Source organism: Buteo buteo, chromosome 27, assembly GCF_964188355.1.
Source record: "Buteo buteo chromosome 27, bButBut1.hap1.1, whole genome shotgun sequence".
In the NCBI taxonomy this organism is placed as follows: domain Eukaryota; kingdom Metazoa; phylum Chordata; class Aves; order Accipitriformes; family Accipitridae; genus Buteo; species Buteo buteo.
The window spans coordinates 13,698,779-13,842,957 of record NC_134197.1 but is presented as its reverse complement, the minus strand read 5'-3'; the positions used below and the strand labels follow the sequence as shown (position 1 = coordinate 13,842,957).

The following is a 144,179-nucleotide window of genomic DNA, read 5'->3' as shown; positions in this document are numbered from 1 at the left end:
GGAGCCCGAGCGCGGTGGGCTTGGGGCCGAGGCCGGGCCCGGAGATGTGGCGGCGGAGGGGTGGTGGTGGGGTGGGCGCTGGGGCTCGGGGCGGCCGCGGAGCCGCCGGGGGTGGGGTGGGAGCGGGGCCGCGGCGTTACAAAGGGGATGTGGCGGCGAGAGCGGCCTGGGCAGGGGGAGGAGCGGGCTTCCGGCCCGGGGGCTCCGCGCCCGTCCATAGAGGCAGACGGGAAAACAAAATGGCGTGAGGGGGAACCGCCGCCGCTGCCCGGACATCGCCCTTCGCGGCCTCCGGAGGAGCGGCCTGGGTCGGCGGAGCCGCCGGGCCGGGCTCTTGCGTTGGCCCAGCCTGGCCCCCCCGGCCCCCTGACGGGCGGCTGGCGGAGGGGTAGGCCCGGGAGGGCGGCCGGTGGGCCCTGCCGGCCCCGGGGAGGCTGGGCGCTCCGGCAGAGAGCGGCCTCGGGGGGGGGGGGGGGGGGGCGGCGGCGGGGGGGTCCCGGGCGGCGGGGGCGAGCCCCGCGAATGCCCGGGGGTCGGCGGGCTCCGGGGGCGGGGAGGGTGGGGGCAGACCGGGAAGCCCGGCCCCGGCGGCGGCTCCCGACGCCCAGCCCAGGGAAGAAGCTCCCGACAAAATGGCGAAGTGAGGGGCTGGCCCCATTGTGCGGCGGGGGCTGCGGGCGGGGGCCGGGCAGGGCCCTTCCCCGCCGGGCTGGGGGAGCCGCCGCCGCCGCGCCCGCTGCCCGGGACCGGGCCGCCGGCGGCCCGGCCCTTCTGGGCCCTGATCCCGAGTTGCCTTCGGAAGGTGTAACAAAATGGCGAAACCTAACATGGCCGTTCGGAGTTGGTGACTCCAAAATAAACAGCGTGTGTCCTTCCCTCCCTGCAGACCGGGTGTGCCAGCAGCCGGGGCTTTCCCTCTGGGTCCCCTTCCAGAACGCGGCCACTGCGGTCACCAACCTCTACAAAGGTAAGGGACTACCCCCCTCCCCGCTGCCCCGGCAGCCCCACTCTGCCTCCTGCCCTGGCTTACTCATAAGCAGGGCCTGTTAATGTCTCTTATTCACCCTGATAAAATCTAACCCGAGACTGCTTCCTGAATCTTGCAAGTTTTCCCTGGGCCACTTTAGCTGATGGTAGCTGAATCTTTTCTGTTGCCTCATGTCGCTGACTAATAAATTAAAAGCTGTTTTACTTCGAGACCCTTGAAAAAAGGATGTTTTTAATGTGTGGCTTGCTCCCCTGAATTCAAGGGAAGAGTGCAATGGCCTATTAAAAAGAACTTAAATTTCCTGTGTTTTGTACTCTTTGCGTTGTATTAAATGTTGGGATATCAGTATAAGATATGTACATTTGCAGTGAAGCTTAGGTTGGGTTTAGTGTTTGTCATGTAATGGCCACGCAGAATTTTACAAAGTTTTATCATCTTGTGATAGTGAGCTTTAAGTAAGCCTCCCAGTTCATTTGAAGCACTAAAATGTCATTATGACTGTGTCCCAAGGTGGCTGTAAGAAAGCAGTGTTAGCCAAAACTTTGGTAAGAGTGCACCCTGCATGTGTCTGTGCTTTTGTGCTGTTTTACTATGTGTTTCTATCTGTCAGGATCCATTTCTGAACTCTGCTGTTCTTTGGGTTGTCACAAGAATTCTTGTCTGCAGAAGAATCATTCAGTGGTTTCTAGTTTGTTTAAAAGGTTATACAAAAATGGTATCTATATCAGTGGAGGCTTAAGTTGGCACAGTGTGATTCTCATTGTTACTGTTTTCCATTCCTAGGAAGGAAAAAACTTTAAAGTTCCAAATTGTTGTTTTTCTGACTTGTAGTTTGATTTTTTTGAGTTTTTTTCTTGGTCTGCACAGCACCAGCTATAGTTCTACTTGCACATTCTTTTTTGTTTCCAGTTTTCCCATTTTTGATTTGCTTTAAGCAATTGAACTTAGTAACATGTTTTTGATGGCTGATCAGGTTTCTGACAGATGTGGACAGAGCAAGGAGGAAATGTAGATGCATAATGCTCACTGCCAGAGACTTGACTGCTGCAGAAAGTGGGTTTGAATGTTGTGTATGTGTCATAGGTCACATAAAGGGGCAGCACATCACATAACGGGGTAGATGTTGGCCTGAGGGAGTGGGTCACTAGAACATGGTCTGGGACACTAGTCACTTGAGCATGGTGCTAGAGTAGCAGCAGGTAGCCTTAAACTGTCTGGAATAATTATAGTTTGGTTGTTTTTTACAAATGACATTGCTCTCCCTTACAGCATCCTTACTACAAACACTTAGGCTGTTTATTTTTGGTTAAATCACTTGGATTACTTGTGCTATAGGCAAAATGAGCCCTATTTTTTGGCAATAATGTGATTAACAGAAGAGTATGTATGTGGTGATCAGGGAAACTGGAATTTAGGTAGGAAGCTGTCTTTTGCTGGGTGTATTGTAATATACTTCAAGGAGCAGCACCTGAAACAAATCTTTCCTTAAAACAAATCTTTAAGTGCTGAGGTACCTCAGTTACTCAGAACTGCCATCTTTCAATTTTAAATTAACTTCCAAGTGGGTAGAAAGTTGTTAACACAGGTAGAACCAGCTAGATGCTGGCATACTGGGCGAGTTGAAGTGTCTTAATGTGAATTTGCCTTCCCTAGCGATGATCATGGCTCTTCAAAAATCTCCTGTTTCTCACATACTCAGTAATGTTTGTGTTTTGGAGGACTCTGTCAAAATGCTGGAGAAGTACTTGGTGTGGTAAAATGAACATCACAAACTGCCTCTTGCTCTGTCAGCTAGGTTTCTGATCTGGATTTTTAAAGCATCAAAATTCTTTTTAACAAGAGCTACATGAGGAATAGTGCATAAGGAGAATGCCATGACGTCTTGAATGTCAGCATTTTTTCTGAAAATAGAAGTTTAATATCGCATCACACTGTGAAGGTCTTGCATCACAGATTTCTGATTGGTGCTGGTGATACAGGCTGCATTTAAAGACATTTGCTTATCTTCCAGATGGCACTAAAATGAAGGCATGGATTGTAACACAGGATTTAGAACTTAAGGCCACTGTAGAAAGTCTTAGGTGTATATTAGAATAAGGCTTCTGAGCTTATAGTTTACCTTATTTTTATTTAAAAAAAATAATCTGAATGTTTGCTAATGTTAGTTTTGACTTAGTTTCAGAATGTATGCAACTTGACTGCTTATATTTTGCTAGCTTAACTTTCTAAGCAAAGTAGTTGTAGTTTTTAACCATAAAAATGTAATCTTTCCCAGGGTAATGATGCTTGAAATTTGTCCAGGCTACATCAGTAGTTAGCGTGTTTGACCTCATAACTAGTTCCTAGTCCTTTGTAAAGCATTCTCATATACAAGGAAGGCAGGTTATTGACATAAAGCTGGCTTCCTCACCTCTCGGAAGGACTTTCTCATGGTATTTCAGGAAGTGATTAAAGGGATATTGTCAGTTTCCAAAGTGGCTCCAAAGTGTTTGGGCAGCTTTTACAGTGAGTGCTGTAGAGTCTAAAATGGCTGGAGGAATAATCTGTCATGTTGCCATTGCTTTCACAGGAATTAGCATTTGTAAATCTAGCCTTTTGATTACAAAGCAGCATAGGCAAAATTCTCTTTGAGTGTGTAAAAGTAACTAACATGTTAAGTGTACTCTATGTATACCTGTATAGCCTATATTCTAAAAGCTGCAAGATTTAACTATGTTCAATCTGAGACGTTTTTCTTTTTTCGTAGGTCGTGTTATGTTTGAAGTACTGCTCTTTGATAGCGTAGATTTTAGTGCTGTCTTTTGTGGACCATGCAGTGGTGCCTTAGAATACAAGTCTAAGGATAGCATTTAATAGTGATTATTTTTGTTTTTTTGAGTGTGAGAAAACTAGATTAGATGTGTATGTCACTGCTTACCTGTAAACCAATATCTTTGACAGCTGTTCTTAAATAAATCTCTTAATATTGTTCTGGGCAAATGGCTCTTGTGTTGGACTTCATTAGTAAAGCAAGAATATAAGAAGCTGTTTTTATCTGCCAGATTAAAAAAAACCCAAACAACCTATGGAAATTGAGTAAATGAAATTTGAGTGGATATGTTGATGTCTTCTAATGGAGCAAGAGCAACATAGCAGTAATTTTCATAAAACTGAAATAGCTGTTGGCAAAGGTCTGATAACAAATCTATGACAAACAAGATGAGCATAATTGAGTAGGGAATAGGGTTTGTCCCACCTGTTACTGTTGTCTGAAATTTACTCATACTTAAACTACTAGCCAGAAATGCGCTTACCTTTGTACTTTGAAAGCAATGTAATACAAGGCATTTAAGGGTGTTTCTCAGAGGCACAGTTGTAACTGATGTGCACAGGTGACCAGGTACATCCATGGAGAATGAAACTGCACTTTGTAGTAGGATTAATTGCAAGTAGTATGTATTTAAAGCTTTTGTATATCAAATTTGCAATGGGATCTTAAATGGGGAAGGGAAATTTCTTAGACTTCCTTTGTAAATGTTATGTTGCCTAATTGAAAGGTGTTGGGGACGCACGCTTGTGTTCTAACTAGTTTCAAAACTATGGCCTCCTGTGAATTGCCTCTGCAGTTGAAATTCAGATGAAACTTAGAAGGACTCTAAAGAAATCAGTTTTCTGAAAATTCCTTACCTATCAGAATCAAGAAAAACAGGTATTCCTTTATGTGGGGTTTACTGACTGTACTGATGCACTTTAAGAGTGTGTCTCCTAAAGTGCACTGTCTGTTGATTTAAGTAGCTTCCTCAGAGTGATGAGCTCAAAGTGTGTTTTTAATGTTGGTACAATATGGTTTCATAAACAGTGCTGTGGTGTTGACCTGAATTATAGTAAATGCTATTTAGGCGGTGCTTGAGTTGCTGTTGACTTTGACTTGTAAAAGGAGTGGAACTTTTTTGCTAATATTCTCTTTAGGTTTAATAGGACTCATCTTCAATGCTGCTAATTTGTTACAGCTAACTTGGTATTGCATTACAGTAACCTGTAGAAGATGTACTACTTTCCCATGGTTGACAGAAAGCAGTATCAGTGATGTGCCATACTACACGTTGCTCTATATGTAACACTTAAGAAAACTTTTTTCTGTCTTCTTGCAGAAAGTGTGGATGTCCATCAGCGAAGCTTTGATGTAGGAATTCAGATTGGCTATCAGCGTCGGAATAAGGATGTGTTAGCTTGGGTTAAAAAACGCAGAAGAACTATTCGTAGAGAAGACTTGATCAGCTTCCTCTGTGGAAAAGTTCCTCCTCCAAGAAATTCTAGAGCTCCCCCAAGACTGACTGTAGTATCCCCTAACAGAGCTACTTCAACAGAAACTAGCTCATCCGTAGAGACTGATTTGCAACCCTTCCGTGAAGCCATAGCTCTGCATGGTAACAGTAACTTTTTCAATACTACTTGGTTAAAATTGGGTGGGGGTTCTTAAAGCATGTCTGGCTCTTGGCCATTGTTGGTATTGTAATATGTCATGTACCTGATGTTCCAGCTGAAGGTTACTTCCTTCATTCTCTAAGGGAGTTTTTGCATGTATAAGGCATATTAGCTACTGAAAAGTTGCATAGTCAAATACTTTGAATGAGAAAAAGGTATTGTATAAAAATGAGGTTTGGATTTGTAATATTCTACAGCCTGTGAACTCAACAGTTAAGTATCAACTCTTGGTAGTGTTTTTGAAGCATGAAGAGACTTGGCATGCCAATGCTGAAGTAAACAGAATTCTTAGAAAATGATAATACTATGCTAGCAACTAGTTAAATATTAAGATTTGGCTACTAGCAAATTTTTGTGGGGTTAGGGAGGGAATTTAATGTTTGAAGCTTCTCTCTCTGGGGTACTTTCCTGTACTCTAGTACCCTTGTTGTGATGCACTTGATAATATGGTTTAGCATTCTACTTAAAGTACCCTGGAAGGGGTACTTCACTTGCACATAATTGCAATAATTGAGTCCTGTTCAGAACTTGGTTTTATTTCACTTTCAAACTTAAATGTCTACCAATGTCCTACTGAATTGTTGGTGGTGTATCTTTTCTCCTTTTCAGATAGGAATATTCAGTAGCTTATTCTGTATTGGACTATTACCTGGCAAGTGATAAAGAAAAATGTGTTTTAAATTGCTCCTGATGTGAAATGAAGCAGTTCACCTGTGGGTTTTATGCCTTCTAAAATTCTAAAGGGTAGCAGATACCTTGAGGTATACATAGTAGACCATTCTAAAAGTAAAAATCAGGCTATCTAGAAGTACAGCCTGTGACACTTGGATGAAATTTTTACTGTCTCAGTATTCTCAGTGGGGGGTGGAATTAATGAGTTAATTAGATGAGTGGATTCCTGAAAATGCAGTCTTTGCTTCTGCTATGTGGTGGTGGTTTTTCAAGATACATAAGCCAGACACTGTCACTGTCTAGGTGACAGCCTAATTCTGGTATTGTTTGCTGCTCTGTTGCCATTTCAGTCAAGCGTGCTTCCACCCAGTCATGTAGCTTTTGGCAGTTTTCCTTCTCATGTTGGAAGCTGGCTAGAGAATTCTGTGCACCAGTATTGCTTATTCAGTAGGTTAAGCTAATTTTGTGAGGAGAACAACTGCAGAAACTGGCTCTCACCTGATATGATGAGATAAACACCCTCTTAAAAATCTTGTTTTTTGAAACTGTAGTTGAATCTGGTGTGCAGTTGGCTTTAATTATAAAGGCTTACTCTCAGGTGAGAGTAAGCTAGGTAGACTCACTTCAGCACAGTGAGGTCTCAAGCAGAGTAAACTCAGAGGCATTTTTATTGGTAATTATGGCTCTTTTCATGTCCTTGTATTATTTCTTAGCATCTGCTTTGTATGGAGGTGGTTTGTCGAAGACAGTTCTCTATAGCATGGGAATTGGAACTGTGAGGTATAAAGTTTTCTTTCATATTTTAAAAGGTAATACAGGGTCATGAGGACTGTAGGAAGTTCTGTGCCCTGTACTGGCACTGCAGGGGCTAGAAATGCACTCTTCCCCTTCATCAGCTGGTTGACAAGATTATGTCAATCACCTTCTGGATTAGGTTCTCTTGATACTGGTTTCAATCTGGCCTTTGACACATGCTTTTGTGCTAATCCTTTAGTGACTAGGCTTGTATTTGGCCTCATAACTGTTTTTAGGTTATTGCCTACAATGCCTGTGTTCCTCCAGCTTCTCCCCACCCTTTTCTTTAACATTGAGGGAGTTGTGATTAAACTGTCTCCCAAACTATTTTCCTATTTATCATAGGGCATCTCAGAACTATTATTTTGATTGAAGCCTGCATAGGATCTTCAGGTGTATGTAAATTCATGTCCTCTGTAGGGCAGTGCTTATCTTCATTTTTGGCAGGCTGTTTAAAAGTGATTTGCTGCTTCTAGGTGTTGTGAGAAAACCTTATGATAGTGAGTAGCAGTCTCAGCAAGTGTTCAGGACTAAGGCTTTAAAGGGGGATTTTTGACTGGCATGTAAAGGAGTGAGGCTTTGTTTTGTGCTGGTAGGCTTCCTGTGGAAATGGAGTATTTATCTATTGGTATGATGGATGGGCTGAATTAGATTTGAGGGATAATGCTAAAACTTTGCTGCTCTAAGCAAGACCTCTTTTAGTGAAGCAGGGATAGGTACGAATCTATGACACCAAATAAAGCTCTGTGGAAGCAGAGTTGGTTTATTGACTTTTTGGAAATAAGTACTAATACATTTCTAAAGACTATGGTGCTATACCTTGCTGATCTTGCTCTTTGATGAGGGAAATACCTGTATTTTGATCATATAACCTCTAAATGCTTCATAATCACATCTGAAAACTTTGAAAGAAGCTGTGGTAACAAAGTAGCTAATAATTAAATATTTCCTGGAACATCAAACAGAATTCTAGGTATATATGCCTTAGACTAAAACATTGGAGAAGAATATCTTTAGGTATTAGCACAATCTTAAAACTGTATGCTGCATCTGAAAAGAAATCTGTTAAAATTGGGTTTTTAACCTTACCTCTTCTATGTCAAACCTTGTTAGATCTGACCTATATTATACCTCCACAAGGTGGTTGACAGTTTTCTTGACAAAAGCTAGGGATTTTTGAACCCAAAATTTAATCTTGTGATATTAGTTATCAGTAGTCTTTGTGCTATAAGGAAACTTGTTCTTCTCTACTGGTCTGCTTTCAAGACTTGCTATAGTACTAAAAGCAAAATGATCATGACAAAAAAACCCAGCCCTATACTGACACAATGTTTAAGGAGTATGTGATCTACCTTTCCTTTTAACTCTATGGCATGTATGCTGTGCAGCTGTTGCTGGAATCCTTAGTGTAATTTAAGGGTACTTGAGAATGAATTTTTGGAACTAAGTAGTCTCTTAAGAGAGTAAACTCTGGTAAATTAAAAAAAAAATCTCCAAAATCTGTCAGCTTTCTATTATTAGTGTGCTGATGGTTAACTTTTGAAATAAAACATGGCTGGAAACTTAAACTGTGAATGCCTGGAAAGAAATTAAAGACTTCAAGAAAAGCTGAGTGGTTAGCTTAAGCAGTTATTAAGTAGTTAGCTTAATATATGCTATTTTACTCTGAAGTTCAAGTGGATTTTTCTGAAACTTCAAAAACTGTGCATCTGATGATGCTTAGCATTTTAAGATGTGATAGTAGAAGATAAATACCTTTATTGTTCAACATCTCAAATACAGAGTTGGGTTTTTAACTTCTACCAGTCTCTAAAATGTCATTGCGGTTAGCATAGGTATGGATGTATCTTCACCTACTTTCTGGATGCGTATTGCCATATCCAGTTCTGTAAGAGAAGAGTTCCAAATGGCAGAATTACATCAAACTGACCTAATAATTGTAAGATTCCCAAAAGCTGACATGTGCCAGGTCACTTTCTGTCTGGCTGTAGCTAGCATACTAAGTCTTGCAGTGCTGGTGGCTGTGCACAGTCCATGTTTGAAATGATGCTTTGGTCTTTCAGTATGGGATGTACTACATGCTTTACAAACCATTCTCCAAGCATAATGGGAGAAAACGCTATGATTTGAGGAGGGGGAAGAAGCAAGTTTGGGAAGACAATACTGAAATGCATTAGACTTGAGCATTCTTAACTAAAAATGATGTAAATGCGCAACAGCAGAGTGAGGGGTGTTAGTTCTTTTGCTCCTTATCTTTAATGTTGGTGTATATCATTAATGTGGTTCAGTCTCTTTGGGGTGGGCGGGGAACCCTTGCTCTAGCATGTAGAAGTGTGTGGCTTGGCCCCTGTAAAGAGTCTGAATTTCCATTAGGCCTCCTTAGTCTCTTCTCAAAATATTAAACTGCAATATAAAACATCAGCAGTTGTTAGCAGAGTGGAGAAAAAGCAGTTGGTAGAAGAGGGGATGAGAGAGCGGTGTTCTGATAGCTATATATACACACAACCTTTAAACTCTTTCAAAAACTATCAGAGTTGTGTACTGGTATGTACTGCTAAAACTTGCTCTTTGAGCAGTACTGTGAAAGTGTGAGTATGACATAGAGGAGTGACAAGGATCTATCTGCATGCCATTTTGTATTTATCTGGGGTTATTAACTAATCCTGCTTTAGTCATACTTACCTAAGCGTGAATGTTCTTTTTGCTACTTCCTGATTAAAACTTCTGGAAAACAATAGTTAACTACTGTTCAGTATAGTCATAGTATTATCTGCTATATTATGCTGTGGTAGTGACCTGAGTAACTCATATTATGGACATGGTTATAGTGCAGATAAAATGGCATTTACAGTTTGTTAGGCTGGTGTTGATAAACTTGCTAATTTTGAGTTGACAGTTTTATTTACCTTAAGTATTTCATGCTCCATAAAACATATACTTTTAGCCAAACATTCTTATTACTTGATAGTTTTGCAGAGTACTTAGTTATAAATTAACTAGATCAGAACTTGTGACCAATACTAGCTAATTTATAACTATTTCTTCTATACTTCAGCTTTTTCTAATAAATGCTTTAGAATGTAGCTTCAGATAAAAGCAGAGTTTTTTCTGAAATTACTGGCTATGAAATACCATATTGTTGATGACTGAAAGATGTGGCAGGAATGAGAATGTAATAAGTACTGCAGAATATTTTAGATGTGTCCTCCAATTCAATCCTTTCAAGTTTAAAAAGGGAGAAAGAGCCACGTGTCCTTTCTTAAAGGCCTCTAGTAAAAAAGGAAATATCTCCTGCAGAAAGCAGTGGGAGCCTTCAAAGGTGGTCATGAGATCATGAAAGAAGTAAAGACAGTAGTAGCTGGTTGAATCTGTCCTATTGTCTATACAAAATTGATGTACCTGTTATTAGGTTATGTTAATCACAATACAGAAATCTGAGGTTGTAAAATGGTGTTGCTAACAGTAACATGCCATCTTGCTATTTCCTGATATCTATTACTGCTTGCTTTACTGCTTTAAATGGTTAAATGCTTTGAGAAGAGGTCCACTGAAAACTTACTCAGAATAATTTACAATAAATGGGTTTTTTGAGACTTCCTCTTTGCATTATAACACCTTTCCAAGAAAAAATGAACTGTGGATCACAGCTCCTGAAAGATGCTTTTTCTCTGTCAATGAAAAATAGATCTTTTCAATTGCATTGCTGACTAGTCTTCGGAGATGTTGCTTCCATGAAATGGCAACTTGATATTTCAGTGCATGCCTTGAATTTTCTTTCTGACTCTTCCATGTTAGCTTGATTACCCAATCCTAAACTGTGATCTAAATGCTTTGTTTGACAGTTCTGCTTTCTTGGATTGATGTGTAGTGCTGTGTAATATGGTTAACTGCCAGTAACTGATACCAAATTGTCACTCAGTCTGTTAGCATACTCGGTAATGACTGTTACTCGCTAGTTCAGTATTAAATACCTGTATGAGATGCAAGATGAAACTGCAACTAGAAGTCCGTGTTGTGATGCAATATCCTTGTACTCATATCTTTGTAGAAATTAATTAAAACCTACTCTCCTGCCTTTGACACCAGGTTTGACTGAAGATTTTAACTTCTTAATTATTTCCTGAAGGTTGTTTGTGTATTTACATGTGCAGTGATTCAGTATTACCTAAATATTAGAAAGACAATGCCTGCTTGAGGAATTGCTTGCAAACTTTGGCAGTCTGTTTTAGAATATGCTGGAGCATATTACAGATGCATCTTTTAATTCTGACTTTTGTATTTACTATTTTAAAAAATGCTTGTTGTTTGAAAAGGCTCTACTTAAAAACATAGTTCTTGAGTGATGCCAAAATGTATTCTCACATCACGGGTCAGTTTTCGGGTTTAATTAGAATAATTTTTCTCTCCTTACTTGGGCATTAGACATAATGAAAAGATGTCATGATAAAACTGAATTAGTATATTGGCCATTTGGTTATGGGTTGCATAAGAGTAAATGACTGTTAAATGGTATAAATTGTCGACTCTCAGTGGAAGTTAACAACACTGAACTTGTGTGTTCAGAGCAATTTTGCTTGGAATAGTGATGTGGGGGGAAATCTCTACAAACAGTTTGGATTTGAAACAATGTCACCTTCTGTGCACTGTCAGATTTTTTCCAACTTAAATGTACAGGATGAATTAATGCTTTTTCAAATGTAAAACATGCTAGTTGAAATTAAACTTACTGTTGTCTTTGAATTGTGAAGTGATTTGTTACCTGCCCAAATTTTGCGCGTTGGTGGTTTATCCAAGTTATGGCATCTGAATTGGCTTTTTGCTCATGCATTTATGTCATTGATTAGCTGCTTTACTTTCTTTGGTAGGTGTATAGGAACCTCTTTTCATAATGGCTTTAAACTTAAGCTTGACCTTAGTCCTGGGAGTACTGGAACAAACTGTGTTCCTGAATGATCTTTTCACTAAAACAGCTTCTGCTGTTTAAATACTTTCTGCCATTGTGAGTGAAGGATGATTTTAATATTAAAAAAAACCCTGCAGGGTCCCTATCAGACTTCAGACCATGCTTCTGAGTTGTGTTGGAACACCACTTAGAGCTCTAAGAAAGCATCAATGATTAGTGGCTGTTTCTACTGGTTGTTGCATAATGCCTGATCTATGTAAAACTATATCCTGTGCTGTTACAAGATCTAAGCTTTAAATGTTTGTTCAACAGTAATGTGTGATAGAGTGAAATTGGTTGGTCTGTTCCATGCTGACTTGTATATCAACCTGCCATTGCTGCAGATAGCTTTACAATTTATCTTCTAATTGAGGCTTCTGGCAACTGATCTAGTAGCTCTGGCAGTCCTCCTCAGAGAGCCTCTGAAGTTGCTTATTTGGCCTATCAGCAGCTAATAAATAAGGTTTTGTTAGGCTTTATTTGTCAGTGTGTGACTTCTGGTGGCCTACTTGGCCACATGTGAAGGTGTGTATTAAATGGCTTTGCACACACACAACATGTATGATGACTGGACAAAGGTGTGGAGTATTTGAGACTGGAGAAAACCTCTGAGAGCACCCAAGATTTTGAAGGTTACTGAGACAGAAATCTTCCTGGACAGCTTAACATTTGCTTGTTCTTACTGCTAGAAATATACACAGATGTAGATCTTGTTCTGCTGTTCTTCATCTTCCTGCATGACCCTTGCTTTGTTAGTTTATTTCTAGGGCCAAGGGATGTTTTTGTACTTTCTTAATAATACTCAGATTTGAAGAGGTTATGATAGCAAAGATGTTTGTTTTGTCTCTGAGCTCCTGTTTATCTACAAATACAGCCTGAATTCCAAATAGAGCGGAATTGTTAGGCTTTCAGGTACTAGCCCTTACTAAACTTATGTTTTGGAATGTCCTGCTTTTGCAAAGTTGTAATAATAATGTTACTGAAGACAGAAAGTTTAAATTAGTGTGAAGTTTGTGGTTTTCTTTTTTATGGCCTTGTTTCTATAAGAAATAAACATTTGTTTTAAACATTTTATTAATAACCTGAACACAAACCAAAGTAATTGCAGGGTACCTGGGACAGTGTTTTGGATCACATCTGTCAATAGCAAATCTTGGGGGATTGTCATGTGGTCTTGCTTGGCTTATTTGTTATTTTTAGGTCCTCTTCTGAATTCTGATAATACTAATGTGTTGGCTAATAGCGGCAGCCATGAAATAAAGCTTTTATTTAAAAACTAGCTGTGGTATACACCTGTCTAAGATCTGCTGTCATACTGCAGTTATCTTTAGAACTATAGTGACTGAGGGGGTGAAAGGGAAGAGGGTGGTGGTGTTTGAAACAAGACCAAGTCAGGTCAACCTGGAAAGCCCTTGGTAGGGGATTTTCCTTCTGTATAACTATTGGTCTAGTTTGAAGCCTTTATATTGAAATAGTCTACTCTTGAGTAAGTACATGTATTTTGAATAGCATGTCATGCTTATGGAGCTAGCATTTGCTGTTACAAACTGGTATATAAGCTCACTGTTAATGTCATAAAAAGCAGTTCTAGTAATTGCTAGATTCTTATATGGACTGAAAGCTGGGAAGGTGTGGTCTGGACTTCAAATAAGTGTCGTACAAATAATAGGGTGAAGTGCCTTTACCATCTCACTAGAAGTCAGATAAGTGTCATCCCTTCTGGCACACATGGGAAATTAACTTTCTGTACTGCTTGACCTAAATACTTTTTTCTTTTTTTCCCCTAGGTCTTAGTGGTGCAATGGCTAGTATAAGTGTTCGCTCAAGTACCCCAGGCTCGCCCACTCATGTGAGCAGTGGCTCCAATGCTAGTCGAAGGAGAAACGGACTCCATGATGTTGATTTGAACACTTTCATATCAGAAGAAATGGCACTCCACTTGGACAATGGTGGAACTAGAAAGCGTACCTCAGCCCAGTGTGGCGATGTCATTACAGACTCACCAACTCATAAACGCAACAGAATGATCTAAACTGCAAAAATTTCAAACCCACCATGCTGCTTGAAAGCCACTTGATCCTCAGAGTACTATTCAAAAGGAAACATGAGGCCATCTTTCCATATTCACTGTTTAAGACAAATGAATTAAATAATTGCCATAAAGGAAATTTTAGATATTACATTAGATGCCTCTTGTAACTGCGGCTTTCTTAAACTATATTCTTAGCAGAGGACATCAGATATTGTGTAGTAGTTAGCAAGATCATCATAGGCGAACATGTATCCGTTCCAAGGCTAAAAGTGACCTTACTTGTATTAAAGGGAAAGGAAATTTCAGATGTTTATTTGGTTATAGAATGCTTTTTTTGTCCTTTATTTCCTGCTGTGTTGAGTATTTGCTTAAACAGTATTGCCAGTTTGACTGAAATTGTCTACAACATGACTTGGCATCTTTGTCAAAACTGCAGGCTTCCATTTTTGCAGCACTGTACCATGCACCTAGTTTCTATATAGTAACAGTGTGCAAGTTATAAATATTGGACTGTACCCTTTTTAGTTTTAAAAGCAGTTGATAATTCTGGTGATTGTGTGATAATGTAAAGAGGTGCTATGATGGTCATGCAATTAATACTTAATATTGAATCAATACAAGGATCTTTATTGGATTCACTTTGTGTGTTTTAGTGCTCTGAAGTAGCAATATTAAACTTTTCCCCGATTAACTTCATAGGCTTTTAAATCAGTTTGAGAAAATATATGTACTTATTGGTATTATCCTTGTGGTAATCATACACAGTGCAGACTGCACCAGTGCTGACCTAAATTTAGAGAAAGATGTCCTGTAATTGGAAAATAGGCTTTTCTGTTCAGTATTAGTGAAGGGTAGGTTTTGTGTACACCCATACCCATTTTACATTTCTTGTGAAGTAATTGCCCATTGCTGGGGAGGGGTGGGAGGAGAGGGAGTGAGGGGGACTAGTTGGAAAAGGGGCGGCGTGGTCTGACAAGTAAGACTTCTGGTCACATGTGGAAACTTGGACTAACTTAAACAAGATTCTGTGTGATGCCATCTCCTTCAGGAGGGAGTGACATGCAGGTTCTGTGAAGTGCTAAGAAAATAATTTAAAACTGGAAGTTGATTATAAAGCTCTGGCTAAACATGCCATAAGGGTGAATTAAAAAGGATAAATGGCTTTCTTATTGTGTTGAGCTTACATTCATAGGATTGAACTCTGGCTGCCATAACTTAAGCATAATCTAAAACTGAATTAGAGATCAAGACTGATGTGCTGCAAATCCATTTCTGGATGGGGAGGGATATGTGTCAGTCTCAAAGAGTGTCCTAACTATTTTTACATGTAGATGCAGCAAGTCCTTGGTGGAGAGCTCTGGCTTTTAGGGCTTCTAAATCTCTGCCTAGGAAAGGGGTAATACAGGAGGAATAAGACAATGAAGAGCTCCAAACCTGCAAGTTGGGAAGGGGTATTTAGTGAGGTGGTATGCATGCTTTAACTGGAAGCATAGACTGATTCTTGGGTGAAATGCAGCTATGCTAGATTCACAATACTAAAAAAAAAAAAAAAATAAAAAAAAAATGGTGTTCTAGCTAAGTTAAGGCACCTTGAGCTCCATGTTAATACACAGCTCTTCAAGACTTTTGCTTACATGCTTGTAGAATCAGATCTTTCTTGTATTATCTTCCCTGTTTGAAGCAGACTTGACTGTAGTTTTGCTCCTTTTTACCCTGGTGTCCTCTCATTGGTGTTCTGTAGCCAAGGCAAGACAGCAATGATGTGTTAAATTCTTAGAATTCAAGGCACTCTACTAAAAGCATGATTTCCTTGCTTTGTGGTGCTTCCATCAAATTTCTTTGCATTGAAGAGCTCTTGAAGATGTCAACAGTTGCACAACACTGTAGCTAGAGGTTCTGTAGTTTATGGGACAAGTGTAAGAACTGTCCAAAGCAAGATGGTAAGAACTGTTCAAAACTCCCACCTGTGTTACACAGTTAAACTTGCACATCGCCCGAAGACTCAGTATACATTAATTTCAGTTACTGCTATTAATTATGATTCATAAGACTTATTTTATGTAAAATATTAATACTGCATAAAGCTAGTTTTCATTTGAAGACTGCATTTTCAACAAAGATTTTGAAGATGGTATCTAAATATATCTGTTAGTATTTATTAGGCTGTTGGTAGAGGGATTTTTCTGTTCCAAAAGAAAAATCTGGAGTCCTGAACAGAAAGGACATGAGTGAGAACCATTCTTCAGCTCTTCTGTTTATTCATTAACTGGCTTGTACAACTAAGATGCTTATGCTTTGCAACTTCTAACACACTTTACTATTACATGTGGTAAAGTTAACACATATTGGTATCAGTTCTGCATATATGGACTAAACTGTAACAGTGTTTTTGGTCTAGCCCAAGTATACAGAGCCTATTCAAACTACTTCTCCCCTTTCTTGCAGTGAAATAAATCCTGTTAATGCTTTGAAGCATTAATTCAGTCTAGTACCATCTAAAACTAAATTTGCCTGGCTTTTTATTTAATTTGTGCCATTTTTCTTTGAAAGAAAGCAGGCTTAGATATTAAACTGGTTGCATTAATGTTTTTTTGCTTGTACCTTAAATATTTGGCAACTTTTTGATTGTTTTTTCGTTTAGGCCCAACTGTTGTTTGCTCTTTTTTAACCTCTGCCAGAATGATCAAAAAAATGCATGTATTCACCTGGTAAACACAACGAGAGAACAGGTTGTCTCTTAAAAAAAAAAGAAAAAAAAGTCCAGTACCTGTTGCTTTGAAGACTTATTTCTTGTGCCAGTGTAGAAAATTGACGTTCTGGAAATAGCTTTCAGCTATTATCCAAACTGTAGCTCTTGGAGCCAGAAGTGAGTTGATTTCCTGTAAGAAACACTGAATTGAGAACTGTTTAGTTTGGTAAAAATGGTGCTTACTTTTGCTTTCTCCTATGAATCGTATAGTTGACCGGTCTCTTCTCCATGTACATCAAATTTAACATGAATGTGCGGCAAGTTACATAAAGTACATCCTGCACTGAAGCTACTGAGCTTGGCTTGCTTATTAATGAAGTAAGTTTTAAATGTTAAATTTAAATCTATATTACAATAAAGTAATGCAAAAATGATTTTGGCTGAAGCTGAAGTCCTGCAGTTAAACTTACTCTCAAATGTGGTTTACCCAGCTGGAGTAATAGAAACTCTAAGTCATAATAAACCTAATAAAAAAAATAAATACAACTAATCGGGCTGCTTTGTAGTTATTTAAGTTTCTGAATAATACAGTCCATCAGTAAACCCAAAACAAGATATGATTAGTGCAAGTTGACAGGCTTATTTGGTTCTGCAGAGTAGGATTTTTCATTAGGAATGCAATTTGATGGTAGCTGTTCAGTCTAGCTACACTTAAGAGGCTTTCCTTTTTGTCTTTTACAGGCTAATGAAGATGTTAAGAATTGAGGTGTACTGTTATATTTGTACAAGATGTTCTGTAGAGTTTAACATCACTAATACTTAGGAGCAGCATCTTAAACTATGCCACTTAAAACCTCTTCAGAAAGTTAAGTGGTATTGACTTCAGTAGTAGAGCTTTCCAATCTCTTGCAAAAGACTTTTTGGACTTAAGTGAAATTAGGTGCTTTAATTAGCAGCTTTTCCTGCTTTATATAGGTGTCCCTAAACCTGCAAACTATTTTCCACTTACTTGCTGTATCACCAGGTCTTTGAATTTCATCATGAAGGAAAGCTTTATTTCACAGGAGCTTTTAAGTTAAAAATGTCTTTTTTAATTAATGTTAACATTTTTTCACTTCTAGCCAGCGAAATGTTCCAGTGAGGATTTGGAAAGTATTCTTAAATGACTTCTAAAAAACCAGCTTCTTTCAAATGTTAGCCTGGAGCTAGTAGTGTTTTGGCAGCAGTGAGGAATGCACACCTGATGTGTTCCACTGAGTTCACTGCACCAGCTGGGGCTGGTGTGGTTGTCTGGGGCAGCCACAAGGCCCTGTGGCTTGCTGATGCTAGATCCTCTGGTTATTGAAGGTAATGAGGAAGGCACTGGCACTTGTCAGTAGCTGTGCCTGTCTCTAAAGCTTTCCTTGGTGCGTAACTCCTGTGGATAGTTAGAGGCTGGTAAACTTTCTCTGAGAGGTTATGAAATGGCTCTGTAGTCAACACTGGTGCTTTCTGCTGTCATTCTCTCACTGGGCCCCTTTCAGACCATCTCAAAAGGAAAACTAAATGTGTCTCAAGCTCACAAGGGCAGTAGTGAATAAACCAACCAAATTTACTTCTGTGTAGTATGGAAGCATCACCTAGCTCTGTATTAAAGACTGGGAAGCTAAATGTTTCTCAGTGGGTAATGAGATTCCAGCATTTCCTATGTGACTTTGTTTTGAGCAGTGATGCTGCTGTGCTTGTGGCTGATGTTACAGCAGCTCTCTGGGTTTTTTGAACACTGGGACTGTACATAGAGCTGTATTTTCATTGGCTAAGATGGGATGTGGTGGGGAAGTGCACAAGAGTATGACCTTGTTGGAATCTGCTATGAGCCCGTTGAGCATACACTATGGTTTGTAGAAAATCTTGAATTCCAGTATAAAAAGTACTGATTAATTTAAGATGGCATCTAAGACCACTCTTAATCATGCTTTGTAACGTTTCATCATTTTTGTATCTTTTAAGTGTAAAGGTAAAGTTGGTTCTGGATGCCACAGAACAGCAGGCTATGCATGAAAGGAAATACTGGGGTCCTCATTTGTATTGTCACGGTGTAACACTATCTCCCATCTTTGTCAGGAAGAAACTCACGATGCTTCTCCAGCTCTGAAACTCAAGCCACAAGAATTCTGGTGGTATTTTGTACATCTAGTGTCCTTTCTACAAAACATCAAAGCAGAGGATTCAAAATGTTTGCATTTAAATTAGGTATACTAAGAATCTTGTTCTAAGTTTCTACTGGAGTTTTGATAGGGTCACTTCCAGCTCCTGCCCATATAGCCACGTGTATGTCTGCTCACAGAATATGGTCAATGCTGAAAAGTCCTAAGGTTGGCATTTGTTGCTTTATTAATACATATTTTTGGCTTTATATTGATAACTTTTTGAACCTAGCTTTCTTGTTTTGAAGTTAATTCCTTGAGTCTGTCTTACCTATAATGCAGTATGCAAGACCAAGAGTAAGATGGGGAGAAAATACCAAGTTTGTTCTCCTGTTTGAGTAATTACTTGATCTCATACAGTTAATAACTCTATAGCATTGCCTCTCATCAAATCAACAATCTTTAGACCACTTTCAAACCACAACAGTCTTTGCATCTTTGGAATGCTTTAGGTCAGTCTTGTAGCTATTTTTTAAAAATACCTACTGTGCTTTTTTGAGTATAATTAAAGTTTTAAAGCTCTAGGGAGAGAGTTTTGCCACAATTTGGCAACAGTGATGCTGCCCTATGTCTATTTCATGAAGCACAGCTGAAGATAACTAATGCTATTTTCAACAAAAGTTTTCTAAAACCTGTTTTCCTATTCTCTCTAAAAGCACCAACAAAAAGAAATGTGTGGATTATGCTTAGAGGCAAGTGGACTTCTCAGCTAAAGTGGGCCATTTTCTGGAAACTTGCATTGAATTTTCTGCCAGTAATCCAACTCTTCATCTTACTGACAGCACCACAGTTTGTATAATTTCTTTCATCTCTAAGCCTTTCTGCTGGAAAAGCTCATGCAGTTACTTCTGCTCTTTCATGGCTATGTTTAAATGACTTCCTATGGAAGAGCACCTGTGATCTCCCCTGGTAGGCAGGCTTTTTTCCTCTCTCCCTGGAGATACTGTTGTCATTAACATGAATCAGTGAAGGTGCATTCTTATCTGCTAAAATGAATTTTAAAGTCTTTATGACTGAAATGATTGTAGGTTTCAGAGTAGGAAGCTGCTTAAGATGCTCTGAATATTGTAGCTGCAGAGGCTTTTGTGCTGCCAGGTGACAGCGCAGTGGTGCAACTCACTTGGAGTCTTAGATTTAAAAACTGATCTGTTTGCTGCTACTTGCTCTGTAACAGCTTCGGATGTGGTCTCGCCAAAATTCAGATTTCCTTTCGCCTAGATGCATTTACCAAAATACGGACAATTCACCTTTCCCACATAGAAATTTTCCAGGGAAATAGGTTCAACATGTTTAAATCCCAGTAACTGGGGTCTTTAATAATAGTTTCGCTACAAGAAGGTCTGAGAGTTCCTTCAGGGTTAGTTTTCAGGTTGATTTGATCTTTCCTAAAGCATACACCCACAAGCTGTGCCTGCATCTGGTTTTCTTCCTCCTGTTTGTGACTGTGGCTCATTCCGACCTCTTCTATGCAAGGAGCATCTCCCCATGCTGAATGCAGCGTTTCTGAACATCGAGATATTTCTGGTAAGTGCTTGTACATGATACGCGTGGGGTTTCTTTTAAATGAACATAATCTTGGGTTGCCTACAGGTTGTGGGGTCTATATCCCTGCAGATGCTCGGGACTCAAAGGGATACAGCTGAGAGCATCCTGCTCTTGGACCTGCTTTGAGCAGGAGTTGGACCAGGTAACCTCCTGGGCTCCCTTTCCACCTGAATTAGTCTAGGATTTACTCTATGCTGTCCTTCTCAATGCAGTTTTATCCATGGGGGGGTAAAAGACACTGGTGTTCTTGCTGCCAAGTAGCACCTGCTGCTCAAATAACAACTGACCACTGATGATAACTTAGGAACAGACAATTTTCCTTTCCTATGAGGCACATGCCCCTCTGGAAACATAAAGGTGGTTCTATCAAAATTGCTACTTGATAACCTCCTAAGGATATCAGTCCTGCAAAGTAGAAGCTGGTCCCAAATTTGACTACTTCAATTTCTTACTTCTGTGTTGCGTGTTTCATGGGTTTTGAAGTAACAGAGTTGTTTGGGGGTGGATGTTTGCAGTACATCGTCTGCTCAGCTGATGGAAACACCACCTTCAAATGACAGGAAAGTGTCTGCTAGAGCGGACGCTTTTATGACTTAAAGTCATAAAAATCCCATTTTCGAAGAGGCGAAATTACAATTAGGAGTAGCTAAGTGCTTCTGTATTGAGGCCAAAGCCTCTCCTCGTTAATGCTGTGGCAGACTGGTAAGTGATGCTACAAAATCTGGAGGAAACTTTGTATGTTAGCTTCTGTTGGTGTACATTTTGATGTGATCTGATAGAGGGGAAATGGTAGAAAACTGAAACTATCAACACAGATTAGACATATAATCAGTTAAAGCTCTGTTATGTCTGTTTCTTTTATGACTTACTGGAGACAAATGGTAAAATCATATCAGTTTTAAAGGTCTAAAGCTTTCCACTTACTGGATGCTGTCTGTGCTGAAAATTCAGAAAAGCATCAGGTAGACTAATGGTGGCTTGAAAAGTTTTTTTCACAAACCTGGGATATTGCCTTAAAAGTAGAATGTGGATTAGAGTTACTCTGTTCCAGTCTAAGATTTCCAGAAATGCAGATTTTTGAAGTTGTTCCAGTGCCTGAGTTTGTTTGCTATGAACTGGAACTGCATTACTTCAATTTTTTTACTTCTGAAATAGTCAGACTTCTGTGTATTCCACTGAGATTAAGCAGCAGGTGCCGGCTAAGCATCTTTCCTTTCAAGGATATGTCAAACTCATAACCAAAACTAGTGGCAAATGTAAAAAATAATATTGAATATATTAAATATTCTGGTTTGGGAGGAACCTAGATACTACCTGTTGGCCACAGGCTCTTGCAAGTGCATACTGCAGTGGTAGTGTGTGTTGTGTTTTTTTTTTTTTTTTTTTTAACTTAGACTCCCAGGTTATGATATCACTATGACAGTACTGGAATACTTTTAATGCAGCTGACAGTTTCTTGCATCTCCAGAAGGTGGGCTGGACAGATCAGAGATGTCGCTGGAGTGTTCCAAAAATGGGGGCAGACTTGAGAAGCCAGGTAGCTCTGGTACCTGTCAGTGCATCAGAGGCTGCTCTGTTACCACTTGTAGTAAATCACGTGATCAAATCTACAGATACCCAAGTTCTGCATTTATATTTCATTAAAGTGTTTATACAGATGTAAAGATGCATGAGGTTCCCAGCACTGCTGATGGTTACCCACCAGGTTGTCTTTCTATGTTAACCAAGCAGCTTTCAAATGAGACTAACTTTCCATCCCATTATTTACTGGTGCATGTGGATTTGAGATAACACTGTCAACATTTTTGTCCCCCTTGTGCAGCTATTTTGCCACAGCTGTTCTGAGCAGAGATGGCAAATCTAAAGGCAGATTCCCACAACCTGCACAACCATAAACTTGCCCAGTGCAGTGCTCTAGGTGGACCCGTAAGTCCTTGTGGTAGTTGAATTAACGTGGAGTTAGAAGGCTCCACTGAGACCCCTAGACTCTGTACAGATGGTCAGCAGGAGACCCTCTTGAAGAACGTAAGGAATAAGTGATGGGCAAGAGGTGGTACAGGAACATTGGAAGGTGAAGTGAACTAGCCCTCAACTACAGTAACTCTTAAGCTTAGATTGGAGTAGCTTTGTATTCCTGCTGTCCCTGGTTCAGCATTGGCTCTACTGGCCAACTGATGGCTTGGATGACTTCAAAAAAGTCATTTTTACCACTGCCCACATGCTCTATTACTTAGAGCTCCACAAAACAAGTGGCTTAAGTTCCCAAATAAAGGCATGATGCACTAGTATGGAGAAGAATAGCTTTTTTAAGCCATAGTTTGGTACATAGTTTAGGCTCAGTGGAGGCATCTCTCTATCACAGGGGATTTCATGGGGATGATGCTGATGCTTTAAAGTATCTCTGAGTTTCTCCAAGCTTTAAAGCAATGCAAAGAGCCCTTGGGATTATTTAACTGGCATGCCCAGTCCCTTTACCCCTTTGAAAACCAGTCATTCAGCAAGCAAAAATAATCCCTCTGGTGACTCTTGCCAATGATTTTGAAATGTTCTTTGTAAAGCAAAATGTCCAGAGTCAAGTAACGAGTCACATGAGCTGTGCTGGGAGGCAGGAGGATGACAGCTCTGAAAAGTGCTGATACGCTGTTACTGCACTGAGCATCTCGATGCTTACAGAAAGAAATGTACTGCTCTGACCACGAAAACGAAGTTTTGGCCTGAAGAATGTGTAGCCGTGTTGCAGATCAGGTGTTGGCTGTGGTGTGGGGCACAGTGGCAGCGGTGCTCCTGTCGGGTGGCTGGAGAAGAAAGCAAGCTCCTAGTGCCCAAGTGTTGGCTGGGGGGCAGGTGCAGGTGAAGTCTACAATTGTTTTCTGCAAAGGCTGATGTTTGGTAGCAAATAAAATCTGGGTATGGAGGGAGAACAGGGTGTAATTTGTCAGGAACAAAAACCAGATTGTACGATAAGATTTTGTACAATTTCAGCCTTGCTCGTTTGGTTCTAGTTAACAGGATACCCAAACAAAAGTGGAAAGAGGGGACTTAGCCAAACCTTCGTGCCTTAACTCTATTATCTGCTATCTCTCCAACCTGCTTGGCAAGCACTCGGGTAGGTGTGAATAAGGATCTCTCTAAGGAATATGAAGAGGGCCACCAGGGGCCATCACCTTGAACTTGTCCTTTCAAGTGTTATCTATAAATATGGTTCCCAGAGCAATCCAGCTGGCACCCTCTAGTCAAGTTCATTGCAATCTCAGATAAAACTACTGTCAAGTGGAGCCAGATCTTCAGCTGCTTTATGGATCTGTGCCCATTTCCACTGCTTGGGAGTGTGAATCAGAGGAGCTCCTTCCCATGGTGCAGCCTCGCAGCCCGTCAGCAGCAGGAAAGAAGAGGGGTGAACCTCCCAGCGATGGGTGACCTGCGGTACTCCTGATGTTTACAGCATGCAAGTGGAGAGGAAGAGGAGAAAATCCAACAGAGATGATGCGCCCCGTAAATCCCATGTGGTGGTGCGGTCCCTGATGTTTTGGGAGCCTCGCTCCAGCGCATACCCATAATGTGACAGTGATCCAGCTACTGCCTAAACAATGCTTTAAAAAAGCAGATGAGCCCCCACATTAACTAGCAGAGAAAAGATAAGATGACATGGGCAGCCCAAGGTGCAGGGAAGGAATCCTGGCTCTCCCAAGCTCTGGAGGAGTTTTGCTGCTTGTGTTTTAGCCCGGATTTATCTTTCGGTATGTGGCATCCAGCAGGTTGTGCCAATGGCTGTGCTATGTGATGGCAGGGCTGGGTCTGCATTCTTCACGGGTGGGTCTGCATCTGAACAATGCCTTTGCCTGCTAGTGCAACTGATGAGGAACGGATGCTTTTTTTAGCTGATGAACTCTAAGATCATCAGATGAACAGAACTATGGAACAGAAAATCTCTCTTGAATTTACTAGCTGTATTTGTATCCTTAAAAGAGCTACGTGCTGTCATCTGTCCCTTGTGAAAATCAAAATACATCCTGACAGCCTGCTTTCCTCCTTTCTCAGTGGCTGAAGGCAGCTTTGCAGGCCCTTGGTGCTGAAACCGTCACTTTTTGTTAATCCTGTAAGTTTCCTACGTTTAAGCTTTCAAATATATCAGTACAGTTGGTGTGATCTCCATAATCATAACTTCATTATACAAGAGTAACTCTTGCATATCTAGCCCAAAGTTAACTCTCCTCAGACAGCAACGAAATGGCTGACAAGATGGCCAAGATGCTTTCCAGGTGCTCTGGTACAACCTGTGGCACTGCCCAGCTCAGCGGCGTGAGGCTCAGGCTGATGCCTTGGTTGCTGCAGGGTGATGCAGGAGGCAGCCGACGGAGTGATGCTGTGTGCTTTCCCGCTTCTGCAACTTGTATCTCAGTTTTACATTTGTGGACATATTGTTTCCATTATCTGCCAGAATGATGCTTAATCCATGTGGTAAAATCCAGGCTTAGCATTTCACATAATGAAACCAATAACACATTGCAAATTAAACAACATTAATTTGCTTTCTTTTCCTTTCTCTGAACTTTGTTTCCACACAGGACATGATCAAGAAATGCAAAATTAAAAAAGAAAGAACTGATGATAAAATATTAATGCTCCTTCAAAAAGAGGAGTGGAACAGAGTGCTTGCTTTCCTTCTGTGTGCCCCCAGGTCTGGGAAAACTCACTCCCAGCAGTTCAGCGTAGCTGTGACTGGGATCCCTCAGGGTACCACAGGGTTTGGAGGTGAAGCTGGAGAGCAGAGGGTAGTGCAAGCGCGGGCAGGGAGAGAAGAAATGTCTGATACAAGTTAGCAGGCATCATCTTCCTCCCTGTTAGAAGAAAGGGTTGGGACAAGCAGAGCTTGGAGGAAAGGCCAGTCTCCATGTCCCAAGTCACGACCTGCCTGGTTTTATGGGAGGGAGATCCTCGTCCTGTATTGGAAAAGCCACCTCGTGTGGGAGGTGTGGAGAAGATAGCACAGTGTAGGGTTTCACTGCTACATCAGCTTTTGCCGTGCATGTCCGTGGGGACACTGAGGGGTACCTGCTAGCCTTATCTTTGCCCATTTTTCCTGAGGTGGGCAGGGTGCGCCTGTTCAGCCCCGCATTTGCTCGCCTTGCCCACAGCATTCACTGATGCTGCTGGCTGGCAGGTGTCTCACCTTGGCACATAAATAACATGGAAACCCTTTTGTCTTTGTCTCCTCATCCTGCGCTGGGGCTTACATCGGGCTCTGGTATGAGTTGACTTCCCTGGGCTGCTCGAAGCTCTTGGACAAACCTCGCAGGGTGAAGTGAGTGCCCGTGTGGTGCCTGCCCTGCGTGCCAGCGTGGAGGCAGTGCCCAGCATCATCTGCGCCCATGTGGGCCCTGGAAAAATCCCGACAGGGTGTGCTTGCACTGCTGTCGGGCGGACATAACGGGAATGTCTCTGCAGCTTCTGCTGATCGCCGCTGTCCCCCCGCCGCCATCATGTCCCCACACGCACCCCATGCTGGTGCCTGCCCCGCACTCCTTGGCTGCGGCTTTCCTGTTGTCTGGGCATTGAGAAGAAATTGAGGGAGCTGGACAAGAAGTGTACCAGTACCGAAACAAGTAGAATTATTATAAGGGATGGGCATGACTTGGAAATGATTATGCAGGGAAGGGTACCAAGATTTCCCCCATGTCGAGGCTGTTACCTTCACGCAGTGGTTCAGCCCTCCCGGTTACACGAAGGCGGTACCTTGGCGGCAGGTTAATCGCCATTACTGTGCCAGAGAAGGGAGCTGGTGTAAGGGAGAGGTGCCGTTGTCCCCCTGCTCTTTGCTGGCCCGAGCTGGCCCCGTTCTCGGGGAGCCGCGTCCCTGCGCTGTACCGGGCACCTCACGTCCCGCGTGTCCACCAACGAAGGCTTTGGTGCTCGCACCATGAGCCTGTTATTCGGGCTTCCAGAATTTATTTTTGTTTAGGTGGAGGCCTTCAAATAGGAATTACGACAGGTAAAAAGCGGGTTTCTGGAGGCGTGCAGTGGGCCCAGCGTGGGCTTCCAGGCCCATTCTTTGGATGGTGCTGCCATCTAGGGTGTGAGTCTGCAAAGGCCTCGCTGCAGACAGAGGATCCACAGTCTCAGAAGACTTTCCACAGTGTTTTCCACAGTGTTTTCCACAGTGTTTACTCCCCAAGTGCTGCTTGGGAAGGGTGTGCAGGCAGCCAGGCCAGAGCTCTTAGGGCTGCTGGGGCAGAGCAGCGCTCGGAGGGTAGGCATGTATCTAGTATATTAGTACGATGTATTATTCTGAGGAAAAAGCCGCATTAAAAAATTGCAGAAGAGTATTGTATCGTGGCTTGGGCGTTATCGTGGTCTCGGGGAGACAGGGCATTGGTCTCTGGCTTTGCCGTGAGCTGTCTGCATCCTGCAGGCAGCACCAATCCTGCCCTTGTTGGCTGCAGGCGCGTCGTCCCCTCCGAGGTTAGCCCTGATCTCGGGTTGGCCTTTTACGCGCGGCTGGGCATGGACTTTTTTTGTTTGTTTGCACGTACCTGTGCAGCTTGCCGGGTTTTGTGGACGAGGTCAGAGATTGCTGGCAGCGACTCTGGTTTCAGCCACGGACTCAGGGCTCTGCGCTGAGCCACCCTCGCTCACGGCACGTGCTTTGCCTCTGCAAACGCCGCCGAGCAGCTCCAGGGATGGGCTTGTGCACCTTACTGCGGTCTTTGCTTTGCTTTTATGTTAAGCGGTCCTTTTCTGTAGATCCAAGAAGTTTTTACACGTACTTAGAGAAAGTGCGAGCCAAAGCTAGGCTGTGGGCCGGTTTCTGCCTGGGCTCCGGGGCACGGTTAGGGAACAGATGTTCAATTCAGACCAAAATCAATCCTGAGCTTGAAATCTGCACTAATGGCTCCGACCCCACATCAAAGACTTCAAAGAAAAGGGAATTTTTTTGTAGTTCCAGCTCAGGTGTAACTGAAATTCCATTTTACAGACTACTTTCCACAGACTTCATGTTTGTAAAGCCCAGCAAACAGACCTCTCCCTTTCCTGCATTATACTTAAGCTTGGCCGAGTGTACTGAAGCCTCAAGAGTTTGTCCTAAGCTTACCTTGGTGTATGAGTTAGACCTCAGCAAATCCAGCTGGTATTTTACTCTGAGCTCAAATTCCTGGTTAAATGAATTTACATGCAGTCTTAAATTCCTCCTAGCTGGCTGTCTCAGAGACAGGTGAAGAGGGGCTGCCAGGGCTGTTTCGCCATCCATCGGTATCGATGAACTAGGCACTTAATAGTCCAGATCAATACCTGCTGCGGTTCTTCTACAGCTGTATTACTGTGACCTTCCTGATTGAAAGAATGGCCTCTGCAAAAGCATGTGGACTTTGGAACAGGAGATATGACAGCCATAAAGAGGAGAGTATATTTTTTTAACTGCCTTTTACTTTTAACTGTTTATGGCAGTGCTGTTTGCTGTGGATCTGCATCCTATTCTTATAAATCCCTTCCTCCTTGTACCTCCTGGTAGTACCTCCGTACTCTGCCCTTACTCAGCAATACCTCATGTTTTCTGTCATTCTTCCCTTTCCTCACATCTTCTACTTTTTGCATTGTTTTAAATAAGTGTGTTGAATTGATCTGTATAGTCCATAGTACACGCCATGTTGAGACAAAGCCCACCAAAGGGTTAGCAGGAATTAGGTGTTTTCATCTGGATGGGAGTTTTACTTGGTTCCAGGTCCATTGATTCTGATGAATTTCAGTGACTTAAGAGCACAGATTCTGACATATTTTTAATGTGTTCTGGCTGTAGAATGAACTATGGATCAGATTTTAAAAGCTATATCATGTTTGAAATGGTTTTACATGTTCTTGTGGGAAGCCTCAAAGTTACTAAGTCAGGCAGGTAACTTCCCCTTCTCGCCCATTTCCTACAAAAGAATCCTGTATACAGATGCTACAACCTTTCGCTCTTTTGCTGTAAGCGTTAGGTTGATCAAACCTTAATGTGTGCTCCGTAGCAGAGGCATGATTTAAAACCTGCGAAATAATATTGATGTGAACATGGCTGTTGCTTGTAATCCTGCATGCAGTGGGTCAGATTTTGGGCTACGTGGTTTTACACCAAGACTTTGGGTCTCACTCTTTACTTACCATTAATAAATATTAGTAAATACAAGTATCTACTGATCAGACTTGCTAAGCTGATGTTTTCTTTCATGTTTTTAGAATTATATGAAGTTGAAAGGAAATATTCTTCCCTCTGAAAGTAGAAGAGTCTGCACAACAAACAGCCCTTCAGTTGGTAGTTTGCTGAATTTTCTTTTGCGTAGCCACTATTTTTCCCTTGTCTTTGGACGTACACAGCAGAACTCATGCATTGTTGCAGCCTTGAGGGCTTCAATTTTTAAGGCTTCTTGTTGGACATCTTCCTCCTCTCTGAAATGCTTTTTGGAGTCCTGTGGTGCTGGTAGGTAGGTAATTCAGTTCCTAGAAAAATGTCTAGCTGGCACTTTTTAATGTGTGCGGTTTTTAGATTAATCTCAAATGAGTACATTTAGAGCTGTATTGATTTCAGTGTGCTTTGAACTTGACCTTTTTCTTCTTATTTGTTAACGTGGATGTAGCTATCTGAGATAACTGTTAAGTTTAAGTATTACAGATGGACTGAAATCCATCAGTTACTCAGAGTGCAATTAAACACTTCCTACTTTTAGCTGTTTTAGCGATTTCAGAGACTGCGAGGCTCGTAATTCTAGTATGAATGCATTTTTAGTTATCACAAGTAAGTATTATACAATGTATCTTTACTTATACAATTTATATATATTATACCTTGGACTGATGCTTTTTGGCTGTAAACAAGAGGAAAAGCAAATGCTTCACTGAGGAGGAGGCTCTCTGAATGGGGAACACAAAGGGTGGTGTTGTCCCTGTGTTGGTGATGCTGTACCGCAGCGAGTGCCCCCCTGGAGCTAAGCGTGGATGCTATTTCACCGGGGCAATTAGTGCCTAAAGTTGCCCTGAGCACATGGACCTCTAAAGTGGCTCGAAATCATCTTCCTTGCAGGGCAGGTGGAAGGAAAATGCTGAGTGTCAGCAGTGATTTCATCAAGAAAAGCAGCTTGTTAGGCATAGGCATCAGCTGTAACTAGACATTTCAGGAGAGACCTTTTGTGCCATAAATGGCTTTGAAGTCATTGATTAAATAATGTTTTTTGTCCTACAGAGAAGGAAACCCTCAGCAGCCTCCTTTAGCACCCATGCAGAGCTTAAAGGAGGAGAGTTGTGGGGTGGATTTGCAACAGACCCTGGCAGCAGTACTCTGAATTTGCTTTGCACTGGCTGATGTGGAGCTGCAGTGGGGACCTGAGCTGTGGGGGACGTGCCCACCTTTAATGTCTCTTTTCATGGTCCATATCATCTCCTGCATGGACGGCTCCATCCTCACCTGGGTTACACCCTGGCCTGAACGCCATAGGGGATGCCCACACTTACACGCAGCACGTGAATCGGCTCAAGGAAGCTCTGAGTTCAGCTGCTCCTGTTTCAGGCCAGAAGACTGCAAACCTGGTGTTTTTGATATAAAGGGGTTGATTTGTCTGATGAAGATGCAGTTCTTCAGTACAGGTAGGCTCTTGGATGTACGGCTTTCCCTTCATATTTTACTTTGCGACTGTTTTTTCTCAGAAATATGGAGCATCATTTCCTGCTTGCATGTCTGTCTGGCATCCACAGATGGTGAATATGGAAGTCCATTGATCGGCTTTTCTGAAAAATGTCGTAGGGCTGCTGGGTGTTTGGAGTTGCAGCCACAAGTCATTGCATGTGACTCATTTTAGGTTCCAGCCAACCCAGCTTATGGTATAGAAACACCTTTAGTATCTTCTAAACTTAAGTTTATTTTACTGCAACATCTCCCTTGTTTCCTAAGAGCTCCAAAACTTGTTCTTGGATAAACCTCCCTATTTCCCAACTGGCTTTCAGCAAGTTCCAGATCTGGTCCTAATTACTGCTGTGTGAACATATGTTATCTGAAGAACTGATGAAAACCAGAATTTGTCATTGGAAAAACCCTGGTATATTGATGGTTTTTATGTGAGCATCGAAACTGGGACAAATTAATTTTTTCTTTCATGGATTTGAGTTGCAGAAAAAAAAAAAAAATCAGAGATGTCAAAATCTGCATGTGAAAGCTGTAGGTAACTCCTGGGTGTTACCATCCGAGGCCTTTGCATCTTTGCTTTGTGGTATCAGCTTTACTCTTTGGCTGGCCCAGGGCTCCTTGGTGTTACCCCTGTGACCACAGGCTCCAGTGTGGTCTTGCTTCTCTGTGCCCTGTAGTAATGTCTCTGCTGGAGCATGTGAACCCCACACCAGGTCTCTGCTCCCAGAAGGAGCTGCCAGCAAATAGGTTTATAGAAAGACAGTGCCAGGAAACTTGGCAGCTGATAACAGAGCAGCTGTATTTGTTGTTTCTAACTGGCAAAACACAAAGCAGAATTAAAGCTACTATACAGGTTATTACAACTTTTAAAGCAAGGGAGACTATGTAAATATATTGCTACCAACATACTGGGTAATATTTTAGTATGAAATTTCAGCTGACCCTGTTAATTTTACTTGGAGAACAGCACAGGAGAAATAAGGAATAACATGCCATGTCAGGTTGCCCATCAGTAATCAGAAACGCTCCGCACTTGTTGTCTATTGCTGGTTGTTTCTGGTGACGGTAAGAATAACTCTGAAACTGGAACAGCGGCACGAGAGCTGCTTTACAGGATGAAAGGTGTCCACCAGCTCATCTGAGCCCTGGGTTTCAACGGGTCAAACTGGTACTGCTCCAGTTGGAGCATTTTAGGTTTCAGAAGGCAGAGCGTCCCCAGGAGCAGAGTCTGACTTTGCCAGGAGGTACCGTGCACCCCAGAGCCCCTGTGGGATGATTTCCCTTGGTGCTGGTGGCAGCGGTGTCACCAAAGCCCTGCTCTGCCCAGCAGTGTCCCAAGGAACTCCTCTTTCATGCACGGGTCTGCTTGCAAGCTTCCTAAAGCTGAAACGTGCTCAACACGTTCATACACTCTTAACTTGTGTGGTTTTTGCTGTCCATGTTTTCAGCTTATTAGGGTTGTTTTCATTAACCTGGCTAAGTGTGTTCTCTGTAGAGAACGCAGTCTCTGCATTTCTTCCTTTAGTTGACTAGTCAATGACCGGGCAGCAGTTTTATATTTCACTCCCCTCCTTCCTTAGCTGTTGGGTGGCCCCTGCCACTGGAGAAACTGAGATTGTATGAGCATCGTGGCACAGGGGTGATAAAAGAGAAATGGTAATTACTGAAGATATAAGTACATGTCAGGAACTCAAAAATCCTATTTGATAGGAGCGTCTTCACTGCTCAGTTTGCAGTGCACTTGCCAGAGCACTTGCTCAGCTGAGTTCATTCTGGGGAGCTTTGGGTTCTTTTTATTTGTCTTAATTTTGAGCCATTAAGTGTCGCTGTTTCCAGCAGTTCTCTCCAAACACAAGAGTTGGAAACCTTCATTGTAATAGCCCGGGGTTGAAATTTCCCCATTACAGCATGACTCCAGGCAGTGGTGATTCAGAAGAAGGAAAGAAAGTTCCCTCTGTTGATACATCATAACAATTCTAGTTTTTTTTCACTTCAGTCTGATAATTTGCCCATACTAAGGCATCTGAGGGACCTTGTCCTTGGGAATATTCCTGCCTTGCAACAGGGAAAAGGTCTGCTGCTCATTCTTTTGATTCCTTTGGCTGCTTTAGGATAAGTGATAATATTAGACCAGAAAGCAACTTCATCAGAGCTCCCCTTCAGAAATTCTCAGGGTAACTGAACAAAAAGAGTTGTTAGAAAACACTTTGTGGCATAGCCACTGCTTTTGGTACTGTGGTAAAACGAGGATGAGTCTGTGCTGTCGTAATTAAGTGCTGGTGTGAAAAGTCTGGAAAACAGTCCAGGTGTAATGGGAGCATAAACTTCCCTGACATCGGACCCGCTAATGAGTCCCCTTTGGCTTCGGTTTCCTCCTCTGTGACTTCGCAAATGCTTTTGGCAGCAGCTGGAGTTTGAGTTACAGCCACAGAAAGTAAAACTGAATGTCATTGGAGATGCGCTCTGGAAAGAAGATCCGAGCCTGCTGTACTTAATGGAATGAGATAGTTTGAGGATTATTTTTTCCTAAATGGCCCAGTGCAAGCGATAACTTTCCTGGACTGCAGCGAAGAGGGTGCAGCGTCCAAGTAAGTTCTGCAGCGTTTTCACTTTTCTCTTAATCTTATAAATACCATTTTTAGCAGTCGGTAGCAGGATATCGGACTATGTCTGGAAACATTTCCCACCAGCCTCTGAAGGCGTGCAAACCTGCTGTGGAGCGAGGAGGGAAGCCGGAGTGTGCCGAACAGGAGAGGGCACTGGCACTCCAGCAGCTGTGCCGGGCTCAGCACCGCGACCTGCGCCGAAGGCCGGATCGGCTGCAGCGCAGCACTCACCTTCCTCGCCTTCTGCTCTTCATATGAGACAAGAGCCTAGGAAAAGAGTGAATGAACTGCGGTTGTTGTCTGTGGCTCTCTGGAGGTAGGGTAAGCAAAGGCTTGGGGCTGAATTGCCGTGCACACGCTTGCGCTGGGTGGGAACCTGCCCCTTCCCATTTAACATAGGGGTTAAACAGTTCATCTGCTGGCGTCTGGCACGGTTCTTGTATTTTTTGAAAAACTCTGAATTAGTGTCCTTTTTTTGCACCTACATTAGGTATTCAATACACACAGTCTCCCCTGCGGTTGTAAAAGTGTGCAGCCCTTCACCCTGAGAGCCAGTATGTGCTGCCTCTCCTCCTGCCCCTGTCTCTCAGCCATCCGAAGCTATGAAACGCTGAATTTCCCTCCTGCTTCACAGCATTAACAAACAGCGTGCTGGGGAGCAATTAGCAAGTGCACCCTAACCAGTGAGTGAGGAACACTGGGTCAGGCTCCGTCCCTCCAGCCACAATCCCACTGTCTCCGATGGTGATGCTGGTGAAGGCCTCCCTGTCCTGAGTCAAAATGCTGGGCACAGACCTCTTTTTTTTTTTTTTTTTTCTCCCCCCCCTCTTCATTTCCATCCTTTTTTGTTTTCATCTTTTTGCTTTGCACATGTAAATGGCCTATTGTGTCAGAAAGAACCAAGTTCTGTTTGTTTTCAACTCTGATAAGTCTTAATTAGACCCAAAGTAGAGCTCTTGTGAAGCTGTTGGCGTAATTACAGGCTGGGAGAGCCTCCCTGCTGAATCTAAACCCAGCCCCTGCCTTCCTGGTCCCGTCAGAGTGTGGCAGAGGGAAGCGGGGACGAGGCATGGGTGGCAGCAGCCCCTCCGTTTCTCCCTGGTCCCTTTGCAGTTTGTCTCTGCTCCGTGAAGGTTTGTGAAAGGCAAGGCAGAAAGGGCCTGACTGCAAGGGAAGGAAATATATTTAGAAACATGAAAAATAGGAAGTGAAAACGTTTTATTTGCATTATTCACCAGGTCTATTATTTATTACATTGCTGTGCTAGTGTATCATTTTGTAACTCCCAAAGAAATGATTGTGCTCCTGGAGGGTGGCTTTGTGCTGCTGCAGCCTGTCTTTTAAATATGGACTCCTGATAGGAGACGTTGTTTGGCTATTTCAGCGCTGCTTAGTTTAAACGATGAATTTGTCAGATGGGGTTTTGACATAGGCCCAGGAGAAAGGCAATTCACATTCGTGCTGCTTGCTGTCTCCCCCGCTCTGCCTTCAGCCGAATTTTTCCTTAAACCTTAAAGAGGTTATCTTGTGAGGGGGAGAGCTGGAGCAAGGGGAGCCAGCAAGGTGCACTGGGCTGATTTCCACGCTGGATTTAATGAAGGTGACGGTACAGCAGGAGCTGCCCTCCTGCCCCATGCAGGTCAGCGGGGATTTCATCCTCCTCGATACCTTCGCAGCATCACCTTGTCTTCAGGCTCATCTACACCAGAAGGAAACTCCTGGGCAGGGAAGGCATGTCTGGGGCTTGCACTGGCGTGCTTAGGAGGTCACTGCGTGTCCAGTGTTGTTCTTGAAGGGCTCCGGAGCCGCTGGTATTTCTGTGGGTGGTTGACATCTTCAGTGATCTGCCCTCAGGCACAATTTGGTGTAAAGTTAGGAGAGACTTCCCTGCACTTTTCTTACTACTTTTTACAGAAACGAAGATGCTTAGCCTGTAAGTATGTGGTTGCTTTCTTGGCACAGGAGGAGAGAAGATAGGTGTATATCTTGTTTGGTTCCTTAGTGCTGCTTGGCAGGTTTGTGGGAGCACTGTTTCTTGGAGCAGTCCCCTTTTGCTGCAGCACTGCAGCCCACCGTGTCTCTGTAGTTACCCTGGACAAATTTTTTTTCTATTCATGATATAGGCAAGGTTTTTAGCCTGTCTTAAACAGCTCGTAGAGCCTATGCCTTCTAATACTTCCCCATAGGCAAATACTTGCACATATGTAAACAATTCATTCATTTATGTGCAGGATGTCATTCAAGTCCAGTTGTCCCCATCCACATGTGTCTTTTTAATGAGGGTCTGCCTGGAAACCCAGCCTCAAAATTGTCCAGATACAGTGTCCATCTGAACCAGGTGAACCCTTAAAAAGCCTGGAAAAAAATAAGGACCTAAACTCTTTCTCTGTAAGAATGCATAAATATTCAAATGCTAAACTAAAAGGGCTCTCGTCTCATCCCACAAGCCATTTGAGAGCATTGCTCATTCAGCCACAGGAGGATTTTAGTACTTTAAAAAAATTGCCACAAAACATCTGCAGTCTACAAAGAGCTGTTCTGCAAAGCATCTTGTAGGCATTCTGCAATGCATCCCTGATGGATTTATTACCTCCAGCTGGCTGTTTTGCAGCAAATCTTCCTTCCTTCATCTAGATGGCACTCTGCAGTCTGAAAAAGCCTTTTCCAAATTAACGTGGAGAGCGAAGTTTCAGCAATCACAGCCAGGAACTTGGATCTTTAGTTGTAATTTTCTCAAACTCTGGTTATGTGAATGGGCAGGAAAGGAAAGGAAGGAGAGGGGGGGGAAAGAAATGACATAGATGGAGTTTTTTGGGGTTTATGAGCTCTGGGACCTTAGAAAAAAGAGTCTTTTCTCCTGGAGCAGGTGCTGGTCCCTTAATGCTCACTTGATAAATATGTGCCGCATATTTCGGGAAGCTGCAGCACAGTCAGACCTCCCGAACTTCTCCTTAACCAGTTCCACCATTCACCCACCTATTTCTTGGCCTTGTAGGTTGTGCTACTCCTGAGCCTTTCTGGTACTGGATATTTAACCCATCTGAGCTTGTTTGCTCTTTCGGTTCCCCAGGTCACTGCATGTCCTACAGCCTGGCATTCAAAGGCTTGCCAGTAAGCAAAGGGGTTAGAAAAATAAGCAAAGATGCTTGTTATTTAGATAAGATATTATTTAGATACTGACATACTGCAGAAAATAGGTAGCAATTTCTTACTTTCAAAGGCAAATTTATTGCCTTCTATGAGTTTATTTTTCTGGCTATACTCGGGCAGGAAGAGAAATGTCTGGGGGCACCAAATACAAAGCAGGATTGATAAAGGCAGTTTAAGGAGGATAAGAAAGGGATATATGGGGATGTGCTAAAACGATCAGGGGGAAATGCAGTGAGGTGAAAGTATGAAGAGTGAGGCAGTTGCTGGGAACAGCAACGTGCATTTTAAAACTGCATTAAGTGCCAGAATCCCAGTAAAAGCAGAATACCACTGGTGCCATCTTTCTGATGGTCTGAGTTCATGGCATGGATGTCAGACTGTGAGAAAACCAAGCACCTTAACCTTTGGCCAAGCAGACGTCCGGGGGTGTTCAGGGTGCATATGCAACGTGTGTATGTGATTCCCTGTATAGCTTACTGTAAAATTGTGGCATTTATGGGCCTAAATGGGATTAAATGTGATGAATACATTGTATAACTTCCTGGTGGTGTACTTTCCTGAGCATGTGTTGGTGAAGGGAGATTTTTGCCCATCCATACGGCCCTTTTCTGCAAGGGGAACTCTGTGGCAAAGTATTAAAATCGGCATTTGCTAAATCTGGAGCAACTCTGTCAGTGGCCTTTGCGTGGATTGAGATTCCTTTTAATTGAAGGCATCAGTGCTGAGAATGGTGCCTGGCGAGAATGACTTGAGATATTTCTCTGTGTGTCTTGTGAGCTTGCTCTGATTGAGCCCTCTCTGACCATTAGTGACTCCTTTAGCTTTCATGTGGCACTGGGAGAGCACCCCAAGCTGCTGGGGGGACCCACCTTTCCCCGTAGTGGCGTACTTGGCCATGGCCTCTACCCAGTACAAATCCTCTGTACACGTTGCTTAGACGTTTTCAGTGAGCAGCTTTTTGCTGGGTGGCAGTTATCAGAGTGGCAGTGGGTTTGTCAATCCAGTGTCCATTCTCACCAGTTTGTGATTCTGCCCAGGGTGGTAGTGTGAGAAGGGCTCACCCGTTCCTCCTCCAGCTCCTGCTGGTTCCCTTCCTTCGCTCTTACTCATCCCTGGCATGTTTGTCTGTGTGTCTGGACGCATTTCCTGAAGTTGTCCTTCCCTTTAATTTCTGTGCCTCTAGCACGTGTACAGCTATTTCTTGCCAATTTGCAGTGGTTCAGCTTGCAAAACCTGTGTGGTGTGTTTGTTGTTTTGTGTTCACCCCACGGTTGTTGCCTGTTTGGGGCTAACAAGAGCTCTGGGAAATGGTTTTGTAAAGCTGTTGTTCTGTCCTTCAAATCCCTGCCCTTAAGGTCTGCTGCTGCTAAGAAAAGGTAGAAGAGGATGAAGCGTGTGCAAATTGGAAGATTTAAGTAAAATTACAGAATGGTTTAAAAAATTTTCCTACTTCTGGTCTCCATTGACTAAGGATGTGTCAAAACAAAACCTGCCTATCCACATGCATATACACATCCTCTCTCCATCCCAGTCCTTCCATTCCATGTCTGTTTGTCCCTTCCACAAAACATTGTCTTTCGGGTAACACTTTGACTGGCAGCTCAAACCCTCAGCTGCATTGCTCGATGCTCCTAAAATTAATAGCTACTCTGAAAAGCACAGTTCATTTTGGGTTCATGTGAACCTACTCTTTCTTCAGAGCTGCGTGACCCCGGTTTGGACAGTTTTAAAATACCCCATCAGACAGTTTGAATATACCCCATCTCCTCCTGGGCTGCTTGTCCCACAGGGATGAAGGCAGAAGAGCCATGGGTATGGTCCCGGTGGGTTGTCACCCGTCGTACTGGCCAGGAGGTGTGACTGGGTGGACCGGAGGGTTGTTCACACAGGATGTGAGTAACCTGAAGGAGCCGTCCTGTCCTGTCCTGGAACAAACAGGGAGCAGTGAGTAAGAGGTGGCCTGGGCATGCCATGGTGGAGCACCAGAAATAGCCTCAGGCTCCACAGAGGAGCTGCTGACGTGGGGAGAAGAGGCATTTCAGGATTCTGGCAGTGTGTAACGGGGTGGCAGAGCTCCAGGTGGGGTTCCCCATGTTATGAGCTGGAGCAGACTTTGAACCTGTGCTGCTTTTACAGCAGAAATAGGTTTTCATGGCTGTCTGCTGTCCCAGCAATACCCTTGCTGCGCCAAGGGAGCATCTGACTGCGATCTACCGCAACGAAAACCTGCCGGGGCCCAGCAGTAAGATTAATGCTTACGGGATTTTCCTGGTGAGACTTTTTGTGGTATTTACCAGAAGATCCTTGAAGGCAGAAATCATTGCATTAAAAGATTAAGGCATGATTAAGCATGTTTTTTGTTGTCCTGTTCCCCCCCCTTTCTTCTGGCAGGCTGGCTCGGTATTACTATACAAGATCTTTTTCATTTTTCTACTTACAGAAGAATAAGTTTATTCAAGTCTTTTCTACAATTGTGCCATCCTCGGGTAAGAAGGAGCCTCGAGAAAATTTCAGGGATCCAAGTGGAATTTCTTATTACTTAGAACACAGGCACATTTTGACCTCTCGCGTTCTAGGTTTTGAGTGATGTATTTAATCCATGGTTCTTCAAAAATTAATAGAAACAATTAACAAACATAATATTTGAATGATGTCATCATCATCCAAAGATCCTGCCTTGGTGTGAGGGGAGCAATGCAGGATGGAGGGTAGTTGCAGATGTACTAATTTCACCTGATGTGGTGGCACTTACTGCCGGGGTCGAGGGGTTGACCTGATAGTGGAGCTGCATGGTGGTTCCCAGCTACAGTCTGGCCCCAGAAATAGTGTGGCCGAAACATAGTTTAGGTGCCCAATTTGGAAATATTTGGAAAGTATGTCCCAACTTTTTAAGTAGAAATCTTAACAATTAATCAAGGAAGAAATAGATGCTAGGGTAGAAACAGGGTAAATCTTTTAATTTGCTTTGGTTATTGAGACTGTCTGCACCACAGGCCATAGATATGGCAAAAAGTTGTGCCTTCGCTCCCTGGTGCGTTATTCATTTCTATCCGCACAACCTTTCTTCTGTGCTCTGTCAGTGAGGGTCACGGTTGTGCCTTGTACTACTGCGTGCAAAACATTTCTTAATTTATGTGCTAATTAACCTGACAGTGTGACTTGATTGTTAGGAGCTTGGTGTCCCGGCAAGCCTGTCTTTGTAGACAATGATCCTTCCCTTTTATTTTAACTAGAGCAAGGAGCACAAGGCTGAAGCAGGGGGAGGCAGCGGCTTCTCTGGGGGGCGTGGGGGGGTTCGGGATGAGATAAGGGCGAGTATTGTGGAGGATGCAGAAGCTTCAGAAATATCTACTTTCAGCTTCCCTTTTAATGGAAGTTTTATTTTAGAAAGTTTTAGTTAACGTCATCCTAAAGTTTATTTCCATTTTATTTTTTAAATGAAGAGGCTATAAAGCTCCTGGCTGGGTTTTCATTTTTGCTGGCTGGGAAGAGAGAGGTGAATTGGCTGCTTGTGTCCCGCGGGGATGCTTTTGGGGCTGCTCAGCATGTTCCTGCCAGCAGCGCCTCGCTGCCTGACCTACCTACGGCTGTGACTCATCCGCCACCTTCTCTGGGCAGGTGAGGATATCAGATGCATTTCTGCAGCCTCGTGAGCTGTATCTGTACCGTGCGACGCTACACGCAAAACCCCCGTTGCTTTTGCCAGCGTGTCCTGGGGCCACTTGGGTTTCCTTTGCTTCCTGCGCTGCTGCTGTCCCAGCGTGGGCATAAGTCTTGCCAAAACCGCTGCTAATAAAGGAAATATGAACGTGTGCGTCGCTTGCGGGGTCAGGGCAGCTGTGGCAGCCTTGGGTTTGGTGCAGAAGTCTTTGCCCTGGCCTCCGGCGGGGGGCTGAGGGGATGCAGCTGGGGGTCCCCGTGCCAGCCCACACCTTGGTGCCCACCCCACGGTGCGCTCAGCCGGAGGAGCTGCAGCCTGGCTGCTTCGCAGGCTGAGAGCTTGTACTCTCATGCCCCTGGCTTATTGCAAAAATAAATTTAACCACAGGAAAACAAATGGCTAGTCTTTCTATGCTCTTCCTTAATTGTTTGTTTCCTATGTGCTTGTACGGCACAAACTAATTTTAAGTAAATTCATACAAAGTTAAAGTCTTGTAGTGAAGCTCTTCCTGAGCTCCTTAACACCTTTGTGTTCAGTGGGAGAATAGCAATGGCCAGTTCCAAAGTCGGACCCTGGGCCGCTCAGGGTTAGTTCCCTGCACTGCCACAGGCTCCTTTCCTGCCCCCCTGGCAAGTCGCTGAAATCACCGTGGGCCTGTGATGGAAGTCTGTGTGATCTGAGTGCCCAAATCCCTCTGATACAGGAATTATCTGTGTTCCCACATATGCTGCAGTCGCTTGTCTGCAAAATGAGTGAAAGTGCAGCATTTGACTTATAGATGTGATGAAGAACACAGAAATAACCATGAGGTGCTTGTATCTCGTGATGGCGTTGGCACAGTCTTCTCTCCCCCCTTACATCTCCCTCCTCTCAGCCGGACCGTCCACCCCCTGGAAAGGTGTCAGCGTACAGCTAACGTGTGAGTGCCCTTTGTTATTAAGGAGCTTTTTCAGTGATGCCGAGTTTGTGGTGTTTGGGTTGCAGGTAGGGAATGTAATCGCGGCTGGTGCAAGAGCCAGGCTCCGGGGCTGCGCTTCGAGTATGGGAAAAGTCAAGGTTTGCCTGTCTCCCCCACTTTGCCACCCATTTCACTCCTGCAGCAAGATCCTGCACTCTTGCTGCATCACCACTGTTGGCCATGCTGTGAGCTAATTCAGCTTAAAAACTTGCAAAAAAAAGATGACTTCTTAGAGGGCAGTTCAGCTCAGGAGTGGTGCTGAGCAATGGGAGCAGAGGTGGATGGGAAGAGCTATTGTGAAGCCACATCTGCGATGCTAAGCTGAGTTTGTGGGGCTGGCAGGTGGGGAGAGGTGGAGTTTTTTCCCTTTCCAGGCTGATAACATGCATAAAGCACCAAAGTGCCACATCTTTTTTTCTTTTACTTGAATGTTTCAACAGAGACACGTGCCTGATTGCATCAGCTTGCACACCCACTGCATCACTAAGGATGTGCTGAGGATGCACAGTGCTTGGAGTTTGCTGTCATTTTAGAAATGTCTTTTTCTCTACAGTTTATTTTTTGTTGAGTAATACTTTTTGTTCTTTTATGTATTTCAGCATCCTTAGTAATTTTGAAAAAGAAAGACTTATTGGGGAAAATAACATGCATGCAGAGGTGTGGGCTGTATGTGAGAGAGAATGCTACATCTTGAGTAAGTCTGGGTTGGTGGGTAACTGTTCAAAAGTTCAGAAGGTAACCAAAATAACACTGTAGCCTCATATTTTTAAAACTGTCCCAGTAAAATTGCTGATTAATGTGCTCAATCAATGCAGCAAAAGTCTGGTTCCTGAATTCATTACTCCCCAGCTGGGAAGATGGCAGAAATTTGGGAAGATTGTTTCTAATTCCATGTGCTCTGTGTATGGATTTATTTTTTTATGTGGCGAGAGTGGGAAATTTGCCTAGTGTAACAAATGCAAAAAATCAAAAATTAATTTTGTAGGGCAGCGCGAGGACAGGATAGGCCCTGATTTATGAGCATTCGTGTAAATGGAGGATGCGGGTCCTTAGGCTGAGCCCAGCACCAATGTTCGGATGTTTGGATTAATCCATCATGTGGGCTGGAGTCAGGCTTGCTGGTGGTTTGTTCTTTGGTTTCCTCATCTGGAAAAAGGGAAATGTTTTGGACATATGGATAAAGATAAATCAAAATGATAAAGCATTTCATTCCAGACTGATGACATCTGCACAAGAATAACTGTTCCTGAATAACTTATCGCGTAGACAAACTAAAAAAAAAATCTATTTTAACTAGAAATATGAAGGAGGTATAGAGCTCTGGGTGACAAGCACAGCTCCTGATAACACATGAATCACAGATCACAATGGGGTCTTTAAGAGCTACAGAAATGATAGTGCTGTTTTGGTAATGGTACATCATGTCCCATCTATATGTGCATATACTATATTTATATTATATACTTGTGTACATTCCAATTTTATATATAAATACAATTTACTGTTGTGGGCTTTAATTAAGAGGAATTCTGACTTGTTATTTTTAGTAAAATAATATGGTAGAAAGGAATGTAATTTATCAAAGAAACACTGCTGAATTTGTGACAAGAACAGGGAGATAATGGGATTTCTGAGACTGTATGGATGTTCTTTGCAGTGATTTGAGAGGGCAGGATATGGGGGAACTTAACTGAAAATGAGTTCTCTTTTTTCCTGAGATTGTTTTAAACCTAATCTATTTGCAACTCTTATTTTATGGATGCATACATCTTCTTAGATGAATACTGAATTTTTTAGATCATTTATTGTAACAAGTAGTTTTTGCCTGGAAAAGATCTCATGCTGCAGACCTCCGTTACTAATAATATATTCTTTCACAGTGCCAGCCTTCATTTCTTTTTAGTCAAAGCTTTCTATCAAATTCCAAACTTGAATTAAAACTGCTCTTCTGACATGTGAAACATTGCCTCATCACTCTGGAGGTTTGTCGCATTTTTTCCCTCTTACTTTTAATTAGACAGTGTGTAGACTCCCCCCAGCTAATGCACGCACAGGTTTTGATGTAAGTGCTCGTGGCAGTTTGGAAAGCACAACAGACATGTGACTGGAGAGGGTAGTTAATTTATGTATAATTAGGCATAATGGCTCGACAAGTCCTCCCCCTGCTCCACTTGTGCACGATAACCTGACCCCAGTGGACTTGCTAATGAGCAGAAACGAGTATTTCTGCCTTCAGCCCAGGTTGGCGTTGGGCTCTGCCTGTTTTGCAGCTGCGTGGCGAGGTGGGGGGGCCCTGGGTCGGACACCCCGGCAGCGGGGAGGGGGTTCCTCCTGCTCCTCCTTGCCGCTGGACCTGCTGCGGTGCAACTTCGTGGGGTTGAGTGTTGGGCAAACCCTGTGGTCCGGGCGAGAGGCTGAGGAGCTACTGGGCGGCTCGGAGCGGGGTGGCACCGACCCCCCCGACCCCCAGTGAGCAATATTGAACTGAACAGGGCTGTGTTTTCGGGGAGCCTGAGCCGAGGTTAAGCATGCTCGTGCTCACGTGTGCAACTTTGACGAACGTTGTCTGGGGCCGCGTCGCTGTCCGTGCCGATGGCGCAAGTCGCGGGAAGTTTGCAGCGCGCCAACTCCGTAACTGTGTTCCCTGCGCAGGAAGCACGGGCTCGCCAGGCTTGCCTGGAACCTTGGTGCTCTCTAAGGTGATCTACAGTGACCCAGGAGGGTGTTCGACTACTACAGGAGGATTCTGTCATTTTTTGGGACCCTTTTCCAGCTGCAGAGCTCAGTTACTTTGCATGATGTTTTTCAGTTGGCGGCAGTGTCCTGTGTACGAGCTGTTATTTTTTTAATCCATTGCATCCTGCAACGATCTCAGAGGGAAGGCACAGCAACACAGCCCCAAAACGTCCTCACGTTGTTCCTGTGTCCCCTTAGAGGAACAAACCCCAAAAGACCCCAGTCATCCTCTGTGTTGCAAATGGCCTTGGCAGGCAGGCGGAGCAGTCGGCTGCCCAGGTACTCTCCACGAAGCATCCTTTTCTTTTATTCACTTGGAAGTTTTCCCACTGCCATTAACCTCATTTTCGGTACTATTAAGGGACACCATCACACATGGGTGAGAGATGGGACAGCTGAGGAGAGCATTCAAGCACGACTGGGAGGGTTTTCTCACCCGCAGGACCCCCGCCGCTCTCCAGGCCAGAAGGTGCAGCTTTGCACCTTCAAACACCGCCGGCACCTTCTGCTCGGGGCTGACGACTTCATTCTGAGCCCTGGCGTTTTCTCCGCACATCACCTCTGCTTCTCGCTGAGCAGAGTCGATTGCACCCCAGGGCTGTGCTTCCAGTGACTGCTTGCCCTCTGCTTTAAAATATTTACTTCATTTACTGCTTCTGTGATGTATCCGTTTCGGCTGGGCTAGGAGCCGCATGCTATCTGAGTTTTCTTCCTCTCAGAGGTAATTGCAGACCGTGGCTGAATTATCCTTCCCCTCTTGGGAAAACTGCAGAGCCTGAGCTACGAAAGCCTCTTACTCTCAGGCAACTTTTCCAGAGCTGATATAACTTGAGAGTCTTGTATGAATCCTTCATGTATTTTCAAGACTATCCTTGAAATATGGTCACCAGAGCTGCTCACAGCATTTAGCAATGGTATCTTGGATACCGGATGCTGAAATAACACAATTTCCCTGCACTTGCTTGATAATCTCCTATTTATGTAGCCCTGGATTGCTTCTCCCCTCTTAGTAACAGCATCACATGAGGAGTTCATGTGTGGTTGGTTCTGTACAAACCTCCTCATTTCCTTTTCTTAATTGCTGATGCCAAAATACTGTTGTCCGTGCTATTACCGTGACCTGTGTACTTGGTCCTTAGACAGGCAATATGCCATCTGCAGCTGTTAAGAGCACTTTGCTCAAATAAACTGGTATTACCCAGCTTTTCAGATCTGTTCCTGTCACTAATGCCATTCCTGGCACCAAATACCGCCATGCACAACCTGTATCAGTAATGGTTTTGTGTTTTTCCTGGATAATTGAGTAATGTACTGAATAGGATTGGATCAAAGACAGAAACTATTTGGCTATTTGTCTGTTTATCATGTAGTACCTATTAGCTAACTAATTTTAAAATAATCTGGGTACCTTTATTTTGTATAAAACACTTTTAGATTGAAAATCTACTGCCCATGGAAGTCTGCTTCAGGCTTAAGTCTCTGCCAAACAAAGCACTGATGCAACCAACATACGTGGTTTATTTGATATTTTATTTTCCCTGGTTGATGATGATATGCAGATTAGCTGACCTTCAGTTCCCAGATACCCCATTTATTTGTAAGTATTGGCCTATACTAGGCTTCATCCACAGTCTCCAGATGGATCTTGCTATAGTTTTTGAATGTATTAATAGGTGGCATGAACTGCTCAGGGCTCTCCTTGGGCAACTTGTCTTCATGTGTCTGCTGAGTAGTACAAACCTGCTTGTTTAGGAGTTTGTTTAATGAGAGTTTTTCACAGGAGAAGGAATTCTGGCCGGAGGTCTGGGTCCCAGCAGTACTGTGAAATACACTGTGAGTTAAAATATAACGATCCTGCTGTTGACAACTACCAGCTTTAACTGGCCCTGACTCGGCGCGTGCTTCTGGAATTTGGCTGGCTTGTGGCTCTGCTGGCTTGTGCCCGTCCTGGCTCGCTCCCTCCCCAGCGTGCCTAACCGGAGGGAGAGCAGTGTGCCGGCAGCGCTCAGGCTGAGCGCCCTCCGCATCCCTCCCTTCCTTCCCGGCCAGGGATGGGTGGCTCCGTGACGGGCACTTACAGGCTCAGACCATGCCTGTGCCTGCAGGCTCCCAGCTTCACCTCTCCCCGGCTCCTTTAATGGTGAAACGGCCCAGCTGCTCCTTAGGGTCTCTAATGGGCACGACTGAGATGCCGACTAAAAATTCTGCTGCAAATCACCAAATGCTGATAGTTGCCCACAATTGCTCTGAAATGGATCCAGATCTGAAATGAGGTTATTTTGCTCATGGTCTGTTCTGTATTCGCTTAAGCACCTATGGAGAATTACTGCTCCTACGAATAGGAGGGACTGAAATGGCCTGATTTTGGGTTTCTATACCAATACTAATGAGCATCTCTCTGCAGCTCCCTCAGCGAGAGCACAAATAATATCGGCTTTCCCTCTCCCCGGGGGTGTGCATCTCTTGGTTGCAGTGGTGGAGCGAGCCTCAGTGGGAGCTGAGTGAGCGGCTTGCCAGCTCCTGGGGCACTGCATTCGAGCAGCCTGTGCCTAAAAATAGCCACCTTGGCCGTAAATGCAAGAACACTGTTACCCCCCAGCCAAGTCTGTAGCCGTGCCCGAGCAGAGGCAAAGCTCCTGGCCAGGTCAGCAACTCTGGTACCTACGTACTATGCACGGGCAGTGCTGCGGCGTAAACCCCGGCTGCTCAATGGCACCGCGGCCGCTGCAATAAAACACAGGTAGAAAGTGCTCGCCTTTTGGGCATGGTCCAAACAGAGGGAATATTTGGCTTTATTTCAGTAGCACGTGCTGCTGCTGCTATTTCGGTAGCTGGTTGCTTAACAAGAAAGGGCACAACGTAGCTCGAGGGGCTCTGCAGAGCGGTATGCCAGTCTTTCAGGAGGAATTTGGCTCAGTCTGTCCCTGCTAGGGATCTTTCGCATGAAGATTGTTCAGTATTGCTTCCAAACTGGACAGTACCTGCCAGGGCTATCCCCTGGCATTTCTTACTGCCAAAGCTCCCAATGGAAGAGGTATATTCACATCAGCAGAAAAACAGAACAGGAAGAATTAAACCAAGAAATACAGGTGAGAAGGAAAAGGTGGTTTTTAGAGCTCTGCAGCTGTTGTAAAGCGCTCTGCTGACATGTCAATCCCCTACGATGCACAGCATATGTTGAGGTGGCTCCGTTTAAAGGGATAACGGCAAATGATCCGAAAGGCTCTCTCCTTTTGTGTTCTTATTTCATCCCAGTGTATTACAGGATTTCGTTCAGGTTTTTCAGTGGTCTCCTGGGTAACGCTCTATTATGGCGACCGTGTGGAGTTCTAGTTTGTTATAATGAGATCTATATAAATAACACTGATTCTGTTGCCTCTCATAATTCTTCCTGCCTGGGAACACTCAAAAGCCTTTTGCAAATGTTAATTTCCTATTATTTGGGATGGACAAGCACCTCCAGGTACTGCTCAGAGCATTGCAGCAGTGTGTGTTGTGCTGGCCAGCTGCCTGTAAAAGCCATACCTTTGAATCATGAGCTTCAAACAGTTGAGGGTCTTTTTGTACCCAGAGTGAGTCATTAAAATAATTGCTTTTTTAGTTGTTTGGGTTTTTTCCTTTGTCATTCTGGGGTTTTAAAACAGATGTCAGATAGTATGAGACTAATTTATGAGAGCTGAAGATGCTGTGAGGGGAGCTTCAGCCTTAGAGAAGAGGCAGATGAAGGCTGGGAGAAAAGGATGGTTAAGGTATTTCACAGATTATAACTGGATGTGCAAAGAGGTGAAGGATGCTGTGACCCAGCAGACTGCAGTGCTGTGTTGAGGACAGGCACTTTGGCTCAGAGCAGCATCCTTGGTGCCATAATACGGCTTTCCATACGGTGCTGCTCTGTGCTCGCTGAACCTATAGTCAGATCCCCAGGCATAGGGTAAGGCCCCAGGTACCCAGGCTTAATTTGGGCATCTATGTTGTCCTAAACTCCCTGTGCTTGGTCTGGAAAGGGAGGATGAGCCGTGTCCCTGGGAGTCTGTCCTGCTCCTCCCTGGGAGCTGGGGTGTGCTGTTACTGGGGGGTGCCTGGTGGAAAGGAGAGATGCTGTGCTGGGCATGGAGCGGAGCCAGCGGCAGAGCCTGAACAGCACGTGTGGCACTGGCAAGAGAAAGCAGCAACGGTAATGAACTGAGTAACGGTTTAATGGATTTCCTAGAACTGTGCTTTGTAAGGGCCTGATTGTCAGGATTTGCACTGTACTGACACGGGTTTTCAAAGAAACGAGGACTGGGTTGTATAGCAACGGCTGTCACTTTATTTGGCTGACCTTCCACACTCCCTGCTTTCAGGAGGGAGCATTCATATACATTAAAATGAATATGAGCATTCATATCCATTAAAATGAATACCATATAGCTGAGAGCACGGCATAATTGGCTGGAGACAATGTATGTGCTGTGCTGTTCTGTACAATATTGATTGCTCCTTGTCCAAATATATGTATCTAACATCAGTCCATTAAGCAGCAGCCCCGCTGGGTGGCTGCCAATCTTTTCACTCTGCAGTGGCTTTTGCTTCGTCTCGGCTGTAGAACAAGCCCCGTGCGCAATCTGCCGTCGCGCTGCAGCCGGGTGCTCCGGGGGACGCGGCCATGGGGGGGTCAGGGCCCATCATGGTCCCCCAGCCGCTGCCTCTGTAAGCGAATCTTTGATCTGCCGGGGATCTCCCTCCTCACGCTGCTGGTATCAAATTCACAGTGATGTTGTGAGGCACTAGCACTGGGTGCCACGTGCTCTTCAGGGCTTGTGTGAGGCTGCAGCTAGATCCCAAAGGAAAACTCTGCTCTTTTTTTAGCTGGATGAATTATGGGGAAAACCCGTAACTGGCCAGCAGACATGCAGAGATGAGTCCTGGAGGTTGGCGACACGAGCAGCGGTGACGCAGACGCTGTCGGGGCACATCTACGTCGCAGCACGCTGCGCAGCCACCTCGGCTGGTCTGAGATGGTGAGACCAGGCGTGCAGCTGCAGGGCAGGGCAGCTGCAGCTGGGTCACGCTGGAGCTGCGTCTTGGGTGATGCGTCTTGTGTGAGCTGGCCTGTGTGCTGCCACCCACCCACCCACCCACGTCCATGTGCTGTGTCTGCTCCCCTCCCAGGCTCCCTGCCAAGCCTGTGGGATTAACAGCAGCACAGCTCACACAGCCTAATTGGTGGCCACTGAAGTGCCTTATTCTGCTTTTTTCATTACCTTTTACTGCTTCAAGGCTCCTAAATCTCTGCATTCAGGGAAGAGTGGTGCTGCTTTTCTCCAGTCTAATTTAAATCTCTGCTTCTTACTCAGCAGACTGAAACACATTGCAGCCGTCCCCAGGCAGAAGTTTGCAGACTGAACACAGAGCACATTACCAGCACCGGTACGTGTAGCGTGCACTGACAAGCACACTTGACGGATGCGGCTTGGGGCTGTTTGCACTGCTGCAGGGGTTGCGGCGTGCTGCAGAGTGGAGGGGCTCAGCTGCAGAGCTTGCTGTGCCCAGCGGCACCAGCTTCATGCTGAAATGCGAAGCCACTCGGCACCACTCGCTGCAGCTATTTGGAACTGAGGTCCATATTCCTACATCTTCTTATATACATGTACGCATATATAAATGGTAATCATTCCTCTGTTAAACCTAAGCAAACAATTTCTTTCCTCCTGCAAAGAATTAGTGTCCTAGCAGATCCTGTAATAAATTAATCTTCTTTATCATCCAGTTAATTGGTTCCACAAAACCAGTGAGCAGTGAAATCTTCTGACCTATTGATTGATGTATAATGTTGTATTAGTAGATAGCGAATTACAAGAGCTGCTGTGCGATTTGGTACTGCTGCTGAATTTGTGCTACACGGAGCTCTTTCAAGGTTGGTGTCTTACATGCGATGCACAGGCTAAGAGCAGTGTGTGAAGGTCTGGGGGAGAAGGACTTCTTCAGTGGGGTTAAAGATCAAGCAGAGAAGAAAAAAGAGTGTCTGCTGTTTTCCTCACCCCACACCATCCATTTTAGATAGAGAAGAGCAATATGCTGCAATGTGACAGACCGCTAGAATCAACAGCTGAACTTTTAAATAGTACAGAAATGATGAAGAGGCTCAATTATTGACTCTCATGGAGCTTTTGGTGGCAGTAATGGATGTTGGGACAGGGCTTTGGGTTCATCTCACCTGAGGTTTGGCGTTTATTCCATGAGATGGGACACCGGTCCCCCGGGGCTCACTCTGGAGGAAGCAGGGGACGAGGTGCACATCTGGGTTGTTATTTGGCCCACCTCAGATGTTCCTGCCTCAGTAGTTTGAAGGATGCAGTGTGTGGGCTGTGGGCATTTAACACTTCAAATTAATGTTTGCTATTTTTGTGGGATGCATATGTGCTTAGGTACGCAATCAATTTTTCAACCCTCTGCCTGTGATCTTCTGACGTGAAAGGCTTAGTTATAAACTGTGCTTGTTTTGGCTACAAATAATGCTTTGGGGCTACCCAAAATTATATTGTTGGCAGTAGCTGGAACTCCTCTAGCTGTTTTTTCCCAGCACAGTGTGGGGAAGGAGAAAAAGCAGAAAAGGAAACAGATAGAATAAAATATCCCTGTGGTATTTTTTCTATTAAAAACCTACCAAAAATTGCAGTGGTATGTTGAGACAAAGGGTTGAGCCCTCGATGTCGTCCAAAAGAAACAGCACAGAAAACTCTATTAATCCCTCTGTATTGCATCGACCTTTTATTTGCTCCCATCTTTTTCCTCATTTCTGCGGTGTTCTGTGTGCTGCGCGGTGTCACACCAGCCTGCGGGGCTGTGGGAAGGGTGGGCAGTGCAAGTCCCAGCTCTTGATTTCAGCTCAGATGTTTGAGGCACACAAGTAACACACAGAGAGAAACCATCAGGGCAAATGGAAATCTTGTCTCTGCGCTGGGCTCCTCCACAACACCCAAGTGTTGGCTTTGTCCTGCTGTTGGTGTGCTCCTTTGAGGAGCCGGTACACCCTTAACCTCCGTCTTCTGGCTCCTCAGCCCTCCATTGTGAGATGCTGTTTGCTCATGCTGCTGTTTCCTTGCTGCTAGCTCCGTGCTGCACATCAGGGAGCTCACAGCTGGTCAAAGCTGGTGGTGGAGGAACAGAAACAGCTCTTTGGCCTGATTTTTCTCACCCGCTTTGCTACAGAGCGGACTTTGGGCAGGGAAGCGGTGCCTTTCTGTGCTGCTCACATGCCACTGCTTACAGCAGGAAGAAAGTGCTCCTCTTTGTCTCCGTGGCTGCGTTTTGGCTGTCGATCTGGAGAGACTTTCCTTGAGGGGAGGTAGGGGCGGCTTGTTGACCAGGCACATCCCATCCCCAAAAAGTCCTCTCCTTCCTTCCCCCGGTGCTGAGCCATTACATCTCTCCCCACCAGGAGGAGGACTCAGACCGACAAATCCTATGGACTGCAGCTGAGCATGTCTCTCAGCTAGAAAAAAGGCCTGGGAGGGATTTACCTGAGCTTTCCTAGATAAAATGCTAAGGTTTTTTTGGGGAGGGGGTGTGTTAGGGTCCACATCTACTGCATCTGCCCATGAACTAATGCTGGAGGAGGAAAGAAAAGCCTGACAACTTCTGAAGCCCTCTGCAGCCTGGGGGCTGAGCACGTAACATCCCACTGCTCCGGGTGGATGGGCAGCGGTGGGATGTGAGGCTGCGTGACATTGTCAGAGATGGAACGTGGGAAAGAAAACATGTATTCCCCTTTTTAAATCGGAAAGAACAAGAACTTTACTTTTCGCTTTCACATGGTAAATAATGGATGGAGAAGATCCTCAGGCACAACATTTGTGTGTGTTGAGACAAGTTGCAAGAACTAGAAATTTTGGTGAATTTTGGCCCAGTACAAGGAAAAAAAGCTCAAAAGGAATCAGGAAAACATGGTAATCCTCATCACTATTTCGCCGATGCACTGTATTGCCGCTGAGACTTGGGCATGGTGCTTTGTGCTGACGTGAGCTGAGCTTCCTAGGAGCAACAGCACTACCAAAAGCCCCTCAAAGTAAAGTGGAAAGGAAAGGTAAGCTAGAAAATCTTCATTCCTTTGAGTAAAATGAGTTTTTGTTAGGGCTGTTTTTGGCTGAGGGTCTTAAATCACCATATTGCTCTGCAGAAGGGATCTTCATGCCCAAGAGCCATTTGTGTAGGAAAAGCATCTCTTCCCAGTTCTACCCAGAAACTTTCACAACAAAATAAGGCCTGGTTTTTAAAAGCTTAAAATGCGTCGAGCATCAAATAGCAATTCAAATAATAAATAAATGTGATGTCATCTAATGCGTAATTACAGAGAATAGACCTGGAATCTCTTCAGAGCTGCACAGCGAAGGGCAAGGGGCTGTGAGCAGTTTGCAGCAAGTGAAATTCTGGTTCAATAGGAAAAATGTTCTCCCTGTGAGAGCGGTCAGACATTGCCATGGGGGAACAGGGAGGTGGTGCAACCTCCATCCTTGGAGACACTCGAAGCTTACCTGTCCACAGCCCTGAGCAACCTGATCTGACATTGAAGTTGGTCCCACCGTGAGCAGGGGTTGGAGTGGGGACCTCCTGCCAATCTCAACCGTTCTCTGCTTCTGTGATTTACAGGAGTAAAGTCTCTGTTATTAAGCTATCATTTTATAGATCTATTTTTATCATGAAAATACATTGCTTCATGAGCAGGGGTATCTCTAAGCATTCATTATTCAGAAAAAGTTTGTCTTCCAATTACACAAGATCATAAGAAAAGTGACTGGTTTGTCAGAACTGCAGAGCTAAAATAAGCTGCAGCAAGCACATTTCCTTGGCATGGAGCTGGTGTCTCTAATTAGAAAAGCTCTGGAGAGTTAATCTACTTGGGTAGTGAGACCTATTCCTTCTTCCTGCAGCATGAGAGATGGCTGGAGCTGAGCATCTCAGAAAAAGGCCTGGAGGCTGGGCTTTGGATAATGAATATCTCTTACTTGGGAACTTCATATATATATGAATTTCCCAAACATTAGGTTTGCTGTGCTCCTGTCAAATGGCTGAACTGCAGCAGGGCTGGGAATTGACTTAGAGATGTAAACTCTTTTGGTTAATTAATAAAAAAAAAAAAAGGGCTGAAAGTCCTAATCTCTGGAAAGTAGTTGCTGCGGAGGGTGGAGTAAGTTACTGTACCATCTAGCTGGGTGAAAGACGTGTCTTCAACAGGCATGAAGAATAGCAGTTGCTCAGAAGTGCCCAAGACTGGACTGCTTGCTTGTGTGGGGAAACCATACCTCCACCCTTCCAGATGTATCAGTAGGAGGGGAAGAGGTTGTGATAATCAGCTTAAAACAAGCCTCTTCTGGGCTGATAACCTCACCCACGCTGCTAAACAGATAGCTTCAATATTTACTGAAATATCAAGGTTATCTTCTGCTCTCATGCTAATGCTCTCCAGGGCAGGGGTGCAACTAATCAGAATTACAGCAATCAGGTTTTCCTTGACACATGATGAGTTTAATTATTTTGTGTTCATGTTCTTGTTAGCCATGGTGATGTTTATTCTGTGAGGCTTTTCTGCCTGAGGTCGTACAATGGTTTTAATTTCAGACAGGAGCTTACCAAGTTGCGTGTTTGGCCTGGACTCCAAATTTCAAGAGTTTCTCTGAAGCCCTGGTTAGCTTCATCAGACTATCAGTCCTGGTTTCTTTTCCTGAGACATCTACCACGTATGACAGTTTTGACGTGGATACTGATGTACTAGAGTCAATTGATGAACGCTATTGGACAAAAATAGCTTGCATTTATTAGTGATTTGAACTAAACTGCTTGATTTTAAAGCAAAAGCCTTATCTGACTTGGCCGGCATGCTCCACTTTATCTCCTCCCCAGCAAAATTTCTGAACTCACTGCAGCTGAAGATATATGAACACAGTGTTAAGGCAGGCGGCTAGTGAAGAAGGGGCTGAGTGCCTTGTTGCTGCAGTGGCTCTCATTCGGGTCCTGGGAAAGCTTGGATTTTTGCCATGCCACGTTCAACATGTGCTGGTGTACCTCTGCTGGTATAACTGTGCTGCTCTCTGGGACTTCAAAACACCTGCTGGTGTGGTGGGCAGCTCTCTTTCAAACACTTAACAACCATTTAGCAGATCAGCATTGGCTTAGACCTCACTCTTACTTAAAAAGCGCTTACTGCGTTATTAGTTAGTGAAAAGCCCTCTCGGGCTTCAGGCAGCTGAGAATTTGCTCTCTGATGGATGCTCTTCTGCCTAGTTGCACCTGGATAGAGCCAATGTTAACTTCTTTCATTTTAATACTTGCAGTTACTTACACATATCATCTTAATAGCAGATTCTCACATCTGGATTCCCCCAAATTTGCACCTTACCCATCTCAAGCTCTGCAAATAATGTAAAAAGTGATGCTGCAGGATTTTTTTCCCTCTGCTGTCAATCTACCTATTTCCTTTGAAAGCTACAAGAAATATTTTTATTATTGCAGGCAAAGTCCCTGGGAATGTGCAACTGATTATTCAAACCTCACGGTGCTGCTGCAGAGATTTGTGTGGCTGTGGCTGACTTTGATTCCCTGATAGCCTGCTTCATGCTTCTGTCCCCTAACAAAGCTGATAGCATTAAGTCATGCAGTTAATCAAGCGAAAGAAATTGCTTCTCTTTATCCAAAGACCTGATGACTTTATCCGACAGGGAGGGTCTCTAACAGAACGAGGCAAGGAGAAGTAGATGAGATAAGAAACATCCACAGGATTCAATAGTCAGTGGAGTAGGAGCGCTTTTAAGGGCTTCAAATTTGGAATAGAAAAACATACTGAATAATCTATTGACAAAAACAGCCCTCTGGCTGGCACTTCATTATTGCATTTTTCTGTATCAAGAAGCCAAAGATCAAGAATAAATTAAGTGCAGGTAATGATACACAAAATTGTTAATTGAAATGTGGAGAGTGAGCTCAGCTTGTGAGCCGGCTGTTCAGGTGCTTGGGGACAGCAGAGAGCACAGTAACTCCGCGGAGGAGGCAGCTGGCAAAGACGGGTGCAAAGTCCCGTATTATCTATGTGTGCATGGGTTTCTGCATATTATTTCCATCAGTGATAATGAGGAATTAAAACATAATTCACTAATGTATGAAAGAAAGATCTTCACGGGGCTGGGTACACCCAGGTAATGGTTATCCTGATAAAATTAACTTAATTACAGGAGGCTCAGGAGGGGGCATAATCCCTCCTCCTTTTCTTGCTACCTCATTATAACGATGATCTGTGCAAAACCAATTTGACTATTACATCATTCCTACTAAAATAAACCAAAACCATTTACAAGTATCCTTGTAGGATTTACCGCAAGTAGGTGCCGGAGTGCTGCACAGCTTCCAGTGCTGTTGAGTTTAATTTGCACCCTCTCCCCATTACCTCCCTACTTTGCTATGTGGAGCTATTCTCTCTGACACACGGTATTTCTGCATTACTGGAGAATGGCAACAGGCAGAACGGGGCACATTCTCTCCTAGGAGGCAATGACAGTGTGCTTTTCTTACTCTTAGACATTAAGAGATGGTCCCTTAAGAAGCTTTACATGGATAGCATGCAAACCTGTGCCGTACAAGACAGGCCCCAGTCTGATCTCTGCTGTGCTCCCATGAATTTATAACAGCTCTCCTACAATGAAATTGTTCTAAGGTTTTACTTCCTCTCCATTTAGACAAGGTCTTACTTGCAAGCAGCTAGTAAAGCCGTTGTACACCAGTCTAGAGTGACCAGCAGCGCAACTGTAAAAGACACCACCATTTTAGGGATAGTCTACCTAGTTTTAAATGATTGTATAACTCCCTTGCGTCAAGGAAAGACAAGTTTTTGCTTCTTGAAAAGAATGTATCCTGCTAGACAAAAGAGTGCAGAAAATGCTCAATTGTTGGTGAGACACTAGTGAAATTATTAGATTTGAATATCTGAAGTCTTGAACTGCAAGTTGTAGATACAGCTGCGGAAGAGGTAGAAACAAGAGCCATGAATGCTTTCAGCAGCACAGTACCACACCGATGTGCATCGGGTCTCCAGCTTTGTTACATATGTGCACGTCTCTGATAACAAAGCTGGCAAAAGTCTACAGAAATCTGGCAGAAGTCTACAAAATTTAGAGTAAGGAGGGCTCTTCGTTCACATCCTCACTTTAGTCCTGGCTAGGATGGTTTAGAGCATCTCAGCAGGTTGCTGTTTGGTTGTCAAACGCCTCTTAAAGCAAAAAGAAACGAGTCTGAATTTATCATAGTGCGTGAACTGACAGCAGCTAGAGCTGCTCAGTGCTGTGGGTGTCATGCAGGATATTATGCTGGCGTCCTGCAATTTATTGCCCGTGTTTTGTCACATGTTAGAAGCCAGCTGAAGATGAGCTGGCACCATGTGAAATGGCATGTTGGCCAGGTAATCCATTTAGCATGTATTTAAGCTGTTGTGGGTTCTTTCTTGGTCTAGGCTGAACACCATGCTCTGACTTTACACCAGATCCAGTTCATTTAGTGAGAGATTGGGTATCTGCACTCTGTAATGTGTTGTGTCCTCCTTGAAGGACTACCTCATCTACATTACTTGACAACCTGCATTTCACACTCCGTTGCATTTGTTTGCTAACAAATTTCTCTTGTTTTGCTCAAGATAAGCCCATGCTAAAAAGAATTGATTTGGAGCTCCTCAAAGTCATGCTACTTGCATCCTTTGATGTTTCAGGCTCATCTCTCTTGTCCACTGTAATTACTACAGAAAGCAGGATGTGATGATGATTAACATCAGGATTAATAAAAAAAAACAAAAAAGGACATTGCAGCAGGCTTTGGCTAGAGATGTGACAAGTCCTTATGAAGAATTTTCCTGTGAGTTTGTAAATGCTGACTTTCTTCGTTCTTCTTGCAGTTTCTCACTCCATGTTCACAGTGGCTTCCCATCCCTGGTGATGAGCCAAGGCACAGGTAACCCAGCAGCCGCTGTGTCCCACGCGGTCCCTCCCCACATCATTCCTCCCAGGCAGACTGGGAACCACCTTGATGCTGGGATTGTTACTGTTTTCCTGGTGGTTGGGGCCTTTTATACCCTTACACTTCCAGTTCTGTTCAACTGTTAAAATGGTAAGATTCAAGCAATTGTACTGTTGTTACATTTTCTTTTTGGACTGCTCTCTTGCTCCTGGGCTGTTCCTCATTTATTTCCTTGGGCTATATTCAACACTCAGGGTGAGTGCTGTCTTTTCCCTAAATGGGCTCTGCTCATTCCTTCCCTGTTGGACGGATCAAAGGCTTTTCTTTCCTGGTACAAGTCCAGTTCTCTGACCATGAAAAACATAGAATTGACTGTAGGAACAGCTGGCTCCTATGCTGCAACTGCGATCACTTTGTCATCCCTCGTTTACTGCAGCCAAAAGGCAGCCGGGAGAAGTTTGGTGTTTATGTAAAGCACACCTCGCCATTCCAGCACAACCTCTGGGTAATGCTGGTCATCATTTTTGCAGTATTATTTGCCATAAACAGTGTCACAAGATTGTATATTACTTAGTAAATGGATGGTCACATTATATAATTGATGCATAAAGAAAGTAGTTATTGCTAATGCCCAGAAAAAACCTGTAATTTATTGCTAAAAATAGAAGTGTGACACCTCATAGTAAGTACACCTCGGTAAGTCAAGTAGACTTACTAACTGGGTCTTGGTCAGGGTATATTACATTGAATTCCAATGTGGTACATATAATTTTTAAGTCATAACCTATTTTTGGCCTTAGGGGATTTTTGCAAACAGAAGCATATGTTGCACCATATTCATTCGGTAAATATTTTAGTAATAACATAAAATATGTTGTAATCAACTGGTTAGGAATTTTCTTCAGAGAACATGACCCACTCATCAGCTTGCTAAAAACTATCCCTCCAGTGCGTGGGAATTTAGGGACAGTTTGAGGAAATTTTCCAAGAAGATTTTTTTGGCATCTAGGTATTTGGATATTATTAACATTAAATTAATCTGATCTATTGAGGATAAATAAATATACTATGATAATAAGTTATCCTGTATAAAATCACAAATACATCTAGTGGCTATTTGGTGACTAAGTGGGCTTTCTGTCCTCTGTCCAGGGAAAGCCCCAGATACTTTCTTTCTCCTGAATCTTCTCTCCACCACTGTTTTCCATCCTTTTTATCTGTTAACATAACTAAAGTGAAGTTCAGTCTAAGCTTCTACAATGGCTACACATACTTGCAAAGCTTTTACTGATAGCGTTATCGTGTTAGTTATACTACCCTTGTATCTCTGAAGATTATCTTATAGTATTCCTTTTATTACATAATACACTCAAGCTATGTAAGGCAGATAGGATTAAGCCTGTGTGCTAGGCAATTTGTCTTTTGCAGATTGCATATAACAAGCATGCAGTAAACCACTAACTCAGCACTAGTCACAAGTAAAACCTCATTTAAGAGGAGAAGGGATAAAGGATGAGCGTTTGCAATACAGCTGCAGCAGAGAGGAGGGGACCCTGCCAGGTCCGCTCCTTGTTGTGTGAGCAAAGCAACGGCTGCTCACTCTGACAGGCTTCAAGGTTATCTCTTTAAGGAAGGATGCTTCTCCAAAGTAGTCAAGTCCTTTCTCAGCCTGTGCCTGTCATTCCAGTCAAACCATTCCTGCTCTTGAGCTCTGTTCCCGGCTTGCTGTTATTGTGTTGCTGCTGGGTGGCGGTGGCCCTCCAGGTTAGCAGTAAGAACAAAGTCTGGATGTAACCTTTATTTTTCTTTAACATATACAGATGCCAGATACAGAACAGAAATTTTCAAAGGGTTTTAGCCAGAACACCAGCCTGAGGACTCCCCTCAGTTCCAATAACAGTCTCCTGTGTTGAAGTTTGGGTTGCTTGAGGGTGATTGCATGGGTGTTGGTGCAGCAAAAAAGCATCAGGATGAGTGAAGAATTAGTAATAAATTGTTCCAGGAGTGGTGGAATTAGTGAACCCTCTTGCTTCTGGGGTTATTTATTTATTTATTCTCACCTCCCTGCAGTATTCTGTGGTTACGTATTGATGTTTCTTCAACCCCTCCATGCAATACCTCTAAGCCCTCTCTATGTCCTCACGTGTCCTACATTCCCTCTCTCCCCCTGTCCCCAGCCACACAACTTTTTGTATCCACTATCCATTGCTGTGAAAGGAGGTGGCTAGGTCTCACACTGCATTGCTACTGTCTTTAAAAGTGTGGGCATTTGTCTGAGTCCTTCCTGGCCCGAGATTGTTTACAACACAGGTATGACTTTAACATCTCTGAAAACACTATGTCTGCGTTAATTTAAGTTGAAATCGGCCAGCAGGCTCAAAATCTATCAGAGTGGACAAACAGGCAGGCAGCCCAAGTGCATTGAGTTCACTGTCCTGGGAAATGAGGCTAAAAATAATGGTATATTTATTTCTGGAAGAATGAAATTGGGTTTGATCTACCAATCTCTTTAGCTAATAAGGGTAATGGAAATGAGATTACACTGGCTGATTTATTATTCCTGGTGGTTATTAATGATTGAGTTTTTCTTTTGAGTAATTAAAAAAGAATTTTTCCTGCTTGAAGTGAGTGGACTAGATTTCATTAATTTGAAGTTTAAAAAATATATTCTTAACCTGGATACCCCAAAAACCCACTAGTTTTCCTTATAACTGTTCAGTTGCAATCTAAGGGCATGAGGCTAATCTTACAAAGACTTCTTTGAAGCTTTCCATCTTTCTGTGAGTGTGTAAGTCCTATTTACGCTTTGGCTCTTTATTTGCATTTTGGTTCTGCCTTCCTCTGTTTCTACCCTTTACAGCTCCGGAGTCCTCAGCAGAATCAGTCATAGCTAATTTTAAGCACACAGATATAAAATGGAAACTGGATTTTTTTTTTTAACCACAACCTTCAGTTTCCCTAAGAGAGACCTTAAAAGGGAGGCATAGGTAGTTGTGGCGATTTTATGTGGTAGCCCAACTTCTTGCTCCAAGTGAACATTATGGAGGCAGTTTTGTGCCACGGAAGAGCTAGCCGAGCCGGAAAGCTGCTATGGGTTACTGCTGACATAAGTGCAGTCGGACAGCAGCAGGCTGATGGCTTTTAAAAATAGGACTTCTTGCCATTTTGTATTCTTGTCAGTGTGTCAGAAATGTCATAAGGTCAGATTTGTTTTTCCTACCGTTTTTCTCTTCTGGTTATTGCCTTCATCAAAGGAATAAATTAATTTTGTTGGTGTGGGATTTTGTCCTTGCAATGACAGGAAAAGAAGGAATAAAACCACTTGACTTTTCTGCGGTGCCCGTGGCTCCCTCAGGACAGCAGATTTGCATTCACACCGTGGTGTTTGCGATGTGAATTATGGGGCTGGGGCTGCGCTTTGCAGAGCACGGGGCTGAGTTTCTAATGCTCCTGTGATGAGGCATTTGACCTTTCCAAGGGTAGAAGCATCAGCTGCCCGCAGCACTGCAGGCGCGGACGCAGGGCTCGCAGCCTCCACCCGTCCCCGTACAGAGCACGGCTGCCTCGCGCCGCCGACCTGCCCCAGGTGCTCTTGTCCCTGGTACCAGCACAGCAGCAAACCAAAGTGGCACGTTCAACGGCTCATGAAGATTATTTTGACAAAAAACAAAGCCAGACAAACGCTCTTCCCACGAAACTCAGCCACGCTGTGAAGTGATGTAAGCGGAGAATAGGGAGAGAGAGAGGAGCGGAGTTTGGCTTGGTCAAACCAGTTGACTGAATTATTCAAGTGCCTCTTGTCAGCCTGCTCAGCTGTCCCAAAACCTGATCGCTGAAGTCTGTCGTACATAATCTCTGCGGAGTACCTGTCAGAGGGCTCTGCTGAGCCGGCGGGAATGCTGCAGCGAAATCAAGCTGGCCCGACAAGTTGCAGTAAAAGCCAAGGCTGTGTTTGGCATTAGGAGTGATCCTCGGTGCCCGTCGAGCTCGTGCAGTGAGGGGCTGTGCTCATTTCCAGAGATTTCCAGGTCACAGTGGGCTATGGCCTCAGCTGGCGCCATCCCTTGGGCTGGCTGCATCCCCTAATGTTCATTTAGCAGGAGCAGTGGGCAGGATGCGTGCTGGGGACACCTTCCTCAGGCAGGTCACTGGGAGCAGGTGGGATCCCCCATGTCTCCTCTCCACCTCAGAGTTTATTCAGCTGCAAAATTTGAATAGTAGAAAGCTTAATCTTCAGGCTAAACCACTGAGTCCAAGATGGGCTTTTTATTGCTTGTAGTAAGTAATAAGTGTGTTCCCAAGGCTTTGTAATTAACCTTTTTTGTAAAGATGAAATAAATTTCTATGGCCTCCTTGCAGAACTTCTGCATAATGCTTGCATTCTGTCTTGAATGAGCTAACATTTATTATCCTTTAATATATCCTGTAGAGACTCTTCTAGGGCTGGCAGCAGGAGTGTCCAGCTCTGAGCAAGTGCCTGCAGGTACCATTTCCATGTCAATTTGCCTTTGAACTTAAAAACAAATTCCTCAGAAAAGGAGCAATCACCTGCTTCAGAAATGGGAAGGACAGTTTAGGAATATTTTTTTTTTTTTTTGCTTTATGAAAGCAAAAAAACAAAAAGGCAGGTTTCCAGGAGAGGCAAAAGAAAATACCTCTCCTGGATTCAACAGCTGATAGGGATATATTTTTCAGAGCAATCAAATCCACTCAGACCCAATACTATCCCTCTAATTATGCCATGATGTGGCTGATGTTAATCAGCACCATTGAAGTATATGATGGAGAATCAGGAAATGAAGAAATGTCAGGAATTTGACCTCCCAGCAGAAAGTTTTGTGGAAAAAACATATTCTCAATATATTTATATTTTCCAGAGAAATAAGCAACTTTCTCCAAAGGTACTCTAACAAGCAGGTCTGTAGCAAAGAAGATCAAATGGGTAATCAATTACTCTACGTGCTGTCAGGCTGGGAAAGGGGAAAAATCATTGTGAAAGAAGGAACAGGAGAAGTTTTAACAAAGAAAAAAACTAAGGCTTTCTCATGTCTCCATAATTTTACAACATTTTTTACAAAGGGTTTGCAGAGCCATCCGTTCTGTCAGCATCTGAATAGTTGGTAAATGCAGGTAAGCACGATGGTGCTGGCTGCTGATCTTCTGGTCTTCAGAGACGGTGGGGTGATGTTTGCACAGTGACATTGATGGGGATGAGCTAGAAAGTGTAAACCTGACTTTGTACCATACGGAAAACATTGAAAGTTCATGATTTGGAAAATGCTCACTTTGTTTTAATTAAAAGTTGATTATATTTCAGGAATATTTCTGCCAATATGATGATATGTTTTAAAAAGGCATGCCTTTTTTTCCAAAATGGGAGAGTTGAAAACATTAAGTGTGATACAAGAAGCCTTAATGTTAATAAAACTGTTCTTATTGGAAAGAAACCTTTGTTTTAAAACTTTTGACCGGTTCTAGGAGGGATACCAGAATTATGGGACTGACTGAAAAATTCCCAAGTTTAGAAAGAAAAAGCTGTTCTCTGGATTTAAAACCCACTTATTGCCCTGATAAGAGACGCTGTTTCAAGGTTATCTTCACAGCCAGAAATGACAGGTATTGGGACAGAATACTTCTCCCAGTGCTGAGATGTGGAAGCAATATTGAATATTGTGCGATATGCGATACAGTCCTGGAAGCTGATGTTTTAATTTGTATCCAGCTGTGGCAGTGTGTTTTTGTTTGAATTTACAAATAAGTTGGAGCTGTACTTTGTAATCCTTTGGATTTATACACCATAAGCTTATGAATAATCAATAGTGTCCAAATGACTTCCTAATAATAAACCCACAGTCACTGCCAGATCTAAGTCCCAATATTGCACTATAAAGTAAGTGGGAGATTTGCTATTGGCTTAAATAAAAACTGCATTGTTTTCTCAAACCAAGGTAAAATCAGTGAGAATTATTGATTTTCAACACTTCGAAAACTGGGCCAATAAAACATATTGCATATTACCTGATCTACTCTGGTGTACCAGAAAGCACTGACATCTCTTAAACAGAATTACTGTTTTTTAAAAAGCAGTGAGATAAGAATGTAACCTGCAGATTTAATGTTTTGAAAAGAATGGTTTCTTGAATAAGAATATTGTAAAACCAATCAAAGAGAAGAATGCTCCTAGGAATATGATGTTGCATAATGTGCCTGAGATAAAGATTTTACTGTTTTTCATGTCCTCATAAAATTTTACTGAAATGGAAGATTTTTTTTCTTTAAATCTCCTTTGTTATGATCATGCTTTGCATAGAGAGATAATAGCTACCTTTGCCTAATCCTTATGCTCTGATTTGAATGTAGAGTTGGTATCGCTCTCCAGTTTCTTTGAACCTGGAGGAAAAATATCAGTGTTTTATTCCAGAAGAGTTGATGTGTTTTCAAGTTCCCTCAGACATCAGAGACCTAATAATTTTAGCCCATGACTGAGCAAGATAATTAAATATGTGCTTGACTTGCAGGATGTGTTTAATAAGTGTCCCTGAAATCAGTTGCAAAATTTATCTATCTGCTTTAAATTTTAAATATCTTCCAGTATCAGTTCTGGAACCTGATTTGCTTTTCAAAGCAATTTGAATGTTTTCAAATGCAAGAATATAGTCTTTTTAATTCAGCTCATCCTATAAACATACTCTGTTTGCGTGTGTAAGTTGCTTTCAAAGTGAATGGGAATTCTATGCAAGTTTCTTGTTTTAAGGCTGATTCTTACAATAACACATTCTTCTGTGATAGAGAACTTCACGTGTTGGGTGCAGGGAATTATATAGCCCAGCTAGCTTGTGATGCAAGGATGCACTGTGCAGGAGTTTTATCACATTATAGACGTCAGGGTTTTGGTCTTCATATTGAACAAATATTTTGATTATCTAAAATGGAGTCACAACAAGGTCTGGTTCTTCACCAGTACTGGGGGTCCTATGGACAATTCTGCCTTTTGTTCTGCTGCTCTGTTCTCTGTTTAAGAAAAGTTCATGCTCCCAGTCTTTCACTGTGCGTAAGTGTAAGCTTTTTCTTAACTTTTTTAACTGTAAGAATGATGTTAAAAGTATATACAGTTACTTCAGAGACTTCTACAGAGCCATCATTGAACCTGAGGAGTACCTGCAACGAATGGTTGATGCAGAACCCTGTCTTGAAATTGTGAGTCAAAGAAATTAAGCCATTGAAAGAGAGATTGTTTAATTTTTCCTGTGAGTCACTAAAGGCAATATAAATATTAGTCTCCAGCCTACAGATATGTCATTCACTTTACAGAAGGTAGCAGCTGTCTTCAGGTTAACAAAGTGACTGATACAGACAAAACTGACTCCTGAAGAGGCATTTGCAGGATTATGCAAAGATTTGGGCTGGAACTGGGTATGATATGTAAAATGATCTGTACAAGCAGGTCTGCACAGTGGTGGGTTCTGGATGCCATTGCCCATGCTACTGCATTCCTTGGGCACTCAAACCCCTGCTCTGAAAAATCATTTAAATCCAGTCTAATCAGGAAACTACTGATATGTGTATTTAGCTTCAAGGATAGGTTTAAAAAACATTCATTTTAATGGGACTGAAATATGTGCTTAATTTTAAACACACTTTTAAATACTTTCTGAAGCAGTGAACCCTTAATGTTTTAAAGCTTTTGTGTGAGCTCAAGGCCACCTTATTAGTGTTGCAGAAACAGTCACATTTATGCTTGGAAATACAGGTTTCGTTTGCTGCCATTGCTGCATGATCCTCAGTTGAAAATTGTGATCATGGGTCATGGGATGAGCACTTAATTTTAACCTTGACAGAATCTTGCTGATTACAGAGTAACTTGTCATTTATTAATTAAAAGTAGATGGTGGGCTCCCTCATATTTTGATTAACTTAATAGCTTTCACAGCAAGAACTGAATTTGACCAGAAACATCATTACAACTTTTAATATAATGATCTGGAGGGCTACTGAGTGCATCCCTTGAAACACTTTTACTTATTAGATAGCTAATCTGCATGAGTAACCACTTGGCAGCTGAACATAAACCACTATGGAAAACGTCCTGCCACCGATTTTGTGAAATTATCTTAGATCTTCTAGTCATGCATGAGAAGCTCCATCAGTCGTCTTTTGGCTTTAACTAGATATGTTTTCAGTGAGAGAAGATGTGAAGGACAAGGGGCTTTGACCTCCTATAAACCTGTGAACAAAGTGACAGACAGTAAGATATAAACCTAAGGACTAAAGCCAAGATGCGGTTTGATTATAGATGCACTGAGTGATTTGGAAAGATAAACTTTGCGTGACCCTGGGAAGAGGAATGTTGCTGAATGCTCAGTATTCGAAGTGAAGCCACTGGAGCATTCCGTACTTCAAAAAAATAGTTGTCTCTTTAGGGCTAAAATGCAAATCTATATCCCTTTTGTAAAGCCTGAGCATACAGGTGAACAATATGCACCTCCTTTTTGGGTATAAACCCAAGAAGCACGCTGTGACTGATGTATAATTGCTGATTACGGCAGTGAGAGGGGGAATTGTGTTTGGGTACTTTTAAAACTCAGGGTTTCCTTTGCTGAAATGGATTGGTGTGGCTGTACCTGAAGTCAGGTGAATATTTGGCCAGCTGTACCAGCAAAACCTGCTGTTAGTGTTTCAGACAGGATCAGCTGAAGAAATCTCTGAAGAACAGTGGGAAGACTCATGAATAATGTTGTATTTTCCTTCTGCATCTCCTTGTCTCCTTTCCATTCCCCATCAACCTTTTTGGAGAAATGTGATTCCACATTTTGGGAATGCTGCAAGTAAAGTACGATTTTTTATCATACTTTTATCTTAAAAAGAGGAAAAGAATAAGGAAGAAGGTTACAGATATTAATTGCTTTTATGTTTGGAGTTCTTGTGTATTTCTGTAAAGTAAGTGATGATATTATTGCTTTTCCTTTATAGAAGTCTGGGAACTTCGTATCATCTCAGATTAACCCTTCTCAGCACAATTTATCTCTATGGTTCCCAACACTAAAACACATGAATGATGTTTCTGTTTATTACATTAGAAACAGCTTTAGAAGAAAAGACATCAAGTCAATTTTGATGCCACATTTCTGTTTGTAACTGAGCTTTTATGTGGATAATAGCCTAAAAGTGCACCCATGTAATTTTACTCAACTTTTCGAATGTCTGAAATTCAACCGGAATTTTAAGAAGTATGATTTTATAAGATCTGGACTGTAGCAAACCCTTTTTTTCCCAAAAATAGATAGGTACTAAGTTTTATCATACGGAGAAGTGTTGTTAAAGACTGAACCAAACAATCCTATGTATCGTATTTAGCTCTGGAACCCGAGGAAAATGTCTTTTTACACACTCTGGAAAGATAACACATGCTTCATTTTTCTCCAAACAGGTCACATATCTTCACTCTATTGTATGCTGGCTATGAAGTCAAGCTGTGCCCGAGTACTTTTTCACAGAGAACTCTCACCTTGATTGCTTCATGTGAATTAAAGAATTTAGAGTTTTGCTTATTTTGATAGTTTAGACTTAAGATATTAATCCTTTCTATGAGTAAGGCAAAAATGGAGTTTCCAGTCTCTGTGGCCACTGGGCAATTTTCTGTGCTGAATATCCCTGCACAGAAGACCTGCTGAAGGCTGTTCCCTGAAATAGAAAGACTTCATCCTCAGCTGTTAAGCTCTTGTTTCGCACAGGTGTAATTGCACTGGTATTGAGGTAATTGTTTCTGACTTGTCCCAAGGTGCTGAGGAAATCCAGCCTTTCAGTTTTAAGTTAGAGTAGACAGAGGGAAAATCTCATGCTGGGATACCTTCGGCTGCAATCAGCAGTACGTAAAACTTTGCTGCATTCCTGCTTTTGATGTTGGACTGCAGAAGATGTCCTCTGAGGGGATTCGGTAGGAGAATAGGCACTCCAGAGTAGGAGGTGGAGTACCTCTGAGTCACTTGTGTGTGTTTTTGTCTCCTAACAAGTGACACAGTAAGCCAGCCCTGGACATTTGCCTGCTCGCTGAACTGATGGAAAGGTATGTGCCTGTGCCGTGGTCACGGCTATGACTGCAGCTCAGGTAGATGGACCCCAGATAGGTGAGGTATACTGGTGGGATGAGACATAACTCTACTGGACTCAGCAGGCACTTCAACATGTCCAAGAAAGGTCCGGGTGAGGACAGAGAGCCTGCACTAACTGTTGTGATATCGAATCATACTGGAAGGGAGCTACTCTATGGTAGGTGCACTGTAAGTGCAGCAGTGCATGGGTTATAACCGTTCTGTGAGCTCTCCTTGCTGTCCTGCATTTACTTGACTCTAGTTTCCAAGAGCTTTGAATGTGTCAGCTGAGTTGTGCTTGATTTTTTTTTTTTTTTCTGATCTCCTTCAGACAGTTAAAGAGATTTCCCATGTGGCTGGGGTAAATGCCAAGTTGTAGGCAGCAATAGTTTATAATCCTTTCAAGAACATTGGCACTAGTCTTTAAGATATCTGTAAGTTATGTCAAAAGCATTTTTTTGGAATCGGAGACAATCCCTATACAGTGCTTAAGTAGATTACACACACCATGTAGTGATGTTGCTGTTGGAGCTTTTCTATTTTTAGTTAAGAAGGTCCCTGAGGATGTAAGCATGGGTTTTCCTCATTTATCGGCTTCTGGAAAGAACATGAAATGGCTATTCTTTTGCTTATGTATGACCAAAAAGTCTTTTACAGAGGTGTGATTCCAGATCATGTATTCAGAGTTTCATCAAGGCTGCTGCTCTACTGCCCACATAAGGGTGTCTATTTAACATACCTGCTTATCTTCCATGCATCTCAGAGATAATACAGTAATAAAAATAACCAAAGCAAATAACCAAAAATGGTTATTGCTCTTCCCTTGTTTCAGGATAGTACATGCTTTAGGTGATAATTATGCATGTCTATAAGGGACCGACTCAGTGAGCTACCACCATCTGCTTCTGCAGATGACCTGTAGAACTTACATGCATGTTTGTGGTTAATGCTGATGTTTTTATTAAGTCCCAGCAATGTGCCAATTATTTTAGTTTTGTTTAAACGTTCCTTATCAGTACTAAAATGACTTGTATAGACTACAGCATGAACAAAGACGTAATTTTTATGTTAAGATTCTGAAGGTCACTGGGATCTTCAGGAAGAAAGAGCAGTCATCTCCGATGTCCCTGCTGAAGATTACGTCCTGGGAACAAGTGCTGGAAGCTGGTCACCGCCTGGATGGTAGAAAGTCCTTTAAAGCAAAAGCACTTTGCTCTACCTGTGAAATTAATGATCTTGTTTAAACTAGAGTTTCATTCCTATATATTGGTTGTTTCTATGCATTGATTCCTCTATGTAACTGTGAAGTTTTGCTTGCTTCTGTTCAGTCTGCAGTTTATCTATCTTCATAGAGAGCATTACGCCAGGAACCTGCAGTTTCCAGTGTCAGGATGGTAATCCACAGAAGGAAAAGGCCTTTTAGGTCACTCAGGATATCTTCCAAAAATGTCCTTGAAATCTAATTTCTTTCTCCCTTAGAAGCTTTAGGAGTCACCTGTAGTGAACTGGAATATGGTATGCCTTAAGATACGTAAGTGTGAACCTGTTCCATGACTAACCGCTGCAATGTTCATAATGCATAAGTCACAGTAAGAAAAAATCATTGTGCATTTGGGAGAGATGAACGTACTTCCAATGATTTTGCTTAATGACTGTGCCCTTTTCTGACTAATGCTCCCTGGATTTTAATGAAATAGCATGGGTTTGCCACAGATGCTTTATCTAGGCAGTAAACAAAAGAACATTGATAGAAACAAATTACCAGACAGAATGTTGACCTCAGAGCAAAATCTCTGCAAACAGGAGGTAGGACATGGACTGCTACTCTGCATTGTCAGATCACTGTGGAAAGCCGATATGCAGATGGTGATGTTCTCTCAGAAGACATTAGAAAACAAGAGGCAGAGGTATCCTACAGAATTAAGAACAATTGTCACAGCTATATCAGGGCATGCAACGTAGCTGTGAGTCTTGAGTGAGTCCAGCCCATCTGTTGTAAATGTGCAACAGTCAGGAAGATGATAGGTAGCATATGAACCAGACCTTGCAATATGTCCCTGTGGATGTTAATGACAAATCAATCCAAATCTCTTGAGCTTCAGGACTTTTTTTCTTTTGCCTAATTTCAAGTGAAAAGGATAATTCTCATGCAAAAATCATGTGTTATAAAATCTGAATTGTTAAGTAAGTCCTGATAGGAAACATTTACTTGCAGCAATTTTCTTTGTTAATAAGGTGTACTGCCCAGTCAAGCCTGTGATCCTGCAGCTTAGGTATCTTGACACATTGTGCAAGACAGAACCATTCCTAAGGGATCTTTCACATGAAAAAGAAAACAGTAGAGCAGAAACAGAAAAAGCAAAATGACTTACCCAAGGTCATGAAGGTCTGCAGTAAAGCCAGGAGTGGAGTTCAGATATTTTAATTCATGGAACAGCTCCCAACCACAAGATGTACCAACCTCCAGTAGCATTTAGAAGTTAGGGTCTTTTAATCTCCTAGATGTACTGAGTTTATTTTTGGGGGAACTTTTCTCGTAGCTGGGGCGTGGGAAGACCTAGAACGTTGTGAGCAGTTGGTAAGAGCAGTTAAGATAGATAGGCTCAGGTTACTGTGGCTGCTCTCTTCTTGTGGAAGCCAAGGAAAGGATGCTGCAAACATTTGCATATTGGGACAAGATACATGGTGTCAGCTGCACTCCTCTAGCCGTAAGGTGGAAGAGTTAGAAGATGGCAGGGTTTCCCTCTGTAGAGCACAAGATCCCCAAATGTTTCAAAATATTCCATCCCTGCTTCAGTTCCCAAAGTATTACGTTGGGTTTAGGTAGTGTTTTCAAGGGTCCTATGAAAATTAGACATCTGCTATTACTGGCTTTCAGACGAGTCCATGGCTGTTTAGGTGAAACAGGTAGCTACATGGTCAGTTCACTCATGTAACCCAGAGATTCCCCAGCTCACTTCTGAAACCGCTTTAACTGTGTCAACCTTTCATTTCCCCCCTTTCTCAATGGTGATGTCTCCTGTCTCTAACAGCTATCTGGAAATCAGTTTACAGACGTGCCATCAAATGGCATTCACACGCATAACTGTTTGGCTCAGCAGATACTCAGCACAATGCAGATGAGTGTAATGGTATAATAATGCCGTGCAGCTGGAAGAGTGCAACGAGAGTCAGGGGTTATGAAACGATGCAGTTCTGCCCTAAGACCTCCCTGAGAACATTACTGATGTTTTGAGCTCTGCAGGAGCTAAAACATATTGCTATATATAAAGATATTCTGGGACTGGAGATGATATCTGTTTCATGAATAAAGGGTATGATGAGGCCATTCTCCAAGAGGGCAAAGTAAACTAACAGAATAAAGCCTGCTGATTAATTTAGATAGAATTGGGACATAGATTTGAGGGAACTGCATATTGTTTTCATAAGGCACAAAGCAGCCAAGTCCAGAGAGGGAGTTGTAAAGTGAAGAGACAGAGAACCTGAAATTAATGCTGGGAGGCAATTTGGTGGCTGTTGAAATGAGTGTGTGAATGAGCTGGCCATGCAAGGAAGGCAGCATACAGTAAAGCCAAATGGAGGTTAATCCCTTGGAAAGAGTAAGTATACCAAAGTGAGGGAAGCCAATACCTCTTCTGGAGCACAAGCCTCCTGGGGAGCAGCTGAGGCAACTGGGGCTGTTTAGTCTGGAGAAAAGGAGGCTGAGGGGAGACCTTATCGCTATCCTCAACTACCTGAAAGGAGGTTGTAACGAGGTGGGTCCTGGTCTCTTCTGTCAGGTGGATGGAGATAGGAAGAGAGGAAATGGCCTCAAGTTGTGGCAGGAGAGGTTTAGATTGGATATTAGGAAAAATTTCATTACTGAAAGGGTTGTCAGGCATTGGAACAGGCTGCCCAGGGAAGTGGTGGAGTCACCATCCCTGGAGGTGTTCAAAAAAGCACATAGACAAGGCACTTCAGGACATGGTTTAGTGGGCATGGTTGATGGCTGGACTTGATCTTGAAGGTCTTTTCCAACCTAAATGATTCAAGGATTCATTGATTCTCATAAATGTGTCCATGTTGTTATAAATTTATGTCAATGCATCTTTACTGTGAAAGGAAAAACAGGCTTTGTGGAAATAAGAATACAGTCATGATTTGTATGATGGTTGTACTTAGAGGTCCTGATTCATGCTGAACCTACATCATTGCCAGACATGGACATGGAGGGAGATAGGAAGGATTTTATGCCACTGTCTTAAACATCTAATGTAGGTACTGCAAGTTCTCTGTGTGCTCAAAGAGAAGTAGCTGCTTGGGAAAGGACAGGAATGGCAATTAAGAGTACCTAATTTTGGCTAAGTTTTGGCTAAATTAGGTCCTTGAGTAAGCCTAACATACCTTAGTTAGAGACCTCTGTAGCCCCCCAAGTAACTAATTAAAATAGCAATACAACCAGAGACTTAAGAGCTGCCAGAGCAAAGAAAAAATACAAAGTCCCATCAGTTTTGTGGAGTTAATCTAAATCTTGCACTTGTCCTCCACCAAAAGCCAAACCTTTTTGGTTATATGCGCTTCTTTTGCAGTTTCTCTTTACATCTCTTAAGAATCAAACCAGGACCAGGGACCAGGGCAGAGGTCTGCCAAGACCAGGCTTGATCTCTGAACTGTAGATTTCTTACTACTGAGCATAACCAGCATTGCAGATCCAGTGGTCATAAATAGTCTTTGCTCCTGAATTTTTTTCAAAGCTTAGGAGTTGAGACTTGATGTTTTCAAGTGAAAATAGGCATTTGTCTGAACTTTAATATGTCATGGAACCAAGTTTTTCACTGAGTTTTTGCTTCCCTGCGTTCTCCAGTCTGGACGCTAACAACTGATGTAGAAATCTGATATTTGGGTGTTTTTACATAACAAGCCTAAAGAAACTACACCTCATTTGAATTTCTGTCATCACTAGCCCAAACCTTATCAATGCAGAAAGATTAATCTGTAGCAGAAATAAGTTTGGGCTGTCATTTTTGGACTCTTTTGAAATAAGAAACCTATAGAAAGTATTGCAAATGCAAAGATTTGACAGAAAAATCAGTTGCAAGTGTAGTGTTAAATCCTTGTATGAGCCTTTGATTTTTGAATTAATGTTGCTTCTGCTAATTCATGTTGGTGGCAAATCATACACCCAACATTTTGGGGGAAGCCTAAGAAGGTTTCCAGGACTGAGTGGTGCAATGTTGCTCTGCCACAACTAATTACTTTGGGAAATTTTAAGTTACCTGACAATTTGGGAAGTCTCTGCTGAATACATGAAATGAGGAGAAACAGCAAAGCATCAAACCAAAATGATCTGTCTTCTCTCTGCACTTCCATATCTGTCCAGACACTGTAAAGAACAGTAATGAAACCAACCCCAATGAAACTAAGTTTTCAGCAAGAGTGGTGGCATATTCTCCATTAGGTGACTCTGAATCCTTTTCCATTTGTTCAAGGAAGGTACACTCTGGTTTTAAAAGATACAGCTTAGTCTATTTCTTCTAAACAGATCTGTCAGAAGATACTGTAACAGTCTGTTTAATGGAGAGGTGGGATTTTAATGATCCATTCCTATCAGTCTAGTATTCAGTAATTGTTCTGGCACAGCTTTGCTCTCAGCTACTTCTGCACAGGCTGTTCAGGAGAGGCAACAAGCCAGGATGTGAGTTTACTGTGAGACCGTCCCTGCTCAGTGACAGGCAAGAAGGAGGCTCTGAGAAGAAGGAGTAAGCAGTAAAATGGATGATTTGCATTCTGGGTAAGTAAACTGGATGATTTTCATTCTAGGGACTAAAATGATATTCATAGCTTGGATTTAGTGGTTGTATTTTGGGACATAGAGCTAAAAGGAGGTAGTCAGTATCAGGAGGAAGGATGCTAGTCCGGTGCTAACACCCAGCAGGGCTGCATACTTTAGCTCTGAAGAGTTCAGGTCAAGTGGTGTTTGGGAACAGGGTGGTACCAGCTGTATGATGTTGGAAACAAAGCCACGATGCTTTGGAGTTTAAGGGAATGAGAGGTGAAGTTTTAATAATATTAAACAACTTTTCAAGTGGTCTGTAGCCATTCTGCAAGTTGGTGGGTCTGTTCTAGTCTGCGTGCATTATATACCTTTGTGTGTTCTAATGATACACTGACAATCAGTGCACCTGGTTGGGAAGTGAGTCCAGGTTTGAGTATTTATAGCACAGCCAAATTATAGCTGAAATGAAGAAGCCCTTAAAGAAGTGGAGGGGACACGGAGACCTTCTGGCCTACATAAGTAATGCTCCAGCGCAAACATGCCCATCACTGCACATCCATACTTGAATGGAGAAGAAAATTTGCTTTGACAGCTCAGGTGCAGCAACTGGCAGCAAAACAATGTCATGTAAATAGGCCAAGACAGATCTGTTCTGTAAGCTGATTAAGTTTTTGTACTTCTAAGTAATGATTAGTTATGAAGAAGGGTTACAAATATTCTTAACACCTTGAAGGCATCCCCAGGTCTGTTGTTGAGAAACGCACTTACGCAGCTGCTGCTTTCTTTATGGTAACAAGGTTGGTTAGTGCTTTCACTTCACCATTGCTGTGTACCAATTACTGTGTAGGCACTGTGGGCAGCACTGGAGAGACAATTTGCCCCGTTACTATACAAAGCAGAGTCACGGCTTACATGACAGCTCAGGCGAGGCAAGCGTATGAGAGAGAGGAGTGAGGTTGCAGAATGACCCATCCTTTCTGTGGGGAGGTCAGGGACTCACCTAAGGCTGTGTAGCCAGTCACAAGAGGTGGGCAGATATGTTCAATGCAAACCTGCAAGCTTCTCTATCTCGTCTGGTCTGCCATAGTCATAAGCCTCAGATGAATTATGATTTTGCTGGTATATTTTTATATATATACACACATGGGTTTGGTTTTTTTTCCATTCTTTCACCAAGAAAATATGAATAAACTTGTGCTTGTGATGGAGTTTACACATGGAGTTTAATCAGAATGAGACTTGAGAGTTCAGACTCATGGAGGTAGAAAGTAGGAAGGGCAAAAAGCCAGCAATGCAAAGACTGTCATTTCCTATAGCTGCAGTGTCTGGAGTTCACTCCTCATCTTTCCTTTCTTTGCTATCGTATAAAGTGGTCCCAGAGCAGGTATTAAGGATGAAGCTGAGGAGCTAAAAAAGGTAATTTGCATTTCATATTTTAGCAAAGTATGCCTGTATTTGAAGTTGTGTGTATTTTGTAGTGTCTCTGACCTACCAGCCTTTGTAATTTATCTTTTTGGGTGGTAAATTCATTTGTTTTCATGCAATTTTTTTTACTGGGCCAATTGCTGAGGCTCCAGTAAGGATGGGAACATTGGGCAAGGAATGCTGTTAACAATGTAAAGATTTTAAAACCAGAAGTCAGAGTCCTATCTTGTCTGACCTTCTGAATAATAGATCGCAAGTTCCAGCCAGTGTTTCCTACACGAAGTCTAAGAATCTGTGGTGGAACACTGTGCTTGCTAATTTAGAGACTCAGTTGCTGATAAATCCACAATACCCATGAGTGGTCTACCCCATGTTTAGTTGCATGAAGGTTAGATTTTATTTTCAGTGTGACTGTGGCTGACCACTTTTCAGACATGGCACCTGGTTTTAATTTTCTTTTTTTTGTTCAAATTTTCTGGTCTCAGATATCTCCTCTCTAGGCTGATAATTATAGCTCATAAACAAGGTGTCTTCCTTTGAATATCTTGCTAGACTGAACTCTTTCAGTTTCTCATAAAAATAATGGATCAAAGAAACTAAGGGGTAGATGTATAATTAGCTCAGATGACTAAACAGTGGGAGTTAGAGCACGTCAGGAGGTACCGGTACTGGCCCGACAAGAAGGAACAAAAGTGAGTGGGCCACATTTTTGCACTATGTTCCTTTTTTTTTTTTGATTTGTCTGTACTGGGAGGATTCTCAACTGTTCCCCTTATTTCAGTTCTCATAACTGAGCTGGTGCGCTGGTCACACATGGGTGATATTCTCATCCTACTACAGTGAGCACTGGCATTGTACAAGTTGCTCTGAGGGATGTGTATAAGACGTGAAGAAATATAGGTGGGTAAGAGTATAAAACATGTTGTATTGTTTGCATTTTGTGTGTTGTGTTTATTTAGCACAGCACCATACCGGGAATACCATGTCAGCAGCAATAATTAATAATCCTTCGTAATTCAACAGAAAGGGGGATAGAGCTGTGTGAACAAAATGGATTCTAGCCCAACTGCCTCATGCAACTGATGTTTTTTTGTTTGAGGATATTTTTACTCTAATCTTTAGGTGAATCTCTTTTCCATACACAGTTATGTGTGTTTTCTTTGTTGTCTGCATTGCCCTCATTTACATGTCTACAGTGTATTTTTAAATGCATGTTGGCCTGATTGACCATTGTCGCTCATCTTCATGCATTTCACTCTTCTCAGATGCCCATAGCTAGCACCCGAGTATGACGAGAAAGGAGGAAAAGCCCTTAAGAAAAATTGCCAGCAAAGCAGCTTATCATGAAAATAAAGCTAGAGTCCTTAGACCTTGGCGTTTTGAAAATTAAATTAGTCAAAAGAAGACAACAGGACCATATCTAGTAGAGACATGATGGCCAAACGTTTGTCTGTGGGTGATGGCATCAGGGGAGACCAAACCATAAGATGTTTTACGTAGAGCAAGTGCTTCAGGAACAGTTCCCTTTTTGACTGAAAAGGGGAACTGGAGTCTCTGGGGTCTTTATGAGCTGAGCTGAGAATCAAGGGCTGCAACACATGCTGGTGGCACGTTCCGCTGTCAGAGCTGGCTGTGCCAACATCGCTGTACCACGGGACCACCAGTGGTTTCTTCACATCTGTAATAAGTAGATTTGGCTGTGAAATACATGCACTTAGTCTACAATTTTTTCTCCTGTACAGTATACTAGGGAAGCACTTTTCAACTGGCAAGGTCTGCTCTTGCTGAATAAACAACGAGCCCTTACACCTCTGTGCTGGAAGCCTTGAAATGTAATGAGGATTGGAAGGATTCTACTTTGATCGCAGTGAGGCAATGCCTAGATCCTCTTGGCCTTTCAGCCCCCAGTTTGTCCTGTGCTCATACCAAGGCACAGTAAGTAAGTATGCAGTCGAGGGACTCTGCAAAGTTGGGTGAAGTGGAGGAGGTTGATAGCTACAGTTGTTATTGGCCACTAACTAGGATTGCCTTTCTTTCCCCCCTTCCACGTCTATAAAACAACTTCTCTAAGAGCAATCATGGACTTCGAATTTCATTACTGCTGATACATTTTGTAATAGCTCCTGACACTACTTTCTCAACTGATAATTTAGTTAAGCTCTCTGCTGCACATGCTAATGCTTCAGTGTGGAGGCAGTGGAAAATTATTTAATAAAACTTAACGCTGCTTTCATTTCATGGCTGTTATTATCGAATATTAGTCATTGCTGAGAATCATTCCTTGAACAGTTCTTTTTTATCATCTGTGTGCATTTGGCTATCACCTCTTTGAAATGCAGCAGCATCTTGGGTGGTAAATGAAGGTAGCTTTCATTTTATTCAGCTGTGCATCCTGAAAGCGGGTGTGATCTTAACAAACAGGAGTTAATGTCATTTCTGTGTCTTCTGTGGTACTTCAGCATAAAAGATGAAGTTTTAGTTGAAGTCTCATGGTTGAACATCAGGACTGAAAAATTTACAAGTAGTTCTGTTACCAAGGAAGCTTGTTTCTCACCAAAAAAGTATGTGCTTGATTCAGTCAAAGTTAAGAAACTTTTTCTTGCTGTTGGGTCAGAAATACCCTCTGCCTCCTGTCTATATGAATTTATAAGAGCTGGGAAGAACAGATCCAGATCTTGCAAAGCTTTCTATACTTGTGTGTATCTACAGATACTGACTGTGGCAGTTCTTCTGCCTGTTCATATGAACAAAGCTCTATGTATGAACATTCAAAAGATTTTTCAAGACCAATAATGTTTCCATTGTGGCTTGAAAAGCCTGAATCATGTTTATTTTCTCCTTATGTTCATTGGATAGTGAAGATACGTGCTATTGATGTTACTTTGGTGAGAATCAATGCATTCCTGCTTCTGATGTTCTACTGAAAAGGATGTGCCTGTCTTGTACTGCCATGCTGCTTTCTCAGAGTAGAAAAACACTGTGTTTTTTGTCAGAGTCTAGATCTATGAAAATAACCCTCAAACAGTTTTTAATACTAGGGAGATGTTTCATGATATGTCCAGCTTTGCCATGGTTTTTTTCTTATAATCTTCCATTCCGAAGGCTACATTTTCCAGCCAGACAAAATCAAATTGCTATATGCTTGATGTTGATATATATTCCATCCAAATCGCACCCAGCAGGCAGCACTACTTGTATCATTTCTTTTCCACAGCTTGGATAACTTTTAAGCTCTTTGGAATGTGCTATGGGCTGATCTGTGCAATGATGCTGTCAACTGCATTTTGTATGGCTTTGACTGGCTGGACCAACACTAGTTCACCAGGAGAGATAAGGAGCTCTGGAACATCAGGAGCTCCAGGAATATCTCGAGCATCAGGAACATCCACATTCAGGTTAAGTGTATCGGATGGGACCGCGCTTACAGTCTCATGGATCAAAATGTCAGTCCTGAAGGAGAAAGTGCCATTCGTTGTTTGTTTGTATGGTTTGATATTCATGTCTTAATGAAGGTTAATACCGTTTGTGCTTTCGTACAAAACCCATGCTGCATGGGGCTTCCTAAGGAAGTGTTTATTGTAATGGCGCTCTGTCACTTCAGAAAGCCAGCCGAGCCTGCTCTTATCATTGCTTTTCTTTATGCTTTCCCTCAGATGCGCTACCAATATAAACATGGAAACCCTTCATTTGCTTTCTATTATGGGGGTGTCTTCAGGAAACTGTCACTCTGGGTGACTGGGAAAGATGTTTTTTTACCCTTACAGCATCCATTACGCTCACCATGAAAGGGAATGTCTTCTCTATGTAAATGATGTTCAGTGGACTTTCTGAGAAGGTAACAAACTTAACTAAAAATGAGAAGAGATCTTCTCTTGTTATTTCCAAGGTCATCCCTACTCAAACTTTAAATACAAATTATTTGCTAAATGAAAAAAGGGCTTCCACAGAAGCATCACTGACTCCCAAGCCAGAATTTTTTCCATCTGACAGAAACTGGTCCTCCCCAAACTTTTTATGCAAGAAGTATTGTTATTTCATGAGTCAGGTAGCAAACCTGATGTTGTAAGAAAACCAAATCTCCTATCACTCAGTTTCAGTTAATTTCTATTTGGAGTAAGATGTGTGGGAAGAAATAATATCTTTTATTGTCACATATAGAAAGAATAGGCAAACTTCTGGGTGCACAAGTGTTTCTCAGGGGACACAGTAGCTTGTAGGATAGCTGTGTCTACCTGCCAAGCTGATTTCTCTTTTCCCCTTGCAGCCATTCAGAGATCTCCTTGTGCTGTGAGGGTGGCTGCGTGTCTGAGCATGTTTTCAGGAGGGCTGCACCCAGCGACCCCAGATCAGTGGCTGTGCTGATGTTCAAAGACTTATCTCCCCACTGCCTCCCCTGCCTCCACTTGGGGCAGCGCAGTTGTCTCCCTCCAGCGTGCCCAGCTCTGGTTTTCACCTCTTTTATTTTATCTTCCTCCCCTTTGTGCTTCACAGAGCTGAGTTCAATGGAAGTTACCCAATGAAACCTTGAGAAATTAATTTCTGCTCAGACAGAATCAAAGGTTCAGAGACATCTTTTGGGTTATGCTGGTTTCCATGCCTGAGATGGTGCTTTGCCCTTGTGCTGTGTAGGGCACTGCAGGCCCCTTAGCTTGCACACTGGAGATCCTCGCTTCCCAGCAGGCAGCTGGTATATCTTGTGCTGGTGTGGGATCCTTCGGGATAAGCAGAGAGCTATAAATGTAAAATGTGATTCCTACAGTATTATTTTAAAGGTCAGCCTGCCGTATTTGCACAACGGGGTTGAGAGTGACTGTCTGCCTCAGAAGATTTATGTGGACCAGGATTGTGTCCAAATATTAATAGTGCTGATTAAATAAGGCTGGGGAAATTATTCTATCTCTGCAAATATTGAGCCTCCTATTATATTTATAACCCTATAATAAAAGGAAAATTTAGTTGGAAAAATGGGCACATCTTCAATGTTATAGACTTATGGGAGTTTTTAACAATTATCTGTAGGGGTAAGGCCAGCCTGTCTTTTCTGACCAATGTAGCACAAACACAAATAACTTAAAGACTTAAAATGCAGGCAGCTGAACTATAACCCAAGGTGAATCAATGACAAAACCGTTAGAAAGATTTTGTTTCTTCAAATGCCAAAAGCGTTCACAGTGTTTTGGGGGGCAAGAGAAGGAGGGAGGATCCTCATAGAGGGTTTAAAAAAATAAGAGGGTTAAAAAGCGCCATGTGGGATTTTCAAAGGGCCTGTGGGCACTTATCTGCCTCAGAAATACATATTCAACAGTGAGTATCAGGGTCAGGTGATTTATACAGGCCCGAAATCCCATTAACACAGACATTAGATATTACAAAATTCCCTTCGTAGATATAGATCAGCAAACTACAAGAACACCAGTAAGTAATCAACAGACCTTAGAAAAAGGGCAAGGATTAAACTCATCCATCACTAACTAGCACATTTGTAGCAAATCCACAGGAATTTAAAAAAAAAAAGAGAGGGGGAAGATAAACATTTTTATCATCTTGTACTTGTTCCTCATTTATTACTGAGCGTGTGAAGAGCGAGTATCAGTATCACAGCTAGAAGTAGAGAGATATGACAAAGCAAAGGGCAACCTTTTCCTCTTTCTGAAATGGATCCGAGGCTTGTCAGGGAACTCGGGATGCGCCTGGTGGTGCAGCTGGCTCCATCCAGCCCCACGGGGCTCCAGCAGGGAGCCGGGGGGGCGAACTCTACCCATTGCTGTGCATTCACAAGATCTCTACTCGTTTTGAGGTCTGTCAGTGTTATAGCAGAAGATTTTGTCCTCTCTGAACTGTTTTGTGCCATGCATCCTCAACAGCATCCGTCTCTCAGAAGCAGAGTTAACACTGGCAGCTCTTTACGTTCATTACCCTGCAAACCGCACACCAGCACGGGGACAGAGAGCACAGCAGCTGTAACTCTGCCGAGGGGTGAACCATGACAGAATACCTCACCTAGACCCAGATTCCTCCCAGATGAAAGCCTTACTCCTGCCATTGGCTCCATGGAGGTACTGCAGTCGTCTGAACTTAGTGGTCATTCCCAGCTCCCCGTGTTATATTTGCTGCTAGACCCAAGTTGTCCAGGTCCAAACAGCAAGAGACCAAAGGCTGTCAGGACTGGAAGGGAAAAAACAGGCTAATGGCTTGCAGGAGGACAAGACCGGCTGCAGAGGAGGCTCCTTGCTTGTGCAGGTAACTGCTGCAGGGGCTTGAGATCTGCCTTGTGCCACCTGCGCATAGAGGAGGTGGCTTCCCTGAGACAGAGAGGACTAAGGGAAGATTTGTGCAACAGCCCCAATTGTCATTTCATTAATCTGCCCTCTTATAAAATCCAATACAACTCATTTGGCTCTGGGTATTTCTTCACAGACATAATCTTTACCTCTGTAATAATGTTGCCCTTCTAACTTACAATGAAACCTCTCTTTATTAGGACTTCATCATTTGTTTGTTTCCTTCACTAGGCATCCCCTCATAAGTATGGCAGCATATTGCAAAGTGTTCTTTTAAATAACCAGACCTATAGCCACCCCAGTAAATGAACTAGGAATGCTTTATGGTGCAAATCATTGTGTTTTTCCAATTACTTTGTAATTCACAAGGTTCAGTAGCTCACAATAGGTCTCCCAGCCATTACTGCAAATTTGCACAGTACTGCTGTAGCTAAAATTACAAGATAGAAAACTCCAGCAAGAAAAGTAGCTACTTCACTTTCTCCCAAGCCTTCCTTCCCCTCGATTTTCTTCTGCCTCTCTGAAAGGTCTGTGTGCCCTTTTTTCTGCTCTGGCTACGAGGAACGAGTTTTTGTGTGCTGCTGTTGGATGCTTCAGAGAGCTTGATGGAAAATCAAAGTGAGATGGGACTTGAAATGCCTCCTTTCTGATTGCTGAGAGTCCTTTTCAGCTATTAGGAAGAACAGCCTCGCAGCTTCTTACGGTTCTTCAAGCAACAGCTGCCTTTAGTGCTGCTGTCTGTCTCCTGTGGGAGAGGAGCCTGGCATCCCTGCGTCTGTACTGTGCTGTATTTATCACAGGCAGGCTGGGATAACGTGCTTCAGTCCTTTCTGGGAAACTGTGAACATCTAGGAAAGACAAGAAGGCTGTTAGTCTTTTGTCTTCTCTTTTCTCTATGCTCTCTCTTGCCTCTCTCCCCCAGCCCCTCTTTCCAGTCCCCTCCTCTGAGCAGGGTGTGCTGAGAACAAGCTGTCTGACACCCCTCCTGCTGCTCCCGCGCTGGTTGTTACAACAACAAGAAGTAGCCCTGCAGTGAGATCATCAGGAGCCACTTTATTTGCCAGAGGTAGATTACCATGGTGTAGCAAGGAAGCAAAAGTTTATTTGGAGGAGCAAACAGTAAACAACAACTTTTATAAACCAGCTCAGGCTTGCTGATTCCTAAAGAAAAAGAGGTGAGACCCCATGAGACCTTTCTATACACCAAACAGCGTGGACTTTCAAGAGTTCAAGTCCAAAGTACAGATTTGGACTTTGCTGTGTGTGTCTGTCCATCCCTCCTCGTCCCTCCTAATAGCTTCTGACACTGTCAGCCAATTTCAACAATATTTGATAGAGGGATAGGGGCTCAAAGGTATGGTTCCTTCAAGATTCATAGCAATAGATGGACAGTGAAATCCCTCCTCCTGCCTAAGGTGAGGAAAAGACGGCACAGAGCCAGTTCTCATTTGATACTGGAGAATCCAGGTGGACTTCTTCAGTGCCCCAGGCATGAAGAAAGCTTCCACTGAAGTTTGTAGCTTCCCAGACCTCAGGGAATTTGGTAGAGCTCCACATACAGATGACAGGGCTGCTTCTCGTTCTAGTTATTATGCAGATTTCAAAAACACTGTGCAATGTCCAAATGAAATTAATACAACTTGCCAGGAGTCTTTACTGTCCTCTGCAGAAGATCCATGGAAGTAATGGATGGGAAAAGAGGGGGTCAGCTCATTAGCAAGAAGAGAGACTTTGAACGGGAGTGAGGCTGATGGCAAGGAAAATGCTGGAATATGGCAATGAGACATTTAAAATTGATAAAGGAGAACACTTGTGAATGGGGTCAAAGTGAAAATGGCTTGAAGCAGGGGTCTGAGGTGGACCAGGGTATTTATGTTGCAGTGCAAACAGATGCTGAGAGCATGGCTAAGAAGAAAATGGCAAAGTTTTCTCAAGGTTCAGAGGTTAATTAGATCCAAGGCAATGGCCAGGCAATAGCATTTTAATCCATTGGAAATGCTGATGTCTGTTCCCACCCTGAGCTGAGAGGAACAGGCCCAAAAGTGAAATGCAGGAGAGGAAAGCCCCTGCCAAGCCTCCACGTGGGCATAGCAGATTGGATGCATCCTGCTGGAAGCAGCACACTGGTGGCCAAGAAGGAGATGCAAGAAGAGAATGGGAATATTTTTTCATTTTCTGTTTCGTCACCACATTTTTCAGGAAGAACGGCAATGCAGAAAATCCTCAGATGCCATTGGAAATACATTTAATGTTTCCAAAACTTGGAAAAAAAAAAAGTATAAGATGAAAACTGACCTATTTCACCTACTTGCATCTTGCCATGCCTAGAGTTTACAAAATCTTATCTAAGAGAATGGTTCTTACTTGATTGTTTCTAGTCCTGTTCACTAAAAAAGAGTAAACATTTACAGACTTGGTCTGGAAACTTGACCAGGAATTGCTGATGAACCAGAATAAAAATGGGGAAAGCTGAGTAAACATAAAACAACTGTGTTAAGTGTCTGACTCTGAAGGGCCGTAAAATCTATTTTGGAAAGTTCAGCTGTAAGTTTAAGCATCAGGATAGCTTTAAGTAACTCAGCTTATTTTACAGGTGTTTTAAAGTAGCCTTGAAAAGAACAGAAGGATTGCTCAAAATGCTAAAAATCTCTAGCACATAATGCACTGACTATCCCCTATGCCAGTTTAGGAACATACCACTAACATTACAGCACTAAGCTGCTTTCCAACCTAGAGGAGAAGGGACAGCTTCATCCATGGCTGATGGGTAACACCGGAGCAAGGTGGCTGCTGTGCTCCAGAGAAGTCCATCTGAGGTGTGGTGTAAGGGCTCTGTAGCCTCTCTCTTTTATATCTACAGAAACATGAAGTTCTGAGCAAAGAATGAAGCTCATGTGATAACCCTTTCTTTTTCTCTCTCTGCTTTTCAGTTCTCATTCATTCTTCACTCGTTAGAGAGGCATATGTGTATTTACTGGAAAAACTATGTCCCTTAATCAGAACAACTCAGCTAGTGATACTAAATGTGATAGCTGTACTCATGAGACGTCATGATTATTTACTACAGGCACACTGATAATGAAATGTTTCTATAATAATAATAATAATTAGAGGCACTGAATCTCTTTTTGTTGTAGTAACCACTAACAGTTACGTGTTACAGGATATGAACAATTCTTCATATTACATGAAGCTGAGTTTGAATACCTTTTTTGGTGAACCACATTTATTTTAAGACACTACAGTTTTCCCCTCAGCAATTCCACTGATTATCTTAAACATATGCCACATACTGTCATCCCAAAAGGTTAAATCCTAACTCCTACTTACTCTTCCCTCAGGGGATGTCAGTGTTGAGATGCAATGTCCATTCCTGAACAAGCTGTTTAAATCCCTCTGCATATTTGGAATATGTGTCATTAGTATGGGTTTCCAAAGGCCAGATCCTGAAATGTGAAGGTATTTCTGGGGTTAGGCTTGTCTGAAAGGAAGCAGTTACCCTCGCTGGGCGTCAGCCCAGTCTCTAGCTCACTATAACACATGGCAAGCAGAATTTTCAGGGCTTCCTAAAGAAATTCAGCTGCCTGCTAATTATAATTCTAATTAATTTGAACAGCTTTCCTGACACATTCAAGTGCTGTACAGACATCAGATAACTCACATGTGCATGCGTAGGGCTGCGTGTAATAGCTGAGCGGGTACCGTTGTCCAAAAGGAATGGCGATGCAGCCCTTTGGCAGCACAGCCCACCTCAGTGTACAGTTTGCAGTCTCGAGACAGCATGTAGAGGTGAAGAGGATGAGTAAACACGTGCCACGCAATTACCTCCATCTGCTGGAAAGGAATTTAAGTGTGACTGTAGTGCCTCTAAGATGAGGGTGAAACCGCTATTGAAAAGATAGTCCAGTCATCATCAGTGTGTTGGTTGTAGCAGGATTTGGTTACAAGGAACCCAAAAGATGCTACCTCTTGAACATAATCCTATATCTAGTCTTAGTACAATTATGCTATAAATTAAGGCTTTCAGATCTGATGCTATCTTTCTCTTTTCTTCCTAAATGAAAGCCTTGAGATAAAAATTTATCCTGATGTGGAAAACATAGTATGCTGTTCAACACCCTATTCAAACCATTCCTCAAGCTTTCAGTAAAAGGTAATTTACAGAACATACTATATTCTTTCTGTTCTTCATTTTATCACTGACAGATGGATAATAGAAATGTTCTGGGACAGTCATGGTGCTTCTGGAGATGATGTATGAGAAAGCGAGTGAGCAGCTCTATTCTCTCATGACAGACCTCCTCTGCAGGACCAAGAGGCAGAAATAAACTGCCTGGTGAAGGGTATTGGCCAGAAAGGCTATTTGAAAGTGTCTACTGCTCAGGATTAAGCATATCAGCCAAAAATAGGTGTTTTCTAATTCATTCTGGAAGAGGGAGAATAACTGCACCACACTGTCCTGTGTTTGCAGGTTTGTATCTGTTCAGGGCCAAAGTGACACTAGCAGAAATTATGCCAGGTTTGTTTTTATAAGTTATCTGGGCACAGGCAGTTCTTTGGTGAAATAACTATTCTTCAGCTATTTGTCTCATGTCTAATTTTCAAAATTTGCCTGTTCTTCCAGGAGATCACTACTGGAGTGCATATGAGGACGGTCTAGCTTCTAGTTATGAGCTAGCCTCTAACAGTTTAGATTAAAGAGCCTTTGCCTGTGTTCTCTTTTAAGCATTAAAGATACCAAATGCAGAGCTGGGCAGTGAAAGGTAGGGAGGACATGGGACATCTTAACTATGTGAGATCAAGGCAGATGATGTAGTGCTGGAAAAGTGTCCCAGGTGTCTGTCCACGGAACAAAACCTGATAGCGTGGTTGTTCCCTGCTCCTGGAAAGGCTCCCTGTGCGCATGGCCCAGAGCCACTGTGCAGTCCTTAACTCGTTAGCTGGCCACGGATTATCAAGGCGAAATTCCCAGACAGCTCTGTGTTTCAGGATTGTGATTGTGTCTAGAAACACACTTCTTGTCTGAAAAGTTGAGCATAAAACATGATCCCACATGGTTAAACATGGCTTAGGAAGCTTCTTCAGTTGATGGTAGGATGCCCTGGGCAGTAATCCAGCCAGGCTGTGCCTCTGCCCAGTGCACACCAGCGAGAGCTACGTACAGGACAGGTCCCTTGCTGAGTCAAGCTCTGTTCTCTAGCTTTGCATAACACCATGAAGACCCAGAAGGCACTATTAGTTGCTCTGAGATCAGCGTTTGGATTGGTATAAGCTAAGAAAAGCAAAGAACACACTTGCACCAGCTCCCATTAGAGTGGGGAAAAGAGTTTTATTCTTACAGGACTTTGGGGATGGATGTGTTCGGCTACTGCTTGGCAATGTCTACATTACTCTGTACCTCAGTCTCCCTGTTGGTTAATAGGCCTGGTCTCCTTTGTGATCTCTGAGTGAGCCTTTGATTATCCTCAGGTCCCACCTGGTTGCTCTGCAGCTGAGTTTGCAGCCTGCTGGAGCCAGTGCTCTGAAGGGAGTCGTTCAGACAGCCCGTGATTGATGCTGCTCTGCCTGGTGGGGCTCCCCGTGCAGACTCTCCGTGCTCTTGGAAAGCGAGGTCAGCTGCCGCCAGGGAAAGTGCAGCTGGTTTTCTACTTTGATTCATTTATTGCCTTGTGGGTACATCCAGCTTGGAGTGATAACAGATCTATTAAACATGAGGTGCCACATAAGGCAAGAGAATGGTTGTGTTTTGAGCCTATATGCATTTGCATAAGCAGGGAGATGTACAGCGGACGGGCTGCAGGCTGCTTAGGTAAAGAGCAGGTGTGTGAATGCAGCCTGCACTCCTGGAAATTTCTGAGCTTTAAATCAAAATACTGCTGCTGCATATGGCATTGAGTACTCTATCATAATGTACGTGGCCTCACAGCTATTCTCGCCCCGGTGTGGGCATTCTTTGTTAAATTTGGTTCGTGTTTGTCTTCACACCAATAAATGCAGCTCTGACAACGTATGTGGGTGTGTAAGGAAACAAGGGTGCATAAAGAGGACTGGGCCCCAGGTACTTAAAGTTACATACTGTTTTCTCAGGTTACAAACTCTTGCCTCCACATATGCTTGGGAATGTTTTCAGCTGGTGTAAAACTGTCATCGTTCCTTTGACTTTAGTGGAGCTATTAGAGTTTCTAGTGGTGAAGTGTCTGCCCAGGGCATTTTACACCACAGTTTATTTCTTTTATATTGAGCCTAATTAAACTGACTGATTTTCAAAACTACCAAAAAATTTACAAACCCAAGTTTGTTTGAGAGTGGTTGGGACTGAGGCATCTCGGCACCTAGGGACCAGTGACTCCCGAGGTAGGCGGAGGTGTGGGTGGTTAACCCAGATCGTGGTGTTTCACCAGGTGCTCTGCCTGTTGTTAAAAATGCCCTGACAAGCCTCTCCATTTTTTTTCACAATTCCATAATTTTGCAGGTTTCACTCTAGGTTATTTTGGAAAAGGGCTGCAGAATATTTTAAGCTGTTTCGAAAACCGTACTCAAGACAGCCGAAGGTACTACTATGAGACAGCTTGTTTGTTGAAGAAGAGCTAGGATTAGAAGATGGTGTAAGAGTCGTCCCTGGCAAGGATGTGGGAGGGTGTAAGACGACAGTGGAAGAGGTTTGGAGAGGTTACAGTGTTAGGCGGGGAAGTGAAGGGACAGAGCAGCTTCCCCTTGGTGCTGCCCTGCCCCGCGGATGGGGGTTTGTGCCTGCAGGCAGCTGTGCCCGCGCAGGACCCCGGGCGAGGGGTGGAACCGGGCAGCTCTGGCAACACGCGTACACCTTATTTACCAGACCACGGGAGGTTTTACTGGGACTTGAGTATGGTCAACAGGTCGTGCTGTGTTTGTGATTGTCGCTAGTTTTGTTGGAAAAGCAAAACTGTCGTGATTCAGTTTGGGTAGTGCCTTGCAAGTCTCAAACTGTACGTGACCTCCACGCTGAAAAGCAGTTCACAGTTCTGTGCTTGTGTATGTTCTGTGTCCTAGAAACTGTTAAACCTCCTTCATGTAGTGACAGGAGGTTAGCATATCTGCAAAGAGAGAGAAATTGCAGGTGGTTTAGCAATAGGTTGATGCAAAAAGCTAAAGGTCTTCTTTATATGTTTTAACCTCCTAAAGCAAGTTGGAAGTTAGGAAATCTAATCTAAAAAGACTGGAACAACTGTTTAATAGCCAGAAGGCAAGGTCCAAAATTCAAAAGCTCCAGCATTATGAAGTTTCCAAAGAAGATGAGGAAAAACCAGATTCCCCAGTGCCAGCAAACAAAGGTGGAGGACAACAGAGCTTGCTATGTAGGAGTGTAAACTGTGTGCATGCTTCAGCTACCAGAGGCATCAGGTTGTTTCACATACAACTGATGTGTCCAAAAAAGATAAATGAGGAGACTTTCAGGTTTTAGATCTAGTAAGTGCTAAGGAAATGCGTTTAGCTAATGCATCTCTCTTACAAAAACAGCCCCGATGCTGATTTCATCCGGAGTGGTGTCAATGAGTTGTGCACAATTATGATCTGTTAAAATAAGATCCAAAGCAGTATCTTTAATGTTTTCTGACCTATCCTGAGCTGTCTTCCTGGACTTCCCATCCTGCCTATGCTTAGGTATAGAATTCCACCGATTTGTCAAGTTCTCAGTTAACCTCCTCTATAGAAATCAGATATGCAGTAAATCCTGACTCTTTCGGGCTTTTTAAAAATTTTCTTTTTATTTTTTATTTGGAGAGCTCCCACTCAGTCAAATCTATGTTAGCATCTGGGAAGGGAATGAGAATACTTCTGACTGCATACGTTTCACATAGCACCTGACAGTTGGTACCACCCAAGGTTTCCCTCAAATCTGTGAACTAGGTTAGTATTGTACCTCCTGAGCACTCAGTGTATCTCAATACAGTACAAGAAGTCCTAGCTTGTTATATTTGATAAGACTTGAGCTTATTGCAATACGAACTAAAATTTCATGAGAAGGGTGTGTGTTTTTTTCCTCCTGAACTGGGTCACTTTTCCCTTGTCATGCATAATCCTTTATTATAGCAGCAGAATTATACAGAGTGCATTTAATTTTCCACACATAATGAAGACAAGCACTCACAACAACTTGTGATGGCTCTTTGGAAAGTAAATATTTAATTTTTGAATGCATACATTTGTTCTTTGTTAGAAGATACAGAACTAATTATTCCCTGAGTATTATAACAAAATTAAAGCAGTGCAGTCATGGTGTACTTGTGAAATGCATATAATTGCAACAAGGGAGGGGAAAAATGGAAGTTTCATTAGGGAGAAGCAATGTTTTACAAAACTCCTGTGATAAAGGAAATCCCCTGTACAGGATGAATTCTTGCAAGAATCTAGGCACAGGAGGTAAGGTTTTGTGAACACCCACCCCATGGCTTAGAACAGCCTTTGTAAATGCTGCGATGAATATTTCCACTTGGATACAAATGAATTATCAAGGATGCAGAAGTAGGCTTCCACTGAGATATTCTATACAGTCATCACAGTACATGCAGGTTTTGAAGTGTCTCGATCTCAGGATGCTGTGTAAGCAAAATAGAGTGATATAGCTCACTGCATCTGCAGAAGTGTCTCATGAAATGCAAAATGAATGGCTGAAAGAAATATTCTTACTAGAGGAAAAACGGGACTCCAGTGTATGTCATAAATTTTGCTAACAGAATTTTAAACAGGGATACTGGTTACAGATTTCAAGCCCCCCTCTTGAGCACCAACTAAATCTTCCTTCCTTTGCAGTAAAGTCATGTTAAAACAACTCCATTCCAGCGCTAATGCTGACATCCTGATTCCTGCTGTTGCCCTGACATGACTGGAGTATTTTCAAGGTCATTGCAATCAATAAAAACTCTTGTTGATGTCAATTGGGATTTGGGTTTTCCTTGTCCTTTATTAGTGTTGTAAAGAATGTAGAGTGTTGATGTAAAACAGCATGACACCTGGGAGCCTGCATGTATATACAGAAACCTTAAGAGGCTTTTGCTCCTTTTTTCATGAAGGCACACAGAAGATGTTACCAAAACTTCTAGGATCTTTTTTCAAAGATAAGCAAAGACCTTGATAAGCCTGAGGAACAGGCTAACGAGAACCTCTGGACGTCAGTGAGGACAAACACAGCGAGTCCTGCCCCTGGGACACACCAGCAATGAGGGCTGGGGAAGCTCTGCAGAAAGGACCTGAGGGTCCTGGTGGACCATTAGTTGGATATGAGCAGTGTGTTCAAGGTGATGAAGCCTGACCGTGTATCGGGCTGTTTGGGTAAGGGTGTAGCCAACAGATCAATCACCCCCCTCAACTCAGCGCTTGTGAGGTTGCATCTCACATTTGGGAAACTGGTTTTGGTGTACCCCAGTGCCAGAGAGAGGTCAGTAAGTGGGAGCAAGTCCAGCAGAGGGTCAACAGGGCGATCAGGAGGCTGGAGCATGTGGTATATCAGGAGAGGCTAAAAGTGCTGGATTTGTTTAGCCTGCAGAAGGTAAGTAAGGGGGCATCTAATTGCTGTCTTCCACTAATGAAAGGGGATTGTATAGAAGATGGAGTCAGGCTCTCCGCAGCAGCGTGCTGCAAAATGACGAGGCAGTGGTCACGCATTGTAGCAAGGGAAATTCCATCCTTTGATATATGGAATAAATTTGTCAGGATAAGGGTTGTGCTGCACTGGAACAGATTCCCCGGAGAGGCTATGGACTTTCCATCCTTGAAGTCTGTCAGAACTGAGCTGGCCAAGGCCCTCAGCAATCTCCCTTAGCATCAAAGTTGTCCCTGCTTTGAGCAGGAGGCTGGACTGGAAGCTTTCAGAGGTCCCTTCTCACCTCAATTACTCTCTGATTCTCTGATTTTATTTCAGAAAGTTGCTAGCACCTGTGAAATATGGTCCTACCATAAAAAAATGGCTGTTAGTATGGCACTCAATCCTTCAGTAAATATGTTTCATGTGGATATTTATAGTCCTGCCTGCTACCTTCAGTGAGAACAGAAAGTTCTTACTCCCATAAGCTCCATACAGCTGCCAGCAGAGATGGTGAAAGCCATTCCTCCCTTCACCTACAGCATCGCTCTGTGGATGTTCATTGGCTCCAGCTCTACAGGCTCTGTGATATCTATGGATTTGTGTAAGTGTCTGAAAGGAGCTAATTTAAAAAGAGAACTGTCTCTTCCAGGCAGTGCTGGTATCTGTGGGTGAGTTTGGTTGGCTTTCAGATCATGTGTTGATTTCAGGGACAGGAATAAAAAGAGGAAAAAAAAAAAAAGTTCCCCATCTGCTCATTCGGCTCCTTCTGTCCTTAGGGACGCACATGTGTCTTGTGTATTGGAGCCTCTCTGGCAGCAAGAGCAGGGTGGTTCTTGGGGCTCTGACCACGGGCAGATGTGGGGGTGAACTTGCTCCCCTCGCTCTCAGCTGTCCCTGCCCGACGGTTCCTGCGTTCAGACTGGAGCGGGCACCCTGACTGCCCACGGTAGCTCGGATACTGGGGACCTGGTTCAGCCAGCTGTGTCCTGGTAGCCTATGGGGTAAAATAAAAGGGAATTACTTGAACACTGAAGGCTTCCTACAGATGTACCTGGTATTTGTGAGAACTCTTCCCTGATTATGCTTCTGGGCATAGAGCAGCAAGAAATTCTCAGACTTCTTTGATGGCAAGGGGGATGACTTTTTTCCCTGCCCACATTTCTCTCTCAGCTATATTGTCTCTAATGAAATTGCCCATTCGGTGTTAGGCTTGTAATCTAAACTGAGTGCTATAGATTAGCAGTTGTTGCTGCTTTATTATTGAAATGAGAGTCATGGGATCAATTTAACTGTTCCTTGCTTCATTATTTGCTTAAGACAACAGAGTCATCTCTGCAAATTCTATTGTTTTGTGGGTATTTTTAGCTTAATTATCATAGATATTAGCAACAATCAACAAAGATTTCCTAGGTGCATGCGCTTGCTCCTTGGAACACTAGTTTTTTATAGACTTTGTACTTTTAACTTGCCGCCTTCTTTGTAGTCAATCCACTCTGCTCTCAGAAAAAAGCAACCAACCAAAAAAACCCCAATCCAACTTATTTTGCAAAACCATTAGTGCTTTCCTAAGTAGTTTATTTTAAGAATTAAAGGCATAGTGGTGGTTATGCCTTCTGTTATACATGTAGCTAAATATTCTGGCAATTGAGGATACGCTGGGGACTTCAGATTTTGGGGGGATTTATTTCGAATAGTTCAGAATAAATCAAAAGCTTCCTTTAAAGTGAGCTTTCAGTAAGGCCTGCCTGATCCCAGGTTTACCTTTTTTTGCAAGGTATCATAAGCCAAAGACAGACATGTTGCACAAATGTCTGCACCCAGCTGCAGCTGGTGTGTTCCTTCCAGCCTGGCCGGGCAGTGATCACAGGTCTGGATCAGAGGTTAGCGCCTCCAGTAAGGGGAGTTACAGTTAGGTTTATATGATCTGAATTGAGGTAAAAATCCAGCCTCCAGTAATGCCAACATAGTATTTTTAAAATCCATCAGTATAATTTACTAGACTCCTAAATCATAAACTCACCTATTGGTGATATTTGAATTAGTATCCCCCAGCTAGCTTAGAGCAGGGGAGTAGGTGCCAAGGGAGAGCTCTCATTGTCCATTGAATATGCTGAATTTTGGATCCTGGCAGGAGTTCATTTGAAATTTGCTGGACAACTTTATGCAGAATATGTAAACAAAAGTCTCTCAGATCGGTTGGAGCATAGCTGGATATCCCAGCAGAATAAAGAAATCAATCTGCAGTTTTGTTTATACTGCCTATCTTCCATTTAAAGTGTAGGAGGAAAAAGGTCTTATTAACATTTCTTAAGAGTGCCAGTAAAAGCACTAGGCAGTTTCTTGCATTTGAAGTACCAAAAAAGCAATTTTAATATCTAGTTTAATATAACATAAACTTATTTATCTTCCGACCAATGTTTCACCAACCATTTAGATTACTTCTATGTACTTTAAACATAATCACTGGAAGCCTCTTAAACTCCTTGCAAACTGCATCCCCCACAAGATAATTTCTGAGAAAAAAATCAAAATTTTTTAAAATAGGCATAATTATCCTTATGTCGCAGTCATTCTTCTTGTACCTCATCCTCTCTTCCTCTTTTCTGCTTTTCCCCTTCCTCCCCAAATAGGTAAGACAGTAGGAAAGCAGGATTAATTTTATATCCATTTTAACAGATGCCAAACTAGTAAAAGGGGTAGAGAGAGCAATGAGGGCTCTATTTTGGCACGGTACCTGGAATCTTGTAGGATTTACACGTGTTACTTAGGTGGTTAGGTGCTCTGCTGAATCCAGGCTTAAGTATTTTGCCCAAGGATACAAAGAATAATTAAGAATTAATACACAAATTTGGGTTCAATACCACTTCCATCAGAGCGTACTCTTAATTGCTTTAGTTTTAATTTAGCTGTTCAAATTTTGGACACTTTTCTGTAAAGGTGAGCTTTGGCATATGTCCTTATCAAACGAAGCCTTCCTGAATGAATTTTTGCTGTCCAAACAGATGTTAGCCATATGCGGGGGGGAAAGGTACGTTTGGGATTTTTTTGTTTGCTTGGTTGGTTTTTTTAAGGTAATATGGAGCCATGACAGATTGTATACAAATGCCAAACATTGGGGTTGATGGCTAAAATACATTAATGCAGAGGCAATCCTGGCTGTAACCGGTACCGATCAGCTGACCAGTATAACTGTTCCCAGGCAGGGCCTTGAGCGGCGCAGCGCTGGGAGAGGCGGTGAGCTCCTTCCACTCCGCAGACCGCGCGGCTCTGCACGCAGCCTCCCGCTGCAATCCTTCACCGCTCATTTGCACATTTCTCCATAATTTTGCCTGCAGCAGAAAGTCTTTCTTCTTGAAAACAAAAACAACCAAGATTTAATGAGGAGATTTAGCTTTCCTTTGATAAGACTGTGGTCACAACAGAGTTTACTTGCCTACATAGTCCCAACGGTGCAGACTGAAACTCCAATATGTTTGCTTCTTTAGCATTATTTGACCAGCTAAAAATTCAAGCCAAGGATTGCTGGTATTGAAAGAATGCAAATTTTTTTTCTCAATATTAGAACAAAAAGTTATACACATATCTGTAGGTGGTATGGAAATGAGTGTTTGCTAGTGTATAGCTGTGGGATATAAATTGCTCCCAAATGATTTTTTTTTTTTTGCTATGCCAATCTAACATAGCACAATTCAGGGACATGCTAAAGAAGACTTTTCAAGTGGAAGCTTCCAGTTAGATGGTGGTGTCTGCACAGAATTCTACAGCAGTGAGAGTTTTTGGGACCAATACCAACAACTCATTCATACCTTGGTTGAATTTACGTTGATTAAGGAGGTGATAGAGACCAAAGACTTTCTCTTGCAGCCATAACTCAAACTATTACACTAACTGATTTGGATAAAAATCTTTGCTTTTTGTAGTAAATGCTCCTGTGCAAGAACCTGTCATTCAACTAGGAAACACTGTTTCAGAGCTCTAATTTCAACCCATGGTCTGAGCTTAAAACAGGTATTTTCTGTACTGCCAATTTGATTTTACCTGCCACAAGTACAGACCCCTCTAGAGTCTTTACTACAAATTCTTGTCAGCTTCTATCTTACAACGCCTGCCAGTAAAGTCAACAGTTTCCTCATGGTGGTGTTTTGAATACCACATTTTTATGCAGTACCTAGATTAGGACTGTACAATGTGTTATGTTGATGCCACTATGTGATAATACTTAAGCAGTATGGATATTTTTCTTTTTATGGTAGACCTCTGTGTATGGATTGTGTGAACTGAAAAAGAGCCTGCAGCAAGAACCTGACATGTAGTCACTGTCCCACACGGCCAGAAATAACAGAGGTGATTGTGCTGTTTTTACCCAGCAGAAGTCAAGCTCCCAGAGGGATCATGCAAGCTGGGTGCTAATGCAACTGGCCCCACTGGAGGAAGGGGCCTACTGGGAGAAAACCAGTTTGCCTCTTGTTAACAATGCCTTACTGCAGACCCTCCTCCATTCTTACTTACAGTCTTCTCCGGTTGTGTTGGGATGGCAGATTTTACATTTAACTAGTTGATGGAGTAGGGGAAGATGACCCCTGCTGATGATTTGGGTGCAGGTGTAATGAGATTAAACTGTGGGACAGCTGGGGTGGAAAGCCAGGTATGATTATTGTCCATTAGCCAAACACGCCTCATCCCTGATGAGGGGGCTATTGCGTGGCTCCTACCAGAACCAAGGAAAACTCATCAGTCCTTTTAATCTGGGTAGTTTGTAATGTGCTTTGGGATTTTCTGAGGTTAGAAGAATATTTGTCACTGCCGTTCAGCTGAGGAATGTTTTAGGAAGCAATTGCCATCTGCCTACTGTGTGAAGAGGGAGAAAACCAGTAAGTTCTGGTAATGTAATGACCACAATTTCAGGTCACAAGTTTTCAACCAAACCTTGACTCAGCTAAGGAAACCATTAGGGACTATTTAACATGGCAGTAACTCTAATTACAGCATCTCCAATATCTGAGTGAAGCCAATGGCTCTCCACCTACTTTTGTCCCGTAGCAGGGTTGTCACCAAGATGATCTCTGCTCTCTCAGCTTTCCTGTGGTGAGAACCCCTGTGTCCCCAGTGATTCATAGATGAATCTGTGTTCTACAGGACAGAAGTTTTCCTCCTGCGATTTATCCATCCTAGACCAGTGCCAATCACTAGAGTCTCAAGGCTGCTTCTGCAAGGACAAATGACTTGGCCTTTGGTCTCGTAAATACACTTGCTCACTGGAACTAGGTTATTATGCCATAAAACCTTTCACCCCATTAATGAAGAGAGCATGAAGCATGTCAAATAGACAGTAATTGGTATAAGAAAGCTGGATACTGCAGCCTGGCCTGATAGGGAAAGTTCTGGCCTACTTTATTTTCAGAACTATCATCGTAACAAATATTTATGGATAGGTGGGATTTTCTTGCTGTTTCTAAGGCTGAGGAGTAGGTGGCTGTACAATCCTACCCATTTGTTTTCAAATAGTTATTCGGCATGGGCAGAGTGGGATGGCTTTCTCAAAGGGGTATAGAAACATCCTTTGCTTGGCACTGCAGAGAAAGCCAAGAAAACAACAGCATGTTTGTTTTTATCTGGCTCATTTATTGCTTACATTTCAACTGTTCTTTTATGAAGGCAAGGTGAATTTAAATGCAAAGCAGCAGAGAAATCCACTGAAAGATAAAAGAGCCTGAAGCCATTACAGGCAAGTGGAATAATTGATGGTATGAATCTGAAGAGCAAGTGCATGTGAGGCTCAGTGACATCTTGTCTTATTTTTGGGATAGTAATTTTCAGTTGCCGACACTTGAGTATGTCTGGGAGAGGGTACAATAATGCAGCCTGTTGCCTCTGCTTATCAGGAGAGACAACTTCCAAAGGCTCAGCACTGAGGAGTCCTTCAGAGGGCTCAGAGTGGACCCAGCTACCCCAGTGCTTGCTGCTTTGCTTCCGACCTTAAGGGTTATTTTTTACTGAAGTCTAGTCTGTGGAGAAAGGCTTGGGTGTTCTCAGAGTGATGTGTGCTCATTTGAACTTCTTCCATGTATTGAAAAACAAAAGGAATGCTTCTTGACAAGGGGATGGGAAAAGCCAAATGATTCTCTAAGTTTCTAATTTAGATCCCTACGCCCGTACCAAGTGCCAACACCCTAGTGCCTGTCTTCCCTCATACCCACAGCTGCTTCATACACTTCAGTGACAACCTGTGCACGCCCCTGACTGCCGCTCTTCAGCATGCTGGCCATCCAGTGCCCATCAGTACCTATCTACGTATTGCAGGAAAGTTATTCCTACAATTATGTCCAGGGGATCAGATTGGTACGCTGGATGTATTAAAATTGGTGTAGATATAGTACTTTACTCCTGCAGAAGGTCTGGTCCCCTGGCCTGAGCTGTTTAGATGCATCAAGGGTAATACCACTGTGCTGGTTTTGGCTGGGATAGAGTTAATTTTCTTCCATAGTAGCTTGTATGGGGCTATGTTTTGGATTTGTACTGAAAACAGTGTTGCTAACACAGGGATGTTTTAGCTGTTGCTGAGCAGTGCTCACACAGAGCCAAGGCCTTTTCTGCTTCTCCCCAAACCCCACCAGTGAGGAGGCTGGGGGGGCACAAGGAGTTGGAGGGGACACAGCCGGGACAGCTGACCCCAACTGACCCAAGGGATATTCCAGACCATAGGACGTCATGCTCAGTATATAAAGCTGGGGAAGAAGAAGGAGGCTCTGGGGGTGTTCAAAGTGGCGTTTGTCTTCCCAAGTCCCCGTTAAGTGTGATGGAGCCCGGCTTTCCTGGAGATGGCTGAACACCTGCCTGCCCATGGGAAGTGGGGAATGAATTCTTTGGTTTGCTTTGCTTGTGTGCACAGCTTTTGCTTTACCTATTAAACTGTCTTTATCTCAACCCACGAATTTTCTCACTTTTTCTCTTCCGATTCTCTCCCGAATCCCACCATGGGGGAAGTGAGCGAGTGGCTGTGTGGGGCTTAGTTGCCGGTGGGGGTTAAACCATGACAACCAGTGATTTTGCTAATAGTGGAAAAGTACAACAGCAACAATATTAGAACTATTGCAAGTGACAAAGAGCTGTGGTTCATTGCAAAATTTTTTGTTGCAGATCATAAAACACAAGTGAAGAAATGCTTTCTTGAGTGATCATTCACTTTTTGCTGCTTATTTTTAATATTAAGAATCTTTTTGGCCACGCTTAATAATATTGAATGTTGTGCTATTCCATGCAATGGGAAAAGCTGCAACAGATTCAAGGACTTAGTTTGAGCTGAAAAATGAAAGAAAAGAGCTGAGCTAACTGGTACTTTGCAAATCCACCTTATGATAATTAATACCTGTCTCTCTTACTTCTCAGAGGAATCAGTCCAATTTTTCCATCCTGAGGGACAAAGAAAACTCCAGTCCAATTGCCTGCTAGCATGGATTGGCCAAACTGCAAAGAAAGAAAAATTGTATAAGTGTCCATGAGAGAGCAAGAGCAGCTCTCATTCTGCATCTTAATGGCAGCACAAAATGACCAGCACTTCTGCAGCAGATTACAGGGTCACATCTCCCATTACTGTGGAGTGTGCAAAGGCAGAATACATAACTACAGATACCACAGTACTGTCTTCTCTGCTTCTCAAAATACTTCTCCTGTGGTTAAATAAAACTCTGAGGTGCTTTGCTTGTGCTATTCCCATCTGCTTTCATTGCCCGTTTTTTTTTTTTTTTTAATAGCAATGGAATATGCTGAGCTGCAAATGCTGTTACTCGCCGCATTATTCCTCATCCCTGGAGTTATATGTTCATTTCCAGCTTGTAAAAATAACCTGTTTATTCCATTTCCAAGTCCTGCATGAGATGGTTCTTATTTTCCATGTACTGGTTCCCTGTAGTTTTATCACATCTGGCTGCCCACCTATGTGCTTTGTCTCAGCTATGGAGTTTTCCTTCTCCAGAAAATTGCAGAGCAATTCTCTCCAGCAGCAGAGAAATAATTGTCAGTGCAAAAGTCTCTGTGTGTTGAATTAATTGCAAGCCTCACCATTAATTTCAGAGAAAGCAGTATAGTGCCCTAATTTATCCTGGATGATTTGGGGGATCATTTCTTTCTCTGATTGTCTCCGCTCAGTCAAAATAGAAGATCATATGCTCTCTGCTCCCACCTCCACACACCTTATGCATCTCACTTCACCACTCTTGCTCCCTGCACTCTCTGCAGGTTTTGCCAGGCTAGCCCATCTGCTGAGGAGGCTGCAGTCTGCGTCTGCTACAGCAGAGCTGAGTTTAATTTCAACAGTAATCCGCATGGTCACCATTGCCATAGGGGATAGACAAACAATAGTGGACTTCATTTGTAACAAAGCAGACTGAGGATGGGTGGAAAGAAAAATACACCTTCCAATAAAAAAGGTAGTAAAGCCCTGGGATATATTGTTAAGGGGATGGTGGAATTTTTTATAGATTGGACAAGGATGTCTCAGGCTCACTGTGGCCCTAGGTGATGCTGTTGGAGCTGAAGGGTGGGCTGGATGCCCCCACTTAGCCAGCTCCCTGCTTTTCCATAGCTGTGCAATTGGTTTCCAAAGGAACTGTCATTCTATCAATAGCCTTATTATCATTGCTTTATTATTTTCCATTCAGAGACTGCAAAATTTAATTACTAACCATCCCCTAACTCCACCACTCTTCACACAGCTCTGGTCTCTTCTGAATCCATCCACAACCACCTACTGTCAGTCAGACATGTGCAGATGGATCCCTGGAGCATCTGTAGGACAGGTTTATGAGTAATTGTCTATCATCTGGAAGGTTACAAACAGCACAGCAGCATAAATGTGACCTGCCTTCTGCATTTATACCTTACACAAGGCTAAGAAACAACTCTAGCAGACCGGAAAGCTCTCTAGCCCCCAAAGCTTCTCCAGGATGGATTATTTACTATCTAGCACCTATCAGAGAAATGAGAGCTTATCCAACACAATCTCTTTTATGTCCACTTCTTATCCATTCTCCTTTAATCCATAAGAGTCTCAATCAGGATTGATTAAAATACTGAATGAGAAACTAGCTGGCATAAGGTATTTATTTTTGACCTATTTTATGACCTATTTCTTCATTTGTACCCTGCTAGAAAATTGCATGCTTGGCTTTGACACCCTGTGTGTGACACATGCCGAAATGTTTCCTGACTAGTGTATGCCAAAACCTTTCAGCTGCTAAGCTGTCAGGTACCACGTTCACTCTGGTTATTTGCTGTTCACAGCGCAGGACTCACCCACACAAGGAGGACAAGTGGCACAGTTTCTCTCTAAACGTGCAGGACAGTCTTGTGAAGATGACAGTCCTTCCACAGGACCTGGCAGGACCCGCTCCACCAACCTCACCAGGAGCTGCACAAACAGACAACTGTCATCCAACCCAGCAGTGCCAGCGCAGCAGCCTTGGTTTGGACAATTAGAGGCACCGAAGGGTTAGGGGTCTCAGCCTGAATAGAAAGTCAGAAAAAACAGATGTGTAACTTGTTGGATTCCTTTGAAAACATCACCTATTTTTAGAAAAATTTGTGGAAGTATTTCTGTTGTTTGACTGAAGTATTTTCACTTCTCTTCTGTTTGGAATAACAAGATATTTTTCCCTAACCCATCACTAAACACAGCCTCTTCAGCCCAGGGTGCAAGGCTCATCACCTCGTACTGGTGCTGGGGTCCACAGATGAGTTGCACAATGTATAGCTGAGAAAGCTGCAGAGATACTGTGACCCTTTAAGCTAATTTTATATTTCAGTAATTCATAAATATATCTAGAAAAAGAAGTACACCATTTCTACTGGTTTCTAGTTCCTACTGAAATACAGTTCTGGGGGCTCTATTACTGGCAATCTATCCTGGGTGCATTTTAAGTTAAGTACAACAATTGTTAAGATAGCAGTTACATCCACTTATTATAAACTAAATATTTTTTCCTAAGCAATAAACAAAGAAAAAAAAATCTTTTTATTCTTTGGCAAGGAGAAGAAATTTATCTGTGAAAGCCAAACCGTAAAAAAACCTTTGTTGTCATTGTCAAGGTCTCACACAGGATGAAGGCATTAAGTCCCAGCAATACATCTTCACGGTGGGCAGTTGGCTGTTAATGCAACTCAACACATTTACTTTTCTATCTAAGAGACCCCTTTTTATGCCACTCTGGCAGAGACTGAAAATACAAGCTTACCTTTGTTTGGCTTCAGCTGGAAGCAGAGATTCAGTCTGGATGTTTATCTGAAATGTCCTTTTTGCTCTGGAAACTGCTGCTATTGTGAGTAGAGACAATAATGTAACAAGATAAATGAATTTATGTTGTTTCATGGGACTTCTCTAAACAGAAGAGGTGTCTGTGGTTCCTGAGGCAGGACATACACATTGCTCACTACGTGGTGCTTCACCCTGTGCTCGCTTCAATCGAGAGCCATGCTTCTTCTCATTCTCTGTTTACTTCTCCCAGTTGCAATGAAGTCATCGAGGTGGAAATTGCTTGTTTGGTTCTCTGGGAACAAAAGTAAATCCTCTTGGGAAGTTTCTACCCATCAGTATGTAGGCCTGGCAAAAATCTAGAAGTACAGAGGAATTTCTTGCATTGTAACTTTCTAATAACCTTTTGTAAAACTCAGAGGTTGAATTTGGCCTGAGCTTTAGAAAGTATTCAGGCCAGAGCTCATTATATACAAACTGTTTCGCTTCCCTTTAAACCAACATGAAAAAAAGAAGAAAAAGCTGAAGTTTCAGTTCTACAAACAGCTCAGCACTTCTGAGACCTAGCTCAGCGGCTTTGCTCCAAGACCTCTGTTGCCTCCTCCTTTCCTACCTGGAACACCTTGAGCCTGCACATCCAGAAACTGTTTGGGGAAATTTTATGAAGAACAAGTGTTATGGAAATCTTAGCTCATAATTTTTAAAAAAATCATTCAAACCACAAACTGTGCAAGGATATGCAACAGCAAAGTGAAACACATTTTAGAGATGGCTGTATTCACGGGAAGCAAAATGTATAGGTAATATATGATCCCTCTTCAAAAGGAATCCTATTTTTCCCCACATCTCATGAAGTCATCGATTCTTCAGAAATTCTCAAATGAATCCAGAGTGAAAGCAGTGCCTCGCAATGGGGTTTGACACTATTTTCGCCACAGTCAAAGCAAAAGTTCCCATTTTAAGCAGTAAAACCCTGGAGGGAATGTGCCAGCCAAGAGAGATTAAACATTCTTTGTATTGTACAACAAAAAGCGTTGTAAGGTTGATTACAATAAAAGCTTTCCAAAGTGACAGCATTGGGTTCCTTTTCTTTTTCTTCCCCCTTAAGCTGTTAAATAGTTATAAAAAGAAATACCATTTCAGTAAAGTGCATGGTCATTCAGTGCTCAGAAGCTGGGTAAAACGTACATTCATTTTTCATGCATAGAGAGCTTACCATTTTGGTCCCTGGGGGTGAGTTGTGGAGCTGAATCTCTTGCAGAAAGCTATGCTGTTGGATTGTAAATAGGAAATTTATATTTAAAATACCCTGGTATTGTTTTGAGATTGGCCGGGTTTATGTCAAACTTTCTAGGCTCTCCAGGAGGCAGTTTCATTAATGTCACAGCAATTCAATAGGGGTTATATTACTTGTGAAGAGAGTCTATTTGTTTATGGCTTTTATTGGATTTTTTGCAACATGCCTAGCTTAAAGTCAGAACAGAGAAACTTCCCCACTATAATCCCAAATTTACTCACTGCAGTGTGAAAATCTTTCAAACATCTCCTAGCAGATAGACTTAGTCAAAGCTCTGCTGAGATCTAGTAAATCCTTCTGTCCAAGCAGCCAGCCTGTCAGTGGACAGTACCTTGTTAGGTTCAGAGCAGTGAGATTGGATCCCATCCTCATGTTAGAACATTCAGCATGGTGGAAAAGTGTGGAGGTAAGCGGCACAGATCGCTCTTTCCTTTTCTCTTCATTTTACTTCAAGAAATTCAATGAGATTTACTTTTGTTTATCTGGGGAATTCAAAGTAAAAGTCAGAAAATGTGAACTAAACCAGTAGTCTGCCCTTTTGAAATGAAATACTCGACTTACAATTCCCATGCATGACCCGCACACCTTGGGTTAATGCAGTTCTGCACTTACCAATTAGGAACAGAACGGGGCAACAAACAAGATCTCATCAAGCTGATTGATGAGGAAATATCTGATCTGAATTTTGTTAACAGAAAACCATTCTAACTGATACCAAAGCCTTCCTGCTTTTGTGATAACTGCGTTTTCTGTGAGCAAACCATCCTGATGATAGAAATTTCCCAGCTATCTTTTTCAGGAATAATTGGGTCATGATAATACATTCCCTTGAAGACAGACTGGAAAGATTAGGCATGCTTGTTTTGGAAAGATTAGCCACACTTGTTTTGGAAAAGAAGGGTCATCATAAAAATAATGACTGCTTTTCTAAGGCATATCAGAAATCTTTAATTGTGTTTTTATACAAGAATGGGAAGATATTTATTAAAAAAAAATGACAAGTTCAAACTCATAAAAGGGAAAGCAAATTTAGTAAGATTTGAGACTATTTTATGAATAGCAAGAATAAACAGAAGTGACAAAGGTCGCACCGAACATCCCCAAGTCTCAAATGAGAGTTTAAATGTTCTCCAATTGAAAGAAATGCCGAAAGAAACCTCTCTGTGTGCAAATGCCATAAAAACCATTAAATGCCCCAAAGCTGTGGGCTTTTTGTACTGTTTTCTTTTCGGATGTGTTGAGCGCTAGCCAATAAATCCTTGTTTACTTCAGGAGGAAATGGTTTCAACTGAATTGAAGCTAAATTTTAAAAAAGCCCCACAACAATTTCAAGGAATCTGGCCTCATATCTATCTGTTAAAAAAAATCAAACAAAGTAAGCTTCCCTTAAATGTTTTTTAAATAACTGTCTTTTGTATTTCTGCTCTTCTTACTGGGAAGTTTGGAAAAGACATTTCTTTGGGATTTTGATGAACAACTGCAGGTATCTGCTGCAAATAACAGTCTTTTCTCTGTTTGAATGTTATTTCTCAACAGTAAGGTGCTATGTAAGGAACAACCTTACAGCAGGCTGTGAACGTACAATTCCTACCTTCCTTGACAACTTTCTCCCCAGGAGCAGCATCTACCTAGCTGCAAATGCACAGTATCTCTGCCCAGACCCTACATAAAACAACTATATTCACTGACAGAAAAGTGAAGAGGCCATCTGGTTCATCTGCCTGCTCCAAAGCAATCACTAATGAACCTGAAATTTCTTCAGCTTTTTTGTTAACAGGGCAAACTAATTTGAAAACACACATCTAAGCACCCTACCTCTCTTATTTGAATCACTACCCTCTGTTTTCCTAGTGTAATGCGAGTTATGGTTGTTTATGAATTCTTGCATTAGTACACAGACATCAAAGATGCTTGATGGGACAGGCTATTTACTCCCTTCTTATTCCTATTAGGGACAAATCTGTCCAATAGATTTTTAGGTTCTTGCTGAGTCCACCATCATTTTTAGCTGCCCATAGACTTTCTTCTCTTCCTTGTTATCATACTTCATTATTGCTAACACCTTCACTAGAGCAGCAATCAGCAAAGATTTCTTTTATTTCTTTACAAAGTGCAGTTCAGCTTCAATTGTCACCTCAGGATACCTCACCTTATGATCAAGGAGGTCAAAATTACCCTTTGCAGCCATGCATTTACCAAGGGTGCATCTGTCTGTGCCTGAATCTTGTCTCTTGCCAGGAAAGAGCATGAGAACATTGCCTAGATCCCCAGCCTGGTTACATATGAAGGTGTCCTCTGAAGGTACCCGTGGAATTGGTGTTGATGAAGAACGGGAGGCAGTGTTAGTTTCTGGACTGAGCACAGCAGCTGTTCATTGCCATGTTGGAGTGGGGGCCTGGGGGGAACACATCTCTTGGAGTGTAGAGTCCAATGGGCAGATCTGTCACTCTTGTCCTTGCAGGGAGTTTCTGTTCCCTCCCTGGAAACTGCTTCCAGGGGCTGGGAATCTTGCAGTCTTTGGGCTACACAACCTTTCCTTCAATGCCCGTAGCACAGGTAACACAGAGAAAGCATGGGGGTCTTTCAGAAACTCTTTGGGTTCACTGAAGTGCTAAGGAATGGTGTCTGGGTGAAAGCTGAGCAAAGCTTCAAAGCAAATTCCAAAACAATGGACAAAATTTTAGTTGTGTCAGTCCTTGCAGCTCCTCAGTGTACTGCCACAGGTGTCTCACCTCAAGACCGACTGACAACTCATGACCTCCTGAAGAAGGGAAAACTGAGCCTTAATCTTCTCCACAATATTATCAGCTTCAAAGTGGGAAGAAAGCAGTTGTGTTCCTGAGCTGGAACAGCACATTTTTCCAGAAGGTATGGGCTAACTTGGAAAGTATTCTCCCCCAGTGTTATTCTCCCCAATATGGAAGTTCTAATATATTTTGTGTTCATTTTCCAGAACTTAGGTTAAAACCACAAAGGAGCTGCGAGCAGCAAGTGATGGCTGTGGCTTTGTTTGGACTGGTATTCAGTCCAGGGCAGCTGGGGGTGGTTCCCTCTAACCTTGCAGAACTGCAGGGCCAGTGGGACTCGCTCTGCTGCTCCCTGCCTCTGCTCTGGATGCTGGTAGGAACAACTGAGCAGAGACAGCTGGAACACAGTTTTACATCTCTTGCTCCTCTACTTAAATTTAGTGTAATTTCAACTTTGATTGCAGTTGGAAGCAGTTATTTCCCCAAATTGTACTGTTCCATCCCAATGATTTTTAAGGCTGAGTCTCTGACCTAATTCCTCATGTAGGGCAGCTGGCACAAAAACTTCTACTGATTTCAGTTGTGTCAGGTTAGGATCTTCCTTCAGTCTATCCTGACTCCTGTGAAAAAACACTCTGTAGGCTTAAATATCCTGCTGGAGAGCATGAGATGTGTTTCTGTTTGGTCTCTTCCTGGCTGCAGTGCTGTGTTTCTCAGGTGAGATCAGGGTAAGCACAGCTGAGCCTGCCCAGGGCCAAACCCTGCCTTGCTGGAGGAAAGGGAGGGAGCACATGAGCGATACTGAGCTCAGGTGGGGCTTATAAAGGAGGAAGCCAAGTTAGTCAGCTGCTGTGGTAAGTTTGGGAAGGACTGACCAAGAGGTAGGAGGTAAATTGGTATTACTTAAGGTTTTATAGGTGTGCTTTAGAGAAGGAAAGTGGATGGAAGCTTAGCTTGTTGCCACGTGCCCTGGTGTGAGTACTCTGAGAGGCTGGGTGGAGAAAACCAGCCCCTACGATGTGCTCTGAAGCATTTTTCCTGACCTGGTACCTTCATGTTGTCAACCTGCTAGTGACTTTCTTCATGCTTCTGAGAGCTGCTGTGTGGGCTTGGCAGATGCAGCTGATGCAATATTTGTGCATTATGGTTTATGTTGCCCCATCTGTGCTATGGCAAGCTGTGTTTGCAGAAGAAAACTTTTTGATATTTTTTTCCCCTAAATATCACTTTCCTCGTTTATTACTAATTGAAAAAGGGATTTGCACTTGAAGATTTCTATCATTGGTTCTTCGCAGATGAATCCAAGCTGCATACTCGCTGATCAACTGCCAAGGTATTTATCTGTTTCTCATTGGAGGTCTGGCTGGGTTTCCTTTTTGATATTCCAGTGGAGCAAATAATACTTGTAATTCTCCTTCAGTCCAGCAAACTGTATCAGCAGCATACTTTTACAGGTTTTCCTTGCTGGTGCAAACAGTGTCTGGCTCCCTGTGGAGTTGGTGTGGGTCCAGGATAGGATCCCTGTGGTGCTTTTCAAATGCCCCACTGCAAATCTTTGCATTACGTGATTGCGATGTCCTGCTGGGTCTCTGTTGGAGCGTAATTTTGCAAGCTTCAGCTTTGAAGGCTGTGGCAGGTCATGGAGCACTCCTTCCGATGTGCTTGTCCTTAACCCTGTGGCATGCCTCTGGTCACGAGCTGTGCTTGGAGTTCATCTGGCTGAAAAATAAGCTGCCAAAAGCAGTGGTCACTTTTAAATCCCTGTCTTTAATCTGTTGCCCAGTTCAGCACAGCACACGTCTGAAGAAACAGCCGGAGAGCAGTGCGCGGGTGGCTGGGAGCGTGCGGCAAGAGGGGTGTGGGGGAAGGAGCTGTTTCAAAGCAAGGCTGCCAGCGAAGGAAACTCTCAGAAATTTGTAGCTTAGCTGAAGTGGGTTTAGCTCTAAATATATGGAAAGCAAAGTAGGATTTTTTTTTTTAGTTCAGCTTCTAAACCTTTGGAGAGTGTAGGCACTTGACACATAATGGTGAGGGAGCAAAAGGAGACTCTAGGCTTGCTGGAAGATTGGCAGCTCAGTCTCCTGTGGTGTGGGTATTAGCAACGTGCTTGCACTGGTCCAGGCTGGCTAGCCTTCCTCCTGTAGGTGTCTGCGCTGCTTCTCCTCCGCATCAGTCTTGTGATGCGCGAGTGTTATTAGCTCCTGGAAAGGGCCTCACAACCTCTCCTGATCAAACCTTCTGTGTATTCTAATATTTTTTTTTAATGTCTTTCTTCCTTGGTACAATTTCTGTTGAACCCAAAGGAAATGGTACCAATCTGCAGATTTCTAGAAGGAATTGATTATTGCTTTTCTGAGTAGCGCTCTCCTGCCAACATGCAACAATACCATTTCCAGTAGGTGCTAGAAAGCTCTGGTTCTGTGTTGTGAGCTTTTTCCCATTGCCCAGCCCTTATACTTGCCATTATTTGTCTCAGAGCCTGCTATGTATCATGGCACACCGAGAGGCTGGTGTTCCTATGTTGCAATGTAGTGTTTCTTTTAGGTATATGAAGATTTTTAGCTGTAAATATGGGTATAGGGTGTATTTGTGAAAATTTAGTTACTGAATGTCCAATTTCAGGCACAGATATGCTGGATTTTCTGAAGATCCTTAGAAATTTAACCTATGGCTACCCTATTTAACTGTTTCAAATTTTTTACTTGGATTGCCCCTCTCTTCTCCTGTGGAAGAGTCATGAACTCATGGTTTTGGTTTTTATGTTGTCTTGGTGTTTGGATGCAGGCTGTGTCCAGAGGGTGGAAAATCTGCAGGTTGGTGAGAGCTTTGTGTAAAACTGCTTTCAGTGAGGTCGGACCTATTTAACAGTGGTGCCCTGTGTAGGATCTCCACACCTTTGACAGGGGCCAAATGCAAAAGAGCTTTCTGTGGAGGGAGGGAGACCCTGTGCTGCTGTTCCCCATGGGGTCACCATCAGGAAGAATTTAATTCCCTGGAGAGTTACTGTCCAGATTCAGGAGGTCTGGATGTGTCTCCAGATGCACCAACCTTTTCAACTTCTCCAGTCACAAACACGCTGCGGCAGTCTCTGTCGCCTTCCGAATCATCCAATAATCAGCATTTTCTTTCTCTGGTATTTTCCCAGTGAAAGATATTTTCTTTACCGAGTCAGCAAGCAGTGCTTGTTATGATGAATGGAGGTATAAACGTAACAGTCCATGTATGCTGACACTTACTCAATGACAGACCAGTCGAGCAAAACGACTAAATGGGCAGTTGTTCACCTCAGCACAATCCAATCATGCTGTCAGATAATATGTCCTCAAGATCACCCAGATAGCTGTTGCCTTGAAAGTAAGTTTACTGAGGATCAGATCCCTCAGCATCACTGTTTCTGAGGTTAGCTTGATGCATTTTTATCACTCTTGCCTGTGAGCGAGGATTTCCATAAATTTGCCTGGAGGGTTTTTGGTCTTATTTGTCGTGAGACATGTTATCATCTGCTTGGTGAAATCCTACATGGCAACGGTATGACAACAAATGCAGCACTTCTGATGGAAAACTGTTTGAAAGGTATTGTTATTGAACCTTTAAACTGAATCAGGCTTTTCTTTTAATGTCTGGGGGACAGCTTGAGTTGGTTGAGCTGGAATACTTGGGTTGTTCTATGTCACAAGTGCTGTGTGATTGCTCTGAACATCTGGAGCTGCTGTTACATCAGAGACTGGGCAATGTACAGAGACTAAAATTAGGGCACTGCTCTGTTGTAGCTGTATAAAGTCATTACCGTTTATTACTCTTCCAAAGAGGTTTTCAGTGGGAAAGCAGAATTCAGGTCCCTGTTCTGCTTAATTCATGCCTGTAGGTGCCCTGCGGGCTGGAGACATGCATGTCTGTAGCTGCAGCCTGGGAGCTGTGCAGCACCCAGCACTGCCTGCAGCTACAGGACCTGCTGCCAGTTCCCAGTATCACATTAAGTGCGCTTTGTCCCCTGGGGCTGTGAGTGTGAGAGGTAACTGTGTCATCTTGTAGGTAATTAAGGTTGGAAGTATTTAAATATAGGTTTTAATGAGGGCGCCCCCTCCCCTTTACTTAAATGCCTAAGGTGGTGGGTTTTTTTTCTTCAAATATTTAAGGACAGTAGATGATGGCTTTGATTTTCATGAAATTGGATAACTCAGGGGGCCTTCAGAGAGTGGTTAGGTGTTAGAAATAACTTCTTCCCTATGGTGCAAGCAGTGATAGCTAGCTTTTAACATGACAGTGGTTCCTCAAGAGCTCAGGGTCTTTAAGAGTATTGATGAACTTTGTCAATAAAGTGTGAGCATGTCTAGGAAGAGCTTAGGATAAAACAGTTTCATGTTCTTTACTCCATGTCTCTAATTTACCTTGAATCTGGCCTCTGCTGATATATGTTCTGTACAATAAATAAGCTAAGTGTTCATGCATGCAACGAAAGTACAAAGACTTATTGTTATAAACTAGGATGATATTAATACTGTGCTGAGATACAGACTTTGGAATGTAGGTGCCATATCTACAGTTGTTAACAAGAAAAATAATAACATAAGGTATCTAACATAAGATGACGTGCAGGATGCTATAGCTTATCTTTGAGTTCTCACGCTTGCCAAACATGTTTCAGACAAGTCAGTTCTCAATTTTTTTTTTTTCAGTCCAGGAAATTTCCCTTACTGATTTTTCTTAAGTTTTACTCAGTTGATGTGGACATCCAAGATAATGTCAAGACATACAAACTATGTTTCATGTAGTGAATACACTTTGGCTAGGACTAGTCCATTGTTCAGTAAAACAGTTGCAGTACCAAATCCTGTATTTACCCATTTTCTTTGTGTTTTTGACGGCTACAAGTTCTTCTGTAAAGGCACCTCTGTCTGCAGCCTTGGTCCATACTGATGGAAAACCCTAGAGAATTCAGATAAGTTGATCTTTTGTAAGGACCTGAGGCACAACAGAATGTGAGAAGGATTTGTGACATGCAGAGCCATCATATGTCCTGCTGAATTCAGAGTTCGCTGTTGCGAATCTAGCTAAGAGATGTAAATTAATTCCAGCTGTGAGATGTAATATAGCTGCGCAGAGTGCCAGGGCTTTATCTCCCCTGAGTGGCCTACCATAGTTGCTTTTGAGAGATCACGTATAAAAGAAAACATTGCCTCCGCCCCTGCAGTGCAATCTGATCCTGAGCCTTTCTACTAGTCTGTGTACTCTGGAGTCCTGCGGCTTTGAAAGAAAGGAAGAATAAACTAATAAATATCCTTTAATACCTTTTGCCTCAAACATAACATCCTATTTTCGTGTTCAGGTAACAATTATTGAAAACGTTGTTTCCATTCCAGCATTCTCAATAAACATGGATAAGGGAAATAAGATGGAGAATGAGTATGGTATTTGTAAGCAGAACTCTCCCTGCTTCAGTCGTACCTAAAGACTGAGCTCTTATTTCAGATGGCTTTTGTCTTATTCTGTAAAGAAGAACTCTTAAATCATCACAGTGCTTGTCATCACAGTTGGAGGGTATCTGAGCTAGGAACGGCAAAATAAAATGAGGCAAATTAGGCTACATACTATGAAAGATGTGCCTGTTGTATGTTTTTAATTAAAAGAGTGGATGACATTAATTGTTTGAAATGCTTTCACTAGATCTGTATATTGCTGAGATGAGAGGATTTTTAATTTTTAATTTCTATTTTGTAACCTGTTTAGTTTTGGGTTTTTTCCCAATTTATTTGTAGTAAAAACAGGCCAGCTGCACAATAAAACCATAAGCTCGCTAACAAAGCAGTACAGAACAAATGCAGGTGTTGTAGTTCTGACCACAAGTGCAGGTGAATTCAGAAGAACCTAAGTGTCCCTATCAAGTTAGAATTAACATTCTGGTTAACTGCAGGATAAGAAAACCTATCTCAAAATTCATTGCAGCAATAAACCCGTACACCTGTGGGTGGCATCATTGGCCTTCTTTTCACTTTATTGTGCAGGGCAAGAAAGCCATTACCAAACTGCAAAAGCAAGTATTGGTACAAGTGGAAATGAATGATGCATAGAACTTCAGTTTCTGACAAATTTCTTTGTTCGCAAAACGAGGATTTTGCAGAGAAAAAGACTGGTTATGACTACTCTCTACTTCAGCTTCTGCCTGGTTATTAAAAGCTGCATGAGCAAGTATGGCAGTCTGGAGTGTGCTCATGAAAGCTATTTGCACTGCTAAAAAGCAGTGAAATACCTATATTAATAAAGAATATACCTAGGTGTCTTTAAAACCTTTCTACATCTAAAATAGATCCCAAAGGTTATGTTATCCAAGCTGCATTCCTATGACTGAATACATCTAAGCCATAGAAAGCCATAGACCTCCTGCTTTGGCCGCCTTAATCCCTGGCTCTTTTGGGTGCCCCGTTAGCAGGACCCCTCTCACCTGCCCTCCGCCACTGTGAGACCTTTCCCAGGGCTCTCTCCCACCTCCTCCTCTCCTTGCCTCAGCCCTTGCATCTAGGTAACTCTGTTTGCAAGCATAAATTCCTCTCCATCTTTTAGCTGATGTTTCCTACTCTCTGACCCACGTTCAAGTGAACATCTAAGTTTCTCTGACACATTTTCAGAGCTATCTAGCTGCCAGCTCTAGCTCCATGTAGCTACATACAGATTAATCTTTACTCCTACCCTGCTGCTGCACTAGACCAGTATGGGCAAAATTCTATCAGTTAGGTTGAAGCAATGTTCCTGACCAAGACTTTTTGGTAGATGCTTTTATTTGGCCATTGTCTAAGTCTTGCTGATTCCTGCAGCAAAACACTTTTTTTCCCCCACATTTACATACATAAACAAGGCCTGAAATGCAGGTTTAGTTGTGTCCCATTTCAATTAATGTAGCAACTGTTTTCCTCATCTTGGTAACTATGCTCTTCCTTCCTTGTAGCTGTTGGGAAGCCTCTGGAAAGGTTGTTTCCTTAGCCTGTCCCCTTGACCATGTCACCAACTCTCTTTGTATTCCTTCACTGCTTCCCTATTCCTAATCACATCAGGAATAAGCAGGCTGTTCTCATTTGCAGGACTGCTCGTGGCCTCTTCTCTCTTCTCCTCCCCATTATCCTTTTTATTACTCTTGAGTTACCAGCTCTCACCTGGCCCCTGCTAAAACTCTTAATAGTGCAGCTACTAAATACCGAGAGATGTTCCTTGAAGGTTTTCCTACGCTCAGCAGGAGCTCTCTGTAACCAAACCCATCTCCCAACCTTTTCTCTAGTTCCTCCATAAAAGTTTTTTTCATGGCATTTGGCAATGGGTGGGCAGCTGATGTGCTGAGGGTTCCCTATCTGTCGCATCCCAAAGTTGGAGCGACTCAGGTTCGTGGATTTCCTTTGTCAGAATTAAGGTGAAACGACACCAGGGGAGTTCAAACAACAATCAACATTTATTCAACCTAGCTAACTTTGTCCAGATACACATGAACTTGTTAATATGAACCTTGCAACATGTCATTAAGCAGCTGTTTGAGAAGAGGAGGGAAGTATAGAAAAATGAAATGGAAAAAGGAACATGAAATGTATCAGAAGGAGAGCCCTCCCGTTGAGTCACGAGGTTCAGAGCAGACCCCCTTGCTTTCTGGACTCCTTCTCAAAGAGGAGCTCAGGGGCGGCTAGATCCACTCCTAGTCTCAGACTTGGTCAACGGTTTATGTTTCAAAGGATGAGGTGTAGGGACTGTGGAAAAGAGAGAAGGGAGAGAGAGAGAGAGAGAATGAGAGAAAGGAGAAAGAAAGAGGAGAAGGGTTTCACCAGTCCTGGGTCCAGCGTTGGTCCAGCCAGCGCAGAGATCCAGTTCCGGAGGGCGCGCACTGAGGATTTGTTCTCTCCTCTTTTATAGTGTGTTAGTTGATGATCTTAACATGCGCAGTTCCCACACCTGGGGTTCACTGGAATCGATCAGTGAGCTTTGGCGGGGGGGGTGTTCATTGTGGCCTGCTGGCATGGCCACTTAAAATAGAAGCACAGTCCCAGCTTCCATGGGGCCCTCTTCCTCCAGGGAGGCATAAATTGTGCTCCTTCTCCTGGTAATTGGGGCCTTGGCCCACCCTCCGTGGAGCCCTCTCCCTCCAGGAAGACATAAATCGTGCTTCTTCTCCTGGTCACTCAAGATAAGGAATTGGGCCTTGGAGCAGTGCACTCCCCCCCTCCATGGGGCCCTCTCCTCTGTCCACATTGTCCTGTTCACAAAACTCCAGCATTTTTACAGAGGTCATTTTGTCCACCAAAGCTCTTTTAGCGGATGTTTGAGACATTCGAATTTGTCAGACCGTCACACTATCCCAGGGACCTGCATGGGCATCATTCCCCCATCTGTCTGGGTTATGGTCTCTGTCTGGTCCACAACAGGGTTTAGTACTTGTCTCACTGCGCTATTTTTATCTTCTCTAGTTATTTGTCACTTTGAAGAATGGGATTCTGGTTCAGATATAAGGCTTTTAGGTGCTGCAGTAATACAGATAATTAACTGTAGCTATATATGTCTGATACTGTGTGTAGGTGGTAGCTTTCATTTTACTGATGTATTCCTTAATACACTGCTGTGGCCAAAGTCTGCTCTTGGCTTTGTGTTATGTGACCTGCCAATTTCAGCAATAGCAGGGGATTGTCAGCAAGAATATTGCAGTCTTGTTGCTGTTATTTCACTATCAAGGCAATTTATGGTATGGTGAGATAATAAGAGTAGATGGGTTTTAGCTCTGTTTACAATGACTGTGTCTAAGAGGAACTCAAAAAAGTTGGCACTACTGACAAAAGGCGGAAAAAAAAATCAAGTTTGATTGTTTGTGAAGGGTAATGTGATTTCATCTCTTGCGTTGACATTAAACTTAGAAAAAATAAGTATAGGTTCTCTTGCCAGTGATTAAAACTACCATTTAATTTTTTTTGGCAGACTTTTTAATTTTAAAGTTGATCTTCAGATCCTGAATTGGTATTTAAGAGGGAGAAGGGAGAATTCTGAAAACAGTGTTATATGTTCTACCAGTGGATATCACAAGCTTTCACTCTGATAAACCCAAAGATAGCAATCTCAGCAAAAATTTCTCAGCTGTGTAATAAATTCCATCTTTTTTTTTTTCCTTAAATGCTTAAGGCTGCATTCGACTTTATTACTAAAATAGGATGAAGTTAAATCCTGACCAAGAGCCCATTGAAATCTATGATTGTTTCCAGTGGCCATAAGGGTCTTTGAAAACTCTTACACAAGGATTTGTTCCATCTAGCTTTAGATGCTTACCTGAGGTGCTTGAACTTGGAGTGCACTTAACCTGTGCTCCCCTATAGATGATGAGATGGTTGGTTTCAGCAGGCCATTGATGTCCTGCGTGGGCTGAATTGATCTCTGGAGACACCTGTCTCTGTTCGTTGATTAACTCTCTTCAGCAATTATGCTCTTTAGGTCCCTGAAGTCAGGTGGGGTGAATGTGAAACTGTAGTGTGAAATATCCAACCTGATAGTACCAGATACCAATGGGGTGCCGCTTCTGAGTAGTTGCACATGTAACCCATGAAGGTTTTAAAGCAATGAAGATTCTGCTGATGTGGACACTGCAAAGTAGGCTTGGTGTGGGTATGGATGTTGTAGGCTTCCTCATATCTTCTTGCCTACAGGTTTGATTCAACACTTGAAACAAAGCTGTTGGGAAGTCTCTCCACCCCCTTGCATCTCTCGGTTCAGACCGTTTCTTCCAATACCCACATCCCCAACAATCAGCACAAGCCTTGTGATTATCTTGAGGGGAGAAGAAGATCAGGTGGTCTTAATACGTTAACTTCCCTTTTATTTTTTTGGTGACTGAACACACAGTTTTGAGTTCCTGTGATAACTCTGTAGGCTCTTTGATACTTTACCATTACTTTTCCCCACCCAGCAAAGAGCAATGTCTCACACCAACCAGAAGCATTGGATCTCAATGGCTGGGGAAATTCAGTCTTGACCATCTCATATTTGTGCTGCCTTCTGAGCCTGAAATACCTTCAGCTTTGGAGGAGGTAAGCAAAGGCTGCATTACAGCTTCCCTGCAGTTGTTTTGAAACCACCCCCACCCCCCCACCCCCAATGTTTCAAGGTTGGAAAAAATTAGCTCTGAAGTATAAATGAAAGTCTTAAGCTCCCAGCCTTAGGAAAGAAAGATGCTATAATAAACAAAGCTGTATGAAATGAAGGATTTTAAGAGGCTCAGAAGTCTGTCTTTCCTGCTATAAAACCTGCTTTACTCCTGTGGCTCCTACGTGGAGTCTCTACTCCTCTGTTTTTCCTCATTGCTTCAGTGCTTCATATCTTTCCTTAAGCCTCTCCCCCCCCCAGGTTTGTGCTCAATTTGTCATTGTCCTTACATTGTCTTCACAGCAATGATTTCTCATTTTGATTTTAGTACTTTGCAAACCTTTGCTTTAGAACAAAATAATGAAGTAACTGCAAGGTGATGATAAATTGGGTTATTTTTCTTCAGAGGCCTGATTCTCATCTCGGTAAACTGACATTGCTTCATGGCAATGAATGCTGTCATTGCTGTCTTCCATTTTTCAAATCTGCAAGCAGCAGTGCTTGAGGGATGCTAGATGAAGTAATTCCACTGGAGAACAGCTCTGTGCTTTGCACAAGCTGAGGTCTGTTATAGCCCTGGTTCCAGAGCACAGAGGAATCCTTATCGAGCTGCTAGGAGAAATCTGAAGTCATTTTGTATTATGAAGATACTGCAAGTGTCTTTTCTGGAACCTACAACTGGGGCATGGATGTTCCTAAAATGAAACTGAAACAGCCAGTGGTGCCTGTAGCAAAATAGTAATGTGATTTCACGTCCTAGATAAACCCTGTGGCAAAGCCCTGCAATTTATGTAAATCTCGCTGGCACGTGCGCGAAGGCCCTGAGACAGAATCCATGAGGCTGTCGCGTCTCTGCGCGCCTGGAGAGCGCTTGCTGTAAATGCTCTGCCGTCCATTTTGTGGGTAGATTTAATGGCTGAGTGTCTGTGGCGTTAATGACTGAATCATTTCTGCTCCAGTGCTTTATTTCATGTTGTTTTATGACTTTTCAGTTGGATAGCTCCAGTACCAGTGGGGTGCAATATATCAAGCACATCAGGAATCTCCTACATTACTGCTTCAGACCCACTGAAGCCATATATCTCCATGTTTACTGAACTTTCCAGTTGAGACCTCAGAGGTAGAAGTGTTTGACTGCTAAGATGCTGCATGAAGTAAATATCTCAGTAAGCTACAGAAGACACAAGCTTTAAATTGCTAATGAAAGAGCCATGTCCCCTTCCACTGTTGAAGGGGCTCACTTCTTGAGCCCACAGCGTAGTGGTTGACCCCCAGAACCACGTCATTAATGAAATGCACAGAGCATGCTGCCTCTGGCAGTCTGGCACCTTACGATCTCAACTTCAGTAACAGATTAGTCTGCTAAATGCAGATTTTTTTAACTAGTCTTATCTTCTTTTCTTATTAAAGTGACTAAGTTAAAGTCTTTGGGACTGCAGCAAAAACACACGGGTTGTGTTTTCTTCTGATTCCACCGGGACTTGTCATGGCATAAGGCACTGAGAAATGTGGGTAAGGTGGAGAGGCTAAAGCCAGCTAGTTGAGCCTGAGGCAGTCCCTGAGTGATTAAAATTACACTTTCATCTTAAAAAGTTCATTTTCATTAAAACATTTGATTAAACAAACTTAGAACATTTAGCCTTTGTACATAAAACCAGATAAGTAACAGCTATCTTAAGATAAAATTGTTGGAATACATATTTATGATTTGCATTCTAAGAGGAAATCGAACAAAATTTTAGACCTATATATATATAAATTAAAAAAAAAAAAATCAGCAGCACTGCACTCCAGTGATGGGTCATGGATTTCCCACAAGGTAGCCTGATTTCTGGTCATGGTTTTGTCACAAGTCTTGTTGCATAATTCTGGCCAATTCTTTCCTTTCTATATTTTCCTCTCTGCCTTGTCTGTGCAAGATCTTGAGGGCAAAGCATAGAGTCAGTTGTGCTTGGCACTGGATGACTCTATCTCCTCTGGGCACCCCAGCAGCTGTTTAAAAAAAACAAAACCAAAACAAAACACAAAACCAAAACAAAAAAAGTACCAGTTAGAAAAGGAAATTAATTATTTACAGGACCATGTCACAAGAAAAGAGAAGCAGGAGAAAAAAATTTCCCTAAATTTACTGTTGCTCTCAATGATCCATGAGGGTGAGACTTACCTTTGTGTTGATGTTAACCTTAAGCCATAGGCACTGTTTGAGCCTTCAGTACAGAGTTTATAAGAAAATAGAGATTACAAGTAGTATTGCAACCTGGGGGTGGTTCATTGGTCCAAACTTTCAGAGCCACTGACTTGCGTAACCAAATCTGGCCTCTTACAACAGGTTGAGTGTCAACACTGCATCATTAGTGCTCACATAACAAATGCACCGAGTTGTAACTAGTTTGGTTATCACTTCCTCCTTCACCTTCTTTAGTTATTGGTCTTAGTAGTCCCTTGGGCCTTCCTGTTCATGTGAGTTGAGTTCATGGGAATATGGTTACCTTCTTCACCTTTAGAGGCAGACAGTATGGCATGCTGCTGCTAAACATGTTTGTTGTCACTAGTGTTACCTTAGACTTTTAATTCATCATGGCTATTTAATGTTTTGTGATGTGACAATCTTATGTGAAATGTATTTGCAGCGCTAATACTTTTTGACTTATTTTTGGCATTGAGAGGCTATGTGACAAAATTTCACCTGTTATTTCCACTTGGGGCAACTACCAACAGGGGCATTTTATTTTTATTTGGTCTTTCACCAAAAGCAAAACCTGCATTTGATGCACAATTTTAAGATTTAATTATGTGCTAACACTCCAAGAGGAAGGTACAATGACTTATTTGTAGCAGGACAGGACAAAAAGCAGGAAATTTTTCCAAATTATTAGCTTCCTAGCAGTTTCTTTGCCAGGGCATTTCCTAGAAGGGATAATTTCCTTCTTGATCAAGAGACATTCTCAATTGCTAAAGCACAGACAGTGAATACTTGGGTATTTACTTTATACCAGGTGAAGATCTGGTGTCTGACTGGCAATGAATGTCAAGAACCTATCTGGAACAGATACAGCTTTTTTAGAATAAAGTAGTTTTTAAAATCCCTTTGGAAAATAGTGAGACTGCAGAGGTTGCATACATAGTTTAAACAGAGGAGAAACAAGTAATCCCATCTGGCAGGAGGCTGAGCACATACTGTTCATCAGAACATTTTTATCTACTCCAAGAGATTGGAGTTGCACATTCTCAAGCATCTCACATCTTAAGGTCAGAAGAAGACAAATGCAATTTTTATTTTTCAGAAAGTTCTGTTGTTTTATGATGTACCTTTTTCTTTTCCTGGCCTGCTGCACTGTTACCAGGCAGCATTTCAGTGGATGTTCCCTTCACTGTATGTGAACTTGAGTTTTACCTCTTCCCTACTGCTAACTGTTGAGGCTACAGCACCAGGTGCAATTGATGCATGCATCATATATGTCTTGATGGCTGTAGTTGCATAGATATTCAGCTCAGTTTGCAGAGATGTGCAAAACACTACTGTAGCTGTCTCAAATCCAAAACAAACCTGCAAACTAACAAACAGAACAGTGAACCATAAGAAATATGGCTATTATCTATCTGGCATGGTAAGTAATAGCAAACCTCTGTCCGCATAAATCTAATTTTTGGACTAGCAGAGCCTGAGAATGGCAGGGGAAAAAAAAGTGTGTGCATAGAAGCAATCTCTGCACGTCCTAACCCAAGGAAAGCTTGAGAACGCGAGGTATAAATAAAGACATAACTTGTAACAAATAGTCCGTGCATGTTCAGTGCCCTGACCTCCACAGGTCTGGAAAACCAGGCAAGGCTACATACAGGGCAGGTAGTGATTGAGTTGCTCATTCCTGTCAAAGATTTCTGCTCTCCCAAAATCCTGATGGGTTTGTGAGTGCTCCTGTTATATCAGAACACTTAGATGAGCTTTTCTCAGCTGCTGTTTTCATACACAGTGTAATTAAACATTTATTTGTGAAATGACTGTGCTAAAGAAGAAACAACAGTGTCTTTCATAAGATCTTCATTTGATGTTGACTATCAATCCATCCCATAAAAATACTACCCTTTATATCCAGTGCTGTGAATGTAGCAGATGTTGCAAATGAAGAGCCCTCCTTGTACAGGAGAGGCCTGAAAGGGGTCAGATAGTCAGCCCATTGCTCATGCTGGAGGGCAATCACTCCCAAGTAATCATCGCTGATGTCAGTCTACCACAGTATGAAACATTAAAAATATATGATCAAGGGGTTGAAATCCAACTTCTTACCGTGTATTTGAAGAGTGAAATGCCATTAAGGGGGGAATTGCTATGAAGAGAAAAGCTATAAACTGACTCATAAATAATGTTTCTTAAATCTTCTGTAAGCAAAAAAACCTCAACAACCTAATTCTAATAAGCGCAGTCATATTAATAAAACTTGCTTGATAGGTATATAGAAGCCCTCAGCTTTATCTGTACCAAATGAACTATACTAGGATCAATCAAAGTGCTGTGTGGGTGCGGTACCAAGTTAGCTTAGGAGCTACCCCCAGCATTTGGCAAACTGGTTTTGTAGATGTCACTCAGGTGGGTCCTTTCTCAGGCAGATGGTCTCACTAGAGTCAGTGTGCTGCTGAAATCCATAAATCTGACTTCCATGAACAATCCCCAGCACCAGCAATCGCTAAGGCAAGGGCTGATCTCCTGTCAGGATCACGTTAACAATTGATAAAGCACTGGGCTGCTGTAGAAGTGCAGGGTCCAGGCTGAAATATCTAACTTTGGGAATGCTCCTCTCTGTCTATTGGTCTTGCATCCTCCAGACTTCGAAGGTTAATGGAGTCTTGTCCTGCCCTCCTGAAGATATGTGATTGAGGCAAATTACTAACACCAGATTTTCTTCACAGGCGTAAAAACATAAATCTCCCTCATCTAAAAGAGTTACTTGTAGTATGCCAATTGGGATTATTTGCATGCCTTGCCATATCCAAATACTGGTGTGAGGCTGATACTGTGAGAGGAACACAAAATTAGCTGCATACTACTGCAGTTAAATATGTATGATAACCTGGAAACATCTACAGTCTGTATTTCATTCTGTTTCCTTCTTAAAACTCCTTTGATTTTAAATCTGATCACCTCTAGTGTTGACACATCACTCGTGGAGATGTGTACTCAAGTTTGGTGCAGAAGGTCCAGAGCAGGCTGCAGGGATGGGTACTGATGAATGATTCACATTGTGGTTAATGGTACTGCCGAAACAGCCACTCAGGGATGGAGACATAAGGCTTAGCACTCTAGAAACGGTGGGTGAAATGCCTTTAATCCCAGGAGGAATGAAATTTAGCTTGAAAAGAAAAACATGAAGTTTGCAAAATATTCAGCAGAGCTAGAGCAGATCTATCCATGCATTAATAATCAAACATAGCAGAATTTTGTGCAACTCTTCCACTCAACGGTATTTAAGAAAAGAAGCGTTTGGAGTAATCGCAGGCAGCAACACTCAATACTTGGGGACCTTTACCCAATGAGATGTGAAGGGAGAATAGGAGCTGAGAAGTTTTTCAGAGCTGTGTCTCTTGGAAAATGTACTACTCCTCAGTGGGTGGTATTTTGCTCTTGGCCAGATAATTACACAAACTGCAACTACACCAGCTTCTCAGGCTATAGAGAGGCTGATAATATAAGGAAACAGTTGATGGTACCACTGTTGAGAAAACTACCTGTTGCATGATTTATCACACAAAACAATTTTTCAGAAGTTTGAGTGCATGAGAGACTGATACATAGACAGAAAACAGAAGACAGTTCTTTTTCTTTTTGTGTTGCTTTTGCCGCCTCTCTTCCTATCAGAAAGCCTGGGAACTCCAAAACTCTAGTTTGTCCAAGACTGAGAGGCAGCCTTGCACTGCTGTGCATGTTGCAAGGATCTCAAAGGATTCTCCTTGTGAAATGCTCTTCACATAGATTAATGAGTGGATGTTTTGTTTTTATCTGCCTTTTATAAGTAAGCCAGAAGAAAATACCAAATCTTTCAGAGAGGGCATCAGAGCTGCTGCATGAGAAGTGCTGTTTAGAAGACTGGGTTTTAATCATGCTTTACTTTGTTTTAGTATTGTCATGGCAGAAGAGATAAATGCTATATTTGGCCAGGGTCAAGTTTTCTTACAGTATCACCTCATCAGCTATGCCTTCCTTTCCTGTGCAGCCACCACCTAGACAGGGATGATACCTGTAGAGCTTTCCTGAGCAGGACAAGCATTTCCTGCGGTAATGAAGCACTTTCAAAGCCATAGTGAAGCGATCTGTAAATTCAGCATGCCTCAGTTCCACTTAATTTTCTACTGCATTAACGATGGCAGATTAGTATCTACTTTCAGTGATTGGAGGTTGACACTGTAAGTAGGGTAATTTTTGTTTTTGCTTAGAAATCTTACCCACATTGCCATTTTTGCTGTATTCCACTGTTGGGTGGGGGGAGTATGTTCCTGGGCAATAAGAAAATGGATTGACCAGAAGAACAAAGAGGTCCTTCCTTTCTGTAATATCTTTACCCTTTAAAGCAAAACTAACTTCAAGTTCAATCAAGTTGCTCAGGGCCTTGTGGCCTTTCAGTGGACTCTCTCCAGTTTGTCAACGACTCTATCATTCTAGAACTACAAAACTGGATACAGTTTTGTAGATGTGGCCTCACAAGTGCATGCAGAGTGAAATAATCACTTCCCTTGAAGCTGCTGACTATGTTCTTGCTGATGTCCAGATTGTAGTTGATCATCATTAGCATGTTCCCCACAGGCATGCTGCTGACCCGCATTCAAACTATTTAACCGATCTGTGTTTCTGAAATATGCTTTGATCAGGGATTTGAAACCAAGTGTCATTTGTTTCTCTCTTGTATCAGTGCTTCTGCAAGCTGTCTCTTGGGAATATTCTGCTGTGAAGTAGCCCAGGTGGGAGCCTGAGCTAGGAACTTGAGGTGTGCAGTTCCACTCTTTGGTAGTGAGCTCCAATGGAGGAGCTCACTGGTTCTGCTTCTTTCCTTTCTTCCAGAGTAGTTGAAAAAGCCTACAGTCCCCTCCATTTCATCTGTGTCTTTCAGTGATTTAAAATGCTGGGGTCCAAAACAGATGAAAGTTAAGAGACTCTGTACTCCTAGTGATGTGCTTACAGATATGTTTGCTTTTATGTGAAACTCTTTTCACTTCCTCTGAAATTGTTGCTTTGGGAAATGATAATGATAAACCAACCCTTTATCTAAACTGCTTAGTGTCTCTTGTGTAATATAGAGAACTGGGGGCTGCATTGACAGAGACTTTTATTGTAAGAATGGAGGATGTTTGCTGTGCTGTACTGTGTGTTGTTTGGTTGGTTTGTTTGTTTTGCTTTTAAAATGGGAATACCCCCAACTGTCCATTCTCCTATCACACCGCAACACAGGCAGCAGCATGACGTTCCTGGGCTTAATGTACTGCAGCTCTCAATGTTACGTAAGTGTAATCTTGTAAGACTAAATCTCTTAAAATTTCCTTTACCAGTAGCTTGCCTTCTCCAGTTTTGGAGTCCTATATTCTTTGGAGGGTGAACTTTATCAGGAAAGTACAATCCACAAAATACTATGTGGTCCTAATTCCCAAAGATACAAGTTACAGCTGGAAAGTCAGCATCTCCTTGGATCAGCTCAGTTCATAAGCAAGCAAGGTGAGGAAAGGCCATGTCTCAGAAACTCCAGGACTGCCTTTACTTGTGCGGTGTCTGTTAAATATTACAAATATAGGCAGTACTTCTTCAGAGTGGCTCCACTTTTGTGAAGACAAGGCAATTTGAGTACAAAGAGATAAAAAGTGAACATTAGGCCACTTGAAAGGTAACCAAGCAGTATACTCTTTCATCCAAAAAGAATATATGCATTTTCCAGCAGACAGAATTCAGTCTCTCCAAGGAGATGAAAAAATTATTCCTTCCCCCCTACCCCACTCCACCCCCCTCCCCCCCCCAAAAAAAAAAAAAAAAAGTTCGCACTGCCAGCTGTCCTGGTTAGCTTCTATCCATGTAAATTTAAAATCAAATGAAATTGTAGGGAAACATACAGATGGATCACAAAATATGGAAGATTGAATTAATATCTGATAACCTGGTTATCTTTTATTCTGCACCTACTTCTTGTGCAAAAAAGTTTCCCAGGTCTCTGTATTAGCAAAGGTGTGAAGACTAGTTCTGATGCACTTTTGAGCAACCCAGATCTTGGCTTTATTCACAAATGTCTGTTTTGTACGCAGTTTGGCCCGTCGTGTATCCCTTCCTCAGAAAAGCCACTGCATGTTTAGTGTCCCTTTACATTAAGGGAAACAAAGGTCATCACATGTCATTTATTCGAGTTGCCCAAAAAGTACGTAATGCCTGTCTGCATGATGTGGGAATGTAGCTGTAGTGATAATACTTTGATCTTTCTGAAGAAGAATGGCTTACATGGAGCCAGCGTACTCTTCAGTGTCATCTTTAAATAATAAACCTAGATGGTTTCAGCAAAAGAATAAAATGAAACATATGTCTTTTATTTCCAGGTGAAAGTGGAATTGATTCTCAAGTGAAGGATTCAACCTGCACATTAAAACCAATTTACAGCACAGATCAGTAAATTTAGCACACCATGGCAGTGATAACCATCAAAGCTGCTATGCTCAGAAGTTAAATGACCATCTCATTTCAGTTCTTGTGGCCAGACTGGCAGCACACCAACAGCCATGGGCTGACTGTGCACATTTTCCCCTAATTTTTCTAGCATGGAACCGAGTATCATCATGTCAGTGCTTTATAAATGATCCTGTTTACGCTGTGTTGGGGCCTGTAAAGGTGATCTCAGTGCTGTTTAGTAAATAATTTTAGCTTCTCCTAGGGACAGTAAAACACTGAAGGAAAGAACTTTCCCTCTTCAGAAAGCGAACACAAACCACTTTTCAACTTGTTTAATGTTTTCAAGAAAGGCTTAAAGGTTGCCATGTCCTTTTGCTGGTCCTAGATTTTCATCTTAAGGAAATAACATTATGTAATCTTTTACCCTTTTTCAAGGATTGTTCCCTGTAAATGGTGAGTAATAGTAAATCTCAGTTTATCCTTCTACCCTAAAATGAGGACAACAGAAAAAACTTTCAAATACTTGGCTATGAAGAATTTTAGATATCTGAACAGGGAATACATTTGTTGGCTGAGAGCTCTATCTGTTATCTAATGAATAAGGAATATCGCTCCAACAATACTTTCCTCTGAGACCTCAATGTTTTCAGGTAATGCATCCTCACCTAAGTAAGAGCTGGGGCTGTAGGAGTAGGGCAGGTGGGCGTATCATGGCTATTACCTTGGCCATGGAAGTTGACTGAGCTGGAGGTTAGAAGAGGTAAGGGTAAAGATACTGCAATGAATAGTCTATTGTGGTAGTGGAAGGATGAAGGAAGGATGAGTAATAAGAACTGACTGCTGATATTAGGAATTTGGAATCCCATCCCTGGGTTAGTCCTCCCTTTCCTTGGGTGTTGGATTTAGCTAATGCATGCAGCTTAAAATTGTGTCAGAAAGGTACTGTGGACAATTGTTGAGGAAGGAGAATAATTTAGGTTTTAGAATAATTGATGATTTCTTTTGCTTTTCTGTATAATCTGGAAAAAAAAAAATTGTTCCTGACATCTTACCTCTACTAATCTGAGGAATACAAGCACCTTGACCTCAGTCTGCATAGTCTACATTATTACAATATTACACGTGCTGCTATTGGAGTTGGGATGGACTGGCTGCATGAACATTTGTCATGCTTTTCACTCAATCTTCTGGATGTATAACACTTTGAGGCTAACACAATCAAATCATTCAATCTGAAGGGAGCAGCTCTCTGTTTCCTATAGAAACTAAAAAATTCTGACTTTGACAGAATTGGCTATGGCAGTTGTTTTCAGAAGCAGTGGAGAAAGTCATAAAGCTGATTGCATGATCCTTCTTTTGAAGAATTCTTATGATAAGTAAAAAGAACATGCCATTTTATCAAGCCAGGTTCTTCCAAATCCCACTGGGAGCAGTTACATAGACAAAACCCCCAACCAAACAAAACACAACTCCTATAAAAATGAATGAGATTTAATCCCTACTTTGTTATTTTTTACACCTAGCATTTCTGAAGCATTAGACTTCTGTCCCACTTTCTGTAATAAGATCTGACAGGACTGTAGCATCCTCATTTTTAACCTGAATGAAAAGGGTTTATCTGGATAAAAATCTAAAAATGTGATTCGTATTTCGTATTTCATTTACTCAAAGCATTTACAACATCAGGAGGTTAGTGTCATCTATCCATCTATAAAAGCAGATGGAATTGCTATTAGGCATTTGGTGTGTCTATTAATAGATTTAATTTGATGGTATACCTCTGGGTAGAAATTCAAATTATGAAATCTTAAATTCAGATGATCATGCAAAGCCATAGCATTGCCAGCCACCATCTGATGAGCAATAATTACAGATCTTTGAATTTTTCAAAGAAGTCAAAAGCTGTTACATATTTTTGGAATTCAGAAAAGTAATGGGACCTCAGGTCTTAAAGACCGCTAGATTTTTTATTTTCTTTTTTTAGTATCAGCTCAAGCCTCTGCATTCTTAACATAATCATGCTAATGAAAGCCTGTGCTCAACTTTTTTTTTTTTTTTTTTTTTTTTAATTGGGAATTCCAAAGTCAACATTATTCACATTTATCTTCGTAAGAAAAACATATGGCAAAGATTGCCCAGACCTGCCTGCTGAAAATTATGGCAACAGACTGTGTGGGGAAGAAAGTTGATTTCTGGGTGTTAGCTTACTGCAGGAGATGCAGATCTTCAGATGCTTTGAGCAGCTTAGGAGGAAGAGTGCCGTTCCAACCCTTGTAGAGGGCTCAGGCTTATTGCACTCTGCCTACCATATGTTTAATTGGGCTATATACTTCAGTAGGTGATAATCTCTTTAGCAATGCATCCAACCGATGGATACTCACAAATCAAGCACTCTATATATCAGAGGTGCCATAATATGCAGAAGTTTATTAGATGTAACATACTTGTTTTTTTCTGACTTGCAATAATGGGGAGGGAGTGGAGAAAAAAACTTTCAAATTACTGAATAAAATGTACAGCACAGATAATGAAGTTCTGAAAACCTTTCACTGTATCACTTTTTTTTTTTTGACACAAGTAACATAAGCTATTTGCAATAACTATTTTCTGCTCCAAGATTAGGATTTATGTAGTTTGCCTGTTACAATGCAGTAAGTAAACGCACCAGCCAATATGTAAATGCTGCAGTAAGAACCTGTTTTTTATTCTCAAGTCCCACGCATGCGGAGTTGTGCAAATCAAATCCAGACTTCAGTTTCACAAGATAACATGTCACGTGTGAGTGACCTTGAAAGTAGAGCTGGAATAGGTGTTTACGTACTGTGGCATCTATCACGATGATCCAGATTACCATGACATCTCAGCAAAGGCCCACTCAAAATAGGTTAAGAGTGTTTAAATTAAACCTAAAATCTTCTAATTGAAAGGAACCACAGTTAACTTCAGCTGGAAGGCTCTGTGAGGATTGGTATTGAGTTCTTTTAATTTCCTCCTGTTCTTGTGCTTTGCTTCTGCTGTCAAGAAGCTGACCTTTGTCTGGGCAATCCTGCCATTCCCACTGACACGGCAGGGACGGTGGCCTGCAACAGGGCGACTGTGCGAAGAGTAAGGATGGGAAATTTGTCTACAAATGGTGTCATTAAGAGAAAGAAAAGCACTGAGGAGGTGTTGCAGGGAAGGACAATGGCAATAACATTTCTGGGCTGCTGGTGGGTCCTGTGGGCAGAGCCCCGCCACTATGTGCACAGTCAACGCTGGAAACGCAATAGTAGTCAGAGTGAGCAAGCTGGCACTTAAATGAGTATTTTGCTTTTAATATTTGATGACGTATGAGGCTAGTGATAGCTCTTCACAAACCTTGTAGGGCAATATAGTTGAAACTGGAGAATATATGTATATATTTGCTGTTTTATGGCTTCCTTTTCTATATGATGCCAGTGTGTGAACACAGCAGGTAGTAGGCTGCCTCTTCCTCACTCACTCCTGGCTGCAGGGCAGTCAGAGGCAATGGGACAGCTTCCAAGAAGGGGAAAGGAAGAAGACTCTCTTCTACAGTTTCAGCTTTCAAAAAGTGCTTGTTCAGAAACAGGACTATAGATATTAGCCAAAAAAGAAGTTAATTTTTGCAAAGCTTCTTGCAATGTGGAAAGCAGAGCCAGGAAAGCTGGCTAAGTGTCAGCAAATCGCGCACAGCATTTGGTTGGATACAGCACAGAGATGCTGAGGTGACGATTGCTTTGCAGATTGTCTGCACTAATATGTTTTGGAAGAGTTATGTGCAATACAAAGTGAATTTGAACCTCAAATAAGCCAAAGTTTACAGAAGTGTCTGCAACTCTGCAAATGAGCAGTGCTAAAACTCAAGAAATGGGGAATATGTTTATAGAAGTGTATAAACTGTGGAAAAACACAGAGCAGCAATTTTTATTTATCTGCAATTTATATAATTGACCCCTCTGTACCTGGGTTTTCTGTTCCTTACACATCCTCTGCTCCCAGTTAAACATTGCCATCCAGGTGAACCAGTGGCTCAGCTGTGGAGTAATTTTTGTGAGTACCGTGGGACTTCAACTGCTCCATATATTGTTGTTATAAAACTTTAAATGGTAAATCACTGCAATGATAAAGACTCTGTAAAAAGCCATATAATAAGCACAGCTTTCAGTTATTTACCATACTACTAAAAAATCTTTTAAAATGTCTCTGGAACCAGCTATAAAAGTTTGTGGTACTAATTTAATGATGTGATAAAATCTGTAATATATATTTTGGGTTATAGAGGAAATATTGAATATGGACAGACTTGGTGCAGGGTATTTTTTAATGTCTGCTGGTCTTGGACCTGTATAACTTGTACTGAATTATGAAAATCAGGACTTCAGAACAGTGTTAACATTTATACTTTTTTATGTGGCAAAGGCAATATTGTAGATACTGCATCACTGTGAATATGGAGTTATGCTTTCACTGCAAAAGAAACCTGCTTTATCGGAAGTAGAACAATATAATCTTGCAAGTTAGCACTAGTTCCTGGGCTTGATTATCTCTACTTACATTAGAGAAAGGTGGTTGCCGTGGGGGTGAGGCAAACCTCCTTTCGTCCAATGACTTGTAATGACATTGGGCTTTCATCCAATGACTCAGAACTGAGTAAACATATCACAGTGACTACAGATTGTCTCCTCCTGTCTTCCAGACCCCATTATGACTTTCTGAGAAAGGTTGGCACCAGGTTGTATCTCCTGAAAAGACAGCCACTGATTTCAGGATCTCTTTCGACCAGTGACTCCTTAGCTAGAACCTGGGCATCGTGGTCTTCTGCAATTCCCTTGGGTGCCCACAGAGGCCTGTGGGTTTGATGGAGCTGCAAAGTACACAGAGCTCAGAGACATCTTGTGCTGCTTCAGTCATGTACAAGATGGGGAGGACTGAGCAGTTCACACACTGGCTCTGGCCACAGACCTGGACTGTGGTGGTTTGTTAGAGCTCACTTGCTGCATGACTGTAGTGCAAGGCAGTCTCAGAGATTCCTCCCTGAATGTAGAATTTTGTAATTATTTCATAATCATATAAAAATCTATTTTGAAGTGTGTTTAGTAGTGTCCAAGGATTTATGTCCTGAACATTTCACAGGACAATGGAGTAAAGATCTGTCTTTCAGTTTAGAAATTAGTATATGGCAAGATGATACAGGATTTCTTCATTCGCATTCAGTTGGTCTGCAGCTGGGATGGTATCTTGTAATATACAGTCACCATACAACTCTGAAAATAACTCATGCTAGCTGTGGTTGTGCCTCAAGATGCCATGTAACTTAAAGGATAATTAGGGCTAAAATTCCAGTGGAAGATAAAAGTTGCAATAATGTCACCTCGTACTTGTAGAGCAGCTTTCATCTTAGAGGCTTCCAGCTTGCTTAGAGAACTATGCTCGCAAATAAATATGACCGTTGTTCTGCTGGGAATAGGCAGTCAGGTTTGCAGTTGCAAAACTGTATCTTTCTGTAAATGGAAGATTTCATAGTATCATTAAGGGGACTAATCTCCATTTTCTCATGTAAATATTTTGTTTAATGAATTATGGTACATATTTAAAGCAGATGTAATTATCAACCTTCATAATAAAATATCTATGTATTTGCTTGCTGTCACAATGATACTTATTTCCTGCTACCTATTAAAAAAAACCCAAACCCCAACAAGTAATTAATGAGTGACAGCATAGTCCATTGACTTCTGGTGAATCTTGTGCTCTGAGTCAGCTGGAAAGGGATTTGTTTTAGCTAATTTTCTCTAAGCTAGGTTCCTTTTGTAACTGAGGAAGAAGTAGGCAGTTCTAGGGTGCTAGTCATTTCCTTAGGTAGACATTTGATGCAGATCAGATAATGTTGACCATGTGCCAGTTTCATTCAATTGGCCATGAAGAGAGTCAGTAGACAATTGGGTGAGCAAGTAAAAAAATGAATCCTACTAGTATAATCCTGCTAGATACTTCAATATATCAATACGCATAGCTATATGTTTTGAAGATGAATGGGCTGCTACTGGGAGTACAAATTCTATGGACACTTCAAATAGAGTGAACTTTACTCATGTGAGAGCAAAGAGTTCTGCAAGAGTGAATATACTTCCTTATTTGTTTGTCTTCTGTACACATGAGCTTCTTGGCATGGTTTGATTGGTTCCAAACCCATGTTTCATGTGGCTCAGGATAGAAGGCAGAAGCATTTCATAGCACAGACCAGCATTCATTCTTTGAGAATAGGAACAGATACTCAAGAGCTATAGCCCACTTGTGGTTTTGGTAACAGGTGTCGTCTCTTATTTTCACATACTGACAGTGACTGCGACTTGATCTATGACTGTACAGTATCATTTTCATCTCATCCAGTTCCCATATAAAAAATGAAAGAACCTCTAGTTGCATTTTACCATGCCACTGTGTCTTGTGAATGCTATAAAAGATACTGGCAAATCAGACGGATCTGGAATATTAGCTGGGCTCTGAATGCTGCACACAGGATGAGAGCTGGAGGCAGGATTTTATTCCTGACTGTATTTGACATACAGAACTGGCTGTCCTCCACAGCTACTGCTCCTCACATCGTGCCTGTTTCTTGGAAATGTTCCTGTTCAGACTTGTTCTGAGCAACTGAGGAGATGGACTGCAAAGTAGGTTTTTATTTCAAACATTTGAAGCATTTATCCCCGGTCACATTTCAGAACAGACAACAAGTGTAATGGAATTTCAGAGTGTGATGCCAATAAAATAGGCAGCAGGGCAGCAGATGAAAGCAAAGCTTTAGGTTGTATATGGGTCTTCAGGTGGCTGTTTCCCAACAACTGGCAGTAAGGGAGTCCTCTCTGCCCTTGGCAGTCAGCCATTTCATTAGTGGTATTTAAAGGTCTACTAAGTGCTCTACCCTTATCTGTGCAAGATACTGCTTTGGAGGTCCTGCTTCCTACATGATGAATTCTACAATTAATTTCTAATGTATTTATTGGTTAGATTGCTTGTCTGTCCTGAAAGGGGAAAATACTTCTGAGAGCTCTTGTGTTTTTCTGTGGTGCAAGAGCAGCTGCTTCTTGCTAATTTCTTTGTGACAGTTTGACCTTTTAAGGTGGTGGAACACTTAAAGTACAAGATATTTATTTAAAACTTCCACTGCATTTGTCAGTATAGCTCCATTGAAATCAGTGACAGCCTGTTGATTTGCACCAAGAACTCCAAGTTACTCCACCAAGCAAGTTATTGTGATTTCAGTGTTATCAAAATGTGAAGTTACAATACGTCCAATGCTAGTATTGAACATGGATGTCAAAAGCATGCAGTTCTTTTTAAAAGAGTTATTACACTATTGATAATGAATCCTTCTTCACTTAAAGTAATTGCTTTTAAATAACACTTTGTCCTGTGTAGAAATAACCTTGATTTTTGCAAGAATTTTTTTGCCAGATTTTGCTCAGAAAAAATCAAAACAAAACAATAAACACCATCCACTCGAATACCTCTTGGATGAGCTGAGTATTGACAAGTGTAACCAAACTGTACCAGAAACAAAATGTTTCAGTTTCCAATTTACTAGTGAGCACTTTTGAAGAAAGATTTAAAAGGGCTTAAAAGAGGCCTCTTCATTTTTAAAGGTTGCAAACATGTCTAAATGCACACAGCATTATTGGTATATAGATGTGCTCTCTCTTTGCCCTTTTTCCTACACCTTGGTTGTAGCTTTTCATTTATATTACCCAATAACATGCCTGCACAAAGCTGGGCAACAGGTTATCGTTACTGTGTAGCACCAGCCCCAGAGCAAAGCAGGCTCCATTCAGCGCTAATAGCAGCAACAGCAGGATGACTGGTGCGGTGCTTGACTGGGTCCCAAGCAAAGTGATATACTTACCCTGGGAAGAGCCTTATGGGGGACCCACCTGCTGCACTGCAGAGGATGCCTGGGAAAGGACATTCTTCTGGAGACCACGTTGCTTTTCTTTTTCTGGCTGCCTACTGACAAGTTTTCCCTTTTGATTGTTTTTTTTTTCCCCAAAGTAACCTTTACTGATAGAGTTGATGTATGCTATGAGATATAGGCTGTGCAAATATATCTTTGTGTATGCCAGCCTGTCTCAACATCCTTCGTGCAAAACATATTACTGCATAGATTAGAGTTCACATCGTCAAGAACTGGTGTGTGAGGCTTTATACGTAGAAATAAATGTCAACCATAGCTTTCAATTCTCCTTCTTCAGCTCTTTGACAATATTACTTGTCAAGAGTTAGAGAATCAGTTTTATTATTCAATAAACCCCAATTTAAACTAGGTCTTTGCTCTACTACTATACATTTCTGTAAGCTAGAGAAAACCTCCATCAGAGATGGAACAAGATTCTAGGGAAGCAGCTGCCAAACAGGAGACAAAGGCTGTCCCTGAGTGGCATCATGAAAATTTGAAGAGGTTTTCAAGTCTGAAACACTGTGGTGCAACTGTCATTTGTAATAAATTGTAATAACCTCCTTCTTTATTTGTCACAAGCAAGAACGGATTTGCTCTTGGCCATAATTAAGTCCTGGTTCAGGAAGTGATCTTCTTAATTTATTCATCATGAAGTATGCAAGATACATGCCATATGAGATGAAATGGCCAAAATGAATCCTCTCCCCCTGCCCCAATAGAAATGTGTGTGATGCCATATTGCAGGAAAAATATGTACACACACTCCAGAAACAATAGATACATAGCCTTAGAGTCCAGATGGCTTATATGTTATTAAAAAAAGTGCTCAATTAACTGAGTTTCCCACTTAAATAAATGCTAGAGAGGGCAACACCAATATTATATACACTTCTTCACTCTCTTTCATTTCTCTATTACCTAAACAGTGGCTTAAATAGTGTAGCTATTACAGATAACAAAGCCTGAGTTTTATAATAAGAATGCAGCAAGTACTTTATTATACAGCGGGGAACTGCAGCAAATCAGTCATGCAAAAAAGGCCTCTGAAGGTGAAAATACAATGGAGTTGGTTTCACTTTTCATCTTTAACCTTGGCAGGAGCTGTTGGCTTTGGAATCTTTTGAAGCACCATGGGATGGTCCTTGTTAATTCTAGCCCCTAAATTTTCAGAATACTGGTGAAGTAGAATGAAAAATGAAAATGAACACAAAAGAACCCTAAAAGGGATTATAAACAGATCATAGGCCAATTCCACCTTCAGAAGAGCACCTTTAATAATGTGTCTAAACTGGAAGCTGAATAGGTTGATTAATGAATGTAGAACCATTTCTTACTAAATCTGTGTCTAGATGAGCATTTATTTTAAACAATCTGGGCTTGATTCTTACTTACATAAAGTGAATTTAGGACACTTTTGTCCTACTGCAGGTCATTTACATCCAATTTAAGTCTTTAGACTAGAGCGAGCCTAAGAGAAAAGTCTTTCAACAGGGAATAAAAAGAACTATATTTTAAATGATAAAATGACTGCATTTCTGATGTGCACTCTATGTCAAAAAGAAATTGCATGTCTGCCAAAAGCTGAGCTGTGATTTGAAGGATACTAGTAGAAAAAGTGGAGTTAGGAGAATTTGTTCCTCTTTTCAGAAATGGTTGGGAATGATATCTACTTGTGTGCTTTGCCTGTCTCTGTTCATACCTTGGTTTGAGCTCTGTTCAGATGATATTGTGGTTCAGAATTTAGGCTGGAATGTAAGTAGAACTAGCTTTGTACTGGGTGGCCTGGCATATATAGTGTAGAAGAATTCTTCCATCAGAAATGGTATAAATCACATGAAGACCATCTCTTCTCACAAGAGTATTCCCATTTGGGGCTGGAATCTCTCCAGCTCTTAACTCTTCAGTGCTGATTTGAGTGAAGAGAACAAGAGGAAACAAGTGAGGAGGAGGAGAAATGTATGGCTGTATTATAGGACAGAGGAGTACTTGCAACACTTGACAGTATTCAAGAGGGAGAAAGGTTAATATTCTTAGCGCTTTCTGTGTAGACTCGCAGTACCTAAAGTAAGCCTTTTTCAAGCAGATCAAGGATAAAGGATGGATACTGAAGTTTAAATGCAATTTCTTACTGTGAATCTGGAAAAGTTTTAAATATACAGTTCTAATTTTGACCTGGCTACTTGTGGAATATGGTTATTCCTGTCTACGTGCTGTATTATTCCCAAGCAAATACAAACAATTCCAGTAAATATAACTACCTCCTCTGCTGTAAATCATGCAAAACTGCACATGCCAGCTGGTTCAATGTGGCCAGAAGCTACAGGCTTTCATTTACTCTTAACGCAATTATATACTACTGACTTTCACTCTTCAAATTCTGTTGAAGGTCAGAGATGTGAAATCTGAGCACATGTGAAATCTGAGATGCTGTTGGTAGTAATGTTAAACATATTCTGAAGTAGGACATGTACTATCTATTTTTAGCTGTAATCTTGGCTGAGTGGCAGAGTTAATGCACTGGTTAGAATCTGAATAATACATGAGACTTGTACTATGAGAACAATAATTTAGCTATAATCTGATGCATGAAGTAATGAGTGGTAATTTTCTCTTGAGATGCAGTAAATCACTATGTACCTTAGTAAACAAGTGTAAATGGTTTGGCAAGCACATGGTAGTCATAATGGACTCATTTAGCCTCTTGTTGAAATCACAAGAGTGATGGCAGGGCTACACTTGTCCCAGTGTCTTGCAGAAGATTTGCAGCTGGAAAGAAGAATGAAGCATCCACCAGTAAATAAAATGTGTTTATTTCAGAAAAGTAATTGAGAATATTTATTTCTGTACTTTATGGAAAAGCAGTTCCCCAGAGAAAAAAATATTGTTTGAAACAGATGCAGGTTTTACTAAAAATTGCTTGATTGCCTAAATTTTGTTTATTTTCCCTGGCTATCAACCTTTCCTTCAGTGAAAGTAATGCCTTGCCTGTATTAATTTCTGATGTGTTGTCCTGACAAGAGAAAACTTAAAGCACAATGTAATTTTGCAATGGTATACTTGCAAGATAGGCATTGAAAGGAGAACGGTAACAAACATCCCCTGTTTAACTGGCTAAACTCTAGTCTTGGGGTAAGGGGGTAGGTTCATCCCAAATCCGCAGTCTGCTCATTTTCTGCAGTGATGGCATCTGTAGAATGTGACTGAGGTCTGTGTACCTCATGTGTCCTCTGATCTTCCAGTACTCTAACTCTTCTTATGTTTAGTGAAGGAATTAACAGACAGAATTTTGGGGGTGATGTATAATATATCCATATAGAATCATAGACAGTAATAACCAAGTCTTACAGCTCACAATATCTACATGATAGTTGCTTTGTATACCCCTGGCATAAGCTTCTCTGTAAACCAGAATTTCAAAGAAATTCAGTGTGTGTGATGGGTTTACTTTAACGTGTAATCTGCGCTCTCTTGAAACTCTAATCTCAAATTCTCCATTACTGCCAAATTCCCGATACATTTAGAGGTACCGCTTTTTGTTTTCCATGCTTCAGGCATCAATGTGCAAGGCACTGGTGGAAGGCTCAGCCAGCCCTGAATTGTCCCAAAGAGAGTGAGAAAGGAGAGCCTAAAGGTTTGTAGAAAAATAAATCTGTACAGTTAAGTCAATACATGCAGTTATTGCTAAAATCCTCCTGAGGTGTAAGCATTGAGCTCAGCTTTTTTCATGGCTCATTTAATGTTGCAATGATTGAGTAAAGGTGAAGTGAAAATACCCTTTGCTGGGAGCGGAGAAAAGAAGATTCCACTCCACTCGTCTTAACTTTTGGGTAAGAGAGACTAGATTTCTCCCTAATTGTAAAAAATAAGTGCAAATATAGTGTTCAATTCAGTCAGGTCTATTGCTTCTGTTGCTGTACTGCTGACTGACTTTACCCTTGCCACCACTTCCTTATGGCAGATTGTCAAATATTTTTATTTTACTATATGCACATTGTTTGTCTCAAACCTGTTATAAGATGATATAAATGTGACTGTTAAATCTGAGCTTGACTGAAATACAACTTCAAAATCTTTTGATCAAATTAAATAAATGGAAAAATTTTGTTCAAGTAACATGACATTTTATTTGATCCCAGAAAAAAAAAGTGCTTTATTTTTGCTCTTTAATGGAACAGTATAAAAGAGGGGCAGTTCTAAATTTGCAGTAGAACACAGTCACAGCAGAAGTTAGAAGCAAATTGCTTTCAGCATCCTTTTAGTGGACAGTGTTTTGTCAATGGTAAAGGGGTAGCATGATACGTGATAAAGAATAGACAATATTGAATTTGATTAATTGGGCTGGTTAACGTTCCAGAACCTGTGGTCTGTGTTGTACATGAAACTATAATTGTGGTTTTCCTTGCTTGTGTTACCCTGTTTTCCTTATGGTTGGAATTTCTACAATGGTTTGCTATGGCGGTGCCATAAGGGCACTAGGAAGAATTGCAGATCATGGAAAGCAAGTATGAAGTTCAAGCAATAAAGGAAACACTGTCAACTCAGTTTTATTCATCATCTGAATAAACTTAGACTGAAATTTGGTAAAGGCAGGTTTATTTGAAGATCTAGTTCTCTTCCCTTGTAGCGGTAAAAGTGCAAACCAAAGTCTAAGCTGATATAAAACAAGATGGTTCCATTGAAGTCAACAGAACAGTCCTACCTGAGAAGTTATCCCTGATGATGAGTGTGCATATATATGTGTGTATATATATATATATATAAAAAAAATGAGTGCACTCAGGCATGATTTTCTGAGACACTGCTGAGGTTGTAATTGGAGCCCACTTTGGTGACCTTGGGAGTTTCAGTGAAGATGCTGATTTCATCTCATGAAGTCTGTGCCCACCTCCAAGGTAGGGATGGACTCCCCCAGTGCCACCCAGGATTCTGAGAACCCCTGCGGGCTTAGCAATTCCACTTAAGTGTGGGCTTGAGTCCATACATCTTATCAGGACTGGAGCCAAATTACTTAATTATGGGTTAAGAGAAGTACGAATCTCACGAGTTTGAGTAGTGTCATTAATACGGTAGAGGCAAGTCTGATCTTGGCTAGAGACCTGGGCACTGCTGTACAAGGGGATGCATTACTCCATATTTATTTTAACAGTAGGCTTTTAGTATTCTAATAGCATAGCACTTCTACGAGTAAGCGAATTATTTTAGACCCGTCCTGCTGAGCTCTTCTCCTCAAAACATAGCGAAAATTGTATCTTCCTCTTTCTTCTTTTTCCTTTTTCTTTCTTTTTTTTTTTTTTTCCCCTCCAGGGTGGAGAAAAAAAGGCATTTTAAAATGTAATACCCTCATGTTTTCACCAAAATCAAAATGAAGGGAAAAACTTGAGTGAAAGATTTTTGCTCAGTTCAAAGTGGGATGGAAAGGGCCAAGGGCTGCCTGGAGCAGGAGTAGAGTAGATTTTCTGGATGTGAAAAGGTGAAGCCAAAGTTTGGTACTTTCTGCTCTCCAGAGCTATGAGAGAAACCTCATATTGAGACTTTATTTGAAGAGGGTGATTATTTCCAAACCTTGGCCCCTCTATGAATTCATTAAGTGACACTTTCACAATTTGAGAAGTTTGGGAAAGTTACTGCTAATCAATAAATTAATTTGTTATGAATTATTCAGTTAGCTGTAGTGATGAGGATTGTGTTCCCCATGTGCTGGAAGGAGGCCCTAGGGAGTGGGGGGAAGCCCACAAAAGCCAGAAAACAGGAGGGGCCGTTTGCTGCCTGGAATGAGCTATATACTTGGCAAAGCAAGCATCTGTCCAAATCTCAAATTGGGAATGAGACACGAAAACAAAATAAAGCTCACTGCTGATTTGGTCTGCATCCAGTGGAAGTTGCAAAGCCCTAGTTATCTTGGGTTTTATTCATCTGAAGTTGCCTTTATCTTCTTTTTTTATTTTATTTTTTTAAGTGCCCAAGCTCAAGAACTGTTCCTCTGACCTCCCAGAATACAGATTCTTATCTTTGACAACTACACCATGTTCAGCTCATAGAAACTGAGCAAAACAAAACAAGTCTACCAGCTTTAAAATACGTGTATGGAAACAGCAAAATCTCCTTATCTGTAAGATTTCTTCAGTTTTTACTTGTAGTTTTAGATCTTTTCTTTATTAAAGAGTTTTCTTTCACATAGTGACACAACCAAACTGCAGTTAAGGAACTACCAGAGGAAAAAAAATTGCAGATAAGGAAACATCAGAGCTGTGTAACAAGAGGAGTTGCTTCCACTGCAATGTTTTGCCTAACTTAAAAATTCAAGGTACTGCTAAGTCAGAACGTGCATCTTGGCAAAATTCAGCTGTGCTTGTCCCGGAACAGCTGGATGGAGCTGCCTCTTTGCCAGAATTGACAGTAGCTGCAAGAGGAAAACCTGCTGCCAAAGCACCTTGGAGCTGACAAGGGTAAAGCCCTGCTCCCAGCTGCGTGGCAGTTCAGTCCTGTTGGGTGTCAGAGGGACTGCGAGAGCAGGGCAAGCTCTGAATCTGCACAGGGTGATGTGAAGCTCAAGGGCACAAGAGGAAAAGCTGTGAGAGAATAGACAGGCAAAAAATCCAGGAGGAGGGAGGGATGGAAAGGGGATGGTGAGGTAGGGAGAAGAAAGCATTTAGAAACCAAAGAGAGTGTGTGAAGTAATAAGGAAATCCCAGAAACAGAGATCAGAGAATGGAGAATAATGAAGCCAGAAGGCTTCAAGACTTACTTGTTCAATGTACAGAGCAGCACAGCTCCCACACTGAGCTGTTCAGTGGAAGCATAATGTGAAAGAACAGAAACTAACCAAAGGAAACTGTTTATGGCCTAACTTTATGATAAATAATATAAAGAACATCTTCTAGAAAAGAGGAGGCTGAGGGGAGACCTTATCACTCTCTACAGCTACCTGAAAGGGGGTTGCAGTGAGGTGGCGGTTGGTCTCTTCTGTCAGGTGGCAGGAGGTAGGACAAGAGGAAATGGCCTCAAGTTGAGGCAAGGGAGATTTAGGTTAGATATTAGGAAAAATTTTTTTACTGAGAGGGTTGTCAAACATTGGAATGTGCTGCCCAGGGAAATGGTCGAGTCACCATCCCTGGAGATATTAAAAAAGTGAGTAGATGGGGTACTTCATGACATGGTTTAGTGGACATGGTTAATGGTTGGACTCGATGATCTTGAAGGTCTTTTCCAACCTAAATGATTCTATGATTCTATGATTCAGTGTGGGTTAAGGCATGAAGCTTCTTTATACAGCTCCATAACAAATTTTAAACAGCTCTACTATGTGTCAGATAAACAGCTTTTAAAATAAGCTCTACTATGTGTCAGATTCCCAACTCCTGGATGGATTTGGTGCAGGAGCAGATCAGTGCTGTGAAGTCTGTACCTGTATTACCAGGATAGAAAAATACTTGGACAAGTGTTTTGCGGTGTTGGTGTAACCACATCTACACCTATACTACATTGACTCTGTTCCTTTTTGGTACAAGACAGCAATGATGGAGATTAGACCATTTTTATCGCTCCACAGCAATAAAGTTTTGTTTGACCATGCAAAGGTACTTAAGTATAATTTATCCCTAGTGCAACTGTATGTATTCACTGGCGTTACACAGAGGAGAAGCTGGTGCGCAGTATTTATAGTGGAAGCAATTAGCACAATGTTTATAGCAGACTTCACTGTGGCTCATTTTTAATTATTTTACAATTTATGTGCCAGTTTAATTATATAGTGGAGATTAAGCTGTATAAAAGTGACATTGTTATGATACAGTCACTTGAGATTCTGGCTTTTACAGCTTATGGGACCAAACATCATCTTTGGAGAGCTCCCATCGTCATTAGAGCTGAGAATGTTTAGCATCTTCTAGGAGCATGTCGGCTTGTTATAGGATTTGCCCAGGACTGGTTGTCATTGAAAACAACACGATGATGACATAATGATAAAACCTGATGTAACATGTTCTTCAAATCTATCTGTCTAGTTCTATGTAAGTTTCAAGCAAACAAGTTGATGTGTTGTTTCCCCTCCCCCCTCCAATTGCACTATCTGCATACTCCAACCTAAACACAATCTTTTAGGATTCTCCATTAACCCACCCCCACTATGGTATCCAGCTGCTCTGTGCACCAGTTAAGAACATCTGCATGGAGGTCAAGAGTTGAGAGAGATTAAAGAATGAATCCATTAAGCTAAGAAAAAAGCTATTTTTCTAGTAGAACAGTTTCACTGGAAAAGATACCTTAGCTTTATTATATCTATGTAATTGGTTCCTAGAAAGAGTAAGGAAGAACTGAAGAAATTTTTGTCTTTATTTTTCTAATGTACAGTTCACTGTAGGGCCATCTCGGTGGTCAGTATGTCTTTCTTATGAGAGGGACTTTGAATGTCTAAGATACAGTTAATAGCTAATATGCTAGATTTAATTAGTGTCCTACTTAAGTGAGGAGTATTACTGAGCAGATTTAGAAAAGTTGAGTTTTTATCATCGTTTTCCTACACTGGCACAGAGAAAGATTTCCTCTGGGACTGAGTAAATTAGCAATGTGCTATCAAAGCTTATGGAGCTGAGCCAATCTACTGCAGCTGATCTTTCTGTAGACCATTCTCTCTGAAATTCTGAACTAAACAATGGTGTTACTGGTAATTTCTCCTTGTCCTTTCCAAAGCAAGAATACATCTACTGGTTTGTGTTTCAAGACCTGTTTCTATCTGCCTTGATGCTGAGTCTCCAGCCCTGTTGGAATGGATATCAGCACGATGTTCTTGACCCCCACTCCCTCACTGAAGGGGCCTCTTGGGACCTATTGCAGCTTATGCTGGGGTGGGAGCAGTGACCTGGGACCAAGCAGCATGACACTTGCGTGGGCACACCAGGGCTATATCTGTGTGGTGCTGCTCATTCTTGGAGTGTATCCCAAGGCAGGTGATCTTGTTAGTGGGAGTTAGATGAAGCTGGCTGGGCAGTCATTGATGCACAGCGAGTCATGGCCAGGAGAGATTCCTTTCTCTTCTGGAAAGAGAGCCATGAGTGCTGAAGGGAAGTGCCTACATACAGCTGACGTCTTCTCTGGTGCTGCATATCAGGGACACAGGCTTGTGAGAGGTGAAGGGATTTTACTGGCTTTTGTCTCTTCCATTGGAACAATGAATTAAGTCTATAGAGTACAACTGAGAGCTTATGCCCTGCATCCAAACAGTAGCACCTGCCCCTCTTGTCTATGAAAACATGGAGACTCTCAAGAGAGTTCCAACCATTTAAGTTAGTTACCCTATTTCTCTACATGGGAGAGAACTTCTTATCTTTTTGACTTTGCCCTTTCCATAGTCTATTGCCAGTGAGGTTTATTTAACAAAACTATTGACAAATATGCATATCTATTAACTGCCACATCATGTTAAGTCTCAGCTGGTCTGTTTTCCTCTTTCTCTTGGACTGTAATTAAGTTTGACAATGTAACATGATACAAGTGACAAAAATTGACAGGACATATCACAACAAAATGTGTCAGCCTGGAATATCCAGAAGGCAGTTCCCCAAGCAAAGACGTGATCCCACCCATCCTCCAGCTCCTCTCCCAGCTTCCTCTCCTACACAGATGAATTCACAGTCCTCAGCTACACTTACAACATGTCTAAAAAATTAAATTGTTTTCTTTCCTGATTGCCTGTCAAATCAGAAGTCACATCCTCTATATCATTTACTAAACATCCTTTTTTTTGTATATTATTATTCTATAGGGCAATTCCTGCAGCCTTGTTTACCTCTGGCCTTGTTTCTAACTCCTCCTAGTTCCTGTCTGGCTTATACCTCCCTGTATCAGAACATCTTCCTCAGTCAGACATCACATCTGCTCTCCTTGTTCTTCATCAGCATTAATGAAATACCCACCACTATTACATTCTTTTGGGCTTTGTTCTTCTTGTCCATGTAGTAAATAATTTAGATTCTGAAGAGATAACAAAATTATTTGCTTGGTTTTCATTGGTATTTTGCAAAAGCTATGATCTTAAACTGAAGGTTACAGTCATGACCTTATTAAGTAGTACAGTCAGAGTAGATGTTGGGACTAGTATGAGAAATTCTCTGCTAAAAAGATTTGAGAGAGTGAAAGATTTTCTTTAATCATGTTAATGATGTCCTCATAATTGAGAAATGTGTGAAACAGGAAGTTTCTCCAATAATGATTCTCTCCCTGAGATGTCACTTCTAGACTTATTTTGAAAATTCACATTGTTGAGTGAATGTCAATTCAATTTCTTATACTGACCAGCCTCCACAGAAATTTTGTTTTGATTATGAGATGGTCATATTTCAGAATGACTTCAGGAACTTGCATTTGTTTGATGAAGTGTCATGGATAGGTAACAGCTGAAGAATTGTAATGTTGAAGGGACATGACATGTATGAGTGATCATACTTATGAATTAACTCCTTTTCCCTGTTAACAGAAAACTCATGAATCAAAATTAATTGATTCCTGTCTCATGGTTTGGGTTTTGGGGATTTTTTTGCTTTGGTTTATTTATTCTTTTTTTTTTTTTTTTCCCCCCACTACATAGAAAAGGAGAATTTGGCTTTGTAAACTGATTGCTTTATTGATTTACTATTGAAGGTGCTGAATCAGCTATCTTGTTAGTGTTGCTTTTTATGCAGCAAAAATAAAGAGGTATAATTAAATCCAGATAATGCATTGCCAACCTCCTGAAGCCATTGAGCCTAGCTATATCTATACACTACCTCTTTGTATAATATACTGTTTTGGCTTCGGAAAGACAGAAAGTTGTGTTGTTGCATTACTTTGCTCTTCTGAATAATTGATTCAAGAAAGTGATACAGTGGAAAGTACAGCTAATGTATTTGCCTTAAAATTATTGAACTGAACTAGCAGATCTTGATTTTCTTTAATTTAAAACTGCACTTCAGAAATTCCCAGGTAGGTATTTTTAAAGTTACAAGATGGAGATCTGAAAAAATGCAGATAAGAAAAGGTAATTGTGAATAACAGTAGATAACAGACTGTTGTTTTGACCTGGACACTTTAAAAAGAAATGGAACCATCCAGACGGGTCTCAGTGAACCCCAGGTGCATTTCAGCCTAAAAGGCTGGAGTGTGTGTCTGTGCATAACTCACGAGCACACCTCAATGGAGTGTTTTGAGAACAGAACTGCAGTTAATAATTTCAGCTGCTGGAGCCTGGAAGTCAAGGTAAGAGAAATAAGAAACAAATAAGAAAAAATGAGAAAACACATTAATAAAGCCAAAACAATAATCTGAACTTTAAAAAAAATATTTCTTAAGCTCCGTCATGACCTTTTCAAGCTTCCAGGGTGAAAGTAGTAAGGCCCATCTCTGTTTTGGCATGTGGGTTCTGGTAGAAAGTGAAGTTGTGTTTCAGATCTGCTTAATTTACCCCAGTGTTTCATTTTCAGTGTCCACAGCTGGGCCATAATTGCCACAAAGATTGTTCTCTTCTGTTTCAGGTAGTTTCTTCTCTCCTGGAGGAATATATACATCTTTCAAGAGGGAAAATTTCTTGCCCCACAGGGCTTCCACTGCATCCCGCAGAGCTCCTTTTTCCTTTTGAATCTTCTAGTCATTCTTCCCAAAAGTTATAGATTCTTCCCAGAGAATCAGTTTGCTGCTTGAGACAGCCAACTCTTCCTTCCAGAAGATCTCGTCCTTCTTCCAGAAAGCCATACAATCCTTCCAGAAAGCCTTGTTCTTTCCCTGCAGAGCTTTATTCTTTCCCTGCAGGATTTTGTTCTTCTCATACATGGCTTTATTCTTTTCTTGGATATCTTGATTCTGCTTTAGGAAAACCCTGACTGCTTCCTGACCAGCCTTATTCCTTTCTTCAAGAACCTTGATCTCCTCTTTAGCAGCCTTCATTTTCTCCCAGAATTCTTCAAGCTTTTCCTGAATGCTACCAACTTGTTCCTGGAAAGCTTTTTTTTTCATCTGGAAGTCTCTAGTCTTCTGTAGGAAGCTGTTGCTCTCTTCTAAAACATTCTTGATCTCTTCCATGTAAGCTTTGTTCTTTCCCTGGAAGACCTTTATTTCCTTCCATAAGGCTTTGGCTTTGGTCTCCTTCTGAAAGGCTTTGATCTCTTCATGGAAATTCTTATTGGCTTTGCAGAAGGCTTTCATTTGCTTCTTGAATTCCCTTTTCTCTTCTTTCAAAATCCTGCAATGCTGCTTCTTCTGGAAGTTGGACAAGTTTGCCTGGAAGTTCTTATTCTGTGTCTTTGAATAGTAGAAAGCAGGTATTTCACTACTTTGTTTTACTTGCTCCATACTTTGATTAGGTTTTTGCTTTCTTTCATTTGGATTATAACTGACAGCATAGAAACTGGATGCTTGGATCTGGCAGGGTGAAGCAATGAACTCTTCAAGGACAAATCCACTGTTATGCAGAATGCTGGCTGCTTCTCCCAGTGAAACAGGGAAGGTGTTTGTGCAAAGACACTGTTAGGATACCTAAAACAAACTCAAAGACTACAAGACCATGTAGCATTAGCTAAGGTTTCCATGAACTGTAGTTAAGCTATGTTACATTAAGAAATTCACAGACAAAACTAATCAGGTCATTCCACAAATGCAATATGAGTCAGGTTATTAAAAATTAATGGTGAGCGATCTTCCAAAGTGACAAATGATTTGGATACCTCTGTTTTCAGAATCAAAGATGATGTACTTAAAAGGAGCTTGTCTTACAGCATGGCATTCATAGCCACTAGTCACAATAATTTTGGGATTGTTCTATTACTGCCAATTCTTTACCGGATAGCTTAAAAGTGTGCTGCTGTTTGCTTCGTCAATTTTTTTCAGTGGTTACTAGCCAGTGTGTGCCTTAATTTTAAGGAAAATTGTAACTAACACAAATACTTGTCCTCTACACCTGTACTTCTAGTTCAATAGTACCATGGGTATAATACAAGGGGAAGAACAGTCTTCATCCTGTGAATTATGCTCTGTGAGAAGATATGAAATCTTTGCACAGGTGTTTAAATGTGCTTTGTGATTTTTGATCATTCTTTCAGGAACAATTTTGTATCTTTTCTGCTTTAGACTTTATTTTGTAAGGTTTATGAATTAATGATTCTATGAAATACACTGAAAAATTGCAACTAATGACCTTTTTTCACCCCATAGACTACTTCTGTTAACATGTGAGTGCATGTGTTTTTGTATATACAAGGCAAGTTTTGTTTGTTATGATAGTATGGTAATGTAATGGTAATATAGAGGTGCAATCCCATGTAATTAACACTTCTGCTACTTCTTTTTATACTGTGTTGTTTGGAAAGTGGAGTTAACAGAGCTATTATTATTATATTGTTTGCAAGGGGTAAGAAAAAAATCATTACTATAAGTAATGTATGACATAATGGCTGTGAGGAAAATCTGGCTTTGCTAATAAGCAGTGAACGTCTCAGATGACATCCATGAACTCTGCTTCTGGGAAGAGAGAGTGAACACCAGGCAGATTGACTATCAAAGTCTGTTTGGCCCACAAAGATCTAGATATTGCAACTGTATTTCAGAGCACACTTTCTAAGAACATGTGTCATGACACCTTTCTGCAAAAGATCTTTTCAGAATGGATGAAGTGGTTAGCAGGTTCCTTTTGCACTCAGTACCTCTCAGTACCTTGTGATGTTACATTTCAATAGTTAGTTTTTAAAATAGATTAGAAACTTTGGATCCCTTTTTTTTTGTAGGCTAATTTATTTACTCTTTTTACCTATAAGTCAAATCTTCAGTATTAAATTATGAGTAAATATTTTCTGTATTGTAACTAACCTGCTTCTTTCCTGTCCTGAAGACCCTTGTCCTGTCTTTGTTAGCAGAGCTTGCACCCTACAGCTCAGAAACCATCGCAGCCAGTTCTAGAATGCAGAGTAGCTTGCTAAAAATTCCTAGTTGTGAGGTCACACCGTATGGGTTTTACTTCTTGTTTGTCAGCCCTAACCACCTCTTGGAACTGGATCCAACGTGTCTGAAGGTAAACACGTCACAAAATAGGAGTGTTCAAAC

At 42.1% G+C, this 144,179-nt stretch overlaps 1 protein-coding gene and 1 long non-coding RNA gene across 3 annotated transcripts in view; both read left to right on the top strand.

The window, feature by feature from the left end:
- The window catches only part of HAPSTR1 (HUWE1 associated protein modifying stress responses), a 14,982-nt gene extending 455 nt beyond the window's left edge, over positions 1-14,527 (top strand). The window contains exons 1-4 of one of the 2 annotated variants that reach the window (XM_075058872.1): positions 148-388; positions 887-967; positions 5,119-5,394; positions 13,649-14,527. In XM_075058872.1, coding sequence (XP_074914973.1) covers positions 148-388; positions 887-967; positions 5,119-5,394; positions 13,649-13,893 — 843 coding nt within the window. In that variant the 3' untranslated portion in view covers positions 13,894-14,527. Of the gene's footprint in view, positions 1-147; positions 389-886; positions 968-5,118; positions 5,395-13,648 lie in introns of those variants that run through there. The other variant, XM_075058873.1, reaches the window with a different exon arrangement.
- A 17,891-nt stretch (positions 14,528-32,418) lies between these two features.
- On the top strand, positions 32,419-100,466 carry LOC142045251 (uncharacterized). The gene is made up of 3 exons (XR_012654549.1): positions 32,419-32,547; positions 32,650-32,881; positions 98,433-100,466. It is a non-coding gene; the product is annotated as an uncharacterized LOC142045251 (long non-coding RNA).
- The last annotated feature ends 43,713 nt before the right edge of the window (positions 100,467-144,179 follow it).